The sequence below is a fragment of the Myodes glareolus genome, chromosome 6 (assembly GCF_982192425.1).
Source record: "Myodes glareolus chromosome 6, mMyoGla1.1, whole genome shotgun sequence".
Taxonomy (NCBI): domain Eukaryota; kingdom Metazoa; phylum Chordata; class Mammalia; order Rodentia; family Cricetidae; genus Myodes; species Myodes glareolus.
In genome coordinates this window covers 39,207,024-39,323,909 of record NC_142031.1, presented here as the reverse complement: position 1 = coordinate 39,323,909, position 116,886 = coordinate 39,207,024, and the positions used below count along the sequence as shown (strand labels likewise).

The 116,886-nt window shown below is 46.8% G+C and overlaps 3 protein-coding genes, 1 long non-coding RNA gene and 1 pseudogene across 14 annotated transcripts; 2 read left to right on the top strand and 3 right to left on the bottom strand.

Annotated features, from left to right (window-relative positions):
- Positions 1-12,577: 12,577 nt before the first annotated feature.
- On the bottom strand, positions 12,578-17,603 carry LOC146894195 (uncharacterized). Of its 2 annotated transcripts, XR_015002284.2 has the most exons (3): positions 13,444-17,603; positions 13,127-13,184; positions 12,578-13,037 (listed from the first exon to the last, which is right to left on the bottom strand). It is a non-coding gene; the product is annotated as an uncharacterized LOC146894195 (long non-coding RNA). The 2 variants fall into 2 exon arrangements; XR_015002283.2 differs by having other exon boundaries at positions 12,578-13,184.
- Positions 17,604-17,634: 31 nt separating this feature from the next.
- Capg (capping actin protein, gelsolin like) lies at positions 17,635-33,014 on the top strand. 5 transcript variants are annotated; one of them, XM_087907135.1, is made up of 11 exons: positions 17,652-17,752; positions 19,711-19,836; positions 25,049-25,084; positions 25,174-25,346; positions 25,435-25,589; positions 25,783-25,950; positions 26,832-26,981; positions 27,290-27,382; positions 27,889-28,021; positions 31,315-31,403; positions 32,839-33,014. In XM_087907135.1, the coding sequence occupies exons 3-11, from the start codon at positions 25,062-25,064 to the stop codon at positions 32,902-32,904; spliced, it is 1,050 nt and encodes a 349-aa protein (XP_087763261.1). In that variant the 5' UTR covers positions 17,652-17,752; positions 19,711-19,836; positions 25,049-25,061; the 3' UTR covers positions 32,905-33,014. The 5 variants fall into 5 exon arrangements, with proteins under 5 accessions (XP_087763263.1, XP_087763261.1, XP_087763260.1 ...); XM_087907134.1 differs by lacking the exon at positions 17,652-17,752 and adding an exon at positions 17,895-18,034; XM_087907137.1 differs by lacking the exon at positions 19,711-19,836 and having other exon boundaries at positions 17,635-17,752.
- A 2,266-nt stretch (positions 33,015-35,280) lies between these two features.
- On the bottom strand, positions 35,281-77,572 carry Elmod3 (ELMO domain containing 3). 6 transcript variants are annotated; one of them, XM_087907132.1, is made up of 14 exons: positions 77,432-77,563; positions 76,316-76,446; positions 73,572-73,852; positions 67,759-67,833; positions 66,726-66,795; positions 58,627-58,695; positions 57,982-58,073; positions 53,611-53,734; positions 53,312-53,434; positions 50,663-50,793; positions 38,054-38,130; positions 37,678-37,805; positions 36,061-36,258; positions 35,281-36,004 (listed from the first exon to the last, which is right to left on the bottom strand). In XM_087907132.1, exons 3-14 carry the CDS (start codon positions 73,623-73,625, stop codon positions 36,000-36,002), a joined length of 1,146 nt encoding a protein of 381 aa, XP_087763258.1. In that variant the 5' UTR covers positions 73,626-73,852; positions 76,316-76,446; positions 77,432-77,563; the 3' UTR covers positions 35,281-35,999. The 6 variants fall into 6 exon arrangements, with proteins under 6 accessions (XP_087763258.1, XP_087763254.1, XP_087763256.1 ...); XM_087907128.1 differs by having other exon boundaries at positions 35,281-36,258; XM_087907130.1 differs by having other exon boundaries at positions 35,281-36,258; positions 77,421-77,444.
- LOC125403021 (rab GTPase-binding effector protein 1 pseudogene) lies at positions 60,664-63,400 on the bottom strand (annotated as a pseudogene).
- Positions 77,573-77,649: 77 nt separating the features above from the next.
- Positions 77,650-90,819, top strand: LOC146894194 (all-trans-retinol 13,14-reductase-like). The gene is made up of 12 exons (XM_087907127.1): positions 77,650-77,898; positions 80,056-80,238; positions 80,566-80,807; positions 81,716-81,917; positions 82,978-83,175; positions 84,760-84,879; positions 85,880-86,018; positions 86,293-86,402; positions 86,481-86,514; positions 88,881-89,013; positions 89,175-89,334; positions 89,582-90,819. Exons 1-12 carry the CDS (start codon positions 77,730-77,732, stop codon positions 89,719-89,721), a joined length of 1,830 nt encoding a protein of 609 aa, XP_087763253.1. The 5' UTR covers positions 77,650-77,729; the 3' UTR covers positions 89,722-90,819.
- The last annotated feature ends 26,067 nt before the right edge of the window (positions 90,820-116,886 follow it).

Genomic DNA, 116,886 nt, shown 5'->3' with positions numbered 1-116,886 from the left:
ACAAACGCTGAGCGCGGTAGCACTGCCGGTAATTCTACTGTGTCTCTGGAGACAGGAGGCAGAGGCGAGAAGATCTGGACACATGATCCAGCAAGGCTGAGGCAGGAGGGTTGCTGCCAGGTCAGCCTGGATTATATAAAGTTCAGGCTAGCCTGGGCTGCAGCGTGGGAGTCTGTCTAAAGAAACAAACAACCAACAAAGTGACCCCTATGCATAACATTTCATAATAAAAACCAAGAGATGAACAAAAGGGCAAAACCTAAAGGAAAGCTTTTTTTGAAAGATCTGTTTTAATCTTTTCTGTTTTTGTTTTGTTTGAGACACAGTTTCTCTGTGTAGTCCCGGCTGTCCTGGAACTCACTATATAGACCAGGCTGGCCTCACATTCACTGAGATCCGCCTGCCTCTGCCTCCCAAGTGCTAGGATTAAAGGCGTGCGCCGCCACCACGCAGCCTGTTTTATTCTTTGTGTACGTGTAGTCTGGGGGTGTGTGTGCACAGGCGCCCATGGAGGCCAGAAAGGGACGTGCGATCACCCAGGAGCTGGAGTTATAGGCCACTACAAGCAGCCCCAACGCGACTGCTCAGAAACAAACTCAGGTCTTCTAGAAGAGCAGCTGGTGCTCCTAACAGCTGAGCCATCTCTCCAGCCCTACTAAAGGAATTCTTTATGTCATGAGCATTTTACTTTGATAATGCTTTTGATTTCACTTGGGGCATTTTTAGAAGGCTGCCCCATTTGTGTTTCTTCATAGCCTTTCAAGCTACAATTCCTGCTTGATTCGCCCTCCAGCCTCCCACACACCATGTGGCATTAGAGATTGACTAGGGTTTCATACAGGAGAGGTGAACACTCTGCCCCTGAACTCTAACCGTTCTGTTAGTTCTCGAACCCAAGACCAGTGGCCGAGGTGCCCCTGTCTGGCACACCTCACCCTCCTTCTGCCCTTCTCCAGTTGCTCTTCATATAGAATCCTGCCATTTGGGCTATGCTGGTCCCTTTTTGCTCTTTAGGCATCTTGGTCTCCTGGCTTTCCCCTACCCGTCTTTTCCTGCAGCCTGGCTCAGGGTCATGCTCACTCTAGAATTTCCTGAGGTCTCTGCCTGCTCTCTCCCTCATATCCAGAGTGGGCCTTCTCCTCCACCATACCTAGGAGCGTCACGCCCTTCCTTTTTATTTCTTCTTTTCGTCCACCATTCTTTCCACATGTTTGACTGTGAGACAGGAATCATTCCAGGCAGGCCTTAAATTTGAAATAATCTTGCCTCAGCCTCCTGAGAAACTGGAATTACAGGCTTGACTGACTCAAAAATTTCTATGACAGCCCAAAACAAAACAACAATAACACCCCCCAACCAAAAATCAGCAGTAAAAATAAATTCTAATAGTGGGCGAACAGGCTCCTCAAAGCTAGGGACTGGAGCAATGGCTGTCCCCAAACTATTATGGTATATACCTCTCACCCCTAGCAAAGGGCTATTTAAAATGATGGCTTTCTTTTTTCTCTTTTTTATTTCTTTTTTTCTTTTCTTTCTTTCTTCATTTTTCTTTTTGACAGTCTCTTTATGTAGCCCAAGCTAGACCTGAACTCATGACCCTTCTGCCTCAGCTTCCCAAAGGTTGGTTGTCTAACAAAGACTCAGAATTTTCGGGAGTCTCTGAAAAATTTCCAGGCCTGGATGGACATGCATGGGGACCACAGGAACCAATTAATATGAATTTTACCTTGCTACCAGGAGAATGTGGGCAGTCTACTGAGTTCCTTTTGGAGTTGTTTCTAATTGTTTCAAGACTAGCTGGAATATTTCCAGGAAGTAGCAGAAGAGTGAGCTCTTTCTGAAGAGGGTCATGGCTCCACCTTCAGAGTCTGACTTCTGGACTGACCATCAGATATGGAGTGTAAAGACTAAAAATGGGGTCGGGGACAGAAAGTCCATGTGTTCCTGGCCACTGTGGTGTCACTGCTCCCAATACAGGTGTAACCTGAGTCCCCACATGGGAGCCAGAAATCGGCCGAGAAGAGACTTCAGGAGAGAGCAGCCCCAGGCGGAGGCCGAGGCGGAGGAAGTGGGGGCCTCAGCTCCGGTCATTCCACCTAGCTCGGTTTGCACTGAAGGGTTGGGGTAAGTCCCTTCCTCAGCATCTCAGAAGCTCTGTGGGCAACCTGGGGAGTAGGACAAGAATTGAGACACATGGGTTGTGGGCAGAGGCCTTTGAGAGTGGATGATTACAAGTGTCTTGGTTATTGCCTCCAAAGTAGCCTCTCATCCTGATGCCCAGGGTCAGGACCTCAAATCTCTCGGACCTACATCCAGGGGACAAGGAGGACCCATTCCTGGGCCTCTCCAGATTCGCAAGCCATCCAAGGGCGCTAACCAGCTCAGGCCCGCTTCGGGGTCTGGGCTGATCCTTCCTCCTGTACAGGGAGTTAGCCCAGGAAATGGAATCCGAGTCAAGGAGGTGCACTGTGTGCCCACTGTGGGCGCTCGCCATCACCCACCGTACCCTACACCAGCCGCCTTTAGTTCGCTACCAGTTTCCCTCTCCGAAAGGGTCGTCACCACACCTGTGTGACTCCACTTCCGGTGGACAACATCGGCCTCTAGGCCCCACCCAGCATCCCGCTGCCTGCTGGGATTTGTAGTTGGTGGTATCGTGGCTGGCGCATGTGCGTGAGCGTGTGCGTCTGGGTTTGTCTGACTTCGCTGGAGTGGACCCTCAACCTAGGCTCGGATGAGGCAGCATAGATTCTGCCCTGCAGCCCACTGCCTTCTGGGAATTGTAGTTCGCAGCTTTTGTCTCTGGGCAACTGTGGGGCCGAGTCCTGGCTTTCCTGTTTGTGGCTCTGGGCAGACTCCGGGTGGGAGAAGCGCTAGGAGGGGCACTCTCTGTGAGGGTCCAGCCTTTCTCCAGTAAGGGCTTATCCTGGAGACACTGCTTGGCAAAAATGAATTAGGCCAAGGGTCTGGGATCTTTTCTGTGATCAACGGTTATCCCGAAATAATGAACAATCCTGCCCAGGACTGGTTGTACATACAAGTTCATTGTCCTGTAGGATTGAGTGATAAATATTAATTACACTAATTTGTTAACTACTTCACCAAGTAAGGCTTTAATCACCAAGAAATTGGTGAGAGACACTTCGCTGTTGAAGAACCCACCTGCCTCCATATCAGGCTTAAAAACCATCTTATAGTAAAGACAAACTAGGTTCATTCCTGTTTATGATTAAACCCCTGTTTCTCAAGGATTGGATTATGCCCCACCTGTGACGTTAACTGCAAATGGTTTTGTACTGCCTGCTCCGAGAATGTCAATCATGTCTTTGTTTCAAAAAGTTAATAGCCAACTTACAACCCTACTTTTGTTTCCAAAGGGCTGTTATGGCTACCTTGCTATTGACTGTTGTTAGGACCACCTTGCAATCATGTCTGTTTCAGCAGGTGGTCATGATTAACTTATTACACCTACGTTCTGCTACTGTAACTCCACCTAGTTTGCTGACCAAATTCCCCATTTGGGAACTCCCTACCCCTGAACTATAAAAACCTTGTCGTGGGACTGGAGAGATGGCTCAGTGGTTAAGAGCACTAACTGTTCTTCCAGAGGACTTCTGCTCAATTCCCAGCACCCACATGACAGCTCACAACTGTCTATAACTCCAGTTCCAGGGAGTCTGACACCTTCATACCAAGTGCACATAAAGTTAAATATATATATATATATATATATATATATATATATATATATATATATATATATATATAAGCCCTTGTCTTCCTCACATCTAATGCTAACCTCTTGAACCCCGCCTTGCGGGGATGTAGCCCATGTACACAAATAAAAGAGCTTGCTTTAATTAATTGCTTACTTTAATTAATTTGGCCATGATGTTTTTGGCCAGTAGTCTTTCTCTTCCCATCTTTGTGATTAACACTTGTGTGTGTGCACATCTGTGTGCACGTATGTGTGTACGTGTACGTGTGTGTGTGTGTGTGTGTGTGTGTGTTGTGTGCATTTTGAAGACCAGAGGTCCATGTTAATGTCTTCCTCTTTGGCTATCCACCTTTCCAGGTAGGATTTCTTAGTGACATGAGCTCATCAAGCACAGGGTGACAGGGACCCAATGGCACCAGCTTTATATCTAATTTCTGGAGAGTGAACTCAGATCCATCAACCTAGTCCCCACAGTTTGCTTTGAGGACCAAATAAATGGTTTTGTGTGGAACTGAGGATATTTAATAAACTGCAAAGCATAGGGTATATGAGGTGTTCACACCAAAATCAGATTGTGGTATGTATATGACTTGAGGCTGATGGGGGTCCTAGGTTGCCAAGAATGTTTGGAAAGGGGTGTACTTATTATCTGCAGATAGGGGTCTCTGGCTTCCAAATGCATTGTGAGAGCAGAGGAGTGTACACATAGCACAAACAATGAGGAACTAATTTACTAAATTATTCTCTATGCTTACCCACCTCAACCCCAGCAATGGGATTACAAGGTATCATATCTGAGTGCTTTTAAAACATGGGTTCTGGTTAGTCAGAGGTGGTGCACACCTGTAATCTAAGCATTGGAGAGGCAGGGGCAGGTCGGTCTCTGCGAGTTTGAAGCCAGCCTGGTCTACAGAGTGAGTTCCAATACAACCAGTGCTACACAGAGAAATCCTGTCTTGAAAAACAACAACAACAGCAACAAAGTACAAACCAAGACTCCTCTTCCCCCCCAAAATTCCCAGATGGGTTCTGGAGATTGAACTTGGGTCTTCATGCTGACAAAGCAAGTGCTTTCTTGACTGGGCTATTTCTCCAGCCCTATTTGGGGGCAGGGGATTTCATATTAGAGTTGTATTCCCTGCAACCCCTCAGGGAGGAAAGACTTAGCCTTCACTGTACCTTTGGAGTCAGAGGAGCCAGGAGAGTGTCTACTAAGCTAGCCTTTATGTCACTGATGGGGAATGAAGGCTCACAGAGGGCCACATGTCAGGCTGGGTGTGGTGTTTGTAATTTTAGCACTTGGGAGGCTGAGGCGGGAGGATTACACTGAGTTTGAAGTCTGTCTGGGCTACAGTAAGGCACCTTGCCTCAAAAAAAAAAAAAAAGACAGCAAACAAGGGAGCTGGAGAGATGGCTCAGCAGCTAAGAGCTTCTCCTGCAGAAGATCTGGATTGGAGTCCCAGCCCCCCATGGCAGCTCACAACTGTCTGTAACTCCAGTCCTTGGGAATCTGATGCCCTCTTCTGGCTTCTGCAGGCACCAGGTACACATGTGGTGCACAGATATATGTGCATATAAAATACGGTACACATGTGGTACACAGATATATGTGCATATAAAACACCTATTCGTATAGAATAAAAATTAAAAAGAAAAGAAAAGAAAAGAAAAAGAATCTGGAGTGGTGGTCCTACCTGCAATCTCAGCACTTGTGCTGAGCATCAAGAGGTCAAGGTCATTCTCAGCTATGTGTAGAGTTCCCAGCCAACCTGGATTACAGGACACTCTGCCTCAAAAAGGACAAAAACAGGGGAGTGTGCAAGATGGCTCTGTGGGTAAAATGACGAAGACATGATTTTGATCCCTAGAAGCCAGGAAACAGTTGGCTTTGCAGCCCATGTTTGTGACCCCAGGGCTGTGTGAAGAGGCAGACACAGGCAGCTCTAGTGGTTTGCTGGCCAGCAGTCTAGCTGACACGGAGCTCTGGTTCTGTAAGACACCGCGTCTCAAAAATAAGGTAGAGGCTGGAGAAATGGCTCAGGGGGTAGGAACATTTGCTACTCTTGCACAGGACCCGAGTTCAGTTTCTAGCACCCATGTCTTGGCTCACAGCTTCTGTAACTCCAGTTCCAGGGGACCTGATATCCTCGGGCACCAGGTATCTATGTGCTCCACAGACATAAATACAGCCAAAACACTCAAACACATAAATAAAATTGTGGAGGGCCGGACCACATTCTCCATTGCTTCTAGGAACAAAGGTAGAGATTGACCTCTGTGACCCCAAGGTGTGGCGGTACACGCCTTTAGTCCTGATGCCTGGGCGGCAGAGGCAGATTGACCTCTGTGACCTCAAGGCGTGGTAGTATACGCCTTTGGTCCCAATGCCTGGGAGGCAGAGACAAGCAGATCTCTGTGAGTTCAAGGTGATGTAGCACACACCTTTAATCCCAGCGCACGTGCTTGGTAACTCTACCGCTGCGTCCCTGCCTACTCCCGAGGCATCATCTGGGATAATGGGCAGTGAACCAATCAAAGAGTGACACGTCCAAAGCAGGGTCTGTTTCCTATATAAGGGATGGGTTCCATCTTATCTGAGTCTCCGCCATGTTGGCTGATGCCCGCTCTCCCAAGGGGCATTAAAGCTTTACTGCAGAAGTATCCTATGTGTACCGCGTGGTTCTTGCTGGCGAGACGGTAGCGCGGGACATAAAATAAATAAAATCTAATTTTGAAAAATAAGATAGAGAGGTGGAGAGACGGCTCAGCAGTTAAGAGCATTGTTGCTCTTCCAGAGAACCCAAGTTCAATACCCAGCACCCACATGTCAGTTGACAACTGTCTATAACTTCAGTTCCAGGGGATCTGACACCTTCACACCAATGCATATAAAATAAAGTGAAATAAATTATTTTTAAAAAAAGAAAAGAAAAATAAGATAGTAATACAAGACACCCAACATTGGACTTTCACCTCCATACACACATGCCCACATACCTGCACATACATGAACATGTATGCATGCTTAACATACACATAAACACATATATACACACAAAGTAAAAACCAAAACATATTCTCCCAAAATATTTAGAGAAAAGACTGGGCATGATGGGATTCCTGTAATCCCAGCACTCGGGAGGCAGAGGCAGGAGGATCACTGCAGGTTCCACAGTAAGACCCTGGATCAAAAAAAGAGAAGGATAAAGGGTCTGGGGAGATGGCTCACTGGTTAAAGTGCTGGTTCAGTCTGGGTCTTGGCATACTACTTTTTCCAAAAGAATTGCCTTGTTGAGAGAGAAAAAAAAAACAACAACCACAACAAATCAACCCACAAAACAAATCACCCTGTGTCTCCTCAGGTCCCAGTCTCCTAGGTAAAAGTATTAGGGTCTGTCCTTGCTTTACAAGGGAGCAAGCTGTCTCCGTGACTAGCAAGTGGGCAGTTCTGCAGCGTGGGAGTTTTGACCTTTGTCTGCTAAGACAGTCAGTAAATGTTTGAGAGTTGGTCCTGCTTAACCGGTGTAAATGAGAGCAGCCAGAGTCGTACGGTAACACATGGCGGCGCATGCCTGCCACCCCAGCCTTCTGGAGGAGAGGCAGGAAGATCAGAAGTTCAAGGTCCAGCACTGGCGAGGCAGAGGCAGGAGGATCTCTGTGAGTTCAAGGTCTATAGATTAAGTTCCAGGACAGTCAGAGATACACAGAGAAACCCTGCCTCAAAAAACAAACACAACAACAATAACAACAACAACAACAACAACAACAACAACAAAGTTCAAGGTCTTTTACCCCTGCCGAGGGAGTTTGGATCATCCTGAGCTATATAGGAACTTGTCTCAAAATTTGTAATTTTTTTCGATGTTATTACCTCCTGAGTGCTATGGTGGGTGGTGGCGTTACAAGGGAGACTTGACATTGCTCCCGGGCCACATGTGCAAACAGTGAGGCTGGTGAGGGAGACACACAAAACCACCACAGCGACAGAACTGTCTGTGGTGAATGTGTTTGACTTCTTGGTAGGGATAAGGGTCACATGGGTGTTGCATCTGTCAATACTAGAAAACCTAAGTGGTGTGTGCCTGTAAGCCCAGCACTCCGTGGGCAGAGGCAGGCAGATCTCCGTGAGGTCACAGCTGGTTTACATAGAATGTTCCAGGCAGACATAATAAGACCTTGTTTCAAAAAAAAAAAAAAGTCTGCCCCCCCCCCCAGCCATCAGCCCAGGGAGGTCCTTTTAAACCTTCCTCAGTGAGATGTGATTGTGATTGCTTGGGTTGCCCAGCTGGCCAGGAACAGTCAGGGTGTAAATCTTTCAAACCCAGTCAGTGGACCTCAGAGAATCGAATTCTGCTTGGCCTTTGCAAAGTTACTGCTCAAAAAACAAGGCTGCTTTGTCCTTTGTCGACGGAGTCCGTGGGTGGGTTTGTGTGCTGTTTTTGTGTGTGTGTAACCAAGGCAGATACTGACGCAGACACTGGCTGGTCTGTTAGGCTCTGAACTAGAGAAGGGTAATTGCATTGATGTGGGTCAGGTCAGCCTGGATTCCAGTCCTGGTTCCCTCCTGATCCTCCCTGACAATTCAGCTGAGTAGGAATAATGGTAAGAATGTGAAGATGGAGATCATTGTTAAAAATTACATATATTTGTTTACTTTTGTGCGTCTGGTCCTCCAAGTGCTAGGATTACAAGCACGTACTGCCATACTGGGTGTTTGTGGTGGTGGTGGTGGTGGGGGGGGTCAAAGGCAGGGCTTCCTGCGGGCCAGACAAACACTCCATCAGCAGACCTGCATCCCAGGCTGGAGATCACATTGAAGGCACCAAGTGCTCCAGGGAACTGCGGAGGTTGGAACCCTTATGGAGACCAGGACCCATGGGTTGGATGAGAAGTGAAAACTGTTCTCCTCAGCCCCAGTTTTCCCACCGTATGGAAATTAGCTTTCCTGGTCCTGAGGTCCCTACCAGGCCTCCAATGCTAGGTCTCTAGTGAAGCAGTTTATTTGGAAGGGAAGGGCCAGGCCAGGATTGCCCCCAGTCAGCGCCAGCCACTTGACCCTTCGCGGTGACTCGCTTCTCTTAGGGGGTGAAGGCATGGTCGCTAGCAAAACAATGGTGTCTAGAGCCACCAAATCCTTCGAAGTAAGTCGCGCTCTGGGGTATCTATTCTCTACGGCCTGGCGCTCCTTTTGAGGGGAACAGAGAGCCTCTGTGGGTTCCTGGACGGCCCGGCTATCTGTTCCCTCCACACCTTAGGGGCGAAAGCTCAACTGGAATTTGAGACTGGGCGGGTAGAGCCAGCAAAGCACTTTCTCAATTACGTGGGAGTTGAGGGGTAGGGCAGAATAGAAGTGGGGTAGGGGTGAGGGTGGGGGAACCAACCTGAGTCTTAAAAAGAACAAATTCCTTGGTTTTTTTTTTTTATATAACTTTTTTTTTTTTTGAAACGGTGTCTCCTGTAGCCCAGACTTCCTTAAACTCACTATCTAGACTATCTAGCCAAAGATGACGTCAAACCTCTCATTCTCCTGTAATCTTCCAAGTGCTGGGATTACAGGTGTGAACCACCCTACTTAAATTAACCACACTCAGCAAGTCTTTCTTTTCTTTCTAGGTTATGCGTATTCTGTTGTGTCTGAGTGTGGGTCTGTGCATGCAGGTTAGAAAGACATCAGATCCCTGGAGCTGCAGTTACAGGTGTTTGTGGGCGGCCTGATGTGGGTGCTGGGAGCTGAAACTGGATCCTCTGAGGGCTGAGTGCTCTTAACCACTGAACCACAGCTCCAGACCAAGAACCCCCCCCCCCATTCTTTTTAAATAAATTTTTCTTCTTGTGGTGAAAGGACCCTCTTAGCTCAAGTGTAGCAAACACTGATTTTCATTCTTCTTTGTCCCCTTCGGTGTGTACATAGGATCTCAGTCTAAGAACTACCTAGGTTCTGCATTTAGTGCAGCCAAGACCGGGCATTCACAGCGGGAGAGGGAGAGGCCCCTGGCTTAACTTTCTCTCCACAGCAACCTCCCACGAAGCTTGGGAAGGGATGGGTGTTGCTACAGCAGGAGCTGACCACTTTTGCCAGGGCCCATAGTAAATCGTGTCAGCAATGTTTCCATTTCTGCTGGCCTGAAAGAGACTAAGAAAGAGGGCACATGAGATGACTCAGCTGGCAAAGATGCTTGTCACCTCGATCTGATTCCCAGGACCCACATGATAGGGGAGAACCAGCTCCCATAATTTGCCCTCTGACCTACACCCTCAAGCTGTGGTATGTTCATGCACCGCCCCCAATAAATAAATGAAAAAAAGTAAATAAATGTACTTGAAAAAAGAGTCCAGATTTACTAAACATTTGTTATTTGCTCATTAATTGTAGCATCTTGTTTAACCTTAACTTTTATCTGTGTGTCCACTTTACAGATTGGATCTGAGGAGGCCCCACAAAGCTGAAGTTGAATCAGATCAGAAGCAGTAGTGCTGGTAAGTTGTAAAGGCCACTCCCCCAACACCTGTGGGTGTCCAAGGACGATTTGGGACTGCAGGCAGGTCTTGCTGCTCCAGAAGGAAGGGACTGCGTCTCGCTGCTCCAGAAGGAAGGGACTGCGCCGTGCTGCTCCCACTCCTGGAGTCTGATCTCTCTTTCTACCGTGTGGGTCCTGGGAATCGGACCAGGTCTTCAGGCTTGGTGCGGAGTGTCTTTACGCACCTAACCTTTCTGCCAAGTTCTCTGCCCTGCCTGTGGTTCTGTGAGGGGCAAGGCCCTGCTGGAATCTCAGCCCAGCCCTGTTTTTAAGGCTGTCACTTGGTCATGGGGACCCTTGGAGGCCAGCTATAAGCTATGTTCGTATTTCTTTTAACTACTATTTATTTTTATGTGTATGGGTATTTTGTCTGCATGTTTGTATATAGTGGGTGCCTGCTGCTTGAGGTGACCTGAAGGGCACATTAGATCCCCAGGACTGGAGTTGCAGACAGTTATGAGCCTCCATGTGGGTGCTGGGAATGGAACCTGAGTCCTCTGGAAGAACAGTCAATACTCTTAGCCACTGAGCCACCTCTCCAGCCCCACAGACTGTGTTCTTTAGAGAGAACATTTAATTTTTATTTTATTTATTCATTATTGTTGTGTGTACACTTGCATGCATGCATGGGGTGCATGTCATAGCACATATGGAGGCCAGAGGACAACTTGCTTTCTTTCTAAATCTCTTTAGATTTATTTTGGTGTGTGTGTGTCTTGCTTAGGGTTTCTCTTTCTGGATAAAACACCATAATCAAAAGCAACTCGGAGAGGAAATGGTTTATTACTTTTCACAGTCCATCACTGAGGGAAGTCAGGCCAGGAACCTGGAGGCAGGAGCTAAGACAGAGGCCATGCAGGAGTGCTGCTTATTGGCTTTCTCCTCACAACTCGCTCAGTCTACTTTCTTACAGCATCCAAGACCAAGTGCTCAAGGGCAGCTGTGCCCACAGTGCGCTGGACCCTCCTGTATCTTTAATCAAGGCATTCTACACCACAGACTTGCCTGCAGGCCAATCTTATGGAGGCATTTTCTCAATTAGGAATCCCTCTTCCCAGATATGTCTAGATTTGTGTCAAGCTGATGAAACCCAATCAGTATAGTGTGTCTATCTGTATATGCTAATGTGGGTGCAGTGCTCTCGGAGGCCAGAAGAGGGAGTCAAACCCCCTAGAGCTGGAGTTGTAGGCAGTCGTGAGGTGCCAGACATGACTTCTGGGAACGAAACTTCAGTCTGCTGGAAAGTAGCAAGTGTTCTTGACCTCTGAGCCATCTCTCCAGAGGACATCTTTGAGGAGTCCATTTGGTCCTTTTTTATATATAATATTTATTTATTATGTATACAATATTCTGCCTGCAGGCCAGAAGAGGGCACCAGAACTCATTACAGATGGTTGTGAGCCACCATGTGGTTGCTGGGAATTGAACTCAAGACCTTTGGAAGAACAGGCAATGCTCTTAACCTCTGAGCCATCTCTCTAGCCCCTTGGTCCTTTTTTTTTTCTTTAAGATTTATTTATTGGGGCTGGAGAGATGGCTCAGTGGTTAAGGGCTCCATCTAATCTTCCAGAGAACCTGGGTTCAATTCCCAGCACCCACATAGCAGCTTATTGCTGCCTGTGACTCCAGATTCAGGGGATCCCACACCTTGAATGCACATAAAATAAATAAACTATAAATAAAAAAAGATTTATTTATTTATTATGTATACAGTGTCCTGCTTGCATGTGTTCCTACAGGCCGGAAGAGGACATCAGTTCTCATTATAGATGGTTGTGAGCCACCATGTGGTTGCTTGGAATTGAACTCAGGACCTCTAGAAGAAGAGTCAAAGTTCTTAACCTCTGAGCCACCTCTCCAGCCCCCATTCTGTCCTATTACTATAGGTTCTAGGGACTGAACTCTGGGCATCAGCAAGCACTTTTATCCACTGAGCCATTCTGTTGGCTCCATTTAATGTATTGAGAAAGCATTTAATTCTTGCCCTGGTGGTATTTTAGCACACGGAATACATCCATCTAGAGGTCACGGTGTTGCACACCTGTAATCCCAGCATTTGGAAGATGGAGAAATGGAGACAGAAGGATTGAAAGTTTGAGGCAAGTGTGGGCTATGTGTTATGATTTTTTAAAAATGCTGCAAGATCCCTGGCGGCAGTAGGCAGCAGAAATGCTGTAGGTCCCCAAATGGTGGTAGTGGGCCATGTGGTGGCAGGCAGCAGACTCTGGGAGCAGCCAGTCTCAGGCAGGGATGGCTGCCGGTCCCCGAGCGGTGGCTGGTCCCAGGCAGGGAGACACATGGTGGGTGGGCAGGAGACAGAAACATGGATAGACACGACATGTAGAATGAGGGTAAATATTTATTCAGGGAGCTATGGAGGGGAAGGGAAAAGAGGAGAAGGGGGGGAGAGAGGAGAACGAGAAAGGGAAGAGAAAAAGAGGACAGAGAGGGAGAAAAGAAGGGGGCAGAAGGGGAGCACGTGGAGCCCAAGGGAACAGAGAGAGAATCAAGATGACGAGAGGAGGGGAGGGGCAGCAGGGAGTGGGCGTGGCTTGTCTCTTAAAGTGAGGAACAATCATAACATTCCCAGCTCCTTTTTATAATAAAAAGCAGGAGATTAGACACCACAGTTTGACAGAATTGGGGCGGTGAATTCTCAAGACTGCTTCCGGCTTATTTGTGGGTGTTGTCTTTGAAGGGGGGGACCTGAGAAGGCTGGGTGCTGGCCACATCCTGGCATAGCTGGTCTCTTTGCTTCTGTCTGGTGTTTGTGGCATGAAAATGTCTGGTGTCTCTTATATCTGTTTAAGGTATTGGCAGAACAAAGAACAAAGTTAAATTAAGGGAAAAAAAATTTTAGGACAAGGGAGTTGAGGGGGATGTATCTGACCTGTTTAATGTGGATCCTTTAATTCGGCTCCCTGAACTCATGAGAATTCCTTGGGTTTCTGAAAACAGAAGTTTTAGACACATAATGACTGTGGCATATTTTGTTCTGTGACATATTTTTGTACAATGAAAAGTATTTTTTAAGACTATGGAAGGCAGCATAAGAGAGAAATTTGATTTGAAATTTGTTTGGTGAGGTTGTTGTTGTTGTTGTTTTTAAACCTGGCAAAACCTCTCAGCTATCAAACTGTACCAGAGATCTTTCAGAAGGATAAGATTTTACTTGAGTTACTGTTTAAAAAATGACAGAGAACTTACTTGGTTGGCACCCAGGGCTATTCTTTTAGGGTCCTCCATGGTCACTGAAGGTCACATTTGACTTTTGCTGTTTAGCTCAGGGCCTGCCAGGTTCCAGAAGATCCTGTGGGCTAAGAAATCTGTAGGAAGACAGGCCTACCTTGGCCTGAGCAGCTAGGCTGTTGATTCCAGCGATTCTGTCCACATCTGGAGATCTTTAGTTTAGATGAAAGGCAGTTTTGCCCAATGGTCAGTGCTTGACAGTTGAAGAGAATTGTGGATGGACGTTGTTTTGTGTCCATTTGTCTTCTGTCTTCTTTGGAGGAAGTAGAGTGCTGCTGCTAGGAGCCAACCTGTCTCTTTTTGTTATGAAAAGTTTTTAATTAGTAAATATTTAACTATCACATTCCCCAGATCTCTGAGCAGTTGAGGGCTGTTTATTATGTATAACTACAGTATAGAATCCACCTGGAGAGCTGGTTCTGAACTTGACCGTACTGGCTCTTAGCTTAACAGGTAAGATTTACACTCGTAAAAAGACAGAAAGAAGAAACTGCTTTCAACAGAAGGTTAATGGCAGAACTGACAATAGTAGAGAACAGCTTAAAATATTTTAAATGAGGGTTGGACTAAATATAAGGCATTTTTGTAAGAGAATTAAAAGTACATACCAGTTTAAAACATGAGACTTATTGACTTTGTAGTCTGAAATGAGATGTAATGAACGATTATTATACACAGAAAGAGTGAACAGGAATTGGGCAACGTGGATGCTCTTGGTGGGCTCTACCAAAGGCATGCCACTGCGCAAAACACATGTAACAGAGTCAACAAGAGGAATTTAGTGAAAACCTGGGGACAAGGCAGGGTATACTTCAGTAAAGATGGAAGAACTTGGTCACCTGACCTGGCTCTTAGTCAAGATGGTGGTAAGGTCACCCACGTAACAAAGTTAACACTGGGGAACCAGGCAGGTAATACCTCAGTAAAGATGGCAGAACTTGGTCACCTGACCTGACCCTCAGCTAAGATGGCGACAAAGTTACCTGACTCCAATCAAAATGGCGGCAGCTGTAAGGATTTTAAGCTTAATAAGAGGGACCTAAAGGCGTGATCTGTTCTGTTGCTGAGCCACCATGCCACAGCACAAGCCGCAGAGGGGAGCAAAAGGCTGGAACCAAAAAAACTGCACCATGCCACAAACCACGGTGGTTAGCAAAAGGCTGGAACTGAAAAAACTGCATCATGCCACGGCTGGAATTGAAAAAGCCAGCTGGAATTTAAAAAAGCCAGGGAGCCGCCATCGGTGGTTGCTATCCACAGCCAAAATCGTGAAAACCCGCGGAACAGCAGCACCTCAAGGGACTGTCTTCCCGTATAGGTGGGGTGCAAATCGGCGTGAACCCCCAGGACTCGTGGACGAGCGTCCTCTGACTGAGAGTGGGGTGTTATGGCCTAGATCTGGTCAGGTGACTCAGAAACCAGAGAGGCCTGGGACCGCTCCGAGAGGCATTTTATGACAAGGGAAGAAAAAAGAAAAGAGAAGAAATGAAAAAAAAAAAAAGATGAAGAAACTGGGGGACCCTGGGTCCCCAGTCGAATGCACTGTACGGGGAGTGTGCAGTGCTAACGCAGGTTGACTGACCCTGGGTCAGTCCAAACACGATTCCAGTTAAGGGAAGCAACCGTAGCAGAATGGAGTTATGATTTTTTAAAAATGCTGCAAGATTCCCAGCGGCAGTAGGCAGCAGAAATGCTGTAGGTCCCCAAATGGTGGTAGCGGGCCATGTGGCGGCAGGCAGCAGGCCCTGGGAGCAGCCTGTCTCAGGCAGGGATGGCTGCCGGTGCTCGAGCGGTGGCTGGTCCCAGGCAGGGAGACACATGGTGGGCGGGCAGGAGACAGAAACATGGATAGACATGACATGTAGAATGAGGTTAAATGTTTATTAGTTGAGTTATGGAGGGGAAGGGTAAAGGGGAGGGGGAAAGTGAGGAGAGAGAGAGAGAGAAAGGGAAGAGAAAAAGAGGACAGAGAGAGAGAAGAAGGGGGCAGAAGGGGAGCGTGCAAGGCCCAAGAGAATAGAGAGAGAATCAAGATGGCGAGAGGAGGGGCGGGGCCGCAGGGAGTGGGCGTGGCTTGCCTCTTAAAGTGAGGAACAATCATAACACTATGGATCGAGGTTCTGTCTCTAACAAGCAAATTCCCCACATCCACTCAGTACTCTGTTTTCTCCGGGTTTTCCCCTAGCAGCAGATACTCAGATTGGTGTGATGGTCGGATAATTGGGAAGCCTTGCTTCTGGTCCTGTTGCATTACCAAGGCCAGGGCCTTGACTCTGAGCACTAAGTCCTGTCTGGAACAGACTGTTGACCAACTCTTCCAGGACAGGCCTGCCAGAGTCCCTGCTCACTGAGCCACCCAAGTGTGGCTGCCCACTGGGTGCTGACTCTCCAGGGCTTCACACAGACTCTGCTCTTCCTCCCTCTAGGGCAAGAGGTTCTCAACCTGTGGGTCACGACCTCTTTGACAGACTTCTTTCTAAAAATTTTTATGATTCGTAACAGTGGCAAAATTACAGGTATGAAGTAGCAAGGAAATAATTTCATGGTTGGGGGTTACCATGATGTGAAGAACTGTATTAAAGGGTCGCAGCATTAGGAAGGGTGAGAACCGCTAGGTTAGAGATTCAAAAGGGGATCAGAGCCCTCCTTGGCTCAGTCTCCTGCTTCCTATGTGTCTTCGGGCTGTGCCCCAGGGTCCTTCATGGGGCCAGTGATTATATTTTGTGGTCCTGTGACTGCAAGGAGACACTGTTGCCTTGGGTGTAGCCTGAAACCCTACTCCCTCTGTCTCTGCTTCTTTTTTCTTTGAGACATGGTTTTGTTCTTTAATTCTGGCTGGCTTGATCATGCTTATTTTCGTCTTTTTTGAGGGGGTCGGGAGGGGTTCCAGGGTCTTATGTGCCCTGGGCTGGCTCTGAACTCTCCATGTAGCCGAGGGTGACTCTCTACTTCTGGTTCTCCAGTCTCTGCCAACCAAGTGCTGCTTTGATGGGTGTGTGCCACCACATCCTGCTGGCTGACCACACTAATTTCTATCGCTCTCCCCTAGACCCCCAGCGCCAAGACTGTGTGACAATGGCCACCTGGGAAAAGAGCAGACTGAGGGGACAGCGTATGCTTTCATTGTTTATTTATTTATTTTGGTTTCTTGAGACAGGGTTTTTCTGTGTGGTCCTGGCTGTCCTGGACCTCGATTAGTAGTTTTGGCTGGCCTCGACCTCAGAGTTCCACCTCCTTTGCCTCCTGAGTGCTGGAATTAAAGATGTGAGCCACCGGGGCTGCAGAGATGGCTCAGTGGTTAAGAGTACTGACTGCTCTTCTAGAGGACCCAGGCTCTATTTCAGCACCCACATGGCAGCTAACAACTGTCTATAACTCTGAAATCTGACACCTCACACATAGATACATGTAGGCAAAATGCCAATGTATGTAAAATAAAAGTAAATAAATTAAAAAAAAAAAAACGTGAGGCACCACAACCTGCTGAGGGGGTAGTCTTTGGTATTTGGGGCATGGAGAGACTGCATTAAATGTGCCAAGGCAACTGGGGTGATGTCTTGGTATATGGAATCCTAGTGCTCAGGAAGCAGAAGCAGGAGGGTTGTCATAAATTCGAGGCCGACCTGGGCTACATATTGAGTTTCATAGTAGCCTGGGCTCCAAAGTAGGACTGTCTCAGTAACAGACACACAGACAGTTGGGCATGGTGGTACACACCTGTAATCCCAGCACTCAGGAGACAGGAGAAACAGGAGTTCAAGGCCAGCTTGAGCTGCATCATAATTTAGAGGATAGCCTTGACTACATGAGTGCTTGTCTCGAAAACAAAATACCAAAACGAAAATATACACACTCCCAAACCAACCAGAGTGTGTCAGGGCCCCAAACACTGTCTTGGAACTTCGCTTCAAAAAAGAAAAAAAAAAAAAAAAGGTGGCATACACTTTCAATCCCAGCACTCGGGAGGCAGAGGCAGGTGGACCTCTGTGAGGTCGAGGCCAGCCTGGTCTACAGAGTGAGTTCCAGGATGGACTCCAAAGCTACACAGAGAAACCCTGTCTCGAAACCCCTGCCGCCTCCTGCCCCCCCCCCCCAAAAAAAGAAAAGGAAAACCACATGTACTCGTGGTAATGAGACAAACTAGTCATGGGGAGGAGGAGAAGCTAGAGCAGAGCCAGTGACCCAACCCAGGAAATGTGACTAACCAGCCACAGCAGGGAGTGCGGCTTCGTCTGTGCCATCTGTGCCGAAGTGCCTGCCCGGGCTGGTGAGTGGAATGGGGCCTTCCTTGCTCGGCTGATTTGAAGTTGTTCAGAACTTGCCTTGCCCGAGGCCGCTGTGAGGAGACGGGTGGGCTCTAGCCTGCCAGTGGCCACGTCTGAGAAACAGCTTTCTACCAGCGTTTGCTTCCCTGAGTCCTTAGACCTCAGAGCCCTGAGCCTTCCCTTGGGTGGGGCAGGTGGGTGGGACAACTCGAGGAGAAGAGGGAAGTGAGAAGCGCGGGTGGGGCAAGCTGAGAAGAGTCTGAGAAGAAAAGGCCTGTGGAGAGGTAAAGTGGAATGGGCTCCTGGAGATGGGCTAGCTGGACCCTCTCGGGTGGACAGGGAGGACTGGTTGGGGGAGGGCTGGCTGCTAGGGTCTGGGAAGTCAGGAGTGATGCCCCTAGGCATAAATCAGGCTGAGGCCTTTGACTGCAGTTCTGCAGCTGTGGGAGAGGCTGGGTGGTGGTGGGCGCATTCCAGCTGCAGGGAGGGACTAGGGGATCTGGGTTCATGTTGCTTTGTAGGAGGTGGCGTCAGACCTTCTGAGAGATCCCCAAAGGCCGTCAGTCAGGGGGTGAGTTCAGATCTGGCAGTGGCTGTCCCCAAGATAGCATTGGCCTAGGTCTAGACAGCTGGACTGAAGGGGCTTGGGAAGAGACAAGGTAGGTCCAGCTACTTGAGGGCCAGCCAGCCAGCCCCCAGCAGCGGGCTATCCGGCTATCCAGGGAATGGTGTGGACAAAGAAGAAGGTGGACTCGGAGGTGTGGGGAGTGCGGTCTGCTTGGTGTGTGGGGAAAGAGCAGTGTTCTGGGTGTCCAGAGCCACTGCTGTCCCCACTTCTAAGGAGCATGGGTCACAGTTCAGAAAGTCCCTGCTTTCTTGTGCGGACAGTCACCTCCCTCCCTAGGGCTGGTGCTATTTCAGTTCACAGTTAACGGTGCAAGACGGACCGTGAGGGGAAGTGGGAAAAATTTTTGCGTCCCAATAATTCTCTCCACCCATGCAATAATCCAAATCAGACCAAATCAAACCGAATTAGAAAAAGCCCCCGTTTAATGGATACTAACACTACTGGGTGGGGTGGAGGAAGACCAAAAAACCATGTGTTTGTTCTCTGGGGGGCAGTTTAAATACCCAGTGCAGGGAGTGGTCTTGAGTATCTCTGGGGAGGGGTCATTGTTTGGCGGGCTTTCTCAGGGGTGGAGTCTGGACTGAGGCAACTCCCAGGGGGAGGGACTTGGGATGGAACTTCCATCCAAACATCCCAGACTCTTTGAGTTTATGGATGCCAGAGGCTAAGGTGATGCTTCCACCCAAACAAAGTGACCTGTTGAGAATCGGAGTCCGAGGAGGGCAAAAATAGCCCAGGTTTTCCTCAGTACTGGGTCACTGGTGCACAGTGAGGTCACTGATGGGGTCAAGCACATTGTTGAAGGTGGGAGTGACCCCCACCTCTAAGCACCCAGGGTGTCCATCAGGTTATTCTAAGGGCCAAGACTGGCCACCTCCCCCACAATCAGGACAGTTGGATGGGTTCCTTCACCCCTGCCTTTCTGCCTTAAGGCTGCTCCCAGCAGTGCCCCCGGCGCTGAGATCCTGGGCTAGCCCTCTGGTTTCATCTACACCGATAACTGAGGCTCAGCAAATCAAGGCAGTGGAACACAGCTCCTCCTCCTGCTCCAAAGGTGCTTTATAGTCTCAGGGAGAGGGCCAGGCCCTGAAACTCACGTCCCGCTATGGCCCAGTGGGGAAAACAAGACTTCAACAGAGGTGACTAGCTATGACGTAGCTCAGAGATAGAACGTTGTTTAGCTGTGCCCCTTGACATTGGGTTTGGTGCTAGCACTCCTGCCACTCCCAAAGGAAGATATATAAAAGAGACTGCCTGGTGCCATATCTCTCTCTCTCTCTCTCTCTCTCTCTCTCTCTCTCTCTCTCTCTCTCTCCACACTGACTTCCCCAGGCCTGTACACCTCCCCTTTAATAAACCCCTCAGCAAGGAGGGGTAAGGGGGGGTGCCTGTGAAGCAGTGAGCTCCCCATCACCAGAAGCATTCAAGAAGAGGACAACGAAGTGTGCTCTGGAAGAGGTATCTATACTGTGTGCTGAGGACTAAGCCCTGAGGCGCCTAATGCTGGTCTGTGATTACTGTGTCAGTCTTACGTGGAGGAAGCAGTTCTGTGGTTTCACTGGATGTGATGGCTCCCCCACTTCCCTGAGCCCTCTGGCTAGGCCACAAGGCAGACTGTTCTTCATCTCTGTCTTCCCCTCCTGCAGAAGGTGTGCTAAGCCTGGGAGGGCTGGGAAACTCCCACAGGAGCTGCGGTACTCGATCATCCCTCAGATAGTGGTGTGTGGGGGGTCCTGCCATGCACCCACAGGGATGGAGGGCTGCAGCGCACGCACCACACCGAGGAGGCAAAGGGCTGAAAGCAGGAGACAAGAATGGAAGGTTGTTTGCCGGGCAAGCCCCTTCCTCAGGAAAGCCTGGATGCAGGCAGGATCAGGAGCTGATGGGGGGCAGTCAGGATCTAGGGCTTCTCTCACAACTACCCAGCCTGCACCCATGCAGGCTGGTTTCAGCTAGCCCAGTGTTCCTCATGTACCCCACTTCCCTACCCTTGGGAGTAGGAATTGAACTTCGAGTCTCAGGCATGCTAGGTGAGCGCTGTACTACAGAACTATATTCCCGGTTCTCTGTTTACCTTTTATCTTGAGATTGGCCTCATTGTGTTACACAGGCAGGCCTTGAACACACTCTGCAGCCCAGGCTGGTCTTAAACTTCTAATACAGCTGCCTCAGTTTATTAACAAGTTAGGCTTGTACCAATCTGCCTAGCTTTGTCAGGAGGTTGTTGGTTTTGTTATTTGTTTGGTTTTGTTTTTTCAAGACAGGGTTTCTCTGTGTAACAGTGCTGGCTGTCTTGGAACTCACTCTGTATCCAGGCTGGCCTCGAACTCACAGAGGCTCCCGCCTCTGCTTCTGCTGGGATTAAAGGCATGCGCCACCACACCTGGCTATCAGTTTTAAAAGCCTTCCTCTCCTTCGAGTTCCAGAGCCTGTTTTCGTACCTCATGTACTATGAGGATCACTTTGAACACCTATGGAAAACACTTCCAGCCTGGGGAGAGTGTCCTGGCTTGCTGATACACTTAGGGGCTGGTTATGTAGCTGCTGGCAGAGTTCCACCTAGCATGCACACAGACCTGGGTTCCATCTGCGTAAATCCATCCTGGTGATCCAGCACTGTGGAGAAGGCGGGAGGATCAGAAGTCCAAAGTCTCCCGTGGCTACCTAGTGAACGCAAAACTAGCTCAGGCTATAAAAGACCCTATCCCAAAAGAAAAAAGAAATAAAAGAAAAAAAAAACTTATTCTCTGATACTTGATACCATAAGGAAGGCTATAACAGGACCGCCACAATAAGTAACCAGGCCCTTGCTGTGTGGGAGAAAGACTAGTCTCAACACCTAAGAAGTGTGAGCCAACAAGGCTTTCACAGTCCAGGAGCTAGGGAAGAGTCAGGGCGTGGAGAATGACTAAAAGAAAGCGCCAAGGGCAGGAGAAGGGGGGGAGGTTCTGTCAAACTAACCTAGCAGGTTTCTTGTGGAAGACAGCCAGGATGAGCAGACATCACGTGGGGGGTGCAGGTCGAAGAACCAGATCTGCATAAAGGATGATGGGATATGGATTATGGGGACTTGCAGCCTAACCCATGTTTTAGGGATCTTTGGCAGCAACTAGATTTTGTGAGGAAGTACGGAGAAAGGTCTAGAAGGCTTAGATGGAGTGATGGAGTTTAGCCAGAGTCTTTGCACTTCTGTAAGGTGGTTGGTTATTTTTTTTTTTACTTTTATTATTTATTTTTGTGTCTGTACATGTGCATGTTTCATGACATGCGTGCAGAGGTCAGAGGGCAACTCCAGGAGCTGGTTCTCTCCTCTGTCCTGTGGGTCCTGGGGCTGGAACTATTAGACTTGCCAGCCGGACCATCAGTCTTGAGGAGGTGCTGTAATGAGCACTCACGAGGATTGGGAAGGAGCAGAGAGCTGAATCCCCTCATCAGAACCCCACAGGCACTTGGAGTGGAGGGCACTTGACTCTGAGTCATGGCCCAGTTTCTCATTTTGGTAACAAGGAACTGAAAGCAGTGAGGTTACAGGCTCAGTCTCTCATTCCTGAGCTTTGGTTTGGGGCAGACTCATCAGTTCCTACCTGACTCACAGGCTAGGCTGCCCATAGCAGGGGGTGTGCACACAGCCCATGGCGTTTGTGGGTGTCAGCGTGACCCTCTGTTTGGGAGGTTGATACGGAAAAGGAAAGTGGTAATTCCACCGCGGGCATTTCAAGTCTTTCACCCGAGCTCCGTCTCCAGCTCTGCTTCCTGTGCAGACTCAACAGTCCCTGCTGACCCAGCCACCCTGACCGCAGAGTCGCCCCTGTGCTCCTGCAGCTCCAGTCTGCAGGGTGTGCTTCCTACTCTCACCCTCCGTGTCCCTCAGGGCGCCTCTCCCAGTAACTCACCAGATGGAAACACATACTGAATTAAGTGCTGGAGACATGTGATCTCTTCTTTTAAAAGCCTTACAATAAACAAGCAAGCAAGCAAACAAAATGCCTTAGCTCTGAGCCATGGTAAGGGAGCACTTGCTGCTGGGGCTAAGCATCCGAGTTTGACCCCCAGAACTCACATGGTGGAAGGGAAAGCCAATCCTTTCTTCACATCTGTTTACTTATTTAGTGTCTCTGCACGTACACTCGAGCACATGTGTACATGTACCATTGTCCATACGCAGAGGTCAAAAGAGGAGCCAACTACCATTGGGAACAAAGTAAAGGGAGGGTGAAGTTGTTATGACTGTATTTTTCTGAAATTAAAAACGACAACAACAGCTTGCCTTTTGCATTCTCCCTTTACTACAATTCCTTTTGCCCAAGAAATATTTTCTCTACTGACTCACAAAACAAAGATGGCATTCATCATTCTGGAACTGGAAGATGCTGGGCTCATAAAAGGGAGAGCTGATGCCCAGAATAGTGCAGTTCCCCTGGGAGAGCGTTGACTAGGAGGGAGAAAATCCCATGAAAGTTTTGTTTTTAGTAGATTTAGAGAATTAAAAACTCTGCTCTTTCTCTCTTCCTCTCCTTGGCTGGCCTGGAACCCACTATGTAGACCAGGCTGCTTTGGAACCCACTGCATAGACCAGGCTGGCCTGGAACCTACTATGTAGACCAGGCTGACCTGGAACCCACTGTGTAGACCAGGCTGGCCTTGAATTTTCGGAGCTCCGCCTGCCTCTGCCTCTGAGTGCTGGCTTCCAGGCTGCTCCACCTTGCCGAGTTCTCACTCTTTTTCTCAGGGTCCCATGGATTCCGAGTAGCCCTCAAAATCTTTGAGGGTGATCTTGAACTCTTGTCTCCACCTCCCAAGCGCTGAGATTACAGGCATGAGCCGTCAGGTCCAGTTTCTGCGGTGCTGGACTTGAACCCAGGACTTCACGCCTGCTAGGCAAGTGCTTTACCAGTGAAGCTGCATGCGTCTCCAGCTCTTTATCTATTGTTTAATAGTTAAGATTTTTTTTTAGATATTAGATTAAAAAATAACATTTTTGTTGGTATGGGTGTGTCTGCATGTATATACGTATGGCGTAAACGTGGAGGTTGAGGACAGCCTCAGGGAGTCTGTTTGTCCTTTCACCTTTACTTGGGTTCTGAGATTAAAGTCCGTTCATCAGACTTGTGCAGCAAGCACCTTTACCCGCCGAGCTGTGTTACAGGTCCCTTGTCTATTTTCCTTCCTTTCTTCCTTTTTCTTGTTTGATGGAGTGTTTTATAGCCCAGGTTGGCTCAGAATTCACTAGGTAGCCAAGGATGGCCTTGAACTTCTGAATCTCCTGCTTCTGTTTCTGGAATGTTGGTACACTGTCATACCAGGCATTTTCTGTTGTTTTAAGATAGAGTTTTATGTAGCCCAGGCTAACCCAGAACCTGAATGTCCCTGAGCATCTGGACTTTCTGCCTTTCCCTTCCCATTGCTGGGGCTACGGTCACATGTGCTGTCATAATTGGCCTTTTCCTCTCCTCTTCCTCCTCCTCTTCCTCTTCTTCCTCCTCCTCCTCCTCCTCCTTTTCTTCTTTTATCTTTTAGTTTTTGAGGCAGGGTCTTCTTGCACAACTCAGGCTGACCTAAAACTCATGATCTCCCTGGCTTGATCTCCCAAGTGCTGGCATTGCAAGTCTGTGCTAGCATATTTAGCTTACTTTTTTAAAGAGTTACTTATTTTTATTTTAATGTGTATGGGTAGCTTTGCCCACAAGTACACCTGTGCACCATGAGCATGTAGTACCCTTGGAGACCAGAAGGGGGCATTTAGCCCCCAGAACTGGAATCTAGATGATGGTTGGCTCCTGGGAACTGAACTCAGACCCTCTGCAAGAATAACAGGTACTCTTAACCGCTGCGCCATCTCTGAGGCACCAGGTGGCTTATTTTGTTTGTTTGTTGATTCTAAATCAGGAGTGGATGTAAAGTTTTGCTGAATGCTTTCTGTATACACATTGATATGACTATTCATAAGGATATATTTATATCACATATACTTGTAAATGTGGTGTATTATATTGATAGCCATAAAGATATACTAATGTCACACAGACTTGTTAATGTGTATATATTGGTTAAGTTCAGATGTTGGAACAACCTTACATCCCTAACATAAGCATCATTTGATCACTAAGTTTTGTGTTTTTTAATTTAAAATTTTTATTTTGTAAATACTTTTCCTATTTGTGTGTGTGTGTGTGTGTGTGTGTGTGTGTGATGTTTGTGCATGTCTGCATGTGTGGACACGTGTATAGGTCTAATAGCATACGTGTGTATGCGTGTGGAGGCCCAAAGTTGATGTCAGGACTCTTCTTCCATCTTATTCATTGAGGCAGGGTCTCTTAACCAACTCCAGAGCTTGCCGATGTGGCTAGTTTTGTTCTTCAATTTGCTTCGGGGATCCCCTGTTTCTGTCCTCTGAAACTGGAATTACAGGTGGGCAGCTCGCCCAACACGTATGTGGTTTCTGAGGATTCGAACTCTGATCCGCACACGTGCCGTGCAAGCGTGTTAGCTGTTGAGCATCACCTCAGCCCAGGTCATCCTCAGCTCCTGACAGCTGTGAGGACCACTCAGGTTACATAAGACAGTGCCTCAAAAAACCAAAGGGAGACTACTTGGCCACCTGGAAGGTTCCCCGAGACCAACGAGAGAGGTCTGTTAGGACCCTCGTGGTGATCATGGTTTCTCTTCTCAGGTCTGGAAGCAGCATGTACACACCCATCCCGCAGAGGTAGGCAGTGTGCCCCATGTCTCTGCTCTCACTATACCCAGACCCAAGCATCTGTGCTTGAGCCCACCAGCACCCATCTCTTTCTACAGTGGCTCCCCATTCCCAGCCTCAGTCCAAGACCTAGGCTTACACATATGGCGGGTGGAGAAGCTGAAGCCTGTGCCCCTAGCACGAGAGAACCATGGCATCTTCTTCTCCGGGGACTCCTACCTAGTGCTTCACAATGGCCCGGAAGAGGTCTCCCATCTGCACCTGTGGATAGGTAAAGGCGATGGAATTCGGCCGAGGCAGGGACGGAGGTTGCAGGGGGTCTCGGGGACCTTGCCGATCACCTCTCACCTTCATCCTAGGCCAGCAGTCATCCCGGGATGAGCAGGGAGCCTGTGCTGTGCTGGCCGTGCACCTCAACACCCTCCTTGGGGAGCGGCCTGTGCAGCACCGTGAGGTTCAAGGGAACGAGTCGGACCTCTTCATGAGCTACTTCCCGCGTGGCATCAAGTACCAGGTGAGACCCACCTCCAGGCCTTCATTCCCGTGACTTTTCTCTGAGTCAGCTCCTGTTTCTGGCTGTCTTATCCATCGGAAGGCCTGGGCACCCTTGGGGATTGGTTTCCACCTTCTTTCATCTCCTCGTGCGATGCAGTGTAGAAGGCGCTGGGTGCCTGTGAGGCCACTGAGCCCGGTTTTCTGGGTTGCAGGAAGGTGGTGTGGAGTCCGCATTTCACAAGACAAACTCGGGGGCCACCCCAGCAGCCATCAAGAAACTCTACCAAGTTAAAGGGAAGAAAAACATCCGTGCCACCGAGAGGGCGCTGAGCTGGGACAGCTTCAACACCGGGGACTGCTTCATCCTGGACCTGGGTCAGGTGGGTAGGTGGCCGAGATTGAGCACTGTACCGGCACCGTGCTTTAAGACAGCCTGGGAGGCAGGGGAGCAGTGAGGACCCGTGCTGGTGAGCATCCGGAAGAAGACATCCCCAGCCAGTCAGCCAGCCCTTAGACCTATAGGGATTATTTCGCAGTGCCACGGAGGCACCACCAACCTCAGACATCCAGTCTCATAGATACAGCGATCCCGAACCTGTATGCATATCTCGTGTGCTTCCTCCCGTTAGGTTCCAGGCCTGTCCAACCCACGGCCATTGACTGCATGCAGCCCAAAGCGTATAAATGGGGCTTAACAGAAAGCTTCAAACTTTCTTAAAACATGTTTTTTTGAATTTTTTTTTTTTTGTAATTTGATAACGTTTTTAAAAAATTTGTCTGTGTGTCGTGAATGCAGATACCAGCAGAGGCCAGGAGAGGGCGCCGGAGTTGGAGTTACAGGCAGTTGTCAGCTCCCCATCGTGGGGGCTCAGAAAGCAGGTCCCCCGGAGAGCAGTGGATACTCTTGACCACTGAGTCATCTCTCCAGTGCAGGAGGCACTCTTACAGGCATTGTTCTTCCCTTTCTGGGAGGCCTCTGGAGAGTGGCCCTGACTTCTTGGGTTTTGTTTGCTTTTGAGCTAGAGTCTCATTGTAGCCCGGGTTGTCCTGGAACTCACTATGTAGACCTGGTCTCAAATACACAGACATCTGCCTGTCTCAGCCTCTGCCTCGTGAGTGCTCGGATCAAAGGTGTGCGCTGCCATTACTATGCCCCACACTGGCACAGCCTTCTTGCTTGCACTGCCTGTGGGGAACCGTTTTTCAGTGGGGACAGGACAAAGACTACTGGCTGTGATGGGCCTGTCTGGCTTCTCTGCAGAACATCTTCGCCTGGTGTGGTGCAAAGGCCAACATCCTGGAACGGAACAAGGCAAGGGACCTGGCCATGGCCATCAGGGACAGCGAGCGGCAGGGCAAGGCCCAGGTGGAAATTATCACCGATGGAGAGGAGCCAGCCGAGATGATTCAGGTTGGGAACACTGGGGTGGGCAGAGGGGAGCTGCTGTCTGGACGTAGCCAGGAGAGACAGTGATAATCTGGGATGATGAAGGCTGCTGAGAGGGTGATGGGGCCATCGGAGCCCTGCTCAGCCCTGTGATCGTGCATGGGGTACCCTTATGTGACGGAGACAAAGGGTTCCTCTGAGTGGGTACAGCCTTGGGCAGGCTGGATCCATCGCTTTGCCCTTCACTTTAGCACAGGACACAGGTGGCCCTGGATGTGGTGACTTGAAGAATTTGGGTGTAGAAGCCCCAGTAATCCTGTCTGGTTCTGCAGGTTCTGGGCCCCAAGCCTGCTCTGAAGGAGGGCAACCCTGAGGAAGACCTCACAGCTGATAAGACCAACGCCCAGGCTGCGGCCCTGTATAAGGTGGGCACTTCAGGCCTGCGGGGGACTAACCAGTCATCTGCCGGTGGCAGAGGCATGGAGCTGAAGGGGGGAGGAGGGTGTGGGAAGGCTGGGCCAGGAACCAGGTAGGTTTGTAGAGGTCGGAGGAGGGATGGGTGGGAGTCGGCAGATGGCAGGCCTCTGAGGAGATAAACACTTCCAGCTCATTGGTGGAGGAGGTTGGAAGCTAAGGCGGAGCTTGCCTTTACTTGAACCCTGTGCAGTTACTTGTAATGTAGAAGTCACCTCTTTCCCTAAGGGAGCTGCAGCCTCTGAACTGCAGTTGACAGACAAGAGAGGGGCTGTCTGGAGCTTGCCTTTGGGAGGCCTTCTTCCTGCCTGTTGCTCAGAACTGTTGAGAAAAGCAACTGGGGAGGGCCTGGGTAACCCATTCCTTCACTTCACGTGTGTGCATGTGTGTGTGTGTGTGTGTGTGTGTGTGTGTATGTGTGTCTGTGTGTCATACTGGGGCTATACTTCCTCCCCAGGTCTCTGATGCCACTGGACAGATGAATCTCACCAAGGTGGCTGACTCTAGCCCCTTTGCCTCTGAACTGCTGATTCCAGATGACTGCTTTGTTCTGGACAACGGACTCTGTGGCAAAATCTACATCTGGAAGGGTATGTGTGACTCCTCTGTATGAGTCTGAGGGCCTGCAGCTGCCATGGGGCCCTGCAGCAGGCTCAGTCATGTCAGCTCAGTCATGAGGGCCCTGCAGCTTCCTTGAACCCAGCAAACTCAGCCATTTTGTAAACCTCAGTGGGCCTCAAAACTCCAAGGACCTGTTAAATACATTTCTGGGTCAGTTCCAGAGATTCAGATTCACCAGGTCTAGGCTGGAGCCTGAGCATGTGTGTGTTTAACACGTTCCCAGGGTATGCCTGGGGGGCTGCAGGGGAGACAGTGTTCCCAGGGTATGCCTGGGGGGCTCCAGAGGAGACAGTGTTCCCAGGGTATGCCTGGGGGGCTCCAGAGGAGACAGTGTTCCCAGGGTATGCCTGGGGGGCTCCAGAGGAGACAGTGTTCCCAGGGTATGCCTGGGGGGCTCCAGGGGAGACAGTGTTCCCAGGGTATGCCTGGGGGGCTCCAGAGGAGACAGTGTTCCCAGGGTAAGCCTGGGGGGCTCCAGAGGAGACAGTGTTCCCAGGGTATGCCTGGGGGGCTCCAGAGGAGACAGTGTTCCCAGGGTATGCCTGGGGGGCTGCAGGGGAGACAGTGTTCCCAGGGTAAGCCTGGGGGGCTCCAGAGGAGACACTTTGAGAACTCTCTCTGCAGTTTCCAGGCCTTCAGGGCTCTGAGGTCCCTGACCTTGAGGTTCTGAGTTAACTGTAACTGAGGTACATTTCAGATGGGCTTGGTAGCACTTCACGCAGTGTGTGGTAAACTTGTAGGCTGTGCTTTTCCAAGAGATTGTATTTACTGGAGGAGAGGGAAAGGCTGCTGTGTGCAGGAACCTGGCTACTTGCTTTGACCGCAGAAAATGTAAAGACAGCATGACCCCCATGATCCTGCTTGCTTGCTCCCCTCTCCTTCCCCCTCCCTCTCTTCCTCCCTCTCTCCCTCCTTTCTTTCTTTCCTTTTTTTTTTTTTTTTTGTTATGCCCAAGTTTCTGATCCCCAAATGAATTCACAGAGCCTGAATTTCCGATGCAAATTACATGAGGGTTTTTAATAGCAAACTCAAGTTTGGACCAACACCTTTCCAGCACCCCAGTGTGGTGGTGCAGAAAGTGTGGCAGGGAGCCCTGGGAGGGTAGCACTTTTAAAGGGGAAATGCTGTAATCAGGGGAGGTCATGTCCTATCGTCTTGGAATTGGGTAAGAAGGGCATAGGGTAAGGTAGTTTCTGAAACCACTGGTCAGGTTTTGGGCACAAAAACCTAACAAAGAGCCATAAGTTACTGACAAGGCATCTTCAAGGACAGGAGGCCTCCTAGGAGCTTCTGGACCTTGTTACATCTTATGGCCCTGCTCCCTGGCTCCTTCATTGGCTATTTTCGGGGTATCTGTTCAAATTCTGCCATCACAGCACGTTTCTGAGCTGAGATCGGCCCCCCACTCATATGGCTTAAGATGAAGCCCCTTCTTTAAAACAGAGTTTGCAAAGTCAGGTCCTCACACTTTCTGTGTGTGCCCAAGGGGGCCAGAGGAGGCCATCAGATCCCTTTAGCTGCTGTTAAAAGCAGTTTTGAGCTCCTGATGTGGGTGCTGGGAACTAAACTCTGTCCTTTGCAAAAGCAGCAAGTGCTCTTAGCCACCGAATCGTCTCTCCAGCCCTTTCCCTTCCTTTTTGAGACAAGGTCTCATGTAGCCCAGGCTGGCCTCTGACTTGTTATGCAGCCAAGATGACCCTGAACCCCTGAGTCTCTTGCCTCCATTTCCTCAGTGCTGGGATTACAGGCATGCGCTACCATGCCTGATTTTCTCTGGTGCTGCAGCTGGAACCCAGGGCATGCTGGGCAAATATTTTACCAACTGAGCTACATTACTTGCCCTGGGGCGGCCTTTTCCTTCCTGCAGAGGCGCCAAACCCCATGAAGCCAGTGCTAAGATTCCAGAGGCCCATGTGAGTGTCTGAGAAAGGAACCCTTACAGAAAAGGGCACAGTAGGACAGGAAGCTCGGGAGCAGGAAGACAAGTGCCCACGGATGCCACAGCAGTGAGTCACGTACAGAGGAAGGACACAGATACTTCGTGGTTCATAAGACTTTGACAGTGGTCAGAGAGTCAGCCACTGCTTGGCTGTTTCCTCGTCAAATGCCTTCAGCTTGAATCACACTTTGCGCCCCAATGATTGCCTACATTGCCTATATTGTGGATTCTGTGTGTTTTCAGTTTTTTTTATATTTATTTATTTATTATGTATACAATATTCTGTCTGTGTGTATGTCTGCAGGCCAGAAGAGGGCACCAGACCTCATTACAGATGGTTGTGAGCCACCATGTGGTTGCTGGGAATTGAACTCAGGACCTCTGGAAGAGCAGGCAATGCTCTTAACCACTGAGCCATCTCTCCAGCCCCGTGTTTTCAGTTTTATAAACACTTCATCAGCAAGCGTGCTGACTTTTGGCCCTGTGTGAGTCAGTTCACCTCTACAAGCAATTTCACTCCACGTCCTACTTAGTCGCACACAAAAAGTTTGACAACAGAACAGTGTTACCTGTGTTATCCTGTGCACACACAGAAGGGGAGGGGCTCCGGGGAAGGGTGAGACCCTGGCCCTAGCATTTCTCTTTTATTTTATGTGTATGTATGTCTATTTTTCTTGCATGTGTGCCTGAGAATTGTGTGTGTACAGCATCCTTAGAAGCCAAAGGACAGTACTGGCTTTCTTGGAACTGGAATTTCAGATGGTTGTGAGTGCCAAGTGGGGGTATTGGGAATCGAACTCAGGTCCTCTGCAAGAGAAGCAAGTACTCTTAACTGCCGAGCCACTGCCCTAGCCCACTGGCCTTACAGTTCGATGTCTAGGAGGAAGCTCATTCTTCCTAAAGATGGCTCGAGCCAAAACTTTGTTGGTCCAGGCAGAAGCTTTAATTAATTAATTAATTAAATCTTAGCTTAGAGCCGCCAGCTTTTTGGGGAAAAAAAAATTAAGGGTATGGCTTCATACTGTCAGGTATTCTGTGTACCCCTTAAATTTCCTCAAGAAAATGGGGTTGAGACCAGAGACTTTCCACCCCTCCAGTGGCTCTTGCAGTCCAGGCTGACTTTGAACTTCCTAGGGAGCTGAAGATGTGAAGATGGGGCTGGAGTTCTGAGCTTCCTGCCTCCACCTCCCCAGTGCGGGGCTCACAGTGGTTTTCTGCGGTGCTAGGGACAGAAAGCAGGGCCTCACACATGCTGGACAAGCCTTCTCCAGGCGGCCACTCCTCACCTTCTGCTCCTTTTGAAATCTCGTTCCTATGTTCTAGGGCGAAAAGCTAACGAGAAGGAGCGGCAGGCGGCCCTCCAAGTAGCCGATGGCTTCATCTCTCGGATGAGGTACTCCCCAAACACTCAGGTGAGGACAAACCCATGTCCCCACCTCCTCCTCCTGGTACCCTCCGGGGGCTCCCTACCCCACCCTGGACAAGAGCCGGACAAGTCAGGAGTTGGGAGCAGACTTGCCTGCCTCAGACCAGTTAGGTGGAAAGGCCTATCAGTCCTTCAGCCTTAAAAAAAAAAAACCAAAAAAAACCAAAAACCAAAAACCCAAAACATATTTTCAGAGAGAAGCCTGGGAGGCTGAAGGGCAAGGCGTGTCACCGGGGCTGCATCTTCCCAGTCACTAGTGTTTCCTTTCCTTAGTCCCAGCACGGCGGCTACACAAGTTATTCTCACCTCGCCTCTCTCCCTATGGGTCACATGCAGACCAGGCTGGCCTCAAACTCTCTAAGTAGCCAAGGATGACCTTGAACTTCTCATCTTCTGGCCTCTAGTTCCCAAGTTCTAGGATTATAGGTGTGGGTCCCACCTGGCTTATGTGGTGCTGGGAACTGAACCCAGGGCTTTGTGTGTGGCTGGCAGGCGCTCTACCAACTGAGCTACATCCTCAGCTCCCTTGAGCCCTTTCGAGACAGTCCCCCTCTGTTGCCCAGAGTAGCTTAGAATATGTATCCCCAGCTAGCCTGAACTCACTACGATTCTCCTGCCTCAGCCTCTCAAGTGCTGAGATCTAGGTCACCCTTCCCTGATCAGAAATACTGATATAGCTGACGTCTAATTGGCGGAATCTGCCAAACTGGGCACCCCAATCCTTGAAGCAGTGTTCTCTCAGCCTGTGTCCTGTGAGCTTGATTCTCCTTTGTCTTCTCAGGACTGGCTTACACTGCTTGTGGCCTCTCACCTGCTCTTACAGGGCTCCCATTTTCTTGAATGAAAGAATTTAGCCAAGAGACAGACAATTTGAGCAGTTTATTTAGCAAATCATGCAAAGGAACACTCCAAAGAGATTGGAGTGCATTACCCCCATGCTGGGGACACTGTACCACACTGGGTTCTACACTGTGGCTACTGAAGACAATTTTATGACTATGTGGGAGGTAGGTGGTATATTCATGGGCAAAGTGGTGCTTTTCCCTTCTAGATCACGATGGACCAGATATCCCTTTAGAGCAGTTCCTCCCATAGCCTCTAGAAAAACCCACAAAAGGGTGGATGTGGGGGGGGGCATCGAAAACCTCAGCGTGAGTGGCATTAGTGATTGTGTGCCACTCGAAGATGTGGGCCTTCTGGTTGATGACATGCGTGGGAAAATGCCCTTGCCCGTCTCTGATGTAGCAAGACAACCTAACTGTAGGGCCATGACAAGAAGATTTAACCACAAAGGAACATTCTCTCGGGAGACACAGCTGGCAAGGCAGAGCTGCATGTTCCCTTGGTCATGGCAGCCCTGTCCTCCCCTCCTCAGAAGCATAGGCGGGCAGCCTGTGAGTCAAGCCTTTCTCCCACTGCAGGTGGAGATTCTACCCCAGGGCCGAGAGAGTCCCATCTTCAAGCAATTCTTCAAGGACTGGAAGTGAGGGTGGGAGTCCCCAGCCTGCTCTCTGGTCTCCCACCATCTGCCCCCCCTGCTGCGTCAGCACCGAGGTTCCCTCCGGATGCTCAATAAAGGACGCACATTCCGTTCCCAGTTCCCAGCTCTCTCCTGTGTGCTCGCCCTGGGCTGACTTTTCTGCCTATTGACTTGGGCTCGTCCCCATTCTGGGGTTTGAGTAGAACACAGGTGATAGATAATCCCACCGCTTCCAGGAGCCCAGCTCTGGCTCTGCATGGCCAGGACTCAGTGGAGCCGCTGTCCAATCCCCACCGTGCCCAAAACCTGATAGGGAGGTGGCACAGTGCCAGGCCGCGGCATTGCTTTCGGGCCAGGGTTTACTTCAAGTCTCACATTCCCAGCTGGGAGAAGGCTGTGGCTGCGGCTGAGGATGGATTTCTGTTCAAGCTAGTACTTCCTCAGGGCCCCAGTAAACACCCACGAGGCAGTTTTAAATGATTACACTAACCCAGCAACGTCCTTGAGCAGGGCCAACTGTCCTCTCTTACTCCACTGGGTTTTGTGTTTGGCTCATCAGCCCAGAGCTGGTGTGTGTGTGTGTGTGTGTGTGTGTGTGTGTGTGTGTGTGTGTGTGAGAGAGAGAGAGAGAGATAGAGAGAGAGAGAGAGAGAGAGAGAGAGAGAGAGAGAGAGAGAGAAGCACCACTCTATAATGGAGAAGCCCTATTTCTGATCCTTGCTTGCCTGTGGAGTGTGTGTATGAAAAGCACCAGCCTAGTGGAGAGGCCCTTGTTGTTTCCCTGGCCACAGCCCTAGTTCTATTTCTTGTTAATGACAATATGGAATAGCAGAGAAAAGAAGGCAGAGAGTGTGTGCTGGGCAGAGTGAGTGAGCCAGGTATGGTGGTACCTGTCTGTAACCCTGACATACTTAGGAGGTAGAGGGAGGTGGATCATGCCTTTAGCCTTTGATACACAGTGAGTTAAGGTCAGCCTTGGCTATGTGACAGCCCGACTCAAAAGAAACAAGCTAGAGAGGGTGAGGGAGCTGTCACAAAGAGGCCCCGCCCTGCAGGGCATGGCAAGAGTGGTGTCTGGGTGAGCCTGGGCCAGAGGCTGAGGCCCAGCAGCAGCTGCCCTGCACGTCCCTCCTGTGTCCCAAGTGTGACTGCGGCTCTGCGCCGTGGCACTGGATTCTTCCGTCCCACACAGAGCCAGAACATCTAATCAAGTTCATCTTCCTGAAGCTGCGCCAAAGAGCTCGTCTGTGAACCCTCCCCTCGGTCTCCCTAAGACATGCCGGACGGGAAGTACCCAGTGATTCTCCCGAGGAAGGCGGTCCTTCCTATCCCCCCAAAAGACAGCTCTTCAGCTTTCAGAGGCCTGCACCCCCAACCCACCCCCCAGGAGAACAGACTGCTGAGCTACCCTGAAGCTGCACGCACCCTGGTCAGGACGAAGGGCCCTGCTGGGTGCTGGCTCCCTTCCAGCCGGCCCTCCTCGTGTCCCTGTGGCCCTGGGACCCTGTGCTTCCAGCCGACGCTGCGGAGCAAGGAAAAGGGACAGTAGCCAAGCAAGTACCCAAACTGACTCGGGCCTGGGCTGCCTCCTAACCTCTCCCAGCCCAGTGACCTTGCTGACCTCTCTGCTGGTCGCTGAAGGTGGGAGCTACAGGAAGAGACACGGTAACAAAGCCTTCTAACTGAGACCCTGTAAATATGCAGAGGGCCGACAGCAGGGCATTGTCGCGGGCACACTGGGAGGGGGCCTCTATGGGTGCCATCTCCGGAGTGGTCTGAAACAGCAGTAGAGATGGACACAGGCTTCTACAGCTTCACTCGGAAGCCAGAGGAGCTCAGGGGGCCTGAGGCTCACCGGTCGTTAGGTGGGGGACTGAGGTGAGGGAGTATCAGCCAGGCCCCGGAGCAAATGCAGGCAAAGCCTGGGGTGGATTCCACACTGGTCAACCCTAACAAGAGTCACCAGGCTCACTGGCTAGAGTAGGCAGGAGGTCTCCTGGCCTGGGTGGGCAACTTGGCTTAGCAGGCAAGGAGCTTGCCACAAAAGCCGGTCGACCTGGTTTTAATCTCCAGAAACGAAAGGTTGAAGGAGAGAACCAACGTCGCAAGCCGTCTACTGATTCTCACACGTCAAGTGTGTGCCCCACACCCCGTATCATACACACAATAATAATAATAATAAAGGACGTCTCCAGGCCTGCAGGTGCAGCCAGGGGAACTCGGATGGCAGGCAGCCAGGGTGCAGGAAGCCTCTCCATCCTGGGGCCTGAGGAGCCTGCAAGCCCACGGCACCCTAGGTGCTAACCTGCCTGGCTCAATCTGGTCCTTAGACAACGGGACACAGCAAGGTCCCAAAAGAACTGTCTTGGAAGAAAACACTAGGTACTACAACAGTTCCTTTATTCTAAAACTGCTGGTGGACGAGCGAGTTCCCATCGCCTCTCTGTCAGGCCAGATAACCATTGTTAACCTGGTGCGCGGTCTCCATAGGATCCGCGGCCTGTGGGCGGTGGGAATTGGGCGCTGCGATGACTAACTCGTCTAGCTAGCCGAGTGCTCATTTCTAAATCACAAACAATGGTGGGCAGGGGGAGGGGGAGAAAGGTGGGAACAAGTGTCCTGGAAGAACAGAAGGGCCTGCCCATCAATCAGTCGCTTTTTCCTGTGTTGTGCTGCCCCCTGCTGGCGGACGGTATTGTTGTCTCTGCCTTTCCAATTCCAACCTCAAGACATTGCTGGGGAGTCAGAATCCTAGCAACAACTTGCTGGGTCTCTCTCGGCGCAAAGGTGTAGACTGGATGTGTAGGCCGTTCAGACGCGGCTGTTCGACTTTACGGCCTGTTCATGCCCCCTGAGATATCGGGAGCCCAGCCCTGTGAACTGGGGCCCAGCTAGGAACAGACGACTCCTTGCTTCAAGGAGGTTAATTTTAGCTGCCGAATGAGCTATGTTGGTGTAGAAACTTAAGCTTCACTACCCACAAGTGGGAGCATCCTAATGTCACCTGCAGATGCAGGAAGGGTTTAGTCCCAGACACGATTCCTCAGGTGTGAAAGCTCCAGCGACCCAGACGGCCTCTCTGGGAATGGTCTCCGTGGTGGGTCAGACCAACCCTGGTCTCCGGGGTGGGTCAGATCAACCCTGGTCTCCGTGGTGGGTCAGATCAACCCCGCGCTCTCAGATGAGTGAGACTGCATGTCACAGACACCTGTGAAGGTCAGGTCCCTGGAGTGAGGCCCTTGTGATCCAGAGCACTTCTGTGCCCCCAACAAGGAGGCCTGTCCTTTTGACACCCGGGCTAGGTAAACATCCAGAGTCTTGAGCAGCCGTTTGGGGCTCTTCTTGGCCAATACTTCCAAGTCTGGAACAGAGGAGATGGGGGAACTGAAGGCTTAGGGGTATCTGTGGGGGGGGGGGGGCACAAGGTCTCAAGTCCAATGGCTCTGTGAACACAACCAACCTCTGTCCTTGAGAGACACGAGTAAAGCAGTCAACAAAGATGGCAAAACCAGACAGGGCCCAGGGACCGCTTCTCCCTGTGACACAGACCTCAACTCCGTAGAATCACTCCAACTGCTAGACCTTAGCTTTCACATCTTTTAGTTTAAAACTTGTTTTATTGTGTATGTATGAGGTTTTGCTTAAATGCATGTCTGTGTAGCACATGTGCCTGATGCCTACGGAGGTCAGAGGGCACCAGAGCCCCTGGAACTGCAGCCATAGATGGCTGTGAGCCACCACATGGGTGCTGGGTTAGAGGTCAGTCCTCTGGAAGAGTGATCTTAATTGCTGAGCCGTCTCTCTAGCCCTAGGTCTCACGGTTCAGTTCTGTTCTGTTTGAGACAGGTCTCCTGCAGGCCCTGAGCTTCTCATCCTCCGGTCTCTACCTACTAAGTGGCTTGTGCTATCACACATGGTTTATGAAGCACTGGGTGGGGATTGGGCCCAGGGCTCCTGCATGCCAGGCAGGAGCTTTAACAACAGCACCACGTTCCCAGCCCAAACTCTGATTGGTTGGATGCTTTCAAGACTTACTAGTCTTTAAAGCATGCATAGAGGTTTGACTGTGGGTGCGTGCCCATGAGTGTGGGAGCCTGCAGAGGCCAGGGGAACAGCAGCTCCCTGCAGCTGGAGTCACAGGCAAATGTGAGCTGCCCACCATGGGTGCTGGGAACCAAACGGGGTCCCCTGCAAGAGCAGCAGGCCATCTGAACCGCCGAGCCATTTTGCCAGTCCTGTTTTGTTGTCTTTTGAAACAGGGTCTTAATATGTAGCCCAGGCTGGCCTTGAACTCAAAGAGATCTGGCCGCACTCTGTCTATTGAGCTTTCAAGTTTTGGTTCAGAAGATGTGGGGGTTTTGTTGTTTGATGTGATCGACAGGAGCCACCCATGCTCAAGGCTGCAATCCCAGAGCAGGGAAACAGAGGCAGGATTGTAGCCTGGCTACAGTATGAGACACTATCTCAAAAATAGAAACAAAAATAACTATCAGGCATATATGGCCAGAGCCTGTTGTGCATGCCTGGAGTCTCTGTATTCAGGAGGCAGAGGCAGATGGACTGCCATACATTCATGGTCATTCTGGTCTACACAGCAAGTTCCAGCTCAGACACGGCCTTACAGGGAGACCCTGCTTCTTCGACACACAAATGACAAGCAAGGGAACGGATGCATATAGAAGAAAGGGTGGCAGAGAAGGGGAGAGCGACCCCAGGGCTTTCTGAGGGATGGGAGGGGAAGGAGAGGAGAGGAAAATGCAGCTCTACAGAAGGTGCCCACCTTTGAGGACAAAGCCTGAGTCTGAGATAGTCCTCTGCTGGATCCTCCACACTTGTGCCAGGTGAAGGAAGGTGGCTGCGTAGAAGCTGTTCACCACTGGGATGACCTTCTGTCGCCGGTTACATTCCCTACGGGACAAAGGAAGTGACCTGCTCCGCCACAGATGAACCTGACACACCAGTGCCCCCTTCCCAGCCTGTCTGGTCACCTCACCCCAGTGTTCCCCAAGCAGTGGGGCATCCGGGTCAGGTTAGGGAGGTGAGGTGGCTGGTGCAGGGGGATTATCTGAGAGCCAGCAGGCAACAGGGCTGTGGAGACCGGAGCACAGATGGTGCTGGACCAGGCTCGGCTGGTCACTCTGATCCCAGGGACTCACCTGGAGAGACACTCTTCCCTCAGGGCCTGGATGGCAATGCGGGTGATGTTCACAGACATCAGACAGAAAGGGAATTGCTGGAAGGGAGGGTCAAAGGTCAGTGGTCAGTCAGCTCTGGCCTTGTGCATCTCCTCTGCCTTGGGTGGCTGGCAGGAACGGCCGGTTGCCGTTACTGCTTTCCACCTTACGTGCCAAAACACTTAACTGGGAACTAAGGCCTGGAATCTAGGGTTCCATATGAAGCTAGTCCAAACTAGTTCTGTATCCAACTCCCTCTTTTTTCTTTTTCTTTTTTTAAAGACTGGGTTTCACAGATCTCATGCTTGACTTAAACTCTTTGTAGCCAAGACCGACTTTGAACTTTTTAATGATTTATTTAATGTGTATGATATGAGTGTTTTGCCTGCATGTATGTCTGTGTACCATGTGTGCACCTAGTGCCCGAGGACCCTAGAAGAAGGTGTTGGATCCCTGGGACTGGCATACAGACAGTTGTGAGCTGTCAGGTTCTCTGGAGAAGCAGTCCCCTCCTCTTTTGGTGCCATGGTAGAAAAGCTAGCCCCAGCAGAACAATAAAGAAGCTGTTCCACCTCAACCTCGTGCTCTGTGAATTCATTCAACCTGGACACCCTTCGCCGAGACTCTTGGTTCCAGCCCGCGCTGGCACAGTATGCCACCACGCCCAATCTGTGTGGGGTCGGGGGTCAAATGCAGGCCTTGTGAATGCTGAGCAAGCCTTCAGCCAACTCAACTCTATCCCATCCCCTTTGTGATTTGACACAGGGTCTCACTATGAGCCCTGGCTAGGCTGCAGCTTGCTAGGTAGACCAGGATGGCCTCGAACTTGTGTTCCTCTTGGCCCTTTTTTTTTTTTTGCATTTTCTTTTGCCTCCATGCCTGGTGGGTTTAAATAGTTTTGAATACCAAAGCACGCTGATCCAAGCATCTTTTCAGGTCCAGTTGGCCACACTCCTGAAGATTCTGGGGTGTAGTTCTGGAGTGAGGTGCTGGCTGGGGATCCCTATGTGGGCCTTTGGCAAGTGTGGATTCCAGGCCCAGTCCTCCTTCTACTTCTGAGTGCCTGCTCTGGGCGTGGACACTGTACCTCTCAGACTCTCAGAACTTCAAACTCCTTTGCTGGGAGAGGGGACACACAAGGACAGAACACAATGCTGACCAGCTGCCTCCTGGAAAGCTAGCCACGTCAGCATTGCTGCGCGGTGCCTTTTTAGAGGAGACTGAGGTGGCCCACTTCCCTCGGGACTGAGCTACTTTTCAGGTTAAAGTGTTAAAAGCTCTGGGATGCATGGAGGCTGGGGTCTCTCAGCATCTGGAGGTTTGAGTCAATCTTCTTTTTTTTGAGTCAGGTTTCTCTGTGTTGCCCTGACTGTCCCAGAACTCACTCTATAGACCAGGCTGGCCTTGAACTCAGAGATCTGCCTGCCTCTGCCTTCCTAGTGCAGGGGTTAAAGGTGTGCGCCACCACTACCACTACAGCCCCGCCTGAGTCGATTCTCTTTTATCAGGGGCACAATGGGCACCTGAAACTTAAATTCTCTCTTAAGTTCTTTTTTTTAAAAAATGTTTTTAACTTTCCATGTATGGGTACATTGCCTGTATATATGTCTGTGTACCAGGTATGCCCGGTAGGTCAAAAGGTGCTACTCTCCTGTGCCTGGAGCTGCAGAGAGTTGAAAGGTGCCATTTGGGTGCTGGAAATCAACCTGGGTCCTCTGGTAGCCATTGCTCTTAATCACTGAGTCATCGCTCTGGCCCATAAGTTTTTCTTAACTATATGCATGTATTTATTCGTGTACATGCATGTATGGGCACATGCAATGGCACGTGTGAAGGTCAGAGGACAGTTTGGAGGAGTCAGTTTTCTTTTGGCTGTGATTCTTGGGGATTGAACTCAAGCCACCGTATGGTGGTGTATCATTTATATCTTAATAGATAAAGCTGCCTGAAGACCAGAGCCCAAAGCAGCTAGCTACCCTAGTCAGCCATACCGTCAGGCAGTGGTGGCACACACCTTCAATCCCAGCAGCCACCCTAGTTAGCCATAGAGGCCGGGCGGTGGTGGTGCTGCCTTTAATACCAGCAGCCACCCTAGTTAGCCATAGAGGCTGGGCGGTGGTGGTGCTGCCTTTAATACCAGCAGCCACCCTAGTTAGCCATAGAGGCCAGGCGGTGGTGGTGCCATCTTTAATACCAGCACTAGAGAGGAATATAAGGCGGGATGAGACAGGAACTCACTCTTTCAGTCTGAAGATTTCACAGAGGTAAGTGCTCTCTAGGGGTGTGGCTGCGTTGCTCTTCAGGTTGAACCCCAATATCTGTCTCTGGGTTTTATTATCTGTGCTATATCACTGGGCTTGGCAGCAAGGGCCTTTACCTGCTATCTCAACAGCCCTCAGCCATGGTTTTTAGGAGTAAACAGACTTGGCTTCTGGTTGGCCATGTCTCGTAGACTGCATCTGGAAAACTCCATGTTTTGGAGGTTCCTAGAGCTGGGGTCAAACTTCACACTGCTATTTGTTGTGTTCTGAGACAGGGTCTTTCTATGTGGTCCCCACCGGCCTCAACATCAGCAGTTCTCCCCCCCACCCCCCAGTGCAGGTTTCACGGGGAAACACTGGAATTGCTAGTCAGGGGTGTGCAGTAACGGCTAGTCAGGGGTATGTAGTAATGGATTGGGAGGCAGCAGGGGATCGCTGAAGGTTAGCAGACATCAGGTGGCTCATGACCACCTTAACTGTAGTTCCAGGGGATCTGATGCCTCTAGCTCTGCAGGTACATGCACACACACACACACACACACACACACATACACACACACACACACACTATAGGTACACACACACAAAAAGTAGATGAGTGAAAATTTGAGGGTAAACAGGATATTTGCATAATTTCAAAGTATTTTCTGTAAGATGGTTATTTATTTAGTTTTATGAGACTGGGTTTCTCTGTAGCTTTGAAACCTGTCCTAGAACTAGCTCTTGTAGACCAGGCTAGCCCCAAACTCACAGAGATCTGCCTGCCTCTGCCTCCCAAGTGCTGGGATTAAAGACGTCGCCACCATTGCCCGACTAAGATGGTTATAATTGTAAGGGGAAAATAGAAGCTTTATTTAAATAGACATAAACCAGAGGCCTCCATCTTAACCAAAGCTAACATCACAGAAGTGTGTTCTCCTTAGTACCAGACACCCAGAAAAGCATATAACATACGTGGTGCCATTTTGCCTCAAATGCATACCTCCAATCTAATTTTAAAAAAAAAAAAACAATGAGACAAACCTAAACTGAGGGATATTCCACAGAATAACTGACCATGGGCCCTTTAATATGCCAGGGCTGTAAAGGACAAACAGGCTGGAAGAGATCAGGAGACATGACAAGATGCAATGATACAAGCGCCAACCATGACAGCACAAAGTGCGACCAGAACAGAGGCTGCACAGGTATGCACAGGTATGCACAGGTATGCACAGGTATGCACAGGTATGCACAGGTATGCACAGGTATGCACAGGTATGCACAGGTATGCACAGGTATGCACAGGTATGCACAGGTATGCATAGTTAATCACTCTGTGTGTGTGACCCCCACACTGGTTAGAAGATTATTGGGGAAGTGTAATGAATGATATATGGCTGCTCTCTCAAGCGATCCTTTTGCAAGTTTTCTGTAAATGTAAAATTGAAAGGACACAGGCCTACTCAAGCATGGCTCTGGCAGGCCTTGCCCTTCCCCCCAGTGCCCTCAGTCTTGCTAGAAACCATCAGATGATCTAAAGCTAGCCACCAAGGTCTAGTCCCTGACTTGGCCACGTCCTCTTCCTGAGGCTGACTACCAAAATCCAGCAATCAAAAGTTCCCTTTGATTCACCTAATTAACATGCTCAATTAAAATTAAACACCTCATTCTAAAACTGGGTTTCCCCCTTTTTCTTCACGGTTAATTTTTAGGAGTTTTTATTTAACATTTCTCTCTCTCTCTCTCTCTCTCTCTCTCTCTCTCTCTCTCTCTCTCTCACACACACACACACACACACACACACACGCACACACATGCACGCATGCACAGGCACACAATGTACTTTGATCTATCCCCTTTGATACCTCACCTTAGCACATTCTCCCTAACAAGCCCCTTCCTACTTCCATCTTTTCTCGTACCCACTGCATTTAATCGGAAGTGCTTGTGTGAGCGCAGGCAAAGGGAGCTGATAGTCATTCTTGACTGTCACCAGAGAAAAACCTCTGGGCATGTCGGTGAGGGATTATCTCGGTTAGTTAACTGAGGTGGGAAGGCCCACCCTAAATATTGGTGGCACCGTCCCTTGGGCTGGTGTCCTGGACTGAGTAAGAAAGACAAAGCTGGCCATGCAGCTGCACTCCTGGTCTTCCGCTCCCTGACCACGGACACTGTGTGACCCGCCATCTGAGTCCTTCCTAAACTGCTCTATTGGGTAATCTGCCATAGCCTTGAACTACCAATTTTCCCGCCTCCACCACCTGATCAATGCCTGATCTCACCCAACTTCATTTTGTTCTTTGCCCCTTTTCATATGGTTGCTCTACCCCCCTTTCCCAGACTCCTGGCTCATGACTGGCTGCCAAGCCCATTATAAAGCTCTGTGGAACTTGGTCTGTCCCTGTCTTTACCTTTCCCCTACTTCCAAAATGTGCCACTGTGCTCCTGGCACAGCTGTTGGACTCAATGTGTGATGCTCATGGCATGATAAAGCTTCCGATTATCAGCAAATGTTCCTGTGAATAAATATTCACTCTATTTGTGGTCCTGGCACTCTGTTTCCAGGCAGTGCTGCGACACAGATGGCCATCTCCAACCCCTGGGGCTGGAGATGCGTGTGTGTGGAAGGGTGCTGTGGCCTGCTTTTAAATCATCCTCCCATTTCCCCTGCTGGCTTCTGAGTCCTGGCGCTGCTGAGGATGATCCTGACTTGTGACTGTCCGGCCTCTCCCTCCAGAGGGCTGGCATCACAGGTGTGCGCCGCGATGCCTGGTTTGTGCCGAGGACTGAACGCCAGGCCTGTGGATGTGAAGCAAACACTCTGCCAACTGAGCCACATTCCCGGCCCCTGCCCTCTCTTTAGAGACACAGTTCTACTACGTTACCCTGGCTGGCCTGTGTCTCTATGTAGACTACACTGGTCTTGAACTCACAACAGACCCATCTGCCTCTCACTCCCAGAGTACTGGGATTAAAGGTGTGGGCTACCACACTCCAGTTAATTTTTTTCTCTTTTCTTCTTAAACAGGGTCTTGTAACCCAGGTTGGCCTTGAACTTGCTATGAATCTTAGAATGACCCTGAATTTACAGGTATGCCCTAACGTGCCAGGTCCTGGGGACCTGTAATATACATTACACGGGTAAATTGTCACGTGCAGCTTGTGCATGTTGAGAGCTGACTCTTGAGAACAAGTCTCCTCGTCTCACACTCAAGCCTGTTTATCTCCAGTGTCCTCCAAGACTCCGTGTCCTGCAGCAGGCTGGCACCCCAGGTCTGGGGGGTGGGGGAGAGAGCAGCAAACAGCCAAGGGCATTAAAGACACTGCACCTTTGGGACCAGTGAAAAGGAAAACCATTTCCAACAGGTGGGAACCAGAAGCTGGAAGCTCCCCACGGAGAGATCCTGCTTTGCCCAGGGCGCTCACTTCAGCCACCATTTCTTCTGGATGTGGGAACTGCCTGATGTGATGAGCATTCTTATTTGTTACCTGATATTATTATTATTATTTATTATTATTTTGGTTTTCCAAGATAGGGTTTCTTTGTGTCGCCCTGGCTGTCCTGGAACTTGCTTTGTAGACCAGGTTAGCCTCAAACTCACGAAGATCCATCTGCCTCTGCCTCTGCCTCTTCAGTACTGGAATTAAAGGCGTGAACCATCATGCCCAGTTTATCTTTTTAAAAAAGGTTTATTTGTTTTATGTATATGAATGCTCTGTCTGCATGTACGCCTTTATGCCAGAAGAGGGCGCTGTGAGCCTGACCATGTGCTTGCTAGGAGCTGAACTCAGGACCTCTGGAAGAACAGCCAGTGCTCTTAGCTGCTGAGTCATATTTCCAGCCCAATATTTATTCTCTTATTTTTGCTTACTATATGCTTAATAAACTCACTCATTCAAAACTGAAAATATGGGCACCATATTATCTCGATAGAAAAGAGCTAGGCAAGCACTCTACCAACTGAGCTGTATCCCCAAACCTCTAACTTTGATTTCTATGTTATTAGATAATATTTTCCACTTGCAACTTTTCTGTACATTTGAAATTTCATGAGAATAACTACTTGTCATGAATGGTGGCTCACACCTGTAATCCTAGCACTTGGAATGCTGAAGCAGGAGGATCGCTATGTATTTAAGGGCAATCGGGAGAACCCATAAGTTCTGAGACAGTCTGAACAACAGAGTGAAATGCTGACTCAAAAATTAAGAATGAAACAACACAGAACAAGGGCTGGAAAAGTGGATCCGTGGTAAAGAGCACTGCCTGCTTTTGAAAAGGACTGGAGTTTGGCTCCCAGCACCCCTGTCAGGCAGCTCACAACCACCTGTAAACTCTAGCTCCAGGGGAGCCATGCCCTCTTCTGACCTCCACGGGTACCTGCCCACATGTGCACAGACACACAAATACACATAAATAAAATAAAATCTTAAAAATAAAAAAGCAAAATAAAAAAACAGGAAAACATACACACAAACACGCACGCACGCGCGCGCGCGCACACACAAACACGCACGCGCGCGCACACACACATACACAAACACGCACGCGCGCGCGCGCGCACACACACACACAAACACGTGGCTCCAAATGACTAAAATCTCAACTCACAATCACCCTTCTTGGCTTCCCTTTGCCACAAAATCCTCTGAAAGCTGAATCTATATTTATTGTCTTAATCCAAGTCAAGACTCTGCCTCTGACATTGGCTGGAAACGTCCCAGCTGCGGTTCCCAGTGACAACCCGGCAGACCTTAGGTCTCACAGGCCAGCACCATCTGACCCCAGGCCACGGCCCACACTGCATCCTCCTTCCCGTGACTTCTGTCTCCCGGGCTCCCGCCTTCTCCCCCGCCCCCATCTCCTGCTCATGTGACGTTGGACGCGCTGTCATTCGTGTTCGGAGTATCTCACGTCACCTTGGTAACTGACAGCGGCTCTGCCAGCGCCAAACTCTCGAGTCGCTTGCAGGGCTTCGTGCGACACCCACAGACGGCCTGGGAAGGGCGCTGGGATGCTTCTCCTCCCCCCATCATCCTCCTTCTCCCCTCTTCTCTTTCATTTCCTCCCCTCTTCTCGTTTCCTCCCCTCTTCTCTTTTCTAGCTAAATAGCACAGGCTTGCCTTGAACTTGCTATGAGCCCAGGCTGGTGTGCAACTCACTACAGGTCTACGGTGGTGCTGGGGATCGAGCCTGTTAGCTAAGTGCTCTTTCCCAGCAACATTTCCAACTCCGGGAAGTTTCAATGTGAGGCCTTGAGCTCCTGCCTTGGCCTCAAGTGCTGGCATTACTGTCACGTGTCACCACACAAAGCTCAGAATGTGCACTTATTTAAATTTTTATGTGTGTTGTGCTTTGCTTGCACGTAGGTCTGTGTACTGTGCACTCCTGGTCTTGAGGAGGGCAGAAGGAAAGTGTCAGATGCCCTAGAACTGGAGTTCTAGACCACTGTGAACCACCATGTGGGTGCTGAGAACCAAGCTTGGGCTCTCTAGAAGAGCAGGGTTCCTCTGCGTAGCCCTGGCTGTCCTGGAACACCTCTGTAGACCAGGCTGGCCTCAAACTCAGACACTCTCCTGCCTCTGCCTCCCATGTGTTGGGTTTAAGGGTGTGTGCAACCACCGCCTAGTTTAGTCAGTGGTCAGTGTTCTTAACTACTGAGCCACTTCTCCAGTCCCTACTCCTACTTTTCCTTTATGGTACTTTTTTTTTTTTTTTTGAGACAGGGTCTAACTATGTAGTCATAGATGACCTGGAACTCAGTCTGTAGACCAGGCTGGCCTCAAATTCACAGAGATCTGCCTGCCTCTGCCTCCAGAGATTAAAGGCGTTCTCCATCACATCTTTTTTTTTCCTAGTTGTTCTTAGTTGTTTTTTTTTTTTAAGTCACTAACGTCTTCCTTGTCCAAAGCCTAACCTTGTGTCCATTCCATCAAAACCCACACTGCTTCTACTCTCCTTATTTTATTTCAGCTCTTCTGGAATCCCCTGTCCCCCGCCCCCCACTGCCCACCCCAGCTAGGCTGGTCCTAAGGGACCTCCCTGGGAACCGTCCTTCACTGTGCTACTCGAGCTTTGTGACGCAGGGACAGACCTGGAGTCCACCACGTGCCTGACGGACCTGACACCATCTGGCCGGCCGTGTTCCTTCTGCTCACCCCGCACACTCCCTTTCCTGTGACCTTCGCTTCTGCTGGGCCCTCTGCCTGGAACGCCAGGCACCCTAGGCGTCGGCTTGGCTAACATGACACACCCTCCCAGACTCAGTTCATCAGTTTATCTCCTGACTCCTCCACTCAACACCACCCCCACCTTACCTGCCCCCTTTCCTCTGCTCTGGGATTCATTTAGAATATCAGTTTGTCGTCTTTGCTGTCTGTCCTCCTAGTCTGCTTTGTTCTCTGACATCCCAAGCACCATGAAGAATAAGTAGTGGGGGGCAGTGTGGAAGAGATCTTTGTTCACCGAATGAATGAATTTCTAGCCCCAGGAGTTTGGGTAGACAAATGGAAGGAAGCAGGCCACATCTGTTTTCTTGGAGTCAATACTATTTTTCACTACATGCGAAAACTACCAGACCTATCCCCAAAGGGCAGGAGAGAATAAGGGGTTATCAAAGCCATTACTGGGCTGATAGTTAAGACTATGGGTCACCCCAAAACTAACCCTGTCCCTTCAGAGTTTAAAGAAGCTACCAGCACCGGAAGCAGCAACCCCTTTGTGCATACGATCATAGACAACTGAATATTCCCAGTGGGCCAGCTAACTCTCATGACGGTTACTGCTGACAAATGGCCAGTGTCTGGAGTCACCTGGGATATGGGCCCTTGGGCACGCTAACGACAGATGATCTTCATCATGTTGCTGACATGGAGACATGCATCTCAACTGTGGGCAGCCCCATTCCCTAGGCAGGGGATCTGGAACCATATGAACCGGACAGAGTGAGCCGCCCACTTAGCATTCCTGCAGTTATTGTCCAGTTTCTTGACTGTGGTGCAATGTGACCAGCTGCCTCCCAAAGCTCCTGCGGCTGTGACTCCCTGGCATTGGTGCACTAGAACATCAAACTAGGAGCAGAAACAAACCCTTCCTTAGAAGGCAGAAGAGGCAGATCTTTGAGTTTGTGGCCAGCCTGGTCTGTAAAGTGAGTTTCAGAATAGCTAGGGCTACATAAAGGAACCCTGTCTTGAAGAACCAACCAATCAACCAATCAACCAACCAACCAAATAAACAATCTTTCCTTCCTTCTTTCCTTCCTTTCTTCTTTCCTTCCTTCCTTCCTTTCTCCTTCCTCAATTCTTGCCAGCATACTCTGCCACAGCAACGGAAAGAACTAAGCACAAGTCTTCATGATTTCTCTGCAGCAGATTGGTGTGGGAGGTCCTTCTGTCTATGTATTGCTTTTATTGGTTAATAAATAAAGAACTTCTTTGCGCCTATGGCTAGGGCAGAACAGAACTAGGTGGGGAAAGCTAGGCTGTATTCTGGGAGAAGAAGGGCAGAATCAGAGAGAAGCCATGGAGCTACCAGAGACAGATGCTGGAAACTTTACCGGGTAAGCCATAGCTACATAGCGATATACAGATTACTAGAAATGGGTTAAAATAATGTAAGAGTTAGCCAATAAGAAGCTAGAGTTAATGAGTCAAGCAGTGATTTAATTAATACAGTTTCTGTGTGATTATTTCGGGTCTAAGCTAGTTGGGTGGCCAGAAATCAACAAGCAGCCTCTTGCCCCCTCCTCCAACAGATTGGCACTAATGTAGCCAACTAAAATCCACTTAAAACCCGAGAGAGTTTGAAAAGGAATTCTAGACACAAAAATACAGAATTTAACACAGCTTCTTGCTGTCCGCTGGTGGTGTGCCGCACCTCCCTTAAGAGAAGTTTTCCTGATTCAGCCATGACATTTTTGAAATGCTGGCTTTCTGAGACTTGCTGCCAGTGTGACCTCTGGCTCTTTTGGGAGACAGAATATTTGGATGAGGTTTGTAAGCAGACTGCTGCAGCTTAATGGTGACATGGACTGCCTGTGTACCTGAGAATGGGGCTGCGTGCATGGCTCTCAGAGGCGCGAGTGGCTCCACCATGATGGACTGAGCAGGAAAGCAGGTAGTACTGTATATACCATAGTAATGGTGCAGCTTGAGTTTTAAGAAGTGCTTAGCATTTTAAGAAGTGCTCCTGGACAGTAAAAAATTACAGATATATAATAGGATAGATTCAGACATAAATGACCTCTAAATGGGTCACAGTGTTGCATAAATGCATATAGGCTTGGAAGGGAGAAGAAAAAGAGTAAAAAGAATCATAAAATAAAGTTAATGCTTTAAAAAAATGGAAAAGTCTTTAAAAAGACAGTACAGATAGTCATAGATTAAAACGAGTAAAGGAAAATAAGCCACGTAATAATGGAAAATTCACAGAGAGCCTGGATTATGTATATTATTGTGTTATCTTTGAATTTTTTGACTGTGAATGAGCTAAGTACAGAGAGGCATTTCATTGTATGGGCTGCTAAGCTAAACCAGCATGTATATTATAAAGGTATCATGACTTCCAAATTTGGGTCTAAGGATATGTTGCTTTGGAAAAGAGGTTCTTTTCTTGTTTCCACAGAGGGTGAGAACCTATGGATTGCTTCCAGACTGGTGTGGTTTGATGGAACAAGACCCCTGATGGCCGCCATGAACACCTCCCCAAAATTACTACGCCCAACAATTAGCAAGAAGCAGTATGAAAAAAACTATGCCCATATACCCAAATATTGTCTATAAATATTTGTTTACATTTAAAAGGGGATATGATATAGATATAAATAATTTGCATTGGTATGGATCTTGGTTTATTGATACAAATTTAAAGTCAATTTTGTTATATGTATTTCTGGTCTTGATTAAGGTATTGTGTTTGTGTAGCTCATTTAAAAATGTAATGTATAATTAAGAAATATAAGTTAACAGAAAAAATAAGTTAATAGTTCATCTATAATAGTCAAGCTTGTAGTCATGTTAGTTAGATTTTCTAGATCTATAGAGATATATTTCAGTTAGATAGGTATTCTTCAAATCTTTCAGAGATCTTCAGAATATGGCATTTAAAATGTTTTAATAACTTAGAACTTTTCATGACAATGAGACACATCTGCTCCTGGCAGGACCATGCTACTTCAAGAAGAAGATGGGCATTGAAGAGGCTCCTTATGGAGTTGGTTAGTAATATGGGCAAGAAACTGCTCTTTCCTGGACTGCTTGATAAACTGGACGTGCGGGACCCACAGAAAAATAACTGCTGAATTTGACTAAAGGTGAGATGGTCCTTTGGGGTTCCTGTTACATGAAAGAGTCTGCCAGATGTTCTGCAGGACACAGAAGAAAGTTACCGACAAACTGCTAATATAGGTGGAACTGTCTTTAAAATTTCCTGCTTCATGGGAAAGTCTGTCAGATACTATGGGCCTGTAGGCTGAAGATGGATGCCCCAACAGTACAGAAGAACTTTGGGTGACTGTCCAGGTAGCAAGGTGTCTCTATCAATTCTAGAGTTTTGGAAGTTGCTTACAATGCACTTCCTGTTTACTTAGGTAATATTATATCCTTCTGGAGTCTTTGATGGAGTTGAAGAATAGATAGGTAGTTATAGTTTTTCTTAGTTATGATAAAAGACAAAGTAAATAAAAATATTGTAACTGTAATTCTTGTTTGATAACTGTTTTGTTTTATGTAATTTTACTATGTTAAAGCCTTCCTTTTTGTTTAAACAGAAAAGGGGAAATAGTGTGGAGGGTCCTTCTGTCTATGTGTTGCTTTTATTGGTTAATGAATAAAGAACTGCTTGGAGCCTATGGCAAAGGTAGAACAGAACTATGCTGGGAGAAGGAAGACAGAGTCAGAGAGAAGCCATGGAGCCACTGCCAGAGACAAATGCTGGAAACTTTACCTGGTAAGCTACAGCCATATGGCGATATACAGATTACTAGAAGTGGGTTAAATTAATATAAGAGTTAGCCAATAAGAAGCTAAAACTAATGGACCAAGCAATGATTTAATTAATACAGTTTCTGTGTAATTATTTCGGGTCTAAGCTAGTTGGGTGGCCAGAAACCAATAAGCAGCCTCTTGCCCCCTCCTCCAACAGCAGATGAGGAAATCAACACTCTGAGAGGCTGAATGATTTGCTAAAGACTCCCAGCTAATGAATGGTGGAGCTCAGATTCTAAAGCATCTGACAGAGAAGCCACTCCTGGCTCATCTCCACCATCCTGATGCTGAACTACGCAGTCTTCCTGGCTGCTCGGGTTCTCATTCCCCAGCCTTCTCCTCTGTCTTCCCCCCAGAATCCTACCTGGATGTGGTGATGAGACAGGCGGAAGATCTCCTGGGCCATCAGCAATGTCTTTGAGTCCATTACCAGATACAGCAGATGCAGGAGGGCAAGGAAGCCTGCCCCTCTCAGGTCTGTAGCTGGATTTGCTCCTGTGGCAGAAACCAGGGTGTGACCGTGAGTGAGGGTGGACCCTGGATCCCTTGAGCTCCCAGGACACGGCTTGGTAACTGCCCTGGCACTGACCCTGCACAGCCCCTTTCCAGACACACTCGTGATGGGCTCTACGGGACCAAAGCAGCCTGTCCTCCGGCACTTTGGACTGCCCTGGGCTCTACGGGACCAAAGGAGCCCGTCCTCCGGCACTCGGGACAGCCCTGGGCTCTATGGGACCAAAGGAGCCCGTCCTCCGGCACTCGGGACAGCCCTGGGCTCTACGGGACCAAAGGAGCCCGTCCTCCGGCACTCGGGACAGCCCTGGCAGCGCTCTTCTGTTCCCACAGCCTTCTGTAGTCATTTCCCCACACAACTACCAGCAAGGTTTTCACCAAGACAGGTGCTGGGGTGTAGCTTAGCAGGCAGAGTGATTGCCTGCCATACACGGGACCCTGGGTTCCATCTCTAGCAAGGTATAAACTGGACATGTTTGTCAACCTGCCTGCTATCCCAGCACCTGAGAGGTAGAGGCAGGAGGCTGAGACATTCAAGGTCATCCTTGTCTGCAGAGAAAGTTCAAGGCCGACAGAGAGACCGGAAAGGCAAAAAGAGGAAGAAAGACTAAAGCTGACACAGGCCTGTCCTTTCTCCTGTATCTCTACCATGTTAGGACACAGTGAGAAGGCCCCACCGAGGGCATTCTGAAGCCATGCTCGTCAGACTTCACAGTCATCAGAACCTCGAGCCACATCAGCTTCTAATTTCTACACATTACCCAGTCTTGAGTATTTAGTGACAGCAACAGAAAATAGACTGAGAGCAGAAAAAAAAAGGCCCCAGAAAAGCTGACTCTCTCTAGCCAAAGGGATGGGAGAGGGGCGGCTAGCAAGGCAGATCTAACCTGCTCTAACCAAACACTATGGAGATACATGCAGCCCCAGTGAGGGCTCACGTTTCTTCCCTTGTCCGACTGAACCCAGGAACCCTTAGCTGCATTAAAGAAAGCCAGGTGAGGAGCTCAGCCTTTACGCTGTAAGGAGCCCCTCCCCCCACACCCCTTCAGTGGAGGGGACACGGGAGAATAGTAACAGAGTCCTCCCAGCTAGTGGTGTTTGTGGAAGATGAACTCAATATTTGGGCTTTCACCCAGTGAGTGATGTCGGTCCTTACTCCCTGACCCAGTAGTGGAGGAGGCCTGTGAGAAGAGACGGGATAGACAAGGCCCAGACCCTTAACACATTGCCCAGAGTGCCCAGGGACAACTGAACATACACTGTAGCAAAAACAAGGATAATCTATCTCACCTTGAACAACATTTGAGGTAAGGCAGATGCTCCAAGTACCTGAGGGATTAGAATAATCCCCGCTTCCAAAGATGTCCATACTTTAAACCTCTGAATGTAGGAACACACTACGTGATAAAGGAGATGAAGATGCCAGCAAAATCAAGGCTGCTATCAGCAGAGAGGGAAGAGTCTTGGGGTACCTGGGTGGACTCGGTGCACATGAGAGGGGTCCAGGAGATTGTCTCCTGGGTCCCCCACAATGAAGTCAGCACTGCTGACCTCTGGGTCCTCTCACTGAGTCCTATCAGACTGGCCATAGAACTACAAGATAACAGAGCCATGCTTGTTCTGAGTCACTCTATTATGGCTGAGACATGGTCACGTGGAGTCCAAGCTGGCCTCTAACCTGTTATGTACCTGAGCATGACCTTAAAATTCTGATCCACTGCCTCCATTTCTCCAGTACTGAAAGTGTAGGTGTATTAAACTGTATCTTCTTTTTTTGGGGAGGGGGCATTCAAGACAGGGTTTCTCTATGTAGCCTTGGCTGTTCTGGAACTCACTCTATAGACCAGGTTGGCCTCAAACCCACAGAGATCTGCCTGCCTCTGCCTCCTGAGTGCTGAGATCAAAGGCGTGCACCACCACTGCCCAGCACAATATGGTTTTTTATTCTTTACAAATGTAATGATGAGATTTGGGGAAAAAACAGTATAGAGCTGTGGATGCAGCTCAGTGAACAGACCGCTTATCTTACCTGTAAAAAAGCCCTGGGCCAAATGTTCAGTTCTATATAAACGGGTTGGTGGGACTACCAACCAGGGAGGGGGAAGCAGAAGGATCAAAATCCAAGGTCATGCTCAGCTATAGTCTGAGCACAAGAGTTCTGAGATCAGGCTAGGCTATAACCTGTCTCAAAAAAAAAAAAAAAGTATAATTCAAAGGCAAGGGAAGTAATTGTTTCAATTTAAAATAGCTAGAATACATTTTCATTTAAAAAGAGGAAAGAACACAACCAGATTCAAATAATATTCCGTATACCCCATCTCACACCACAAAGGTATTTCCTAACAGATGGGAGAGCTCCAAGGGACATTCCTATGTGCTGCCCCTAGGGCCCTTGCCTCTTCTGGACCCTCCTAGATGTTTCTCCTCACTCAAGATGACCTGTCCTCTGGAATCCGGAATCAATCGGACAAGGAAAGCAAGACAGGCGCTTTTCTCTCACCCTGAAAGCCCAGGTCTTCCCAGTGGTCTCCATGAAGGGCACAGTCGAACTTGGAGCCAGTTAGCTTCTTGTAGATGGTCCGCAGCACTCGGCCATGCATTGGGTCTTGGCTGTCCAGGCCACCTGCTCCAAAACACACATACCCTTTCTGCTAGGCTGTCCCCAGGGAGAAACCAGTGCTCCCTGGAGAATGGGGAATTGGACTAAGTTCAAGACAAGCTACCAACATGCCTGTGTTCATGGCAATCTGAATAGGCAAAAGCCTCACCGTGTGCCTTGGAGCTGCCCCTAGCACTCACACTGAGCAATGGTGAGGACCAAGTCTCTTTCTTCCCGAAGGTCCTGGTGCAGCTTTGGTGGCCCAAAGAGGCAATGCCGGAGGGCGGCGAGCCCAGTCCTTCGAATAGTTGGCTGGATTCTTTTCTGGGAAGAAAAGCACAGGCAAGCTATTAAAACTTTTATCAAGCAGAGACTGCCCCCTCAGCTAGTGTTTGGGCCAGGAAGGAGTCAGAAGTCACTAAGACTGCAGAGACAGGCACTTTCAGCTCCCAGACCCTTGGCAAGGTGTCCTTAGGTGTAGACATCCCAGGCAGTTCTCTCCATTTGGTCTTCTGGACTTTTTCAGAACTAGCTATTGACAATCAGGGAGGCTTAGCTGTGGCCACAGGGAATCTCAGATATGTCCAGGTAAAAGCCAGCTAGTAATCTCAGCAAGGCTGTCTACCCTTCATATGGCTATATGAGTTAGATGTTCCTTCTAAACTACATCATGCTGGCTCCCCAAAGTCAGGGCACCACTGCCTGCCTTACCAAGTGCTGGGTTTGGCATCTTCTGGCCTTCTGTACCAGTGATCCAGGCTTCAGACTGACTACTCAAGCCCACATTCCCCTAGTGTGCTTATTCCCCTAATACTCCTTTTCCAGCCCCACTTTAGTGTCGGTGTATGTACTCATGATGTGTGTGAGGGCCATACATGTCATGACTCGTGTGTGGAGATCAGGTCTCTTCCCACCTTTCAGTGGGTTCTGGAGATCAATCTCAGGCCATGCAGCTTGTAAGGCAAGAGCCTTTACCCAGTGAGTCCTCTTATTGCCCCACACAACCTTTTCTTCCTTCCTTCCTTCCTTCCTTCCTTCCTTCCTTCCTTCCTTCCTTCCTTCCTTCTTTTTTTTCCCCCCAAGACAGGGTTTCTGTATGTAACAGCTCTAGCTGTCTTGGAACTCACTCTGTAGACCAGGCAGTCCTCACACTCAGTGATCTGCCTGCCTCTGCCTGCTGAGTGCTGGGTACCACTGCCCACCTGTTACACAACTTTTGTAAGGCAAAGTTTCTCTCTATGTAGCTCAAGCTGGCCTTGAATTTATGATAGTTTCCTGCCTCAGCCTCTTAAGTGCTAGAATTACAAATATATGCCACCATACTTAGTACTGACATTTTTTAAAAAAAAAATATTTTATGTATATGAGTGCTTTGCTAAATGAATGTCTGTGCACCATGTGGGTTCCTGGTGCCTGGGTTGGTCAGAAAAGGATATCAAATCCCCTGGCTTGAAGTAATGGACGGTTGTGAGCTGACATGTAGGTTTTGGGAATCAAACCCGAGACCTCTGCCAAAACAAGTGCTCTTAACTGCTAAGCCATCTATCTCTCCAGCCCCCAGCATCTTTCCTAAATTTCTAGATCATATTGGGTGTGGTGGTGCATGCTTCTAACGCCAATACTTGAGAGGAGAGGAAAGAGGATTGCCTCGAGTTCATTGCCAACCCTGGCAACATAGTGAGTACCAATTTAGCCAGGGCTACATAACAAGACTGTTCCAAAAGTAAATAAATTTAATGAAATTCCCAAACAGCTCCTGGCTCCTACAGGGAATATTCCTTCTTTGCCATGAATCATTAGTACCCTGTTCCTTAGACAGTCTGTCTTCCCTCCTAAGGAGCTACCTGGTCTTTGATTCCACTACTTCCCATCTCATGGAGGAAAACCCAGGAGACATCTGCACATGTTCTGAGTCACAGGGCTGCAAGAGCTCCTCAGGTTCAGTTCCACAAAGGCTGGCAGGACCCTACATGGTTTTCAAAGATGGTTCATGGGTTAATGAGAGCACTTGTTCTCCCAAAAGACCTGGGTTTGGTTCCCAGCACCAATATCACATCAGGTGGTGTTGAGGGAGGCTACATGCTCGTTTCCTGGCTGCCCAGATTCCCAAAATAATCACAAAGAATCTATATTAATTGCAATACTGTTGGCCAATACCTTAAGCTTATTTCTGGCTTATTCTTATATCTCAGATTAACCAAAATCTATTAATCTGTATATCACCACGTGGCTGTGGCTTACTGGGAAGGTTCTGGAGCATCTGTCTCCTACGGGTGGCTACATAGCTTCTCTCTGACTCTGCCTACTCTTTCTATATATATCTTTCAGCCTGGCTTTACTCTGTTAAGCCATTGGCCGGAAGCAGCTTCCTTATTAACCAATGGCAATAAAACATATTCATAGCATAATCACCTCCCACATCACCTCTTCTTTTTTGTCTAAATAAAAAACAAAACAAAACAAAATATTTAAAGAGACACAGTACAGACAGTCATAGGTCGAAAGGAGTAAAAAAAGCGAAGCCATGTAAATATAAAATAGATAGAGTCTGGATTATGTGTATTATTGTGTTTCCTTTGAATTTTTGAATGTGAAGGTGCTAAGTACAAAGAGACATTTCATTGTATGGGCTGCTAAGCTAAACCAATACACACACACACACACACACACACACACACACACACAAAAGGTATCTTGACTTCAAAATTTGGGTCTAAGGATTTGTTGCTTTGAAAAAGAGGTTCTTTTTTTCCACAGAGGATGAGAACCTGTGGACTCCTTCCAGACTAATGTGGTTTTATGGACCAAAACCCCCCAAAAAGGTTGCAGTAAACACCCCCCAAAATTACTTTGCCAAACAAAAAGTAGGAAGCAGTTTGGAGAGAACTATACCCAAATTCCCAAATAATTGTTTATAAATGTTTGTTTACATTTAAAGGGGGATATGCTATAGAGATTTGTATAGAAGTTGGTTTATTGATACAAATTTAAGATCAATTTTGTTATATATATATATATTATAAATGCTCTTGATTAAGGTATTGTGTTTGTATAGCTCATTTAAAATGTAATGTATAATTAAGAAATATAGGTTAATAGAGAGTCACCTATAATAGTCAAGCTTGTAGTCATGTTAGTTAGGTTTTCTAGATGTACAGAGTTATATGTCAGATGGATAGGTATTCTTGAGATCTTTCAAAGACTACAGAATATGGCATTTAAAATGTTTTAAGAACTTAGGACTTTTCATGACATAAGATTCATCTGCTCCTGGCAGCACCAATCTACTTCAAGAGGATGATGGGCATTGAAGAGGCCCCTTATGGAGTTTGCTAGCCATTTGGGCAAAAACCTGCTCTTGTCTGGTCTGCTTGATGGTTTCTGTATAAACTGGACATGCAGGACTCACAGAAAAATGACTGCTGAACTTGCCTAAAGGTGAGACCATCCTTCAGGGTTCCTGCTTCATTAAAGAACTGCCAGACATTCTGAGGACACAGAAAAAAGTGACTGACAAACTGCCAATGTAGGTGGAACTGTCTTTGAAATCTCCTGCTTCACCGAAAAGTCTGCCAGACACTATGGTCCTGTAGGCTGAAGATGGGTGTCCCAATGTTACAGAAGAATTTTGGGTGACTGTCCAGGTAGCAAGATGTCTCTGTCAATTCTAGTTGCTTACAATGCACTTCCTGTTAACTTAGGTAATATTATATCCTTCTGGAGTCTTTGATGGAGTTGAAGAATAGAAGTTATAATTATAGCTTTCTTTAGCTATGATAAAAGATAAATAAGTTATAAATATTGTAACTGTAATTCTTGCTTTATACCTGTTTTGTTATATGTAATTTTACTATGTTAAAACCTTCCTTTTTATTTAAACAGAAAAGGGGAAATGGTGTGGGAAGTCCCTTCTGTATATGTGTTGCTTTTATTGGTTAATAAAGAAGCTACTTTTGGTCAATGGGGCTTAACAGAACATAGACAGGCTGGAAGAGATATATATATATATATAGAGAGAGAGTAGGTGGAATCAATGAGAAGCCATGTAGCCACCCACTGGAGACAGACATGCCGGAAACTTGCCAGTAAGCCACAGTCACATGGCGATACACAGATTAATAGAAATGGGTTAATTTAAGATGTAAGGTTAGCCAATAAGAAGCTAGAGCTAATAGGCCAAGCAGTGATTTAAGTAATACAGTTTCTCTGTGATTATTTTTGGTCTGGGAAGCCGGGAAGAAATGAATAGTCTCCTCTTACAAGGTGGCTCACAACCACCTGTTCCAGAGGACCTAACAGCTTCTGGTCACCACAAAGAATCTGCACACACATAATCTATTAGTCAGCCATGGGTGCTTAGCTTGGAGCACATGCTGTAGCTGGCCTTAAGTATGAGACAACCCTCTTGCCTGAGTTCCTCTAATGCTGGGATTATAGATGGAAGCCACCAAATCTGATTCTTTTGCTACTTGAGATCCTGTACCCCAAGATTTCTTAGGTGAGAAAAGATCAGTGTCCAGAAAGTTTAGAAAACAGCTGCATGCTGGACACCAATACTTCCCTACAGCCACCTTGAAGGAGGAGAGGTCCAGGGTCTGAAAGTGCTGCAGAGCCTCGCTGAAGGAGATGAGCTGGCCAGGCTGCTGGGAGCTGATCCCACTCTCTAGGTAAAAAGAGAAGACACCTGAGGATTTGGGATAGTAGTTATCCTGACAGCAAATACCCACTGATGGACAACTGGTTGTCACCTCTAAACCAAGCACTGGCTACCAACTTGTCACCAGCAACACAGGTGTCACACACAGAGAGGTGTGACATTTCTCCTGGGCTTGGTGAAGCTCGGGAGAGACCCAGATAATCTCTACCCTTCTACAGCTCCATCTAAACCTGTCAGTATAGGACTTGAGGCAATTCTTCCCAGCCTTCAGAGACTGCCAGCAGATGGCAGCTACAGGGTCCCTCATTCTCTGCCCCCTTCCCTGCCCCCTTCAGGGGCTAACCCTGACCAAGACTCTCTCTTCTCCCCTTAGTGGCAATGGCAGCCTTGTGCTGTGGCGTTCCTTCCCTACTTCATGTAGTAGGCTATCTTCTCAGGATCTGTGGAAGGGACTTTATTCTGTGTCACACAGCTAAAATGGGACCAGGCATGGACTAAACGTCTATGCCCGGTCACTGCTGACCGCATGGGATCCTGATGACGGCTGTGCTGGACTTACCTGTGTCTGGATGGATGGTGTCCACCACCTCCCATTCTTCCTGGGCTCTGAGCACCTCCAGGTTTACAACTGCAACAGCGAGAAAAGGAGGCTCTGTGAGATCTGAGTCTGGAAGGCTGTTCTCCCAGGGCCCTTCCCTCCAAACCACAGCTGTCCTTCAAATGGCCTTCAGGAGGCAGTAAGCGTTAGATCAGGTTGTCATGTCCAAATCCTGGTGGCTTCGTTAGAGACACCAGGAAGATAAAAAGAAGTGCGTAGACATTGCAGAGCCAGAGAAAACGGTCACGGTGAGCATCATGGTCACAGGGATCCCCAGGGAGGCCAAAGGGTACGGGGAGCATCACATCCACAGGGATCTCCAGGGCACCCAAACGGTACAGGGAATACCACATCCACAGGATCCCCAGGGAGGCCTCAGCACAGGAGCAGAGGGCAAAGGAATAGAGTTGTCCAGAGAAAGCTGAAGGAACAATCTTTAAAGTCATTTTGGGCTTGGGATGTGGCTTATGTGGTAGAGTGCTTGCCTAACACACATAAAGCCCTTGGTTCAGTCCCTAATACTGCACACACCAGGTATGGGGGTGTGTGGGTGGAATCCTAGCACGTGAGAGGTGGAGAATCAGAAGGCAGTTGGGGATACAGGAGACCCTATCTAATACTAAAAAACAAAAATAGGCTATTTGTTTATTATTTATTTGTGTGTATATCTATGTGAATGCATGCACATGTGCCTGCAGGTGGCAGTAATGGCCGAAGAGGACGTTGGATTCCTTGGAGCTGCCATCATGGATAGTTCTGAGCCACCTGACCAGGGTATTTAGAAATGAACTCTAATTCTCTGAAACAGCAGAAAGCACTAGTAACCACTGAGCTACCTCTTCAGTCTCACATAAAAAAAATGCCAGGCAGTGGTGGCACATTCCTTTAATCCCAGCACTTGGGAGGCAGAGGCAGGCGGATCTTTGTGAGTTTGAGGTCAGCCTGGTCTACAAGAGCTATTTACAGGACAGGCACCAAAGCTACACAGAGAAACCCTGTCTTGAAAAATGAAAAAAAAAGAAAAGAAAAGAAAAGAAAAAAAGGTAACATATCTTCATCAAAATCTAATGTGTCAGATTTGAAGAAAAGGCAAAAATATTTTAATTCTGGCTAATGGAAAGGTGAGCCAGGCATGGTGGTACAAGCCTTTAATCCCAGCACTTGGGAGGCAGAGGCAGGCACATATCTGTGAGTTTATGCATTGCCAACTTGGGATTCACCTTGTTTCAAAAAAAAAAAATAAGAAAAAAAAAGAAAAAAGAAGAAAGAAAGAAAGAGAAAAGGAAAGGAAATGAAAAAACAGAAAGGAAGAAAGGAAGCAAGCAAGCAAGAAAGAAAGGACTGCACAAAAAATAAAAGGAAAAATGAGTGAGTAACTTCCCACTGTGACCCTGTAAAGCACACAGGGCACTGCGATGTCATTTCCACTGCACAGGATCCTTCCCAACAGAAACCACCCCTGTGGCCAGCAACTTGCCATTCACAAGATGGTGTGAGGTTTTGTTTAGATGACTAGTTTTGGTTGTTGTTGAGACAGAAGATCCCTTTGAGTCCACATCAAGCTCCATGGGCCCACAGCTACAGGAGTACCTATTATTTCCCTTTCTCTCCTTTTCCTCATTAACAGGTTGGAAACAGCTTCCTGCGAAGCCTCAGTGCTTCTGTCATAAGAGAACTGGGCTAGAGATCTGATTAAAGAGAGCATGGATGGGCCATGCTGGCCTTTAGTCCCAGCACTCTGGAGACAGAGGCAGGGGGATCTACGATTTCAAACCCATCCTGGGCTACAGAGAGCTACCAACTGAGCTTCATCTCTAGCCCATTTTCTCTTAACTATAACTATGTCTGCTACATGCATTTATTTATTCATCGACACGATCTCCCCTATGTAGCCCTAGCTAGTCTGGAACATTCTATGTAGAACAGGCTATCTTCAAACCTTTAGCAATCCTCCGACCTCGCCTTTGAGTGCTGGGTGTACAAGTGTGTCCCCCTTCACCAGGCATGCTATTTCCATTTAGTATTATCTCTGTTATGCTGATTTCCTCTCAAGTTGTTGGGACTTCTCTCTTAATGTAGACTCCAACTGTCCCTTTTCAACCTTTATTCTTTATAATTCAGCTTTTAGACTAGAAATGGAAGCCATTTCCTCCTTGCAGTTCTCTATTTCCAGCTGTAGAGTCTCTTCAAGGTTTTCTTTTAAACACTGCTCTGCTTGGATCTGTTCTTTTAGGAACAGTATTTCGGCCTTCAGCTTCTCCTGCATGTGGTCTGCTGCTGTCCGCACACGATGTTCTCACGGTATTTTAACACCAATTCCCGGAGCACCTCCACAGTATCTAGGAGAATGAAGTCTTCTGCTAGCTATAATGACACATGCAAGCTATGCTTCCCCTGGAGGCTGTCATTGTCTTTCTGTAACCTCACCAGCTCTTCCGGAACCTGTTCACGTGACCGCATCAACACCGCCATCTGTTCCTGAACATCCCTCTTTGCTTGAGAAAAGCTCTGTTGTAACTCTTCCAGTACAAGTGCAGGTACCTGGTGGCTTGAGTCCTCGGTGCTCTGTTTGATAAAGTCCTCTACCTCTTGTTTCTCCTTCGCTGTCTTCTCTAGCTGGTCACTGGCTTGCCTTAGCATGACTTGCAGCTTTTTCACCTGGTCCTTTGTTTCAGCTTCCTGAATCTGAATTCCTTGTAACTGTTTTTCATAATTGGAACACATATCACAATGTCTACCAAGCTTATTTCCAGCATTATGTACCCCTTTCTGCAGGAGATTCCGTTCGGTCTCACTCACTAAGTGGTAACCACTGGGAGAAACATATGCACTCTCCATACCTTGGGTGATGCTGGAGAGGAGGGATGCTGTCTCCTCCTGTTCAGACGTCATTGCCTTAATTGCTCTTTCTTGATCTTTTGGTTAACATAAATCCACTTGGCATCTGCAGTGACCCAAGGGACACAGTATCAAAGTTCTCAAACACATAATCTGCTCCAACCAGTGGTCCAGAATCCGACTCATCCAAGTTTCCAGCAGACTTTGCTTTGTAGTTACAGCCTAATGCTTTTGATTGCAATGAGCTTGATGTTCCCAAGCTGTCTGTAGACTGAGCTCTCTGGAGTCCATCTTTAAACATGTCGTTGTCCGCTTTACTGACTGGATCTCCAGATGGTAACAGCAAGTCTGCATCTAAGGAACGGACTGACCCATGGGTGCTGTCTAATGCTTCTCTTCATACGATAATGCTGCTGAAGATTCTTTGTGAGCTAAAGCACACACTACTGGTACTTTTACTTCTTCTTCAGCATCTGTTTTTTGTTATCATTTCTCTTACTAAGCCTCTGTTGTTCATCCTCCTGATCTTCTTCATTTCTTCAACTTGTCGGAGCTGCTCAGAAGTTAGCACAATCTCCATTCACTGCATGTCTCTCATCAGCAAACAAAGATTCCAGAAACTGGTCGTTGGCCTTCTGCCATGTATGTTTTAACTGATTGTGCTGCTGTCGTTCTTGCTCCAAGAGATGGCAAACTTCATGCAATTCTTTCCTCAATTTCTCAGCATCTTCCTGTAGAACAGATTTCTGAGTGTTCAAAACAGCTACATACATCTCCAGATCAGTCCTACAAGACTTCTCAGTCTCCAGATAACCCTTGAGGCCTCCAGCTCTTTAATCTTCTCTTCAGCTTCTGTCAGTTTATCTTTAGAGCTGCAATTTCCCTCTCCATGGGCATCACGACAGAGCGGATCTTCTCAGCATCTTCTTGGGCCTTTTTCATTTCATTTTCTAAATTTTCTTCCTCTTGACCTTCAGACAACCTTCTCATATCAGCGGTTTCCTGCTCTGCATTTTCTCAATACTGTGCCCACTGTGCTTGCTCCTGCTCCAGCCTCAGAAGAAACTGATGCTCATAGTCACAAATTGTCTCTTTCATTACAGCCTGAAGTGAAGCAACCTCTTCTCTCCACTGCCTTTAAACTTCCTCGATAGCTTCTTGTTTAGTATTCTCAGAGACTGTGGCAATTGCCTTGATATTCTCCACCTCTGCCTGAGCCTCCCACAGCCATGTCAAAGGGTGACCCAGCTCATCCTGTGCAGCTTGCAATACTGCATTTTGTCTCTTCAGAGCCTCCTCTTTAGACAAATACAGCTTCTTAAATTTTGTTCTCTTTTGATTAAATTCTTGCACAAGCTGCTACTGAACACGTAAAAATTCTGCATTAATTTTTTCCAACTCTGCTACCTGTTGCTGAACAGAAACTTCTCTCTGCTTGCTCCAAGAGAGGGACTCCTGCTCCTCCATCAGACCCTTATTAACTCTTATAACATATATTAGCCCATTGTTCTAGTATATGTTAGCCACAGGGATTGGTACCTTTTTCAGCAACACAGTCACATCTTGCTTCTTCTGTGGCAGGCTCACAACTGTGGGGGAATAGGCTTCCTCCTTCCCAGAATTCTCCTGTTCTCATTGACCCACCTCTACTTCCTGTCAGGTTGTCCCACCTATACTTCCTGCCTGGATATCGGACAATCAGCATTTATTTAAAATATAATTGACAGAATATAGACCATTCTCATACACCACAAACCAAAGTTTAAGACCATAAGTTAGAAGTCACATAATTACAGCATAAGTACATTTGAAGTGCCAAAATAGAAACAGCTATAATGGAACTTGTTTCTGCTTTCACAAAAAAATTTGACTTTGGGTAAAATGTGTTCATTCTGGTATGACTTTCTGGTATGACTGCAATGCTTAGAGTCATTAAAAAATAAACTTCTTTAAAATTTTTATTTACTTATTATTATTATTAGATGTATATCTGTGTTTGTGTGAGCACAACTGTACAATAGCACACATGTGTAGGTCAAAAGACAACTTCTGGAAGTCAGTTGTCTCCTTCTCCCTTTATGTGGTTCTAGGGATCGATCTCTAGCCATCTGGCTTACAGCCCTGAAGCTCGTAGTTAGCTCTGGAGTACTAGAACATCTTAAACTGATAAATATGAATGAAACATGCATGTGTATACACTGCTGAGTTTATGTTTGTGTCATCTTTGTAAATATATCAATTTCAAATGGAACTCCCACAAATGACTGACTAAGCTCACATATTAGAAAGTAGACACTGTGCCAACCAGAATCAAAATATACAAAATGCTGGGCTTATAGAATACTAACCTGAAGCCGGGCATAGTGGTTCATGTCTGCAAACCCAGCACTCAGGAAGACTGCTGTGAGTCTAGGGCTAGCCTAGGCTATGGTAAGACCATGTCTTAAAAATAGTAATAGTAGTGAGAAAAAAGTTTTAATAACAAAAAGATTGAAAAGAATGCTAAACAGGTCATTGCTCAGTCTGCCATCGAATCAACTTTTCTTAAATCATGAGTATTCATGACTTTCAATGACCTTGTGCAAACAGGCCCTGGTGCCTGGGTATATCTTTTGTCCTCTCCAAAAGAATTCATTTTGACTTTTATGAAAATTACAATTCATATAATTTAAAAATTGTCAGGCATGGTGTCACACATCTTTAATAGCAGCACTTGGGAGGTGGAGGCAGAGGCAGGCAGATCTCTAAGAGTTCTTAAAAGTCTAAGAGTTCCAGGCCAACCTGGTCTACTTAGACTCTGTCTCAAAACAAAACAGAAAGGACAGGAACTAGAGGAGACACTGTCACATGACTTTTGTCATGTGATACCCTCACCAATTTGGGACTCCAACAGCAGGTAAGACACCAGATGCAGACCTTTCTGAACTTCACTGAACCTTGACCTTAGGTAGGGTCTCATGTAGCCCTGGGTGGTCTTGAACTCACAATCTAGCCAAGAATAACCTCAAACTTCTGACCCTTCTACCTCCCTCAACTTCCCAAGTGCTGGAGATACAGGCATGTGCCATCATGTCTGCTTAAAACCCCATTCCACTGAATATTATCCAGCCTCTGGGTAATGAAAAACTGATTGACAGAACAGACATGCAGATTAAATAAAACACCCTGAAAGCTAATGAAAACTGAGGAGAAAATGGCTAGAAGAGATCACTCACTGCTGCTGCTTACTAGCTATATATATATATTTTTTTTGGCCAAATTACTTAACCGTCTGTGAGTTCTCACTGGGCTGTTGTAAGCATGACCAATTCTCCAACTTCTTACAAGGGTATGCAGTCTAGGGTGAGAGATTAACCAGCGTTCACTATTGACATTGACACAGTCATGGCCTTGGGGTCAACAAGTTAGAGTGGGATGAAATGGATTCAGGGTCCTGAGACATTCCATCCGGCTACTTCCAGCCTTGGGGTAGCAGACACAGACTCAGAACGACTTAGTTATATAATGCCGACAGGACTTGGTCTTGCACGAATAGAGAAAATGAAGTTCAACCTTTAGCATGCAAAACTATGGGAGATAAAAATGAGGGACAAAGAGGCTGAATAAAAAGAGATGAATGAGGCTTGGGGATTTCGCTCGGAGCATCTGCCTAGCAAGTGCAAGACTATAGGTTTGATCCTCACTCTCCCTATAGAGAGGAAAGACTAGAGAGGGATGGTTTAGCAGTTAAAACCACTTGCTTTTCTTCCAAAGGATCTCAGTTTGGTTCCTAGTACCTGTACTGGGAGCTCATAGGTGACAGTAACTCTAGCTTCAAGGCATCCAATACTCTCTTCTGGCCTCCACGTGCACTCAGCAACACTCATACAGATGTGTGCGTGCACACACACACACAAACACACACACATGCATATATGCATATACATAATTCCTTAAGAGAGAGAGAGCAAGGTGGTGCACTCCAGCAATAGGGAGACAGAGGCAGGGGGATCACAATAAGTTCAAGGCCAGCCTGATCTATAGAATGAGCTCTAGGAAAGATGAGCCTACACAAGACCTTGTCTAAAAGAACAAAAAACAAAACTGAGTGAGGAGTGTGGAAGACAGGGAAAAGTGGTGGGGCTGGACACAGCCTTCCGACCTTCAACCCTGGCCTCCGAGCACCTTTATCATTGATAGACCTACCTCTCACCCAATGACCTCTCACCTACAAGTGATTTGACCACATCTGTGAGCCAGGAGCAGAGGAAACCCTGGCCAGAGGGCGAGGGAATCTGCCATTACAACAGTTACACAACACAAAGTTCAAGGTCTCAGCTAGTCTTATCCAGTTGGTGCTTAAATCTGGAGAGAGATGGACAAACCATGTATGCACTGTCCTTGTCCTCATGGAGCCAGAAGATGATCCTGACATGACACAGGGACACACAGGAGTGAGTGTGTGTGCATGCATGTGTGTGTGTGAGTGTGTATGTGTGTGAAGCAAATATCTCTAGGATAACACATGCAGTTTATATTTCTCTTTTCCTTTCCTTTACTATTTATTTAATTGACTTCTTTATTTTGCCTCTCCCATTTATCCATCAGCTAAACAGCACTGATTTAGTCATCCGGTAAATGGAAATTAGCCAAGAGCAATACTTTTTTGGTGGTGGGGGGGGAAGGGCTTCTCTGTAAAACAGTCCTAGCTGTCCTAGAACTCATTTTGTAGACCAGGCTGGCCTTGAACTCATAGAGATCAAACCTGCCGCTGCCTCCTGAATGCTGAAATTAAAGGTGAGGACCACCATGCCTGGCTCTGTACCATCTCATTTTCAGACTGTTCTTGAGGATGAGAGGTGTTTACATTTTCACTGCTGTGTTTTTGTGACGGATCACGCCTCCAAGGTTGGTAACCTGAGTTCAGCCTTGGATCTGAACACTGGGAGAAGAGGACTGATTCCAAGAAGTCATGCTCTGGCCTGCACTCCCCCATAAACAGAAAATGTTATTTAAATTCTTCACTGTAAGCTGATATTACACGGCTTGCCTGGAAGCACATAGCAAACTTTCAACTGATAAACTGGCTTCTAACCCAACACTGTTTCTAATTTTTGTTGGGGAATGATACATACAAAATTCTGAAAGGGCCGGAGCAAGGGTGATTCAGACAAGGGAAAGCAGATCCTTGCTGGCTTTGACCGGAGTCCCCCCCAAACCCTAGGGGTCCCTGGAGTCCTTACCACCTGGCTGCCATCCACTGGTTTCTGTGGTCAAGGCTTGGAGAATACCATGGTTCTTCAGCTCTGAGATCTGTAGGGGCAGGCGACCTTCAGAGTGAGGGTTGACTTCCTGACCCCCCCCCCCCCCAGCTCTTCCCACCCACTGTATATGAAACATTCTGGAAATGAGAGGTAGGAAGAATATAGTCTGCTCTGATGGACTGATTAAAAGTGTGTGTGTGTGTGTGTGTGTGTGTGTGTGTGTGTACACTCACGTAGGCCAGAGGTGAACTTCGGTTTTGTTTCTCAGGAGACTTCCACTTTGCTTTTTACAACAGGGTCTCTCACTGGTCCATGGGGCTCCCTGCTTTGGCTAGACTATCTGCCCAAAATCTGCCCACCTCTGCCCCACAGCACTAGGATTGCAAGCACATGCCGCCATGCCTAGCCTTTTATGTGTGTTCCAGGCATCAGACCCAGGTCCGCATGTGGGCATGATAACAACTTTTCTGTGGATTACCTCAGTCCTAACTGTGTGTGCGTGTGCACACTCACGTGAGCTCAGAGCCGAGTGCACACTAAACACTCATTCTACACTGAGCTATACCCCAGTTCTAAATTCAGTCTTGTTTTGTTGAAGACAGAGTACAGCTATATTGTGCAGGCAGGCCTTGAACTCTTGTCTTCCTGTCTCAGACTCTGATGTGCTCGGGCTTACAGGCCTGCACCACCTCCTCCAGCCAAAAGTTATTCTTAAAGTGGAGCTTCTGGAGAACGCCGACTGTGCAGTTGCAGTTTGTTAATGCGCGGGACAAACGCATGTCCTTGTTGAATGCTAATAAACACAGAGGCACACAGCTCCTTTGGGACAGTGGGGTGCCTTTGGCATCTCTAGTGCATGTGATGCTCATCCTCTGGGGGCTATGATCTTCTTAAACAGACACTGTGTGTCAGGTTTGTGCTTGCCCAAGCCTGGAGTCTATGCCCTCCTGTGTCCCCAGTACACAAAAGCCTAGGTTGGCAGCAGAGGCACGCAAGAGCGGGTGATATATACCGGAACTCCTCTGAAAGCCATGAGTGCGCCACTGTCCTTGTACAATGAGGAGTGCCCAGCAGAGACACTTTCCACCTGCAAGACAGACAGACAGACCAGGGTCAGCTTCCTGCAGGACTCTCCCACAGACCATGGTTTAAATTCCTCACCTTTTCCTAGAATAAGAAAGACATGAACTTTGGAGAAATCTATAGAAAAACCATTTAGACATGGTGGTGTACTTGGGAGGTTGAGGCAGGAGAACAAAAGAGCCTATCTCTACCCTCACCTCCCAGAGGGGGTGGTGTGCAGGCTTTTGCTTGAGACGCTGGGTTCACATGATCTGAAGAGAAGCATGTAGCATTGGACATGTAGTACTGTAGGTCTAACACTGTGTATCACAAATATGGCTAGGGTACCCACCAAAAGAGAAAGGAAGGGAGGAAAAGGGTAGAAGAAGGGAGGACAAAACTATAATAGGATTACTTAATGTAATTTAAGAAATCACTTGATGTATGTCTGTATGCTTGTACATATGTACGCATGAGGCCATGTGTGCCAAAGCATGCGTGTGCAGGCCAGAGGGCAATTTGTAAGAGTTGGGTCTCTCCTCCCACTATGTCAGTCTGGGGACAGAGCTCAGGTCGTTAGCCTTGGCCGCAAGCGCCTTTCCTGCTGAGCCATCTCACCAGCCCCCAAGTCTCTCTACTGTTGCAAGTCTTGGAACTTGCATCAGTGAAGTTCATTTAGGCACTTTGCCCAGCCCTTTCACTCAGCAAACCTTTACCCTGAGAGCGTTTAAAAACATAACAGCTAAGTAGCTCTGGTATGCACCCTTAATCCCAGCACTTGGGAGGCAGAGGCAGGCAGAGAGATTGAGACCAGCCTTGTCTACAGAGTGAGTTCCAGGACAGCCAGGGCTACACAGAGAAATGTTCTCAAAAAACAAAACAAAACAAAAAACAAACAAACAATGAAAGAAGCAAAAGCAAATCGCAGCGACAAAGCCCTTGAACAATTGATTCCCTCTCACATCACAAACACAGATTAGGGGCCTCCTACCACGTTAGGAAAGAATTCTATAAGCCAGTAAATTAAAAGAAATTTTTTTCAGGAATCACGTGACAGGGAGGGAAAGTCAGTTTTCTCAAGATGTGTGGGCCCTGAATGGTCCCAGTGCCTCAGCAGCTCCCTGAACAGACCGTGGGGGATTTTTCTTGACCATCTGAAGCAGAAGGAGGCACCTTAACTCTGGGCCCACACCTGCTCCTGGCAGCCTACATAAAGGACACAAAAATGGAGGCTCTGGCTTTGCCTGCTGGCCCTCACTCTCGTTGGCAAGTCTACCCCTTCAGTGGCATTAGGCCTACTTCCTTAGGATTCTGGTGTGTTCTGAAGACCAGCTGAGACATCCAGACTCATGGACTAAACAACTGCCAGGTTCTTGAACTTTCTGTTAGGTTAGTAGGATCACAGCCTGTAAGTCACTCGAATACACACACACACACACACACACACACACACACACACACACACACACACACACACAAAACCCACAGTGCACAGGATGCTGAGTTCAAGGCCAGCCTGTTCTACAGAGTGAGTTTCAAGGACAGGCTCCAAAACTACAGAGAAACTCACGAAAAACCAAAGGAAAAAAAAAATTACACAAATCTGTAGCAGGGCAATTGTGGCACAGGCCTTTAATCCCAGCACTCAGGAGGCAGAGAATGGCGGATCTCTGGGAGTTCGAGGCCAGCCTGGTCTACAGAATGAGGTCCAGGACAGCTGAAGCTACCCAGAGAAATCCTTTCTCAAAATGTTTTTTTTTTTTTAAAAACAAAAACAAAACAACAACAAAAAAAACCCTTAAGACTTATTTTATGCGTATGAGTGTTTTGCCAGGCCGTGTACATCATGCACACATGCCTGGGACCTGTAGAGGCCAGAAGGCACCAGGTCCCCTGGATCGGGAACTACAGATGGTCACAATGCATCACATGGTGCATGTGCTGAATCTGGAGCCTCTGCAAGAGCAGCCTGTGCTCTTGACCACTGAGACATCTCTCCAGCCCCTTATTTTCTTTTGAGACAGGACTTGATTATGCTGCCCTGGCTGGTATGGAACTAACTAAGTAGATCACGCTGGTCTCCAACTCACAGATCCACCTGTCACTGCCTCCAAGTGCTGCGACTAAAGGGGTGGCCACCACACCAAGTTCTATTTTGACTTTTTAAAGATTAAGTGTGTATATCTGTGTGAGTGTATGTCATATGTGTGCAGAGGCCACAAAGGACACTGATCCCTGGAGCTATAGTTACAGGAGGCTATGAGCCAACTGATGTGGGTCCTCTGGAAGAGTAGCTAACTTCTTCTTTTTGTTTGTTTGTTTTATTTTGCTTTGTTTTGTTTTTCAAGATAGGGTTTCTTTGTAGCTTTGGGGCCTGTCCTGGAACCTGCGTAGACCAGGCTGGCCTCAGACTCACAGAGATCTGCCTGCCTCTGACTCCTGAGTGCTGGAATTAAAGGTATGTGCCACCACCAGAAGTAAGGAGGAGAACGTGACAAATACATGAGAAAAAAATTTGGTCAAATTTTTCATTGACTCATGGATTCATGAGTAGTGAGCGCTCAGATAGTAAAATGGGACAGTACCAAAAGCAATCCATAGATTTAATGCAATGCCCATCAAAATCCCAGCAAAATTCTTCAAAGACCTCAAAAGAACGGTACTCAACTTCATTTGGAAAAGCAGAAGACCTAGGAGAGCCAAAACAATCCTGGGCAATAAAAGAACATCACAATCCCTGATTTCAAACTCTACTACAGAGCTACAGTACTGAAAACAGCCTGGTATTGGCATAAGAACAGACAAGAGGACCAATGGAACAGAATAGAAGACTGATATCAATCCACACATCTTTGAACACCTGATATTTGATAAAGAAGCAAAAAATATCAAATGGAAAAAAGAAAGCATATTTAACAAGTGGTGCTGGCATAACTGGATATCAACATGAAGAAGAATGAAAATAGGCCCATACCTATCACCATGCACAAAACTCAAGTCCAAATGGATCAAAGACCTCAACATAAAGCCAGCCACACTGAACCTTATAGAAGAGAAAGTGGGAAATACACTTGAATGCATTGGCACAGGGAACCACTTCCTAAATATAACCCCAGCAGCACAGACATGGAGAGAAACAATTAATAAATGGAACCTCCTGAAACTGAAAAACTTCTGTAAAGCAAAGGACATGGTCCACAAGACAAAATGACAGCCTACTGAATGGGAAATGATCTTCACTAACCCCACATCAGACAGAGATCTGATCTCCAAAACATACAAAGAACTCAAGAAATTGGTCACCAAAAGAACACATAATCCAATTTTAAAAAAAAATGGGGTACAGACCTAAACAGAGAACTCTCAACAGAGGAATCTAAAATGGCTGAAAGACACTTAAAGAAATGTTCAACATCTTTAATCATCAGAGAAATGCAAATCAAAACAAATCTGAGATTCCATCTTACACCTGAAGAATGGCCAAAATCAAAAACACTGATGACAACTTATGCTGGAGAGGTTGTGGGGAAAAGGGAACACTTCTGCATTGCTGGTGGGAATGCAAGCTGGTACAACCCCTTTGGATGTCAGTGTGGCGATTTCTCAGAAAATTAGGACACTGTCCCTCAAGACCCAGTAATACCACTTTTGGGTATATATCCAAAGGATGCTCAATCATGCCACAAGGACATGTGCTCAACTATGTTCATAGCAGCTTTGTTTGTCATAGTCAGAACCTGGAAACAACCTAAATGCCCCTCGATCGAAGAATGGATAAAAAAAATGTGATACGTTTACACAATGGAGTACTACATAGCAGAAAAAATAAAACATCTTGAATTTCTCAGGAAAATGGATGGAGCTAGAAAACATTGTTTTGAGTGAGGTAACCCAGACACAGAAAGACAATTATCACATGTACTCAATCATAGGTGGTTTTTAAACATAAAGTAAATAAATAAATAAATAAACAGCCTACATACCACAATCCCAGAGAACTCAGACAACAATGAGGACACTAAGAGAGACTCACATAGATCTAATCTACATGGGAAGTAGAAGGTAGAAAAGCACAAGATCTCCTGAGTAAATTGGGAGCATGAAGACCTTGGGGGAGGGTGGAACGGGGGAGGAGAGAGGCAGGGAGGGGAGCAGAGAAAAATGTAGAGCTCAATAAAAATCAAAAAAAAGGGGAAAAATATTTGGTGAATAAAAACCAGATTTGCTTTATTCTCCTCTGGCTAGATCTCAGCCCCTTTCTGAGACTTCCCTTTGGAAGAACAGTTTGTCCCCTTCTGAGAATGAAGAACCTCCCTGGAGAGCTCAGCTAATGCTCTGTCTGTATTCTGGCCCCTGAATCTCATTTCTGGCAGCAAGACAGAAGGGAAGGTACAGAATGTAGGCTAGCTGCCAGAGTCACATGGACATTCACGGTGACTGTAGGAACCAGGGGCCTAGGGGTGGCGGTCAGTATACTGCTTACATTTTTGTCAATTTGACATAAAGTTAGCACAGTCGGGGAAAGATGCCTCCGCTGGGAAAACGTCTCTCCATACATATGGATATGGGCCTTTAGACAAGTCTGTTGTTTTGAGACAGGGTTTCATTTTCTATTCCCAGGTGGACAGGAATTCACTATGCAGACCCAGGTGACTTTGAACTCAACTCTGCCTGTCCTTGCCTCCTGAGTGCTGGGATTAAATGCCTGTGCCATTCTGTCTGACTGATACTTTCTTGACTAACAATTGATGAGGGAGGGCCCAGCCACTGTGGGCAGTGCACGCCTGGTCGGGAGGTCCATGGAGGTATAAAGAAAGCGGGCTGACTGCAAGCCCAAGGAGTAAGTCAGTAAGCATTAGTGCTCCTCCACCGCTGTGTTTCAGTTCCTGCCTCCAGGTTCCCTCCCCGACTACTCTCAGAGATGGGCTGAGCGTTCTAAGATGAACTAAGCTCCTTCCTCCCCAAGATGCTTTTGGTCATGCTGTTTATCACAGCAATAAAAAAACTAAGTAAGGGGGCTGAAGAGATGGCTCAGCAGTTAAGAGGACTGACTGCTTTTCCAACAGACACAGGTACAGTTTCACGGATACTCACAACTGTCTGTAACTCCAAGATCTGACACCCTCACACAGACATACATGCAGACAACACACCAATGCACATTAAATAAATAAGAAATAAAATTTTAAAAAGCTAAGTCAGACAATCAACCAAAGCAAGTGAATGACAAGGAGGAGAATACTAAATTAACTGATGTAAGTCCAAGCAATACTGATTTCTTAGGGAATTTCAGACACCAACCCCATTCCCCAACCCAAGCAAGAGGAAATAAGAATCTTCAAATGACCCAGGAAACAAGATACCACCTACACGTGCACAGATTCTTCTGGTTTTCAGACAGAATCACAGGAGCCCAGGCTGACTTTGAACTCATTCTGTAGCTGAGAATGACCTAGAGTTCCTGATCTTTTTGTCTCTACCTCCCAAGTGTTAGCATCACAGATGTCTCACCGTGATGGCTTAGAATCACCTGTCTCTGTCTCTCTGTCTGTCTGTCTGTGTGACTGTCTTTCTGTCTGATCCTGGAAATAGAACCTACTGCTGTAGGCACGCTAGGCAATTGCTTTACTGCTGAACTACAGCTTCAGCCCATGATCTCCAAGAATGAAGATATATGATCATTTCCCCTAAATATTTCTAAAACTCCACATTGTCTGTCTCATTAACATACAGCCCCCTCCTTCTCCAAGCAAGAGCACTCACCTGTCCATCTTGTAGTTTGTTCTTGGTCCCAACAGAGCAAGATTTCTCATTCATGCCTCAGGATCACTGTTCAGATCAGCCTGTCCACAGACTCTGGAAAGGGTTTACTTGATGGTCTGAGCTCCAAGGCTCCCAGGAGAGCCATACATACTCTACCTCGGCCTTCCTTCTTGGCAGCCATGCAGGCTACAAGTAAGCAAACAGTCCCTTTGTGCCATCACCAAGGTGCAGAAGGTTTCTGTGAGTCCTGAACGGAGCCCTGGGGACTGTGAAGCTTCACTCTGGAAAACAGCGGTGGGGTGGGGCAGGAAAAAGAAGAAAAAACTGGCTCCATCATTCAGTTATACCTCCATTCAAGGAGGAAAAGCCTTTAAAATCTTCTATCAACTGTGAATCTATTCTAAATAAACAGGATGCTTAGCCAGATGTCTACTGCTTACAGCCCACAACGCAGGTCTGAATCGGACAAACAGGGGACTGGAGGGGTCTGGGGATGGACTATGACTGTCTAGACGGCAGTGGCACTAACCTAATTAGTGGGGTCTGTTTCTGGCCATGACATCACTGAGACCTAGCTGGCTTATGGGGGTGAGGCTGACTGGTGGTTGCACTTTACTGAAGTGCTCTGGCTTTGTTCAGGTGCTAGACCCAGGAGGAGCTCTGGGGCTTAGGAATCTAGGCCTGTTCCTTAGAGGGACAGAAAAACTCAAAATACCAGATAATAACGTAACCTTGCTAAGCCAAAATGTTCAAGTGGGTTTGCGTGTGTGTATAGTTGTGGTGCTGGGAATCAAATTCAGGTCTTCGTGCATGCCAAGCTACCACTGAGCTACATCTCCAGCTCAACTTATGTTTGCACACACAAGCATACATACTCCTAATAACCCCAGGTGGGGTTACAACCCAGGGTCTCTACAGTTTAGGTTTTCAGGTGGGTTCTCTCATTTGCCTGGAAAACAACAGGCAGGCTGGGCTGGCCAGTCAGTGAGCTTGAGAGGTCTGAGTGTCTCCTAACGCTGTGATTGCAATAATGTGTTACCACACTACCACACTCAATTTTTAGAAATTATTATTTTCATTCATGCAGGTGTGTCTGTCTATCATGTATGTACAGATGTCCATAGGGTATTGGATCAGCTGGAGATGGAGCTACAGATGCTCGTAAGCTGCCATGCAGGTGCTGAGAGTTGAATCCTGGTCCTCTGCAAGGGCAACAAATTGTTCCTAGCTGATGAGCCTCTCCCTCCCTCCCTTCCTCCCTCCTTCTCTCTCTCTCTCTCTCCCTCTCTCTCTCTCTCTCTCTCTCTCTCTCTCTCTCTCTCTGACGAAGAGATGTGGATACACAAACAGGACATAGAGATGCAGTTCAGTCTGGCCTCAGACTCGCTATGTAGCCGAGGCTTGCTTCTGCTTCTCAAGGGCTGGGACAACGCTGTGGAAAGCTGAGAACTCTCGCCCTGCTCTTATGCCTTTCCTCTCATGTCGTCAGGACTAGGGCAGGACAAAGGTCACATCACAATCACGAGGGACTACACATCATGGACGCCTGTCACATCAGATGATTGTGTCAAGCTGTGACAGTCTTCTTGTGAACAAGAGTTCCCAAGACCTTAGTGGCAGGAACTGATGTGTGTGGGTCAATAGAAAAACATAAGGCCTGGGACATAGATCAGAGGAAAAGCAATTGCTCATCATGTGTGAGATCCTGGGTTCAATTCCCAACAATGGCAAAAAATATGTAGATCAGAGATCACCCTCAATAGGGTAGTGTATGCCCCTGGAGGCAGAGTCAGGAGAATCACTTTAAGTTTCAGGGCCACCTCATCTATATAGAGTTCCAGGCCAGCTGGTGATACATAGCAAGACTTTGTCTCAATAAAAACAAAATAAGGGCAGGTGAAATGGCTTAGTGGGTAGAGGTGCTTACCAGCAATTCTCATGACCTGAGTTCAATCCCCAGAGGGACCCACATGGTAGAAGGAGAGAAACAAGTTGTCTTCTGACTCCATACAGGCACCATGGCAAACACAGTTCCACTTGCCCCCCTCCAGACCCACTAAATAAAATTTTAAAAAGCAAAACAAGAAGAGGCTGGGAAGACGGCTCGGTGGGTAAGAGAGCTCGCCTCGGGAGTAAAGACCTGAGGCTCCCTAGCACATGGGGATGAAGATGTAATGACTACCGGTTGATGGGCCTAGTTCCAGGTCCTGTCAGAGCCCCAGCTTCAAAGGCACAAGGCACAGAGAGACAGAACAGGACAATTGGCAGTCCTCCTCGGGCCTTCTGTGTCTATATGGCAGGCATGCTGACACCCACACCAAGGAGTCAGGTGGAAGGGCCTGAGTTGTAGCATAGCGGCAGGACGCTAGATTCCACCCTTAATACCAAGGGAAGAAAAATGTGGGTGGAGGGTTCTCACACAACTGACAACCAACTTCACAAGCTGGGAGGACTAGGCGGGGAGACAGGCCTCTCCACAGAGTCGGCTCTCGACTGGAGGAATCTGATCTACCTTCCTCAAAGACTGGCTGCCAGAAATAAACTGGGATCATTGACAGGTTTGGGGCTGTGATCTAGGAAGGATGTGGTCCCTTACCTGCAGCATCCCCAGGAACTAGCTTTCTCTCCCTGGAACCTCAGCATCCACCTCTCCTTTCCCCCCATCTTGGCCTGGATGACAACAGAGGATCACACACACACACACACACACACACACACACACACACACACACACACCAGCTAACCTGGCAGGGGCACAGGTAGCTTTGCTGGGCAGGCTCAGGAAGGTTTTCCTCTCACTGTGTGGGAAATAAACCAAGCATCACAGAGGCATGCCCTGCTTTATGTACATAGTCGACTTGAGCGCTGCTGGGACCTGTGAAAGGGACAAAATCCTCAGTTATGAAGTCCCTCCTGCTGATGGTTGGTGTTTGAGGAAATGGACTTCCTATAAAAACAGTCTCAAATCAAGTACTTGTCTCGGACCTACTTTTCTCAAAGGGCATCGTTAAGAGGGTTCGATAGCTACACTGTCCTCTGTCATTTAGAATCTGCTTTATCCTTAAATGCAAATGGACACACGGGCATGATGATTCCTGACGGTCCTTCTTGAGTCTTGTTCCTAGGTGGTTTGGTACTTAGAGGCCCCTTCCAGAGTAGTTGTGACTAGGGGATTCAGCTAGGGGTAATTTCAAGAACCAGTTTTCCCCCACAGTGAGTGACAGATTCAGAAGAGTGCACTTCTCAATAGGGCTCTCAATTCAGAAACCCAAAGGGGCAGAGGTTGTGTGGGTGTTTACCTGGGGGTTCATCCGGGCTCCAGACATAAGTCCCCTCTCCGTGGAAGGTCAACAAAGCCCGCCAAAGGGTGACCCCTCCCCAGGGAAGGTCAAGACCTCGTCCACAGGCGATTTAAACTGCCCCTCAGAGAATGAACAAGTGGTTTCCGGGTTCCCCGTGGTCTCCCCTTGCTCTCTTTCCCTCTCCGTGATTTCCCAGGGCCACCCGGGATCATTGCTTTAAACTTGGGAATCTTTTTTTCCCTTTGACTTGATCTGATTGGAATTATTTGCGTCAGCAGAGAGGCTCGTCTAAGAAATATTCCTAACAGTGGGGACTCGGGGACAGAAACTTTCTCACTGCCTATAAGGTTAAGTGGAGGAAAGCAATGAGTTGCTTCCGAGGTTTCTGCGAATCCATCACAGAACTGGCACCAGAACCCAGGACTTCTCTGCGCCCCCCCCCCCCCCAGGGGATCGACATCAGATCTGGAACTTTCGGCCTTGTGCGGCCCACCGAGATCATTTCCAACCCACATTGTCACCCTCAACCCCATCTTCCTCACCCTACCCTTGGCTCACCGGACGAGTTCCCAACGTTCCAGTAAGGGTCACCTCATCACCTGTGGGGCCTCACCGCGCAGGCGCTGGGCGTCTCCTGGCCCGTGCTAGAACTACATTTCCCAGCAGGCAATGGAAATCGCCTCGTACAAAGAGCGAAGATGGACAGTCTTGATCAGCTTTGCGCTGTCCTTGGTCAAAGTTCCTTGAACTTAGTTTGCTTGGGGTTTCTCTAAGGAAAAACGAGCGGGGCGGAGCTTCGGGCATAAATACGGAGCTCAGACAGAGAGGACGGGTTATTTCAAGCTCAGGCTGCAAGATGTGGCTCACCGTGCTACTGCTGGCCGTGCTGCTGCTGGCGGGTCTCCGCAGGGTTTACGTGGGACTCTTCAGGGGAAACTCACCGAACCCCTTCGCCGAGGACGTCAAGCGGCCACCTGAACCCCTTGTGACCGACAAGGAGGCTAGGAAGAAGGTTCTTAAACAAGGTCAGCTGGAGGGACTGTGGGTTCCGGGACTGCTCTCGGGCCTTCAGCTCATGCTGGACAATGACCTGTCTGCCCATTAGAAAAGTTCTGGGAAAACTCACTTTAACACCGAAGCTCCACGTCTTAGTATTCTTTGCTCCTGAAGGTTTGGGTGTGGGCACTACCCTTTGCACGCCAAGATATTGCCATAACCTAGACCCAGCCAGCACTTCCAGTTGGAATCTCTTCAGATAACAGCTGTCACATATTAAGAGACCTTTCACCTACTTGGTTCTAGAACCAACTTTTTCGTATGCTCCTGTGTAAACTCAAGTAATGGGAAGCAGCACAGAAAAATTGTCCAACAAGTGGTTTGACAAGCAAAGTGTAGTACAAGTTCTTAGGATTGAAGCTTGATTATAAAATTGGGGAGATGTCATCCTGACATCTGTAAAACAGGAGTAGTCTTGCTCCCAAGGTTTTTGATTTTTGTGAAAGGTCTCACTTTTGGATCAGAACTGGCTTCAAACTCACCATTAAGCCCAGGCACAAACTTGGAGCAGCCCTTCTGCTTCTACCTGCAGGATGATGGGATTACAAGCAGGTAACAATATGGCCAGTATTCGAGATCCTCAAGGAGTTTTGGAGCTCGGCATAGTGGTGCAAACGAGCAATTCCACTGGACTACACAATGAGACCCTGTCTAAACAAACACCAAAAAACCAAAACACTCAAATGCAAAACATTCAAAAGACAAACAAGTATCTCTTGTTTGACCTTCAGAAGACTCTTGCTTGTAAACTTTAGCCTAGGCTACCTGAATTCAGTATTTCCTGGGGACTGACCATGTATTCCTAATCCTTCTGTGTCTACTTCCTAAGGTGTACTAATCCAGGTATTTTATTATTGTTATTGTTTGTGCATTTGAAGAGGGACAAAGATCTCATACTTGTAGCCCAGGCTAACTTAGAACTTGCTATGTAAGCCAACTGTACGTCAAATTAACAATGACATACAGTTATTAACTCCTGCCATCAGAAAGAGATTACAGATGGTGGGGTTACAGGTGTGAGCCACCATGGCCTGAGCAATGAATTTCTTGGGGGGGACACTGTCCCTCGATGTAGCCCACGCTGTACTGGAACTTTCTATATAGACCAGGCTGGCCTTGAATCACTGAGACTCTTCTTCCTCTACCTCTGAGTGCTGGGACTAAAGTTGAGAGCCACTGCATCTGCCCTGGGCAGTGATTTTTAATGAACAGATGTTTCTGGACCTAGTGGCACATTCCTGGAATCCCATGCTGGGGAGGAAAGACAGGTGGATCTCTACACAGGGAGTTCAGGCCCTTTAGGGCTACACACTGAAAGCCTGTCTCCAGAAAACCCACATCAACGAGTCACGGAAGGGAAAGGAAGAAAGGGGAAATGAAGGACGAGAGCAGGAGAAAACAAACTCAGGTCTTGTGTTGGACAAGCTTTCTAGCTGGTTCTGTCAGGTGACTGCCACACCAGTGGCCTTTGTGAGGTTGTGCTGTGACTCTCAGAGTAATAGCCGTGAGCAGCCCTGCCAGCCCCAGCTCCATTGGCATTCATAGACCTTGCTCTTCCAGAGAAGCCCAGTTCCCAGAGCCCCCAGCACAGGCTCCTCCCTCCCCGTGTTCTTTTCTTTCCGTGCTCGCATTCACAGAAATGTCTGCACTTAGGTTACACTGCCTGTGCTCTTGCCCTCTTTCCGGTTTTTTCTACAGTAGTCAGCTGCTTCCTACTTTCTTTGAAAGTTATGAAAATCCCCAGGTACGTAGTAGGGTTATGACCCATCTCATCACAGTTTAATCTGCCTGCCTGGTCCTGAGTCTTTTCTGGTAATATATTTTGAGCCATATTAATCAAGAGTTCTCTGCTAAAGTGCCCTAGACAGGGGTCTGTCTCTCTCTCTCTGTCCTGTTTTGACACTGGATCTAATGAGCCCAGGCTGTCCTGCAGCTCATCTGTGTAACTGAGGATGACCTTGAACTCCTAGCCCACCTCCCAAGTGCTGGAATCGCAGCAGTGCACCAGCCTGCCCAGCTTGCCTTAGAGGTTTCTCACATAGTATAAGCTAGAGAGGTCCCCTCTGGCTCCTCTGCCTCCCTGCTCTTGTCTGAGAAGCCCACCCTCTGTCTCCTCCCCTCTCCAGCATTCTCAGCCAGCCGAGTACCAGAGAGGTTGGATGCCGTGGTGATTGGCAGTGGCATTGGGGGTCTGGCCTCAGCTGCGATTCTGGCTAAAGCTGGCAAAAGAGTCCTTGTCCTGGAGCAACATACCAAGGCAGGGGGCTGCTGTCATACCTTCAGGGAAAATGGCCTTGAATTTGACACTGGTAAGGCTTGTGTGGGAAAGGGTTGGGAGGTTGGCTCTGTCTTTGGGAGCATAGGAAAGGGCACTATGGGGTGACATTGGGTATGCACAATGCAATAATGCGGGGTCACCTATATGTTTTCGAGGTCCCAGCTTCTTTCTGGGCATCTCCATTTTTGTCCAGCCTGGCAAGTATTGGGTGGTATATATTCTGGTAGATTCCTATAAAATGGGTGGCAGTCATATCTGAGCATGAACTTAGCCAGGCAGGGTAACCTCTTACTTACTTGGCACATTTCCAGGGACCAATCCTTTTATCTATGTACCTCTTCTTTCTCCCTCCCAACAGGAATCCATTATATTGGACTCATGCGCGAAGGCAACATTGGCCGTTTTATCTTGGACCAGATCACTGAAGGGCAGCTGGACTGGGCACCCACCGCCTCTCCTTATGACCTGATGATACTAGAAGGGCCCGGTGGCCGAAAGGAGTTCCCCATGTACAGTGGGAGCAAAGAGTACATCCAGGGCCTTAAGGAGAAGTTCCCCAAGGAGGAAGCTGTCATTGACAAGTACATGGAGCTAGTTAAGGTAGCATGAACCACAATCAGCATCCACAGTTCATTCCTAACAAGACTGACTGTTTCATTGGTGAAGGACCTGGTTGGGAGGAACTGAGGTGGGGAGGCAGGCAGGAAGGACTGGTCATGTCTGTCCTAAATGCAGTGTACACTTGTATATGCCTGTGCCCTGCCTGGCTCTTCAGCTGCCACCCTCACGCTGGCCTCTAGGCGGCACCCCTGGGCAGTCAGGCTTTGAGGAAGTTAGATGTCCTCTGAGAGGAGCCAGACTCTTGGTAGTTTCGTAATTTTTGACATAGAGTCCCTAGTGTAGCGCTGGTTGGCCTGGAACTCACAGAGATCCACCTGCCTCTGCTGGGTATATGCCATCACAGCTGGCTTCTGGACCGGGGTATTTGGAAGGAATTTGAGGGCAGGAGATGTGGCTCATGCTTCGCATGTACAAAACTCTAAATAAGTTCCTGAGCACCGCATAAACTGAGCAAGATGGTAATCCTAACATTCAGGAGGTATGAGCAGGGGCATTCGTAGTTCAAGGTCACAGGGATATCTGGGACTCTATATATATATAAAATAAAAAACTACAGTTATTTTTTGAAGTGGAGAAGGAAGGGCAAGTACAGACTCATAGTGGGAATGTTGTTGTTGTTGTCGTCATTGCTGTTTTTGTTGTTGTTGTTGTGTTGCGATGCGGAAGACAGTCTTGCTATACAGTCCTGACTTGGGTGTCAGTGTATGGCTCTGGTTTCCCTTGAACTCAAAGTAATTCTCCTGCCTTACCATCTCAACTGTTGGAATCACAAGCCTGAGCCACCATGCCTGCTCAACTTAAATTAGACATGAGTATGTGTTTCCGTCTATAGGAGTGGTGTCAGCCTACAGGGGCTCCAGAGACTCCCCCTACCCTTTCTTCCCCAGATGGTGGCCTGTGGAGCCTCCCATGCCATCCTACTGAAGTTCCTCCCATTGCCCTTGACTCAGCTCCTCAACAAGTTCGGGCTGCTGACTCGTTTCTCTCCCTTCTGCCAAGCATCTGCCCAGAGCCTGGCCGAGGTCCTGCAGCAGCTCGGGGCTTCCCCTGAGCTCCAGGCTGTTCTCAGCTACATCTTCTTCACTTACGGTGGGTGGCTACTGGCCCAGGCTCTTCTAAGCTGCTGGTCTCTCAGCTTTTGGTCTTTCTTCCCCATCTGCCTGGCAGAGAAGTAATCATAGACCCAGGCCTACTGGAGTTTGTGGATGAGGGCTGAGAAGTCTGACCTTTGGTGGACTCTGGTAGAAATTATTGTTATTTTATTATTATTATTATTTCTTCTCTTCCTCCTCCTCCTTTTTAGAAAAGACTTATTTATTATATATACAGAGTTCTTCCTGCATGTGCACCTGCACACCAGAGAGGGCACCAGATCTCATTATAGATGACCGTGACCCACTGTCAAGGTGCTGGGAATGAACTCAGGGCCTCTGGAAGAGCAGCTGGTGCTCTTAACTGCTGAGCCATCTCTCCAGCTCAGAAATTCTTTTTTATAAACGTTCTAGATTTCCTTTTCTTCTTCTCCTGTTTATCTTTCCTTCTGCTCTCCCGCTTTTCTTTCTCTCTTTCCTTTTTGATACACGGTCTACCAGGCAAGCTGTGAGCTCTTGCAGTGAAGGGTGTCCTTAAATCCCGATCCTTCTGCCTCCACCTCCCAGTGCTAGGATTATAGCTATGTGCCGCTAAGCCTGGTTTTGTGGTGCTGGAGAGCACACCCAGGCCTTCCTGCATGCTAGGAAAGCACCCTGCTAATTGAGCTACATCCTCAGTGCATTTTCTCCTCCACATCGCTCATCCTCTGAGACAGGTTCTGACTTTGTTCACGCTGGTCTGGAACTCTCTGTGGGCTCGTCTGGCTTTGCTTCACTCATCCTTCCCTTTTAGCTGTGAGGCTGAGAAGGTGACACTGCTCAAGGGCGAATGTTCTCTGTAGCCATCAGTGTCAGGGACTTCCTTGGTCTCTGCAGGATAGTGTTTCCAGGGAGTGTATTTATTTTCCCACTAAGCCCAAAATTTGCTCTGGGCCTTTGGGAGCATTGGATCCTGGAATGCACTCACGTGGCCTTTTATAGGAGCCCTGTTTCTTCCAGAATGGTGCCAAGTGACCACTCTTGCCTGCTTATCATTCCATTCCTTCTTTATTCTGTAGGAACAACCCCCAGCCACACCACCTTTTCAATGCATGCTCTGATAATTGACCACTACATACAAGGTGCATATTACCCCCGAGGAGGTTCCAGTGAGATTGCCTTCCATACCATCCCATTGATTCAGCGTGCCGGGGGCGCTGTCCTCACCAGGGCCACCGTGCAGGGTGTGCTGCTGGACTCTGCTGGGAGAGCCTGTGGTAAGAGCCCTGCACTGAGCTGTGGGGTCACTGGGCTGGGGTGAAAGGGACCTGATGTCTCTCTATAGGTGAAGCAGCCTGTGCATTCAGGGTAAGATCCTGGGGTCTAGGCTGGTGAGACAGTGGATAAATATTCCAGCCACTACGCCTGATGATCTCAGTTTGAGTCCCACAGCCTGCATGTTGGAAGGAGAGAATTGGCCCTGTAAGTTGTCCTCTGAGCTCCACATGGGGGCTGCAGCACCCTGACCAGCACACTGAATAAAGTTAGATATAAAACTGTTACAACAGGTCACGATTGACAGAAAGGTTTTGTGAGAATGGCCAGAGATTGAGGTTGGACACAGAGGCTACAGCAGACCACAGAAACTCTTGTGATTCATGAAGTTTGATTTATGGGAGCACTGAGGATGTAGAACTTGGCAGCAGTGAAGGAGGGCCATTGTTCTTGGGATGGGAGCACTTGGCTCTGGATAAGCAAGACCTTATGGATGGGTAATAAGAACTAGAGATGGCCAACACAGAAGCATTTGAGGGATGGGCTGAGTTTGGATGCATGGGGCCTCCTTTGCTCAGAGAAACTTTTAGGTTTGAGATGGGTGGGCCTAGGAGACATTTGTCTGTAGTGTGGCTATAGACAGAACTAATATTTTGAGGCGGGGTGTTAAGTGGTCAGAGAAGTCCTCAATTTGCTCTATAGTGGAGGCTGCCCTTTGTCCTGGTTGTCCTGCTTCTTCCTCCTAAATGCTAGGATTACAGGCATATGTCACCAGGCCATGGCTACAGCTACAGCTCTGAGAGAAATGCATTTCATGCTTTCCTGGATTTTGTTTTATGGAGGATAGCGATGCAGTGAACCTAGGGGCTCACACACGCCAGACAAGTGGGGTACCACTGAGTTATATCCCAACCCTTACTTAAGTGAGTTATTTTTCTGTTGGAACAGAGGCTGTGCTTTAATCTGTTGCTGTTTTAGCCAGCAAACGTGGCTCCATAGTTCTGGTCCACTTACTGACAGTAGCCCAGCTCCTCAGTCCACGGCCTGTGGGAATTCCGTTCCTGCAGGCACTGGCTATGTCATTGCTGAATTTTAATGAGACTCTGGTGTCAAAGGCTAGGGTGAAAATGTACTAGCTCAGAGAGGCTGAGTAGCTAGCTGGCCTTCTCTCTGCTGGCTTCTCCAAAAGAGAACGTCCTTCTGCTCTGTCAAAACAAAAGAAGCAATGCTAAGCTAAGTCCCTCCCTTCCCCTCTCCATGTGCCTATCATCTTACAGACACCCATGAATCTGGGATTACTTTCTGTCAACTAATTCAGCCTCTAGACACAAGATTGATTTTATTTAAATAGTGCAAATTCAAACTTGGGGTTCAGTGTGAATAAATTTCACACCACTTAAAGAGATATGAAGAAGCAGATTAAGCACAGCTTCTGTGCCAACAGAAAAACAACTCACTGAAGGGCTGGGATGTAACTCACTGGTACAGCACTTGTCTGGCGTGTGTGAGCCCCTAGGTTCACTGCACCCCTATCCTTCTCTTCTTCAGGAGCTCACAGAAGCTCAGCCATATTCTTGTGTCTACAGGTGTCAGTGTGAAGAAGGGACACGAGCTGGTGAACATCTATTGCCCCGTCGTCATCTCCAATGCAGGAGTGTTCAATACCTACCAGCACTTAGTGCCAGAGAGTGTCCGCTGTCTGCCCGGTAAAAGGCTGGTCCTCTGAACTGGTGTTCAACTTGGAGCTTATAACTCGGTATAAGTGATGCTCGTCCTCTTGTTGGGCCTCCCTCTGGCTATCTGTCTCTGCTCTCTGTAACCAGCACCATCACATATACATTTGGGGAACTCAGAACCGCACAGGTGAAGGGCCCTTCACAGAGGCAATGGCAGAGCTCTGAGGACCCAGTTATGTCTGTTGCATATATGTAGGCTGTAGAATTCAAGCTGAGAATCCAATGCCTGTATATTTGCCTTCCCCTGCCTGAGAAACTGGGACTCTAAGAGAAAAGGACTCTCGAAAGGAAGGAGAGGGCTGGGGATGAAACTCAACTGATTAGTGAACTTGCCTAGCATGCATCAAGCCCTGGGTTTGATCCTCACAAACAGGCAGGATAGCTGTGGGGGATTTGGCAGTAAACCTCACAAGGCAAGTGGAGACAGGATGATGAAATATTTAAGTTCATCCTTAGCTATGTGAGACCCTGCCTCAAAGTGCAACAATGGCCGCTGTTATCGCAAAGGAAAAAGCAAAAAAAAAAAAAAGTACTTGCTGCTAAATCTGGTGATCTGAGTTAGATCCCCAAGTGGAAGAAGAAAACCAAGTTGTCCGCCAACTCCTCCCCTCACATCTGGACACACACTTGTCCATGTGCACCTACAGTTTCTAAAGTGGGGGGAAATGAGACAGTCTGATCGTCCAGAGGTGCTGTGAATTAGCTATGTGGAAGGCAGTACCTATGGCCAATGGTGCATGGAGCAGAGCTGACAGAGGAGGAAAGAATCTGAGACTGATTGCCACTGACAGAAAGAGCAGGTCCCTGCCAGGATCCTGTAGAAAGAGCTGTAAAATGCTAGGTCTCTGTGGATGCTGGCAGCTGAGCAGCAAGCTGCAGGTCAGAAAGGGAGTATCCTGAGGCTGTCCTGGCAGGAGGAGCTGTCTGGCCACAGCTCCTGCAATGCAGTCCTCACTGGCTCCCTCTACAGATGTGAAGAAGCAGCTGGCGATGATAAGGCCTGGCATGAGCATGCTCTCAGTTTTCATCTGCCTGAGAGGAACCAAGGAGGACCTGAAGCTTCAGTCCACCAACTACTATGTTTATTTTGACACGGACATGGACAGAGCGTAAGATGGGAGGGGTGGGAAGACTGATGACTCTGGGCCTCCACCCTTGGGACCAGGCTTCCACCCTTGACATGGTTCTAGGAGTCGCAGTAGGATGTGTGTTGAGGGAGCAGGTGCACGGTCCCCAGTGAACTTCCAGAAAGGATTTTCATGCCAAAACTGTGTCTCTTCCACCCCATGGGGAGTTTCTGGAAGTGAACCATCTTCTGGGTGCTGCTGGTGGCTTCAGAGGAAAACGGCCTAGAGATTGGCAGTCACACCACCTCATTTACAGGATGGACTGCTACATCTCTATGCCCAAGGAAAAGGCTCCAGAACACATTCCCCTTCTTTTCATTGCCTTCCCATCAACCAAGGACCCAACCTGGGAGGACCGATTTCCAGGTAGGGTTTTACATCTTGGGGAGTTGGGTGTGGGTGAAGGCAGGACCAGGCAGCAGGATCATGGCCTTATACCTGCAGATCGATCCACAATGACTGTGCTGGTACCCATGGCTGTAGTATGAGGGGGCCGGCTTGTTGGGGTTTCTGTCTCTCCCAGTACCCCAACAGCCGGCAAGCAACAAAGAAAATCACACACAAGACTCCATAAGGTTATAAACTGATTGGCTCATTAGGTCAGGCTTCTTGTTAACTCTTATAACTTATATTAACCCATTATTCTCATCTATGTTAGCCATAATGGCTCCGTACCTTTCTCTGCTGGGCAAGTTACATGCTGCCTCTTCGGTGGTCTGTACAGGAGTGGCGAGAGAGCTTCCTGTGTCCCAGAAAACTCCCAGTCTCTTTGCTCCACCCCTACTTCCTGTCTGGCTTTCCCGCCTATACTGCCTGCCTGGCCAATCAGTGTTTTATTAAAATATGATTGACAGAATACAGACAATTCTCCCACACCATTTCCCTCTTTTTTTTTAAACAAAAGAAAATACCCATAGTCCATTTGTTGGGAATGTGGGCGTAGTATTTCAGGCTACTTCCTGCTGGTTGGGGGCGCTGATGATCTTATGGGGACCTAAAGAAAATTTAGAGTTATAATCAAGTCCTGACTGGAGTATCCTGTGAGACCTGATCATCTCAGGCAGCGCCTTGAATCCGTTCTGTATGTAGAACTCAGACATCTGGGCCATCTGTTCCTACCGGAGATTGCTCAGGTGGTCTCCCTTGGCCAAAGATGAGTTTTCTTAACTCTGAATAAATCCAGAGGCTCTCATTTTCTGTGGAAACACAAGCAAAATCTCTTCTCCAAAGTAACAAACCTTTTGACTTCAGTTTTGAAGCCAAGGTATTTTCAAAATGTCTATCTTGGATTAATTCTGCAGCATTTATAAACAAAAGTCTTTTAGCAGTTGTTGCTCCTTCCTCAGCAATCAAACAATTTAAAGAGAGCATAATAGCATACAGTATGAAGATTCTCTGTGCATTTTCCATCTTTATGTGGCTTTATTTTAACCTCTATTTCTTTTATTTTTACTTTTACTTTTTGAGACAGGATCTTTGTATATCTTTGTCCTGGAATAACACTGTAGACCAGGCTGTCTTTGAACTCACAGAGATCCTCCTGCCTCCCCAGTGCTGGGATTAAAGGTGTATGCTACCACACCTTGAACTCACAGAGATCTGTCTCTGCCTCCCAGGCATTGGGATTAAAGGCGTGTACTACCACACCTTGAGGTCACAGAGGTCAATCTACCTCGACCCCTTGAAGTCACAGAGGTCAATATGCCTCTGCCTCCCAGGCATTGGGATTAAAGGTGTGTACCACCACACCCAACTACTCTCTTTCTTTCCTTTTAACTTTAAGAACTTTAACTTTTAGCCTGCATATACACACTGTAAACCATTTAGAGGTTTTCTTCCTCTTTGAATCTCTCTTTACTGTATATTTTTCTTTTTCTGACCATATGAGTCTTTAATTTACTAAGCAATATGGAGAGCCGTGGCTTTGACGGCTAGATCCAGCTCATTCCTTAGCTTTCCAGCCTCAAGGCTGAGGTACCAGCCAGAGCTGTGTTTACTGCCACAACTCTATGGCGTTTCAAGGTCCTTGCTAGCAAGCAAGCCATAGCATTCTGCTCACAGACCACATTCAGTCGGACTGCCTGCCTGAAAGAGTCAGAGATTGCCTTGGCAGGACAGCCCAGAAAGCCGACATTTTAAAACAGCACAGCTTTTTTCCTGCTACAGCTTAAAACCGAAAAGCATGCGTTCAGCTTTTCATCAACACCGTTTAAGTGTTTCGTGGCAGGACCTCTTAATGAGCTGCAAGGTTTTGCAGCTAAAGCTGAGTCAGGAAGCCTCTCTTAGATGAGAACATTTGCTTGCTTCTAGCAAGCAGAGCAGACCCGAGAAATTGCTGCTACCAAGAAACCATGCATAATGCTGTTATTTTGTCCTAGAATTACTTCCCAAGCTGTCTCAGGCTTTATGTGGATACAGTTGTCCACACGTTGGCGCCATATGTAACATGTGGGCCGGCTTGTTGGGGTTTCTGTCCCGCCCAGTACCCCAACAAGCCAGCAAGTCCCAAGGAAAATCACACGGAGTCTACATCAGGTTATAAACTGATTGGCTCATTAGGTCAGGCTTCTTGTTAACTCTTATAACTTATATTAACCCATTATTCTCATCTATGTTAGCCATAATGGCTCCGTACCTTTCTCTGCTGGGCAAGTTACATGCTGCCTCTTCGGTGGTCTGTACAGGAGTGGCGAGAGAGCTTCCTGTGTCCCAGAAAACTCCCAGTCTCTTTGCTCCACCCCTACTTCCTGTCTGGCTTTCCCGCCTATACTGCCTGCCTGGCCAATCAGTGTTTTATTAAAATATGATTGACAGAATACAGACAATTCTCCCACACCACATGGCCTTCGAGTGGTTTGAGGAATGGCAGAAGGAACCAAAGGGCAAGCGGGGTGCTGATTATGAGACCCTCAAAAACGCCTTTGTGGAAGCCTCTATGTCCGTGGTCATGAAACTGTTCCCACAGCTGGAGGGCAAGGTAGGGGCTGTCGTTCACAATGCTGGAGATGAAAACACACCCCTTGACTGTTTGTCTTTTCCTGGGTTCAGAGGTAAAGCAGAGGTAACAGAGTTCAGAGGGAGGGTCAGGCCCTGTCAAATTCCCTTGTTCACCTTTGCCCTGCCCTTTTGCCTCCTCAGGTGGACAGCGTGATTGGAGGATCCCCACTCACCAACCAGTACTATCTGGTTGCTCCCCGAGGTGCTCTTTATGGGGCTGACCATGACCTGGCTCGTCTGCATCCTTATATGATGGCTTCCCTAAGAGCCCAAACCCCCATCCCCAACCTCTACCTGACAGGTACATTGCCTCCCTTTGCCAGAATCTGGGCTTCCCTGACACAATCTTTGGTTCCCATCCTCAAACCCCACTGTCCCCTTTGGCTCCCATACCTGGAGCTGGGCTACCTTGGCTGACTACAGTCCTGGGGTCTATCTGAAGCTGTCTATCTTTGGGTGACCCTGAAATGGAGGGATGAACACTAGAACCGTGGATTGCCCATCTTCATGTGGGTAGACATTCATGGGCCACTGCTTTTGCTTTCCAGGCCAAGATATCTTCACGTGTGGGCTGGTAGGGGCCCTACAAGGGGCCTTGCTGTGCAGCAGTGCCATCCTGAAGAGGAACCTGTACTCAGATCTGCAGGCTCTTGGCTCGAAGGTCCAGGCACAAAAGAAGATGAAGTAGCCCATTCAGAGCTAAGCCAGAGAATGGCACCTCCCCAACTTCTTTCTCATGGTGTCCTTCTGCAGAAATTCCTTGTGCATAGATTCCAAACCACTTTGCTTCTGATACCTGCTGCAAATCGAGTTCTCGTCTGCACCTTGCATTTCTACTTAAGGCCTAGTGTGGGCTGCACAGTTTTGCTGTCTCAGGATGAAGAATGCTCCCATGCCTCCCCCACACCCAGCACTGAGCAAGGGTCAAACACTCAGAACCCCTGAAGGTGTTGGCTATTGGAGTTGTTGGTGCAGTTCTGCCTGAAGCTTTTTGCTCTCCCCACTCTAGTAATGTGCTGCTCCCTCTGTCAAAGGGCAGGGTCACTAGCGTTGGTTAGGGGTGACCACTCTCTAAGTGAGCCAAGGGGCTCTCGGCCTTCAGCTTTGTCCTCTGATGAAGCAGCCAGGAGGAGCATTCCAATCCGAGACAGACCAAGAGACACCACTGCACCAGCAAAATCACCCATACATCAGCCCGCTGAGATCTTGACTACAGAGTGTCCAGCCTGGCAGGAAGGGGATGAGAATGGAGACGTTGGGTCTGAATACAGGAAACCCAATGTGCACTGAGCCTAATGTTGACATTTGTAGTTGCTGGCACATATTAAAGGCTGAGTATTGTTTTCCAAAATGCTTGGAATCAGAATTCCTTCAGATTTTGTATATTTGCATATATATGAGAAAACTTGGTGAATGGGATCCCGGAGTAAAGTCAATTTCATCTGTTTCATATACCTGGATGAGGAACAACAATTTAAGTAATAATTTTAAACTTGTGAGCATTGTATGATTTGTCATGTGAGTTCCTGCTATTATAAACCTGCTTTGGGCTCTAGAATAGGGATTCTCCACCTATATGAAACAGAGGAAAGTGGGTGAAAGTTTAAAACCTTTCACTCAGGCTAACAGGCACCAATTTTAGCTCATGTAAGTATCGTATTAATACATGCAGTTTTTCAATGCATTGAAATCTGATGTTCATTTTGGTTTCTATTCTATAACGACATGAAACTCCACTGAGATGCACTTGCAGCTCAGTATAATAAACAGGAAAATACTTATTATACCACAGTAAGCTTTAAAAAAAAACAAAATTAAGCCATTACAGTTAAGTTACAGAAAGGCGAAAATACAACACAGACTAGCAGTGGCAATCTACTCATTGGGTACAGAAAACAAGGAAAATAATTACAATGTTCAGTCATATACTTAACATGATTGTCTGAATTAAATTCCTATCACAGTGTGAGGAGGCCCCCTTCATGGGTGTTTGCTGTGTTCTGCATGCTGAGGAGTTTCTCAAACCTGCTTTTCTCAGCTAAAATTCTTAGAGTCACAGCTGAGCAGGGAACTAAAGAACTGAGAGTCACTATGATGGACTTAGATTAAACCTCAACATCTCTGCCACTTTCCCTTGTTTTTTGAGAGAGGCTCTCACTGTGTAAGGCTGGCTCCCTGGAACTTGGTATTCTAGACCAGGCTGGCCTTAAACTCAGAGATCCTCCTGCCTTTGCCTCCTGAGTGCTGGGTTTTAAGGCTTCCTTCACCACGCCTGACTCTACAGCTGTCTTAGGGAAATGCCAAACTGAACCTTCCTAGCAAGACTTTAAGAGAAAACTGAATCAGAGCCGGGGGCCGGGTAAAACCCTTCCTCGTTGGAATGGCTCAGAACATGTGCAGAGCACGCCAGGCCCTGGAGAAGACAGTAGAGTGAGCGTCACCACCAGGGGAGTTCTCCAGAGCACAGAGCTCCGTCTCCATGGAAAACACCTTAGCACGTTTAGTTAGCTGTTTGGTCCAGAAGCGGCTTCTATGATCCATAGCAGAAAACAAACTATTAGCATCTATGACAAGCAGGTTCCCATTAGGAAACTGCCCTTCAGCAAGCTGAGCAGGAAAGCAAGCTCAGCATAGTCTACGGGAGCGCTGCTTGAGACTCCTTCTGCTTCCTATAGGCGAGTCCAGCCCTGGTGTGGACGCCATAGCTGGGCCAGCACCATCCACACAGTCTAGAAAAACATGCCTCAAGTAGTCTACCTTTAGAAAATCTGAAATGACTTTTTCTGGTGGGAGCCATGTCCTTCCAGTGCAGCTTTTCAAGTGAGAGAAATCCCGCCGTGTCTGCAGCACAGGAAACATTGGCAGCAGTCCAAACGGAGAGCTCTGCGGACCCTGGAAGTATGTCATGTGTCTGTCTTGTCATCATGGTTTCTTAAAATCCATCTTAACTCCTGCCCTTCCAGAGCAAGAGTCGACAAGTGTAAGGTCACAGCAACCCGTGACAGCGAAGAGTTGTATGAGCCCCAGGTTCAGATACACCTCTAACAGGAAATTTGATCCCCAAATTTTTTGTGGGTGCGGGGGTTGGGGTGGATGGTGGAATCCATACTAGGCAGATATGATACCCATGACTTCTCTCAGGGCTTAGTTTTCTTGGGGAGATCACAGCGACATCAGAAATAGTCATGCTGGAGATCCAAGATGAGGGAGACAGAAGGAGCTACCAGTATGGAGTGAGAAGAGCCGATCCACTGGGGAAGCTAGGAAGGAATATGAACCTGTGAGCTGAGTCCTTGAAATCACAAGAACCTGAGTAGCCGAAAGGAGGGGAAACTAACCGAGAGCACCAGGAGAAGCTGGAATACAGAGGACATGATGAAGGCAGAGACAGACAGGGAGTGTGGCCTGAATGATGAAGCCAGGGAATCTAGTCGGGAATACTACTCCAGACAGAAGCTTCAGACCAGGACACACATACTGGAAAGATCAATGTTCCCAATCCTGGTTTTAGAAAAGGTCAGGAGAACCAGGTCAGGTGGTTCCTGAAAATTAATGGAGAGTATACTCAGTTTCTTCTTTAAAGGTGGGTGGGAGTATGTGTGACAAGAAAAATGTTATAGTTAGCAGTGTGGAGTTTTCAGATGATTGAAGAAACTGAAGACCAGGTAGAGGAGCTTGACAGGACAAGGGGGAAATTCCTGCTGGGTGACAAGGAGACAAGTGGCTGATTACTTAGCATAGAGCACCTGGGAAGCTTCCTGGGTGCCACTCTGTCTGACTGATACTTTCTTGACTAATAATTGATGAGGGAGGGCCCAGTCGCTGTGGGCAGGATGTCCTGGGAGGTATAAGAAAGCAGGCTGAAGGCTGAATGGGAGCCTGAAGAGCAAGTCAGCATTAGAGTTCTCTGAGGTTGTGTTTCAGTTCCTGCCTCCAGGTTCCTTCCTTGCCTTTGCTCTGGGATGGGCTGTGATCTCCAAATTGAACTAAACTCCTTCCTCTCCTTTTGGTCATGGTGTTATCACAACAATTAAAAAAAAACTAAGTAAGGAGGCTGAAGAGATGGCTCAGCGATAAAGAACCCTGACTACTTTTCCAGCAGATGCAGGTTTAGTTCCCATCACTCTCCCGCCATCTTCGAGCCAGCCACAGAGGCCTGCCCATGGTGGCACTGAGCTGCTGTCTGAGGGCAGGCCGAAGGTGGCGGCTGCTGCAGGGACTGACCCAGTTTAGGTTTTCAGGTGGAATCTCTCATTTGCCTGGAAGCCAACAGGCAGGCTGGGCTGGCCAGTCAGTGAGTTTTAGAGATCTGAGTGTCTCCACGGTCCTAACTCTGGGATTACAATAATGTGTTATCACAATACCACACCCAGTTGTTAGAATTTATCATTTTTATTCATGCAGGTGTGTCTGTCTATCATGTATGCAGAGATGTCCATAGGGTATTGTGGTGCGGGAGAATTGTCTGTATACTGTCAGTCATGTATTTTAATAAAACGCTGATTGGCCAAGCAGGCAGTATAAGCGGGAAAGCCAGACAAGAAGTAGGGGTGGAGCAAAGAGACTGGGAGTCTTCTGGGAAGCAGGAAGCTCCCTCTGCCATTCCTGCCCAGACCACCGAAGAAGCAGCATGTAACCTGCCCAGCTGAGAAAGGTACTGAGCTGTGTGACTAATGTAGATAAGGATAATGGGGTAACAAAAGTTATAAGAGTTAATAATTAGCCTGGTCTAATGGGCCAATCAGTTTATAACCTAATATAGACTCTGTGAGATTATCTTTGTTGCTTGCCAGCTGTGGGGTACTGGGTGGGACAGATACCCCAACAAGCCGGCCCTCATGCTACAGTATTGGATCAGCTGGACCTCGAGAAACAAATGCTTGTAAGCTGCCATGCAGGTGCTGAGAGTTGAATCCTGGTCTCCTGGTCCTACGCAAGGTCAATAAATGTCCTTAGCTGATGAACCTCTCTCTCTCTCTCTCTCTCTCTCTCTCTCTCTCTCTCTCTCTTTCTCTCTCTCTCTCTCACTGACGTAGGGATGTGGATACACAAACAGGACATGGAGATGCAGTTCAGTCTGGCCTCAGACTCGCTATGTAGCCGAGGCTTGCTTCTGCTTCTCAAGGTCTGGGACAACGCTATGGAAAGCTGAGGACTCTCGCCCTGCTCTTATGCCTTTCCTCTCATGTCATCAGGACTAGGACAGGACAAAGGTCACATCACAATCATGAGGGACTAGACATCATGGATGCCTGTCACAACAGATGATTGTGTCAACCTGAGACAGTCTTCTCGTGGACAAGAGTTCCCAAGACCTTAGTGGCAGGGATTGATGTGTGTGGGTCAACAGAAAAACATGAGGCCTGGGACATAGATCAGAGGAAAAGCAATTGCTCATCATGTGTGAGATCCTGGGTTCAATTCCCAACAATGGCAAAAAATATGTAGATCAGAGATCACCCTCAATAGGGTAGTGTATGCCCCTGGAGGCAGAGTCAGGAAAATAACTCTAAGTCTAAGGGTCACCTCATCTACATCGAGCTCCAGCTGAGCTACATAGTAAGACTTTGTCTCAGTAAAAAACAAAATAGGGGTAGTTGAAGTGGATCAGTTGAAGAAGTGCTTGCCAGCAATTCTGATGACCTGAGTTTAATTCCCAGAGGGACCCACATGGTAGAAGGAAAGAAACAAGTTGTCTTCTACAGGGATCCCCAGGGAGGCCTCAGCACAGGAGCAGAGGGCAAAGGAAAATAGAGTTGTCCAGAGAAAGCTGAAGGAACAATCTTAAAAGTTATTTTGGGTTTGCGATGTGTCTCATGTGCTAGAGTGCTTTCCTAACACGCATAAAGTCCTTGGTTCAGTCCCTAACAATGCACATACCAGGTAGGAATCCTAGCACGTGAAAGGTGGAGAATCAGAAGGCAATTGGGGATACAGGAGACCCTATCTAATACTGAAAAACAAAAATAGGCTATTTGTTTATTATTTATTTATGTGTATATTTATGTGTGTGCATGCACATGTGCCTGCAGGTGGCAGTAATGGCCAAAAGAGGACATTGGGTTCCTTGCAGTTGGCACCTCAGTAGTTCTAAGTCACCTGACCATGGTGCTTAGAACTGAACTCTATTTCTCTGAAACAGCAGCAAGCACTATTGAGCACTGAGATTTCTCTTCCAGTCTCAACATTAAAAAAAAAAATGCCAGGCAGTGGTGGCACATGCCTTTAATCCCAGCACTTGGGAGGCAGAGGCAGGTGGATCTCTATGAGTTTCAGGCCAGCCTGGTCTACAAGAGATAGTTTCAGGACAGGCAACAAAGCTACACAGAGAAACCCAGCTTTGAAAAACCAAAACAAACAAATAAAAAAGATAAGTCTGGTGTTTCATTTTTTTTTCAGCGAATTGTTGAAGAAAGGCAAAAATATTTTAATTCTGGGGATTACAGATTCTGGCTAATGCAAAGGTGAGCCAGGCATGGTGGTACAAGCCTTTAATCCCAGCACTTGGGAAGAAGAGGCAGGCAGATATCTGTGAGTTTATGCATGGCCAACCTGGATTCACCTTGTTTCAAGAAATAAAAATGAAAGAAAAAGAAAAAGGAGAGGAAAAAAGAAAGGAAGGAAGGAAGGAAGGAAGGAAGGAAGGAAGAAAGGAAGAAAGGAAGGAAGTATTACACAAAAAATAAAAGGAAAAATGAGCGAGCAACTTCCCACTGTGACCCTGTAAAGCACAAAGGGCACTGCAATGTCATTTCCACTGCACAGGATCCTTCCCAACAGAAACCACCCCTGTGGTCACCAACTTGCCATTCACAAGATGGTGTGAGGTTTTGTTTAGATATTGTTATGGTTGTTGTTGAGACAGAATATCCCTCTGCAGTCCAGATCAAACTCAGTGCTGTAATCTCACATATTAGAAAGTAGACACTGTGCCAACCAGAGTGATAAAATACAAAATGCTGGGCTTATAGAATACCAACCTGAAGCCAGGCATGGTGGTTCATATCTGCAAACCCAGCACTCAGAAAGACTGCTGTGAGTCTAGGGCTAGCCTAGGCTATGGTAAGACCATGTCTTAAAAATAGTAATAGTAATGAGAAAAAAGTTTTAAATACAAAAAGATTGAAAAGAATGCTAAACAGGTCATTGCTCAGTCTCCCATCGAATCAACTTTTCTTAAATCATGAGTATTGATGACTTTCAATGACCTTGTGCAAATAGAATCTGGTACTTGGATATATCTTTTGTCTTCTCCAAAAGAATTCATTTTGACTTTTATGAAAATTACAATTATATAGTTAAAAAATGGCCAGGCATGGTGTCACACATCTTTAATAGCAGCACTTGGGAGGTAGAGAAAGAAGGAGACAGATCTCTGTAAGTTTGAGGCCAACCTGGTCTACTTAGACTCTATCTCAAAACAAGACAGGAAGGACAGGAACTAGAGGAGACACTGTCACACTGTCACATGACTTTTGTCATGTGATACCCTCACCAATTTGGGACTCCAACAGCAGGTAAGACACCAGATGCAGACCTTTCTGAACTTCACTGAACCTTGACCTTAGGTAGGGTCTCATGTAGCCCTGGGTGGTCTTGAACTCACAATCTAGCCGAGAATAAGCTCAAACTTCTGACCTTTCTACCTCCCTCGACTTCCCAAGTGCTGGAGATACAGGCATGTGCCATCATGTCTGCTTAAAACCCCATTCCACTGAATATTATCCAGCCTCTGGGTCATGAAAAACTGACTGACAGAACAGACATGCAGATTAAATAAAACACCCTGAAAGCTAATGAAAACTGAGGAGAAAATGGCCGTAAGAGGAGATCACTCACTGCTGCTGCTTACTATATATATATATTTGGCCAAATTACTTAACCTTCTTGAATGCCCATCTTTCTACATGGTGTGACAACCAAGTTCTCTGGCCATGGTTAGAATCCAGAGCAGTCACTTGCCCTTCCAGACAGGCTGTTGCTTCCCTAACAAAAGCTCAGGATATGTTGCTTCTTTTTGTAATTATGTAGATCGCCTGAGAAGAGGTATTAATTCCAAGCTATAGACAGAGCTGTAGATGTGACTGTAGTCCTGCTACCCCAGAAACAGAATGTTAATGAACTTCCATTTAGTTTACCTTGGGGGATAAAAGGTGACTTGATAATAAATGCAGGTGATCTTCAGGATTTGAATAAAGCCTGAAACTTCCTTCCTATATTGCTGTGTGAATTGTGTCTCAATTATTCCCGCGCTTCCACGCCAGTCCTGAGAGAGAAAAACACTTTATTTTGGGGCATTGGGCACCAACATGGTGGCGCCTGTGATGTGGGACTGACTGCTAACCCCAAAGAAATGCTAGAGAAGAGACCAGAATTAAGGAGGAGAACGTGAGGAATACACGAGAAAAAATTTGACCACACATGGATTTATGAGTAGTGAGCGCTCAGATAATAAAATGGGACAGTACCAAAAGCAATCTATAGATTCAATGCAATGCTCATCAAAATCCCAGCAAAATTCTTCACAGACCTCTAAAGAACGGTACTCAACTTCATTTGGAAAAGCAAAAGACCTAGGAGAGCCAAAACAATGCTGGGCAATAAAAGAACTTCTGGAGGCATCACACTCCCTGACTTCAAACTCTTATACAGAGCTACAGTACTGAAAACAGCCTGGTATTGGCATAAGAACAGACAGGAGGACCAATGGAACAGAATAGAAGACTGATATCAATCCACACATCTTTGAACACCTGATATTTGATAAAGAAGCAAAAAATATCAAATGGAAAAAAGAAAGCATATTTAACAAGTGATGCTGCAATAACTGGATATCAACATGTAGAAGAATGAAAATAGACCCATACCTATCACCATACACAAAACTCAAGCCCATGTGAGTGCAAAGGGACGGGAGTCCCTTTGTTCTGATAGCCGGCCTGCAGCAAGCTAAGACTGCAGGCAGGGAGACTTCTGACCAGCGAGTGGCTCTGATCCTGTACCAGAAGATACAATGGAGGGGTAAGTGTGTTGTTCCTGACCGCCACACAAGCCCGGTTAGGGAACACACAATATTCCCACCATCCTTATCTCCCTGGCTGCTCCAAAGGGGCAGCTTCCCCCAGCTAAACCCTCTCTCCTGCTACGCCATCCCAGCTTTCTGCCTGGAACCCCTACCCTTTCCCTCTTCCTTTTTCGGGGCTTAAATTCCTCCATCTCAGCCAGGGTGGGCACCGCGGGCCGGGACAGGCGGTGAGTGCAAAGGGACAGAAGTCCCTTTGTTCTAATAGCCTGCCTGCAGCAAGCTAAGGCTGCAGGCAAAGTGATTCCTGGATAGCAAGGGGCACTAATCCAGTAGAAGAAGACCCAGCGGAGGGAAGAGCCATTGGAGAGCATCTGAAGGAAGAGATGGGCAGGCGCCAAGGCAAGAATTCCTCCAACAATCTGAAAAACAACATGAAAACACCAGATCCCAGCGATCTTACGACAGAAGGACTTGAACACCCTATTCCGGAAGAAGTGGAAAACAGTGTCATTATGAAAGCAATAGAGTCTCTTAAACAGGGTATGAATAACTCACTTAAAGAAATAGAAGAGAAATATAACAAAAAGATGGAAGAAATGAGTAAAGAAATGGAAGAGAAATATAACAAAAAGTTTGAAGAAATGAGTAAATTTGTAAATGATACCCTGGGAAACCAAGAAAAAACAATCAAACAGGTAATGGAATCAGTTCAAGAATTGAAAACTGAAATGGAGGCAGTGAAGAAAACACAAACCGAGGGCCAGCTGGATATGGAAAATCTAGGTAAACAAACAGAGACTTCAGGAACAAGCATAACCAATAGAATACAAGAGATAGAAGAACGAATCTCAGAGTATGAAGACACTATAGAGAAAATAAACGCCCTGACCAAAGAAAACAGCAAATCCAACAAATTCTCATCACAAAACATTCAGGAAATATGGGACATAATAAAAAACCAAATCTAAGAATAATAGGAGTAGAAGAAGGAGAAGAATTGCAGATCAAAGGTCCAAAAAATATATTCAACAAAATTATAGAAGAAAACTTTCCCATCCTAAAGAATGATATTCCTATGAAGGTGCAAGAAGCATACAGAACACCAAATAGACTGGATCAGAAAAAAACATTCCCTCGCCATATAATAATCAAAACACAAAGCATTCAGATTAAAGAAAGGATATTAAGAGCTGCAAAGGAAAAAGGTCAAGTAACCATAAAGGTAAACCTATCAGACTTACACCAGACTTCTCTATGGAAACCATGAAAGCCAGAAGGTCCTGGATAGAGGTACTGCAGAAACTAAGGGACCATGGATGCAAGCCCAGACTACTATACCCAGCCAAGCTTTCGTTCACTATCAACGGAGAAAACAAAATATTCCAGGATAAAAACAAATTTAAACAATACGTAACTACTAATCCAGCCTTACAGAGAATATTAGAAGGAAAATTACATCCCAAGGAATCCAACATTGCCAACACTGCCTACAATAACTCAGACATCTAGCAACCCTTCACAAGCACAACTCAAAGAAGGAAAACACATACACTCTACTACCCCCAAAAAAAAAAAAAATGACCGGAGTCAACAACCACTGGTCATTAATATCTCTTAATATCAATGGACTCAATTCACCTATAAAGAGGCACAGACTTAGAGATTGGATACGAAAACAGGATCCAACATTCTGCTGTTTACAAGAAACACACCTCAACCACAAAGACAGACACCTACTCAGAGTAAAGGGTTGGGAAAAGGTTTTCCAAGCAAATGGACCTAAGAAACAAGTGGGTGTGGCCATTCTAATATCTAACAAAATCGACTTCAAACTAAAATCAATCAGAAGAGATGGAGATGGACATTTCATACTCATAACAGGAACAACTCATCAGGAAGAAGTCTCAATCCTGAATATCTATGCCCCTAATATAAAGGCACCCACATATGTAAAAGAAACTCTTCTAGAACTCAAGGCAATCATCAAACCACACACGCTAATAGTAGGAGACTTCAACACTCCTCTCTCACCAATGGACAGGTCAATCAGACAGAAACCAAACAGAGAATTAAGAGATTTATTGGAGGTATTGAATCAAATGGACTTAACAGACATCTATAGAACACTCCACCCAAATAGGAAAGAATATACCTTCTTCTCTGCAGTTCATGGAACCTTCTCGAAAATTGACCACATACTCAGTAACAAAGCAAACTTCCACAGATACAAAAAAATATTAGTAACCACCTGTGTCTTGTCAGATCACCATGGATTAAAATTAGAATTCAACAACAATGCTACCCCCAGGAAGTCAACAAACTCATGGAAGTTGAACAATCAACTACTAAATCACCCCTGGGTCAAGGAAGAAATTAGGAAAGAAATTAAAGTCTTCCTTGAATTTAATGAAAACAAAGACACAACATACTCAAACCTATGGAACACTATGAAAGCAGTGCTAAGAGGAAAGTTCATAGCAATAGGTGCCCAAATAAAGAAAACGGAGAAAGCACACATTGGAGACTTAACAGCACACTTGAAAGCTCTAGCAAAAAAAAGAAGCTGATTCACCCAGGAGGAGTAGAAGACTGGAAATAATCAAACTGAGGGCTGAAATCAACAAAATAGAAACACAGAAAACAATCCAAAGAATCAATGAATCAAAAGGCTGGTTCTTGGAGAAAATCAACAAGATTGACAAACCCCTATCCAAACTAATCAAACGGCAGAGAGAGAACATGCAAATTAATAGGATCAGAAATGAAAAGGGGGACATAACCACAGACACAGAGGAAATTCAGAGAATCATTAGATCTTACTATGAAAGTTTATATGCCACAAAGTTGGAAAATGTAAAAGAAATGGACATTTTTTTAGATAAGTACCATATACCAAAGTTGAACCAAGAACAGGTGAACAATCTAAATAGACCTGTTAGTTTTGTTAGACCTGAAGAATTAGAAGCTGTTATCAGAAATCTCCCTACCAAAAAAAGCCCAGGACCAGATGGTTTCAATGCAGAATTCTACCAGAACTTCCAGGAAGAGCTAATACCTATACTCCTTAATGTATTCCACAATATAGAAACAGAAGAGTCATTGCCAAACTCCATTTATGAAGCTACAGTTACCCTAATACCAACACCACACAAAGACACAACCAAGAAAGAGAATTACAGGCCAATCTCACTCATGAACATCGACGCGAAAATTCTCAATAAAATCCTGGCAAACCGAATCTAGGAACACATTAAAAAAATTATCCATTATGATCAAGTAGGCTTCATCCCAGAGATGCAGGGCTGGTTCAACATACGCAAATATATCAATGTAATCCATCATATAAATAAACTGAAAGAAAAAACCCATATGATCATTTCATTGGATGCTGAAAAAGCATTTGACAAAATTCAACACCCATTTATGATAAAGGTGTTGGTGAGACTGGGGATACAAGGATCATACCTAAATATAATAAAAGCAATATACAGCAAGCCAACAGCTAACATCAAATTGAATGGAGAGAAACTCAAAGCCTTTCCACTAAAATCAGGAACACGACAAGGCTGTCCACTCTCTCCATACCTCTTCAATATAGTGCTTGAAGTTCTAGCAATAGCAATAAGACAACATAAGGAGATCAAGGGGATTCAAATTGGAAAGGATGAAGTTAAACTTTCGTTATTTGCTGACGATATGATAGTGTACATAAGCGACCCCAAAAACTCTACCAAAGAACTCCTACAGCTGATAAACACCTTTAGTAACGTGGCAGGATACAAGATCAACTCCAGAAAATCAGTGGCTTTCCTATACACAAAGGATAAAGAAGCAGAGAGGGAAATCAGAGAAACATCACCTTTCACGATAGCCACAAATAGCATAAAATATCTTGGGGTTACTCTAACCAAGGAAGTGAAAGACCTATTTGACAAGAACTTTAAGTCTTTGAAGAAAGAAATTGAGGAGGATACCAGAAAATGGAAAGACCTCCCCTGCTCTTGGATTGGGAGAATCAACATAGTAAAAATGGCAATTCTACCAAAAGCAATCTATAGATTCAATGCAATCCCCATCAAAATCCCATCAAACTTCTTCACAGACCTTGAGAGAACAATAATCAAGTTTATATGGCAAAATAAAAAAACCCAGGATAGCCAAAACAATCTTATACAATAAAGGAACTTCAGGAGGCATTACCATCCCTGACTTCAAACTCTATTACAGAGCTACAGTATTGAAAACAGCTTGGTATTGGCATAAGAACAGAGAAATCGACCTTTGGAATCGAGGAGAAGACCGGGATATTAACTCACAAACCTATGAACACCTAATTTTTGACAAGGGAGCTAAAGGTATACAATGGAAGAAGGAAAGCATCTTTAACAAATGGTGCTGGCATAACTGGATGTCAACCTGTAGAAGGATGAAAGTAGATCCATATCTATCACCATGCACAAAACTCAGGTCCAAATGGATTAAAGACATCAACATTAATCCGTCCACTTTGAACCTGATAGAAGAGAAAGTGGGAAGTAGTCTACAAGATATAGGCACAGGAGGCCTCTTCCTAAGTCGGACCCCAGTAGCACAGACAATAAGAGAAACAATGAATAAATGGGATCTACTGAAACTGAGAAGCTTCTGTAAAGCAAAGGACACTGTCAGTAAGATAAAAAGGCTGCCTTCTGACTGGGAGAAGATCTTCACCAACCCCTCATCAGACAAAGGTCTGATCTCCAAAATATACAAAGAACTCAAGAAACTAGACACCAAAACTCTAATTAACCCAATTAAAAAATGGGGTACTGAACTGAACAGAGAATTCACAACAGATGAACTTCGAATGGCCAAAAGGCACTTAAGGTCATGCTCAACCTCCTTAGCGATCAGGGAAATGCAAATCAAAACAACTTTGAGATACCATCTTACACCTGTCAGAATAGCTAAAGTCAAAAACACCAATGATAGCCTATGCTGGAGAGGATGTGGAGTGAGGGGAACACTCATCCATTGTTGGTGGGAATGCAAACTTGTGCAGCCACTGTGGAAATCAGTGTGGCGGTTTCTCAGGAAACTGGGAGTCAACCTCCCTCAGGACCCAGCAATTCCACTCTTGGGAATATACCCAAGAGAGGCCCTATCATACTACAAAAGCATTTGTTCAACTATGTTCATAGCTGCACTATTTGTAATAGCCAGAACATGGAAACAACCTAGGTGCCCCTCAATAGAAGAATGGTTAAGGAAGGTGTGGAACATACATACATTAGAGTTTTACTCAGCGGTAAAAAACAATGACATCTTGAATTTTGCATGCAAATGGATGGAAATAGAAAACGCTTTACTGAGTGAGGTAACCCAGACCCAAAAGGAGGAATATGGTATGTACTCACTCATAAGTGGATTCTAGCCAAAGTTAAAGGTCTTTGAGTCTATAATTTGTGATCCTAGAGAAGCTAAATAAGAAGGTGAACCTGAAGAAAATCATATAGTTATCCTCCTGGATAGTGGAACTAGGCAAGATTGCCAGGCAAACTCAGGTGCATGGGGGGTGGGGGAGTGGAAGTAAGGGAAGATGGTCAGGGAGAGGGGAGAGGGGGAGGATTGGGGATGGCTTGGGGGAATGGGGTGGGGGGAGGGAGGAAGGATGGTTGTGGGAGCAGGGAGGTGTATATCTCAGCTAACGGAGCCATTTTAGGGGTTGCAAGAGACTTGATTCTGGAGGGGTTCCCAGTAAAAATTAAATAAAAAAATTTAAAAATTAAAAAAAATAATAAAATAATAATAATAACAATAAAAAGAAAACGTTTTACTGAGTCAGGTAAACCATACCCAAAAAGAGGAATTTGGTATGTATTCACTCATAAGTGGATTCTAGTCATAATTAAAGGTCTTTGAGCCTATTTTTCGTGATCTTAGAGAAGCTGGATAGGAAGGTGAACCTGAAGTAAATTCAGGTAGTTTTCCTCCTGGAGATTGGAAATAGACAAGAGTCCCAGGTAACCTCGGGTGCATTGGGGGGTGGGAGGGTCGTGGGAAGGGGAGGGGGTTAGAGAGAAGGGAGCAGGGGAGGAATGGGGAATGCTGGGGGACTGGGAGGGAGGGGAGGGAGGAAGGATAGATATGGGATCAGGGAAGAATATATCTCAACTAAGGGAGTCAGTTTAGGGTTTACTAGAGACTTGATTATAAATGGGATCCCAGGTCCAAGGAGAGATCCCCAGAATGTTCTCTGGACAGAGGAGAGGGTGCCTGAACTGGCCTTGGCCCATAACCATACTGATGAATATTTTGCTTATCACCATAGATCCTTCATCTGGCAATGGATGGAGATGGAGACGGAGACCCACTTTGGAACACTGGACTTAACTCCCTAGGTCCAAACGAGAAGCAGAAGGAAAGAGAACGTGAGCAAGGAAGTCAAGATCAGAGGGAACCTTCATCCGACAATGGATGGCGATACAGACGGAGACCCACATTGGAGCACCGGAATGAGTCCCCAAAGGTCCAAATGAGGAGCAGAAGCAGGAAGAAAATGAAAAAGGAAATCAGGACTGCGAGGGATGCGACCACCCACTGATACAAGGGGACTGATCTAATGAGAGTTCACCAAGGCCAGTTGTCTGGGAATGAGTGAGCACGTAATCCAGCCAGATTCTCTGGTTGAGGTCTGATTCTCTGAATGTGGCTGGCCCGGAGTCTTTCTGAAAAGCCATTGACAATGACACTGGGACTTGTTTCCTCTGCATATACTGGATTTTTGGGATCCAGTCTGTTTGGATGCTCACCTTCCTGGACCTGGAGGGAGGGGGGAGGAGTTTGAACTACCCACAGGGCAGGAGAACCTGACTGCTCTTGGGGATGGAGAGGGAGGAGGGGAGGGAGTGGGGAGAGTGGGAGGGTTCTAGGAAGAGGGGCGGAATTGGAGACTTCTGTATTTTAATAAACTTTGAGAAAAAAAAAAACTCAAGCCAAATGGATCAAAGACCTCAACATAAATCTAACCACACTGAACCTTATAGAAGAGAAAGTGAGAAGTATGCTAGAACACATTGGCACAGGGAACCACTTCCTAAATATAACCCTAGCAGCACAGACACTGAGAGAAACAATTAATAAATGGAACCTCCTGAAACTGAAAAGCTTCTGTAAAGCAAAGGACACGGTCAACAAGACAAAACGACAGCCTACAGAATGGGAAAAGATTTTCACTAACCCCACATCAGACAGAGATCTGATCTCCAAAATATACAAAGAACTCAAGAAATTGGTCACCAAAAGATCACATAATCCAATAAAAAAAAAATGGAGTACAAACGTAAACAGAACTCCCAACAGAGGAATCTAAAATGGCTGAAAGACACTTAAGAAAATGTTCAACATCCTTAGTCATCAGAGAAATGTAAATCAAAACAACTGTGAGATTCCATCTTATACCTGTAAGGATGGTCAAAATCAAAAACATTGATGACAACTTATGCTGGAGAGGTTATGGGGAAAAGGGAACACTTCTGCATTGCTGGTGGAAATGCAAGGCGGTACAACTCCTTTGGATGTCACTGTGGTGATTTCTCAGAAAATTAGGAAACATTGTCTCTCAAGACCAAGTAATAACATTTTTGGATATATATATATATATATCTCCAAAGGATGCTCAATCATGCCACAAGGACATGTGCTCAACTATGTTCATAGCAACTTTGTCATAGCCAGAACCTGGAAATGACCTAAATGCCCCTCGATCAAAGAATGGATAAGAAAAATGTGGTCCATTTACAGAATGGAGAACTACACAGCAGAAAAAATAAAACGTTTTGAATTTTGCAGAAAAATGAATGGAACTAGAAAACTTTATGTTGAGTGAGGTAACCCAGACATAGAAAGACAATTATCACATGTATTCACTAATAAAGCAAAGAAAGCCAGCCTACAAACCACAATCCCAGAGAACTTAGACAACCATGCAGACACTAAGAGAGACTTCCATAGATCTAATCTACAAGGGAAGTAGAAAGTAGAAAAAGACAAGATCTCCTGAGTAAATTGGGAGAATGGGGATCTTGGGGCAGAACTGAAAAGGGTAGGGGAGAGGCTGGGAGGGGAGAAGGGAAAAGGGTAGATCTCAATAAATATCAATAAAAAGATAAATAAAAAATGGGACAGTGATTTCCAGAGCAAAATTTGCAAATTTAGAATTATGGGACAAGGAAAAAGCAATCAAATTTCTATTTAGTTGATTGGAGACATATTAAAAGACAGAAGAGAGAAAGTACTGCAGCATCAGATAAAGGAATTTTAAAATTCATAGAGGAGATATGCCCTCTGTTTTCTGAGCTCAGGACCTTACATGTTGCAGTATGGAAAGAAGTGGGAATGAGGACTCAACAACATTATTGTATTTATGGACCTGAAAGCATCCCTGAAGATATGCCTTATTTCTGGATGCTAATACAGGAAAGGTTGGACTCATCCTGACCAGCAGGACATAATCCATCCGTGCCACCAGAGAAGTTGCTAGATACTCTTATGGAACAGAGCAATTATAATAGGTCAGAGACTAATGATTTATACTATGAAAAGGAGTCTTTAACTCCCTCACTAGCAAACAGTAGCACTGGGAAATAGAGACAGAATGATAAAGTTCAGACAGAAATAAAAGGCTTGAGAAGAACAGTAACCTCGCTATCTCGCAGACTAGAAACTATGCAGATACAGAACTCTTGCCAGAAGAGCAATGCTCTTCCTGCAGTAATAGCAGGTTTAGACCCACCCACAGCTCAGAGTACAGTGAAAGTAAAACAGAGGCATAACAATAACAATGAATTTCCTCTGCAAACTTGTATCAGAGAAGCCGCTAGCAGAGGGGAAGAGATGCAAGAATTTCAATTGTTCCCCCTTACACAGAGAGATGCGCAAGGAATTCTGTTTATGATATATATTCCTGAATCATTTAAGTTACTCAAAAAAATTAAAAACCACTTGGCTCAATACAGCAGCACCAACCCCTTTACTCAAACACTGTTAGAAAATATAGCAGTGGAAGCTCTGCCACCAGCGGATTGGAAGCACATAGCCAAGGCTTGTCTCTGAGGAGGAGAGTATCTGTTGTGGAAAATCAAATTTACAGAACAATGTCAGAACTCAGCAGATTCCCGTTTTGTATGAGATGCTTGCAGGTGAGGGACTTTCTATGGAAACAAATCAACAGTTAGAATATGATATAGCAGCATATGTTCAAATTAATGCGGCGGCCAAGAAGGCCTGGAGTAAGCTTCCATCATCAAAAGAACAGACTGAGGAGTTATCTAGTATAAGGCAGGGACGAGATGAGTTATTTCAGGACTTTGTTTCCAGACTAACACAGGCATCTAATAGGTTGATTGGAGACTCAGAAGTAGGACAGTTAATAATTTAACAGTTAGCCTTTGTATGTAAGGCAGCTATAAGACCTTTTAAAAAGCAGGATAACATTGCTGATTATATTCAAATTTGCTCAGATATTAGCCAATCATATACACAAAGAATGACCATAGCTGCTGCTTTACAGGGAAAGACAATTAATGATGTCTTATCCCAGCAGGGAGACCTAGCCCCAGGGAGAATGCAAACTACAGGAATGCCTGGAGACTGTTTTGGCTGTGGTTTTATGGGGCAATCAGATCAGAAGATGTCCTGATCTGAGAGAAAGCCTGAGGACTAGAAGAGAACCAGGCTCATGTAGGAGATGCAGGAGAGGAAAGCATTGGGCTAGTGAGTGCAGATCAAAAAGAGATGATCTAGGAAATCCCCTTTCAGGAAACGGGCACAGGAGTCAGCCTCAGGCCCCAAGACAACATTGCAGGATGATCCAGCAATCTGTTTCCCCTACAAGAAAATCTACACAGGACTTTTTCAGAGCAACCCCAGGAAGCACAGAGCTCAACCTCAGCTCTTCTGTATATAGGGTTCTGACACCTGAAGTGGGGATGCAAGCTCTCCCCACAGGGGCTAGGGGCTTTTACCAAAAGGCAGTGTAGGATTATTGTTAGGAAGAAGTAGCTCAACTATGCAAGGCATCATTGTGGCTCCTGGAGTCATGGATGCTGATTTTGAGGGAGAGATCAAGGTGATGACTCACTCACCAAGTGGAGTTTCTGTAGTAAAAGAAGGTTAGAGTCTTGCACAATAAATTTTATTTCCTGCTGGTCATACCAATAATCAGAGTAAGAAAGAAAAGAGAGGAAAGGATGGATTTGATTCATCTGATGCATATAGGGTACAAGCCATAGGTCCTCAGAGACCAGAACTAACTTTGTTTATAAATGGAAGAAGATTTTCTGGCCTTCTAGATACTGTCACAGATATTTCAGTTATAACTGCCAGCCAGTGGCCTTTTAAGTGGCCAAAAACGGAGACCATTACACAACAACAAGGAACTGGTCAGACTAGAAATCCTGAGCAGAGTAGTAATGAACTACATTGGAAAGATGGGGAAGGCCATGAAGGAACTTTTTGGCCTTGTAATATTTCTTATTTACCCATGAATTTATGGGGCCGAGATATTATATCCAGAATGGGGGTATATTTATATTCCCCCAGCACAGCTGTTACTAATCAGATGTTTCAACAAGGATTATAACCTAATCAAGGTCTAGGTAAGAATAATAAGGGAAAGATCAATCCTATCAGACCACAAGGTAGACCTCCTAGAGCAGGATTAGGGTATTTTTTAGGAGAGATCACTGAAAAACCTACACTATGGGTAAATCAGTGACCTCTAACACAAGAAAAATTACAAGCTACCCAGCAGTTAGTGCAGGAATGGCTGGATAATGCGCATATTTCAACATCTAATTCACCACAGAACTCTCCAATTGTTTATTATTAAAACGAAATCAGGAAAATGGGGATTGATTTAGGATTTAAGGGAGGTTAATTCAACCGTGCAGTCAATGGGTGTGTTACACCAGGTATTGCTTCTTCTATAGTGCTACCAAAGGGCACCCATAAAATTATTTGAGACTTAAAAGATTGTTTTTATACCATCCCTTTGGCATCACAAGATTGCCAAAGACTTGCTTTTAGTATTCCCTCAGTTCATTTCAGAGAGCCAATGAAGAGATACCAATAGAATGTCTTACTTCAGGGCATGGCAAATAGTTCCACCTTATGCCAGAAGTTCATGGCTCAGGCTATACAAAGGGTTAGAGATCAGTTTCCACAGGTTTATATTACTGATTATATGGATGATATCCTGCTTGCTCACAGGGATGAGAATACTTTACTAGAGACATATGGATTATTACAACAGAGCCTAAGCCATGCAGGACTAATTATTGCTCCTGAGAAAGTACAGAGGCACTCACCTTTTCAATATTTAGGTCATATGTTATACCCCAAAGAAATTAAGCCTCAGAAGACAAAATTAGGAAGGATGATTTAAAAACTCTTAATGACTTTCAAAGGTTGTTAAGAAATATACAGTGGCTGAGGCCTTATCTAAGGTTTCCTACAGGAAACCTTGAGCCTCTAAGGAAAGTTCTTAAAGGAGATAGTGATCCAAATTTTAGCACGCAGTTTTAAGAAGCTGCCAGACAGATTCTCTCACAGATAGAGCAAGCTATACGAGAACAACAGGTTATGTTGTACTGTTTACAACCAAACAAGGCACACATGTATTTCACCTACAAGAGCAACTCCTATAGCAGTTTTATGGCAAAATGGACCACTTCTGTGTTTGCACCTTCCTGTATCACCAGTTAAAGTATTAAATCCTTATTTTGAAGCAGTACCATGCTTAGCACAGAAGATCAGGAGGAATCTAGGAAATATTTTGGCAAGGAACCAGCTGTGATCAATGTTGCTTACACTAAGTAGCAAACTGAATCGTTATTCCAAAATAATGATTGTTGGGCAATTGCATTTGCTCAGTTTCAAGGTCAGATTGATAATCTTTTCCCAGGTGACTGCAGTTTTCACAACTGCATTCATTCATTTCCTAAAACTGTGGCAAAAGATCCCATAAAGGATGCTTTGTTAATTTTCACTGATGGCTCATCTAATGGGAAGGCTGCTTATGTAGCCAATGGTAAAGGACAGGCTGTGTACACAGAACCAGCATCAGCTCAAATAGTTGAGCTGCAAGCTGTATCTTTAGTGCTTAAAAATTTTGCAAATGAGGCTTTTAATCTATATACTGACAGTTGGTATATTTATAAGGCTTTGGAAATATTGGAAACTGTCCCTAATGTAGGGTCTAGCAATAAACAAGTTAAGATATTGTTTCAGCAGATTCACTAGACAATACAACATAGAAAGTTACCGTGTTTTGTGGGACATATCAGAGCGCATTCAAATCATCCTGGCTCAATAGCTGAAGGTAATGTTTTAGCTGATGAATTTAAAAAAATAATTGCTCTATCTAAGATTGAACTTGCTCAGTAGTCACATGCTTTGCACCATCAAAACAGTTAAAGTTTAAGCAATTTCAATTGACCAGGGAAGCTGCTTGCCAAATTGTTAAGCAATGTGAGAGATGCCCACAATATCTACCTGTGCCTAATTAAGGGATAAATCCCTGAGGACTGTTTCTTAATCATATATGGAGAATGGATGTTACTCATGTTACCAAATTTGGAAAATTGAGATATGTGCATGTGACAATCAATACATATTCATGATGGCCACTGCACAAACTAGGGAAGCTGCCAAGCGTGTAATAACTTAGTGCTTGAAATGCTTTTCATGCATGAGAACCCCAAAAGTAATAAATATGGACAATGGGTTCAGATATGTTAACAGAGCATTTCAAAGATTTTGCATCCAATGGAATATCGTACATGAGACTGGCGTTCTCTATAATCCTCAAGGACAAGGAATTGTGGAACGTGTCCACGGGTCCTTGAAAACACAACTCCAAAAGATAAAAGCAGGAGAGTTATATCCTCAGACGCAATAGAACACCTTAAATCATGCACTGATTACGCTAAATTTTCTAAATATGGATGTCGATAAGTGACCAGCAGCAGACAGATTGTGGCATAATATACAAAGACCACCTTTGCTAAAGCAAGGTGGAGAGACCCTTGCACTGGAATATGGGGAGGGACAGACTCCATATTAATTTGGGGTCGAGGGCATGTCTGTGTTTTTTGCCAGGAAGAAGATAAAGCAAGATGGCTTCCAGAGCAACTGGTTCAGGGCATTCAGCAGAAGAATACCCGACCTGGATGACATCATAGCTGATAATGGCCCAGCAGGAGAAACAAAATAAGAGGTGACCTAGGAGGAACCTGTGAGCCGGCTTTCCCAGCTCCCACAGAAAGGAATGCCTGATTAGGGACCTGCTGTTGTTGCCACCACTCTCCACTGCAGGATGCCATTCAGCCTCCCGAGGTTCCAGACAAAGAGACCCTGCTGAGGTGACTACTATGGCTGCAACTTGTTGAGGTTTGAATCCTACTTGCTTGAAACTAAGATGCAGACTGAACATTTGACTGTTTTAGTCTCTGGAACACAGAACTCATTTTGGTTAAAATATTGGACCTAAGAACTAAGACCTAAGCTTTCCCCTCAGGGAAAGAAGACTCAAAATAAGAAATGACTAAAGCCTGCTTCAGTTAAGAAAGAGGCAGCCTAAGGATGTAACAGTTGCTCAGAGACTGAAACTGGTATTTGATAACAGCAATGTCACTGTACTCTTATCAGTATTGACCTGATATTTGTAACTGCATATAAGATGTTGAAAAAAGTTGGTATTGACCAATGATTTTGAGAATCATGGTACTGACCTGAAAAATTTGGAGAAGTTGGTATTGACCTACAATGCTGAGAATCATGGTACTGACCTGAAGAGATTGGGAAAGTTGGTATTGACCTACAAAGCTGAGAATATGATATTGACCTGTCAACTGCTGAGAAAAGTTTGACACCCCCTGTAAATGTTTGGAGTTAATGCATATGTTAAAGAATTTTAGATTTTGATACAATGTAAAAGATTTAAGAGGTGCTCTAAAATAGCGGAAGAAACATTTTCAACTCAGGCGATTCTCTTCTCCTTTAAATAGGAGACTATAACCTTTGGGAGAATGATTATTTCTAAAGCATTATAATTTATCCTGACAAGAAAGTATGGCTCTGAGACACAGTGCCCCAAAATATCTCTCTTCCATAAACTAGATTTCAAAATAATGGTAATTTGGGTAAATAGGGAGGTCTTTATCCAAGCCAGTCGTGATTGTCTGCACTATTGCAGAAGCACAGATTGTATTAAAATTAATAAGAGAGAGTGGATTGTGGGCCCATATTACTACATGGTGTGACAGCCAAGTTCTCTGGCCATGGTTAGAATCTAGAGCAGACATGTACCCTTCCAGACAGGCTGTCTCTACCGGAACAAAGGCTCAGGATAGCTGCTCCTTTTCTTTTGTAATTACGTAGATCACCTGAGAAGAGGTGTTAATTCCAAGCTAGTGACAGAGTTGTAGCTCTGACTGTAGTCCTGCTCTAGGAAAGACAGGCCTACACAAGACCTTGTCTCAAAAGAACAGAAAACAAAAACAAGCAAGGAGTGTGGAACAAAGGGAAAAGTGGTGGGGCTGGACACAGCCTTCAACCCTGGCTTCCGACCACCTTTATCATTGATAGACCTGTCTTTCACCCAATGATCTCTCACCTACAAGTGATTTAACCACATCTGTGAGGCAGAAGAAAAACTCAGGCGAGAGGGCAAGGGAATCTGCCATTACAACACTTATGCAACATAAAGTTCAAGGTCTCAGCTAGTCTTAACCAGTTGGTGCCTAAAATCTGGAGAGAGATGGACAGACCATGTATGCACTGTCCTTGTCCTCATGGAGCCAGAAGATGATCCTGACATGACACAGGGACCCACAGGAGTGAGTGTGTGTGCGTGCATGTGTGTGTGTGAGTGTGTATGTGTGTGAAGCAAATATCTCTAGGATAACACATGCAGTTTATATTTCTCTTTTCCTTTCCTTTACTATTTATTTAATTGACTCCTTTATTTTGCCTCTCCCATTTATCCATCAGCTAAACAGCACTGATTTAGTCATCCGGTAAATGGAAAATAACCAAGAGCAATACTTTTTTGGTGGTGGGGGAAAGAGTTTCGCTCTAAAACAGTCCTAGCTGTCCTAGAACTCATTTTGTAGACCAGGCTGGCCTTGAACTCACAGAGATCAAGCCTGCTGTTGCATCCTGAATGCTGGCATTAAAGGCGAGGACAACCATGCCTGACTCTGTACCATCTCATTTTCAGACTGTTCTTGAGGATGAGAGGTGTTTACATTTTCACTGCTGTGTTTTTGTGACGGATCACGCCTCCAAGGTTGGTAACTTGAGTTCAGCCTTGGATCTGAACACTGGGAGAAGAGGACTGATTCCAGGAAGTCATGCTCTGGCCTGCACTCCCCCATAAACAGAAAATGTTATTTAAATTCTTCACTGTAAGCTGATATTACACGGCTTGCCCGGAAGCACATAGCAAACCTTCAACAGATAAACTGGCTCCTAACCCAACACTTTCTAATTTTTGTTGGGGAATGCATGATACAAACCAAATTCTGAGAGGGCTGGAGCAAGGGTTGTTCAGACGAGGGAAAGCAGATTCCTGGTGGCTTTGACCTGGGTCCCCCAAAACCCTGGGGGTCCTTAGAGTCCTTCCCACCTGGTTGCTATCCACTGGTTTCTGTGGTCGGGGACTGGAGAATGCCATGGTTATTCAGCTCTGAGATCTGTAGGGGCAGGCGACCTTCAGAGTGAGGGTTGACTTCCTGTCTCCCCCCACACACACACAGCTCTTCCCACCCACTGTATATGAAATATTCTGGAAATGAGAGGCAGGAAGAATATAGTCTTCTCTGATGGACTGATTAAAAGTGTGTGTGTGTGTGTGTGTGTGTGTGTGTGTGTACACTCACAAAGGCCAGAGGTGAACTTCGGTTTTGTTTCTCAGGAGACTTCCACTTTACTTTTTGCAAAGGGTCCATGGGCTCCCCGCTTTGGCTAGACTATCTGCCCAAAATCTGCCCACCTCTGCCCCACAACACTAGGATTGCAAGCACATGCCGCCATGCCTAGCCTTTTATGTGTGTTCCAGGCATCAGACCCAGGTCCGCATGTGGGCACGACAACTTTACTGTGGATTACCTTAGTCCTAACTGTGTGTGCGTGTGCACACTCACGTGAGCTCAGAGCCGAGTGCACACTAAACACTCATTCTACACTGAGCTATACCCCAGTTCTAAATTCAGTCTTGCTTTTGTTGAAGACAGAGTACAGCTACATTGTGCAGGCAGGCCTTGAACTCTTGTCTTCCTGTCTCAGACTCTGATGTGCTTGGGCTTACAGGCCTGCACCACCTCCTCCAGCCAAAAGTTATTCTGAAAGTGGAGCTTCTGGAGAATGCTGACTGTGCAGTTGCAGTTTGTTAATGCGTGGGACAAACGCATATCCTTGTTGAATGCTAATAAACACAGAGGCACACAGCTCCTTTGGAACAGTGGGGTGCCTTTGGCATCCCTAGTGCATGCGGTGCTCATCCTCTGGGGGCTATGATCTTCTCAGACAGACACTGTGTGTCAGGTTTGTGCTTGCCCAAGCCTGGAGTCTATGCCCTCCTGTGTCCCCAGTACACAAAAGCCTAGGTTGGCAGCAGAGGCACACAAGAGCGGGTGATATATACCGGAACTCCTCTGAAAGCCACGAGTGCACCACTGTCCTTGTACAATGAGGAGTGCCCAGCAGAGACACTTTCCACCTGCAAGACAGACAGACAGACCAGGGTCAACTTCCTGCAGGACTCTCCCACAGACCACGATTTAAATTCCTCACCTTTTCCTAGAATAAGAAAGAAATGAACTTTGGAGAAATCTATAGAAAAACCATTTAGACATGGTGGTGTACTTGGGAGGTCGAGGCAGGAGAACAGAAGAGCCTATCTCTACCCTCACCTCCCAGAGGGGGTGGTGCTGCAGGCTTTTGCTTGAGACGCTGGGTTCACATGATCTGAAGAGAAGCATGTAGCATTGGACATGTAGTACTGTAGGTCTAACACTGTGTATCACGAATATGGCTAGGGTACCCACCAAAAGAGAAAGGAAGGGAGGAAAAGGGTAGAAGAGGGGAGGACAAAACTATAATAGGATTACTTAATGTAATTTAAGAAATCACTTGATGTATGTCTGTATGCTTGTACATATGTACATATTGGGCCATGCGTGCCAAAGCATGCGTGTGCAGGCCAGAGGGCAATTTGTAAGAGTTGGGTCTCTCCTCCCACTATGTCAGTCTGGGGACAGAGCTCAGGTCGTTAGCTTTGGCTGTAAGCGCCTTTCCTGCTGAGCCATCTCACCAGCCCCCAAGTCTCTCTACTGTTGCAAGTCTTGGAATTTGCATCAGTGAAGTTCATTTAGGCACTTTGCCCAGTCCTTTCACTCAGAAAACCCTTAACCTGATAGCCTTTTAAAACATAACAGCTAAGTAGCCCTGGCATGCACCCTTAATCCCAGCACTTGGGAGGCAGAGGTAGGCAGAGAGATTGAGGCTGACTGGTGGTTGCACTTTACTGAAGTGCTCTGGCTTTGTTCAGGTGCTAGACCCAGGAGGAGCTCTGGGGCTTACGAATCTAGACCTGTTCCCTAGAGGGACAGAAAAACTCAAGATACCAGATGATATCATAACCTTGCAAAGCCTAAATGATCAAGTGTGTGTGTGTGTGTGTGTGTGTGTGTGTGTGTGTAGTTGTGGTGCTGACAAGCAAATCCAGGTCTTCAAGCATGCCAAGTGAATGTTCTATCACTAAGCTACAGCTACTGCTCACCTTATGTGTACATAAGAGCATGCATGCTCCTGTATGTGCAAGTGTACATCTCTGTGTGTGAGAGGGTGAGAAGGACAACTAAAGATGTTGTTCCAACCCAGGGTCTGTTCAGCTTAGTTTTTTGAGATAGGATCTCTCATTTGCCTGGAATACAACACGCAGGCTGGGCAGGCCAGTTAGTGAACTTTAGAGATCTGAGTGTCTCCAGTCCTAACACTCTGATTATACATATGTACTACAAAACTGCTACACTCAATTTTTAGATATTATTATTTTTATTCATGCAGGTGTGTGTGTGTCTATCATGTATGTATAGATGTCCATAGGGTATTGAATCAGCTGGAGATGGAGTTACAGATGCTTGTAAGCTGCCATGCAGTTGCTGAGTGCTGAATCCTAGTCCTCTGCAAGGGCAACAAAGGTTCTTAGCTGATGAGCCCCTCTCTCTCTCTCTCTCTCTTTATTTCTCTCTCTCTCTCTCTCCCTCTCACTGACGTAGGGATGTGGATACACAAACAGAATGTGGAGATGCAGTTCAGTCTGGCCTCAGACTCGCTATGTAGCCGAGGCTTGCTTCTGCTTCTCAAGGGCTGGGACAACGCTGTGGAAAGCTGAGGACTCTCGCCCTGCTCTTATGCCTTTCCTCTCATGTCGTCAGGACTAGGGCAGGACAAAGGTCACCTCACAATCACGAGAGACTAGACATGATGGACACCTGTCACATCAGATGATTGTGTCAACCTGAGACAGTCTTCTCGTGGACAAGTGTTCCCAAGGCCTTAGTGCAGGGATTGATGTGTGTGGGTCAACAGAAAAACATGAGGCCTGGGACATAGATCAGAGGAAAAGCAATTGCTCATCATGTGTGAGATCCTGGGTTCAATTCCCAACAATGGCAAAAATATGTAGATCAGAGATCACCCTCAATAGGGTAGTGTATGCCCCTGGAGGCAGAGTCAGGAGAATCACTTTAAGTTTCAGGGTCACCCCATCTACATAGAGTT

Excerpts from the sequence above, each read along its gene's own strand:
- Elmod3 (XM_087907129.1), bottom strand. The coding sequence starts at position 73,625 with ATGAATGAGAAATCTTGCTCTGTTGGGACCAAGAACAAACTACAAGAT. Across the intron at positions 53,735-57,981 it reads TGGACCTCTCCTCCTTCAAG|AAAAGAATCCAGCCAACTAT; the intron begins GTGGCTGTAGGG and ends TTTTCTTCCCAG. Across the intron at positions 38,131-50,662 it reads TGTCTCATCACCACATCCAG|CAATTCCCTTTCTGTCTGAT; the intron begins GTAGGATTCTGG and ends CCTCCCTTCCAG.
- LOC146894194 (XM_087907127.1), top strand. The coding sequence starts at position 77,730 with ATGTGGCTCACCGTGCTACTGCTGGCCGTGCTGCTGCTGGCGGGTCTC. Across the intron at positions 80,239-80,565 it reads TGGCCTTGAATTTGACACTG|GAATCCATTATATTGGACTC; the intron begins GTAAGGCTTGTG and ends CCCTCCCAACAG. Across the intron at positions 84,880-85,879 it reads GAGTGTCCGCTGTCTGCCCG|ATGTGAAGAAGCAGCTGGCG; the intron begins GTAAAAGGCTGG and ends CTCCCTCTACAG.
- Capg (XM_087907137.1), top strand. The coding sequence starts at position 25,062 with ATGTACACACCCATCCCGCAGAG. Across the intron at positions 27,383-27,888 it reads AGGCTGCGGCCCTGTATAAG|GTCTCTGATGCCACTGGACA; the intron begins GTGGGCACTTCA and ends CTTCCTCCCCAG. Across the intron at positions 28,022-31,314 it reads CAAAATCTACATCTGGAAGG|GGCGAAAAGCTAACGAGAAG; the intron begins GTATGTGTGACT and ends CCTATGTTCTAG.